The following is a 133,167-nucleotide window of genomic DNA, read 5'->3' on the forward strand; positions in this document are numbered from 1 at the left end:
ATGCACACACCCATGTGTGTGCTCACACACATGCACCAATGAATACTAGAGTTACACACACACACACACACACACACACACACACACACACACCATGCAGCAGCAGCAGCAGCCAGTAGCTGCTCTACAGAAGAGGCAGGAAGTCCCCTGGGCCTCTTCAGAGAAACGGCCCCGCTGAGATAAAAGACAGAGGATGAAGGTCTTGCTGGTACAGCATCCTCCTTGCTGGTACCTCATCCTCCAACCTGTGCCTCCTGCACTTCGCTGCACTTTCTTTCATCCCATTCCACGCGTCCCTCACATCCTCCCATCCCAAACTCTGCTGAGCGCAGCCTTTGATTTCTCATGTTCAGGGGCTCTCCCTTCCTGCCATTAGTAGGGAATCGCCACACACACGGAACAGTGCTGGTTAAGAGGCCAAGGATACAACCCAACAGGGCTGTACCACAAACCTCTCCCCGAGTTCTCTCCTCCCTTGCTGATCTGTGTCTGCAAGCCTGGATCACATGGGGAGGTGCTTTGATGGGCAGTATGGTCTCCAGCCCGTAGAGAAACAAAGTCCCTACAGACATGTCAGCTAGCCTCCATAGTGACAAAAAAGCATGACTTCGGTGTGCGTTCCACTCCTGTCCCCAGCTCCTGACCCTGTCGGGTCATTCACTGCTGTTTAGAGCCTTGACAAATGAAGACACAGGCATCTCCTGTTCTAGGTGACAGAGGAGACCCTCGGTCTGCAGACACTTATCTCCACTCTCCAGAAATGGCAAGTGCTGGATTGGCTGTTGGGGGAGGAATTTCGGTAGCAGAACACCTGACTGGCACGCGTGACGTCCTAGGTCCATCCCCAATAATAGGGGTGAAATCTGCAGTCAAGTGCTGAGCCGAAGCACCGCGTGCCAGCCATGTCTGACCTACTGTGTTCAGCAGGTCCCATTCATCATGGAGCGGTGATATGCAGACCCACAGTTTCAAAACCAAAGGTATCCAAGGACAGAGCTTATCTGAGGTTGGTCCTCAAGAACCTCTTCCTCTCCTCTTCCCTCCTCTCCTCTTCCCTCCTCTCCTCTTCCCTCCTCTTCCCTCCCCTCCCCTCTTCTCCTCTCCACTCCCTTCCTCTCTCCTATTTTCTCCTGCCCCCCTCCCCCGGGAAATGGCCACAGATCAGACCCTTTGGGTCCCGCCTGTCAGAGTTCCAGGACAACTCACAGACACCTTGGAATGCTCTTCCGCACAACTGTCCACTAAACAATTAGCCCTGGTCGAGAAAATCCAGACCCATCCTAATGTTTGGTCAATCACCATTAATATAGCAGCAAGGTCTGTTAAGAAAAACTCCTTCTGGAAAAAAAGAATGGAGTCTCTGGCCTGAGTAGAGACCTTGGTCAGTTGGGCTGACCAAGGGGCTACTCCTAGGAAGGTGGGCTCACCCGAAGCCATGATAAAGAGTTAGGAGCGGGGTTGGGGATTTAGCTCAGAGGTAGAGCGCTTGCCTAGCAAGCGCAAGGCCCTGGGTTCAGTCCCCAGCTCCGGAAAAAAAAAAAAGAGGAACAATTTTTTCTTTAATGAGATTCTGTACCTGCCCTTCCCAGAACTCCTGCCCCACCCTCTTGCTCCTGCTCCCAGCGCAGTCTGTATGAGCTGAGCACCCAGGAGCTGTGGCTGGGTCAGCCTACCTTTCTGAGTCCCAGGTCAGAAACAACTTTTTTTTTCCTATCTCTTCCAGATGCTGGCCAGAACCTGAGTCTGCTTTTTCGGATGCTTTGGGCTTCCTTTTCTCTGAAGCACCCTCTCTGCCACATGGACACCTGTCTGCCATTCCCTATCTCCTCCTATGGGTCACTGCTGAGGGCCAATGCTACCAGCTCAGAGGGGGCCCTCTAAACTCCAGGTTTTCTAAACTCTGGTCCAATTGCTCTGTTTGAGTGTGTGTGTGTGTGTGTGTGTGTGTGTGTGTGTGTGGGCATGTGTGCATGCGTGCGCGAGTGTGTGCGTGTGTGCATGTGTGCGACCATGTGAGTGCGTGTGTGTTGTGTTTGCACATGCCACATCATGCTTGTAGAGGCCAGAGGACAACTCTTGGGAGACAGTTCTCTCCTTCTGCTGCGTGGATCCTTGGATTAAATTCAGGTTGTCAGGCTTGGCAGCAGGTTTTATTTTTTCCCACCCGCTCAGCCCAGAAGAGCATTTTCTCAAGTGTTGCTTTGCAGGTCTGCAGCACCAAGACCAGCACAAGATGGGAAACCAGGAGGAATGAGGGGCAGGAGCTCCTCCACCACGTGCTGGCAGCGGCCTCTCACCATTGTCAGGGGCACGCGGACACAGACTCGGCCTCACCACCCGGGTTTGTTAACTCCGCCCTCGGGCAGATGAAATGCAGAGCTCTAGGCTGCATCTCACCCCACGCTGCCATCGGGATGTCAGGCTTGTGGGAAGTGCGGATACACCCCTGGGGGTGGGAAAACACAGCCTAGGATGAGGGCCCCAGCCTGGAAGAGAAACAAGGCAGGCTGAGGCTGAGAAGGCGGGGCTCCCAAGCTCCCAGCTGTCCACCGGCCTATGAGGATGAGCTGGAGGGTACGGGTGGGAGGGACACTGACTTAACTCAGCTATGAGTGTCCAGGGGCTCGGAGGGACCTTCTGCTGGGAGACTTAGGTGGTGCTGCTCTGTGACAAAAGCTTCACACCGCCCCTCCCCCACTGTGGTTCTGAAAGAGCGTACCCCTAAACGGGGAGCCGCGGCTCTCGCTCCAATCGTGGGGTGGGGTGCCCCCAGGAATCACGAGTAGCCGGTCTTGATGTAACAGCAAGAGGTAGCTTTTATTAACGAGACCCCTATTAGCGGGATCCCGGGTCGATACGTATCTCACACAGGAGACAGAGGAATCGACCCCGAGCTTCCAAACTCGGGGGTTTATATAGGGGAGGTTAGGGGCATTCTCGCGGTTACACATGATTGGTCAATTCAAATGGTGCACAGTTACTTTCGGCGCGAAATTACATCAGCAAGGAGTACGTGCTCTCTAGCAGCTCGGCAGCGCAGGTAGGGTGGTTCATCTCACTCAGGGGGGTGACATCCTTGGGGCTGGTAGCTGGTTCGGCAAGTCCTATCTCTGGCTCTCCCTCAGGCACGTCCGGCCCTGCACATCCGGACTCTGACAATGAGTAACCTTTTTAAAACTCTAGTTCTACAGTTCTTTTTTTTTTTTTTTTTTGGTTCTTTTTTTTCAGAGCTGGGGACCGAACCCAGGGCCTTGCCCTTGCTAGGCAAGCGCTCTACCACTGAGCTAAATCCCCAGCCCCTAGTTCTACAGTTCTTAATGAGAAAGGCAGTCCTTGGTTCCAAACTGTTTACTTCTCGTTCACCAAGTTGAATAGGTACACACCACTTCTTTGAGGTGGACCAGAGATTTACCTTTTGCAGGAAGGGATGTTTGGGAAGGGGAGCTTATTGGCTAAACCCTCAGAGCCCATCTAGATTCCTCATTAGCATGGAGAACTAGCATGTGTCATGTGACCAGTGGTCATGTTCTTTATGAGACAGTTGTGGCCACGTGTTCCAGGCCGGGAATCTGTTGGGGAGTAGGTGAAACACCTACCATCCTCAGGTGGGTGCTGGGGTTTCTGAACCCACTCGACCTTACCAAGTTTCCCGGCATGGTCTACTGCCACACATTCTGGATCAGGAGAAAGAAACCCTGAGTGGCAAACTGGCCCCGCAGGGTGTACTTAATCAATGCGCACGGGAACAGTAACACTAACCACACCTCTGCACTGTAGGACCCGGGATCCTCACAGGTTGCCTTCCTTGCCTCTGAGCCACCAGCTCTTGCCGGATAGCTTGACTCCACGTGTATCCTGTTCCCCGTGGCTGTGGTTGGAAGCTGTGCTCTCAGACCCCATTCATCTAACCCCATCAGAGAACAGACTGGGCATGCTCAAGGCCGGCAGACTTGTAATTCTAGTTGTTATTTAAGTGTTATTTAGTTAGTTGTTTAAGTGCGAGTGTGTGTGCGTGTGTGTGTGTATTTATGTTGGGGAGAGGCATAGCTATTTATGCACGCATGTCGGTGAAAGCCACATGTCATTCTTCTGAACACCGTCTACCTCCTTTGAGATGGTGTCTCTCGTTAGTCTGTAGGTCACCATTTAAGTTAGACTGGTTGGCCACTGAGCCCCAGAGATCTTCCCATGTCCACTTCCCCATCGCTGGGGTTACAAGTGTACTCACGGCCATGGTCAGCTTCCTTCTGTAGGCGCTGGACGTCTAACTCTGGTCCTCATGGGAACACAGCAAGAGCTTCACCAATCGAGCCAGCCCTATGGCCCCAGCCCTCCCCTTTCTGAGACTCTTCCTGTCTCAGGCTCTTGAGTGCTGAGATTACAGATGTGCACCATCATGCCTGGCTTTCCCTCTATTTCTCTGCATATGGCGTCGGATCAAATTTGCCGGGCAATGAAGGGGAGAAGAGCGGGTTGGAAACGATTAATTTCTTTCATGAAGCAAAATATTTTCCAGGTTTCTATGCTTTGCTCAAGACACACAGGCACTTGAGGGCTTTGGGGGTGGGGGGGTTTCTCTATTTCTAAATCAACGTCCCTGCCATGGCTTTCTTTGCCTTTCCTCCTCCATCTTGTCCTGTGGCCACTGCTGAGGGCTAACGGCCGCCTGCTCAGGGAGTGAGGGGGGTCTTCAAACCAATTGCCCTTGAGCTTCTGTTTGAGCGCATATGAACACCCACATGCTGTGTGTGTGTGTGTGTGTGTGTGTGTGTGTGTGTGTGTGTGTGTTCACACATACCACTACGTGCTTATGGAGATCAGAGGACAGCTTTTTGGGAGCCAGTTCTCTCCTTCCACTGCATGGAGCCTGGGATTAAATTCACGTTGTCAGGTTTAGCAACAAGTTTTTGGTACGGTTTTTGTTGTTGTTTGTTTTTGTTTTTCACTCACTCAGCCCTTCAGAAAATGCACTTGGGGACAAAATCCCTCCAGGACTTCAAGTTAGGACAAAAACAAATGCACCAAGTAAAGAAAGAGTCTTGTGGACATCCTAATCCATTATCTTCTCCAGATAGGAATACCTAATGAATATGGGGAGGGGCCTGGAATTTAGGATTCCCTGGAGACTCCGCCCCGATGACATCATGTTACCTAGAAAACCCACTCTAGCCCGGCCTGCCAAGGAGAGGCTGTGTGGCAAGGCTGTGGGTTTTGGTCCCATTCTAAAGCGCAGCACTTTCAACGTGGGACGCCAAGCTCATGGCCCGGCTCAGACGAGACAGAAGAGAAAGTGCCTTCTCGGGTGCATGATAAGAAGCTCAGAGAATGGGGGTGGGAGACAAGGACAAGGACAGTTAAGGACCCTCCTGGCTGCTGGCAACAGGGAGACAAAGCTGGTTAGTGAGAAGTTGTGTAAGCAGGAATCAAAAACCAGGGACCCCATTTGGCTGAGAACCAGGAGACTCTATCCTCCAGAGGACGTTAAGCCATGTCCAAAGACAACTCAGGGACAGGGCTGGCCTTGGGTGGGTGGAGCCTGAGGACTGTCAGGGACCTCCGTGCATGGCGTTAGGCAGCTAGGCAAATATTAGAAAGTTTAGAGGCTGCTGAGGATGGACTCAGTGGCCGTTTCTCAAACTCCGTTCCCCATTTCTCTAGGAAAGAGAAACAACACAATTTTCACCTTAAGATTTAAATTACTGGGGTTGGGGATTTAGCTCAGTGGTAGAGCGCTTGCCTTGCAAGCACAAGGCCCTGGGTTCGGTCCCCAGCTCCGAAAAAAAAGAAAAAAAAAGATTTAAATTACTAAAGAAAAGCGAGGCTGGCCTCGCTTAGACTCCTTTAGGGCAAAGCTACTTCCTGGTCAAAAAAGTGGAACCTACCTACCTCACCCCTGTATGGAAAGACCACCTTATTACCTGTTTACATGACAGGGACATTATACACCAGTGCCCCTCCCTTAACCTTAAGAGTTAGTCCAGCTGGACCTGTCAATCACCTGGCCAACACCTGGTAAAAAGATGGGAAGAGTGATTACCCCTTTAATGAGATAATGTGGGCTGGAGAGATGGCTCAGTGGTTAAGAGCACCCGACTGCTCTTCCAGAGGTCCTGAGTTCAATTCCCGGCAACCACATGGTGGCTCACAACCATCTGTAAAGAGATCTGATGCCCTCTTCTGGTGTATCTGAAAACAGCTACAGTGTACTTATATATAATAAATGAATAAATCTAAAAAAAAAAAAAAAGAGATAATGTATTCAATCTTCCCCAAAGCCCGCCCTCGATACAGCCATTTACAGAGTCCCGGCCTGACAACTTTTTCTTTTCCTTCTGTTTCTTCTTATTTTCTTCTTTTTCTTTTTTTATTTTTTTTAATTTTTTTCTTTCTTTTTTTCGGAGCTGGGGACCGAACCCACGGCCTTGCTCTACCACTGAGCTAAATCCCCAACCCCCTTTTTTTTTAATTTTATTTATCGTATGCATGCTCTGCTGCATATACATCTGCAGGCCAGAAGAGGGCATCAGACTCCCTTATAGACAGATGGCTGTGAGCCACCATGTGGTTGCTGGGAATTGAACTCAGGACCTCTGGAAGAGCAGTCAGTACTCTTAACCACTGAGCCATCCCTCCAGCCATTTCTTGTTCTTTCAGATACTGACCACAAGACTACATGTGCGTTCCCTGACACTCTGGACTTTCTCATCCTCTGAAATCCCACTGTCCTACCTACCCCGTCCACCATATTTGCTCACCTCCCTTGCTGAACCTTAGACCCTAACTCAAAAGGCAGGCTTCTGCTCTTTCTCTCACCCATCTCTGTCCCCCTGGCAGCTTCCAAGAGTCGCTTCTTGTCTGCCCTGCTGTTTTCTCTCACATTCTAATAAAATCGTCTTTTAGTCTATCTTTAAATCCTCGTATTAATGATCCTAAGAACGCAAGAGAAAACCAACTTCTCCAGTAGCATGAGACCTGCCGTGGCCCCTGGCAGCGGTCTCCTGGTCTCCCACCTGCTGTAGGGTCTGGTCTGAGGCAAGATGGAAGCCACTAACACCCAGCTGGAAACAGCCGTCCTTGCTGTTTATAGCCCCCTTCTCTGTAGGAGGACGCTGGGGCGACACCCACAACCCTGGGGTTCGTTTTTTATGACATACTCTCTGGCTGAGGGTACACAAGGGTCCTTCTTTTTGTAATCCTTTTCAAGATTTTTAGTGTTTTTTAAAGCCGTTTATTTCGTGATTTATTTACTTACTTATTAGTGCTCTGTGTTTGAACGTTTAGTCTGCATGTATTCATCATTTGTGTCCCGGATGCCTGTGGAAGTCAGAAAAAAACGCATTAAATCTCCCAGAACTGGAATCACAGGCAATCATGAGCTGCTGTGCGGGTGCTGGGAACAGAACCCGGGTTCTCTGCAAGGGCAGTGAGTGCTCTAACCACTGAGCCACATCTCCTCCAGTCCCCCACCTTGAATATTGTTTTAATTTATGTATTTATTTATTTTTGTGGGAGCGCAGGGGTGTGTGTGCCACAGAACGCGTGCACAGGCTAGAGGACAATTTGGGGGGCTGGTTCTCTTCATCCGCTGTGGACTCCAGGGATCGGATTCAGTCAGGCTTAGTGGCAAGAGCTTCTGGCTGCTTTTATCTCTGGCTCTTTAGGATGTTGCTGTCTGTAGGTCCATGTCTATATGCAGGCGAGGACCGGCACAAGTTAGGTCAAGGCCATGATTGGACAGTAAAAATGTTAGGCGGGGACAAAGCTTTTGCAAGGTGAGAGAGAAGGGAAAGTGAGAAAATCAAGATGGAGATAGAGAAGGATGACCCAGATCTGGGTGATCTTGAATGGCCCTACGTAGTTATGTGTATTTCTTAAGGGATGGATTTCTATAGGTCAATTTATCTCATCTAGGTGGGCAGTTTACATCCTTATCAATTGGTTGTGAGTTTATTGTGTGGATGTATTGTGATTGATAATTTTACATATAAATCTGATTGATAAATTACAGTTCATTGAGTCATGGTTTCCCTGGGTTGTTGGGAGTGTGAGCAGAGTCCGTGCTGGGCTTCTAGAGCCCTGATTTTACCGGGTAGCTGGAACCAGAGAGTTCACGGCTAGTAGAGAGCCGCCGGGAGACTAACCAGAGATAAATTATGGTTAGTTCCATATGGCCGGAACTAACTCTAGAAACCAGTGTGGCAAGGTGCCATGCTGGAACAGTTCGTGGACCGCCTGGGTCAGAGAGTACTGGGGGACAGTGTGGAACCACTAAGATAGAGGTACCCTGCAGTGCCATGCGACCCCACAGGTGCCCGTGCTATCAAGGGATAAAAGGTCAGCTAAGATATTTACCACAGCATCGTCTGTCTCTGTGTCTATGTGTCTCTCCGTGTCTCTCTCTGTCTTCATATGTGTGTGTGTGTGTGCGTATACACACATGTGCATATACATACATATACAAGCCAGGGTGGTCTTAAATGGCCCTAGGTAGTTATGTGTATTTCTTAAGGGATGGATTTCTATAGGTCAATTTATGCAAGCCAGGACCTAGTACATAAGCTATCAGCTAGTCTATAACCCAGCTTCTATTTTCTGTTTTAAGGGCAATGACTCTAAGGCAGTGAGGGCAGACGCTGTTCAGGGCTGGAGAGGTGGCTCAGCTTTTAAGAATGCCTGGGTTTGGCTCCCAGCACCCATATCGGGCAGCTTACACTCTGTAATTCCTGTTCTAGGGTCTAGAGGGTGTTTGACACCATTGGGCCTTCTCTGTGTGCCTGTCACACACACACACACACACACACACACACACACACACACACACAAATAAAAACAAAAATAAATCTTTTAAAAGGTATTATGTTGTTATGTTACAGTCCACTCAAAGTAAGGTCAGGCACTCTCAGGAGTGTCCTGGTAGCCACTGGCAACCCCTGCGAGGGAGCACCCGAGGTGGGCCGGCTCGTCACCCTGCCTGTAGCTAGCTTCACCGTACCATCTTTATCACCAACACCGTAGTAATTACTTATTTGTGACCAAATACCCACATAAAACTACTTCAGTAAAGAGAGACTTATTTTGGCTTGTGGTTTGAGTGGATACAGTCAGCATGGTGGGGAGGCTTGTGGCAGGGCAGCTCTGGGCAGATCAGGGAGAAAGCAGAGGCACATGTGGGTGCTCAGTTGGCTTCTTGCTTTGTCTCGTTTTATTCAATTAGAGACTCATCCCATGAGATGGTGATGCCCACACCCAGTATAGGCTTCCCTACCGAGCTTTCCCCCCAGAAAACATGCTCATAGACACTTAGGGATGTGTCTCCTGGGTGACTCCATCCGGTCAAGTTGGCAATTAACTACCACCATTGTCATTATCATTACCACCATCACCATAACCACCACCATCACCTCCATCACTATCACTGTCACCATCACCATCACCACCATCACCACCATCACCACCACTACCATCATCACCACCACCACCACCACCACCACCATCACCATCATCATCACCACCACCACCACCACCATCACCACCATCACCACCACCATCACCACCACCACCATCATCACCACCACCACCACCACCATCACCATCACCACCACCACCACCACCACCACCATCACCACCATCACCACCACCGTGACTACCATCACCACCACCACCACCATCACCACAACCATCACCACCATCACCATCACCATCTACACCCCCCACTATCATAGTCTCCATTGTCATCGGCACTACAGTCATCTGTGATTGACACCTGCCTTTCGCCTGCATTAATTTATTTAATCTTCACACACTGTGAAATAGGAGCCATGGGCCCCAGTTCACAACTGAGGACACTGTACCACAAGAACGGCAACCGTGATATCTGGGAAGCAATGGTACAAGGATACAACCTGAAGCAGTCTGGCTCTGTCAAGGTAGACTTAGAACCTTACCAGCCCCGGCACACGGGAAGTTTGCAGCACACAGTCAGCAGACACTTTGCTTTTCTCTCCTGCCACTCCAGGGCACAGAGGTGACCCATGTCTCCACTGCTGGGAAGTAAGAGGGTGAGAGTGTTCACACAGTGTCCATCCACAGACGACAGGATCCAGACAGCCAGGCACAACATTTGGTTTGATTTTCCAAAGACAAACCAAGGAAGTTCAATGTCCGGGGGAGCAGAGCCCGTTCTTTTCTGCTTTAGATGCTAGAGAAAACCTCAGCTGGAGTTGGGGGTGGGGTGCAGACAGGCTGGGGGTCTGCCGGAAGCTGGGAGCCCACAGAAAAGAAGGGCTGAGAGAGACCCTTGCCAAATGAACTAGAAATGCATGGCCACGCCCTGCCAGCCTACATGGGGCCTCAGTAGAGGAGCATAAACCTGTCCGTCAACCTGTGTCTAAGAGACACAGGGGTTAGAGATCATTAGCGATGTCTGTTAAAAGCCAGCGGACTCCACCAACACACTAAGGACGTATCGGTGAACAGGAAACCAAAAACACGTTTTCTAGGCAGGACATAGCCTTCCTCTGTCACATTCCCCCACAGCGAATGGGGTAAGGGCCTGACGGGTAAGGGTCGGGGACTCCCGTCCTCCAGCCCCCACCTCCTGATCCAGTGCAGACCCCTGTCGCTCATCTCTACGCACCGGCACACCTGCCAAGAGCTGGCCCCCCAAGCCACAGTATCCATCCATGCCCTGTTCTGTCTTCCCGGGTAGCTTCGAACTTTAACCATGGAATCAGGGCCCTCCAAGCCGTACATGGAGCCCTGAGGAGCAAAGAAAAAGAAAGCAGCCTGCGAGGCTAAAAAAGGCCTCAGAGAACCGCTCCCTCTCCTGAGTGATGCCCTTCAGAAAGGCCCAGGAATGCCTGACGGTCCCACAGAGGGTGAGCCGGACCCCATAAACACAAGCAGACTGCCCAGGCAGGGGTGCCGCTGGGTGGAGTACGGGACCGTTGAGGGCTGAGGCCAGGAAGAAACTTAAACCCTTGGTAGACCCCAGTTCCCAAATCCAAGAGACACTTTACCGAAGGAGAGGATCTGCCTCCCTGAGATGAGGCCCCAGCTCATTGGCTTCCTCTACCGAAGCTCCGAAGACCACGCCCCACATGCCTCTTGTTCTGACTCCTGACCTCTGACCCTTGACTTTTACTCCAGTCCCTATTACCCTGCCCAAGACGGTGGCCAGTAGTAGGTGTCTAGCCTGAAGATGCGGTCACAGCTCCCATCCAAAGCCTGGACGGACGTTCAGTAGCCCCACTGAGAGCACAGGCACAGTCCGCACGGACCACTGGCCCCAGGAAGTTGAGACTGGGAGTGTGAACGCCACAAGTCTCGCTTCCTTGGATCACATCCCAGGGAAGATGGAGGCAGACGACAGCTGACAAGACACTGGAGAGTTCTAGATTTTTCCTGAACCATGGTGCACATCAAACCTGGACATCACAATCTAGAAAATGCTGAAGACAGACACTGTGGGCTGTGAGAGCAGAGGTCTGGATACTCCTGGCACTAAAGGTGGTGGGCAACAAGGGAGCTTGGTGTGCCACAAAGTTAGGAATCACTGCGGTAGAACCCAGGGAGTTGGCGCTGGGAACTGACCTCGGACACAATTCCCAACCCACAAAATCCATGCACGTGAAGGTGCAAAACACACATTTCCAGGAAATCCATTAACCACTGCAGGGTCCAACAGCCACAGGATCTGGGGGACGGGGACGGGGTGAGGGGGGGAGGGGCTGCTCTTCCACATTTAGGACAGTGTAGCCCACTCAGCCTCAGGCCTCTCCATCTTCCAAAGGAGCCTGTGTGCTGTTACATTTTGGTTTTTTTGGTTTTCCTTTGTGTATGATGTCTAGGATGGAACACAGAGTCCATGGCAGGCATACACACTACACTGTGGCTCCGGGGACACTCTGGGGACACTCTGGGGACACTCTGGGGCAAAAAGCTGAGCCCACGCATGCGCGTACTCCCCGGGATCTGTCACAGGAGGAGTCTGAGGCCAGCCAGTGTTGAGCAGCCCTCTGGCCTCCTGCCCTACTTGGAGCAAAAGGGACACGGTCTGTGAGTTGGGGTCACCCTTGTTGTCCTGCTCTCCTGGGGACTCCAAACCCCTCCTCCTCACTCAGCCAAGATGCCTGGAGACAAGACCTGCTGTGCGGAACTCTGGAAGCCCGTGTAGTTTCATTACCAAAGAGAGAGCTTAAGGAAAAGTAAGGAAAAATACAGACTCTATCCAATCAATGACATTCCTTCAAAGGGGGAGGTGGGTTTTGGTTTTTAGTTTTTGTTTTTTTTTTTTTTTTTTTTTTTTGGTTCTGTTTTTCGGAGCTGGGGACCGAACCCAGGGCCTTGCGCTTCCTAGGCAAGCGCTCTACCACTGAGCTAAATCCCCAACCCCGGTTTTTAGTTTTTGAGGTTTGCTGTGTTGTTTTTGTTTGTTTTGTTTTGTTTGAGAGAGGGGATCTCGAGTAGCCCAGGCTACCCTCTAACTTGCTATGTAACTGAGGATGACTTTGAACTTCTGATTTTTGGCCTCCACCTCCCAAGTGCTGGTAGAACTGCAGATGCATACATCTTGCTCTCTGTTGGGGGTGGTGGTTTGGGGTTCTTTGTTGGTTTTTTTGTTTTTGTTTTTAATTACACTTACTGTGCATGTATGATGGGCGTGTGCACAGGTTAGGATGTGTGTGGAATCCAAAGCACAACTTTTTTTTTTTTGGTTCTTTTTTTCGGAGCTGGGGACCGAACCCAGGGCCTTGCGCTTCCTAGGTAAGCGCTCTACCATTGAGCTAAATCCCCAGCCCCCCAAAGCACAACTTTTGAATGTCACTTCTCTCCCTCCGCCTTGTGTGTCCCAGGGATCGAACTCGGGTCATTAGCCTTGGCAGCAAGTGCTCACACAGTGAGCTGTCCCACTGGCTCCTGGCCTGGTTTGAGTAGATATGCACGTTTGAGATTTGTATGTAGGTGGCGGTTTGGATGTGTTTGTTTTGAGACAGGGTCTGACTACCCAGGTTGGTCTAGACTCGGTATCCTCCTGCCTCAGCCTCAGTGCTGGACTCACCGATGTGCATCACCACGACCAACAACTTCTCTGATTTTTTTTAAAAGATTGATTGATTGATTGATTGATTGATTGATTGATTATATATAAGTATACTCTAGTTGTCTTCAGACACACCAGAAGAGGGACCAGATCTCATTGCAGATGGTTGTGAGCCACCATGTGGTTGCTGGGATTTAAACTCGGGACCTCTGGAAGAGCAGTCAGTGCTCTCAACCACTGAGCCATCTCTCTAGCTCATTCTCTGATTTTTTGATAAAGGAATTCCGAAGTTACAAGCTGAACCTCCAGGACCTGACTATGATCTAAATGAAGCTGACATGTGGCAAGTGTCCACACTGCAGACATCTATACACAAACATAGAAGGGTGGCCCATAGACACAAAACACCCTGGGTCCAATCCTAAAGAATGTCCCCTCTGGAAGACACCGGGTGGTGGACAATGGGTTCTCTTGTTCTGATCTTCACAATGTCAAATAAACCTAACGATGAGCTCAGTAAAAATCTTGTTTGAGAATCAACCAATCAATCAATCAATAATAAATAATAAATTAATTAATAAATAATAAACAAACACATAAATGAGGCTGGAGATACAGCTCAGTGGTTAAAATCTCTTGCAGAGGACCTGAGTTCGATTCCCAGCACCCATGTGAGACTCAAAACTACACAGACACAGACACACACACACACTTTTTAAATTAAATTTTTAATTAAGAAAAGAAAGAAGGAAGGAGGACTGCCAGTCAACCAGTGGGTCACAGGTCAAATGAGGATTGTGTTCCGAGGACTTGATGCTCCGCTATCCCAGGGCTCTAGGGGTCTTGTTTCCCTGTGCCACAGCCTAGTATACCCAGACAGGCAGACCTGACAGCTGCCTGCCACATGGACCAAAGAATGAGGAACAGGTGTGGAGGGATTGGGCGCTGGGCTTCTTCCCTGGAGCTCACTTGCACCTAAGCTGAGGCTTGGCTCCCTTGGGACAGTGACAAGAGGCAGACGAGGCCACACAGTTTTGAACATCCACCTGGCTTCCTGCTCCACTCAGAGCAAAGGGGACACAGTCTGTGTGGTATGGATGGAGTCGCTTCTGTTGCTCCATTCTCCTGAGAGCTGCACACTCCTCCCTCAGCCTGTTCTGCTACAAACCCAACTTGGGCTGCTCTGTTCTCCCTCTCACCCCTGTCCCCTCTAAAAACAAGAGCTTTTCCATTCTCAACAGGGAGGGCAAAGGCTCCCTGAATCCTGAGAGAAACCTGACAAGGCCTGCTGGAGACCTCCTCAAGAGAAGCTTGATTACTGAGTGGTGTCCTGGATGGGACCCTGAGGTGGAGGTTATCCCGGGTAACCTCTGAGGGGATACGACGAGGAACCTATGTAGTTTATAAAGATTTTCAGGGTCGGGGTCCAATCACTCCAGCAAGAAACAGGAGAGCAGCATTGAACCTGAGTGGCTAACCCAATTTCTCTGTAAATCAAATGCTGTCAAGGAGGAAGGAGAAGGAAAGGAGGAAGAGGAGGGGAGGATGAAGAGGAGGGGAGGAGGGGAGGAAAAAGAAGGGAGGAGGGGGAGGAAGAGAAGGGGAGGAGGGAAAGGAGGAGGGGAGGAGGGGAGGAAGAAGAAGGGAGGAGGAGGAGAAGGGGAGGAGGGGAGGTAGAAGAAGGGAGGAGGGGGAGAAGGGGAGGAGGGGAGGTAGAAGAAGGGAGGAGGAGGAGAAGGGGAGGAGGGGAGGAGGGGAGGAAGAAGGGAGGAGGAGGAGAAGGGGAGGAGGAGGGGAGGAGGGGAGGAAGAAGAGAGGAGGAGGAGAAGGGGAGGAGGAGGGGAGGAGGGGAAGAAGAGGAGTCCTCCAAGGCTGGAGCTGCCATTCTCTGGTAAATGCCTTTTTTGCACAAGCAAGGCCCTGAGTTCACACCTAGCACAGGGACGGGGGTGGGGGGGCTATTAATTTGTTGGTGCTAGGGATATAATCTAAGGTCTTGCTCATGCCAACTGTGAATTCCTTCCTGGGTAGCAGGACTCCCTCTAATCATGCCAGCACAACAAGTAAAGACGATCCCTTATCATGAGCTGGTTGAGTCCTGGGGAACCAAGGACAGAGCTCCCAACTGGGCCGCCAACTACAGGTGCCTCAAGGATATTTCTGGCATGGTGTCCTGGGATTCAAAGACCTAGGCTCCGCAAGACAGAAGGGTAAGCAAACACACATTTAATCCCAGCAGAGGCAGAGGCAGGCAGTCTCTGAGTTCAAGGCCAACCTGGCTGATAGAGCAAATTCCAGAACAACCAGGACTACACAGAGAAACCCTGTTTTCAAAAACCCAAAATGGGCTGGAGAAATGGCTCAGAGGTTAAGAGCACTGACTGCTCTTCCAGAGGTCCTGAGTTCAAATCCCTGCAACCACATGGTGACTCACAACCATCTGTAATGAGATCTGATGCCCTCTTCCGGTGAGTCTGAAGACAGAGACCGTGTACTCAAATACATAAAATAAATATTTTTTTAAAAAGAAAGAACCCCCCCAAAAAAATAAAAACAAAGAAAGAAGAGGAAGAGGAGGAAGAAGAGGAAGAGGAGGGTCAAGTACGCTCTTGCAGCCATGCTGATTACGCACAGGATTCTCTAAGCTAGTCTCACCCAAGGAGTGTTCAGTTATATCCAACCCCTCTGCCCTCAACCAAGAGGATTGAGAAGGTAGACCGGGGAGATGACTTAGTGGTTAAGCTCTTACCTCTCTTCCAGAGGACCCAAGTTCAGTTCCCTATACCCACTTCAGTTGGCTCACGACTTGAGCTCCAAGAAAACTGATGCTATCTTATGGCCTCCTTAGAAACTTGCATGCATGTGGTGCACATAACTTTATCCAGGCTTGCACGCGCGCGCGCACACACACACACACACACACACACACACACACACACACATGGATTTAAAATATACACAAACAAAAATAAAACCTGTTTAAGAACTGAGGGCTTGTGAGGGGCCCAAGCTTATCGCCGGGCAGGCAGGAAGGATCTCTGCAGTTCTCAGTTGTGTCTGTAGGTGCCTGGCTGTCCCGGAGACCTTTCAGGAAAACCTTCCAGAATGGGTGGCCTCTGTCCCTGAAGGTGCTAATAGAATGCTCCAGAAGTTTCGTGACTACGGAGGAGAAGCAAAGAGAAAATGTTCTATACAACCAAGGGTATACAAACCGTTTCCCTGAGAGGCTTTCAAGTAAACAACGCGGATTTTTGTTATACCCCAAGTTACTATTTTCAAGAGAGTAGACATTTTAAAAACATTCCTTTCCATTTCTAATAGGTCGAATACTTGTCAAATCTACCCACGTGCCAAACATTCACAAATTTTAGGACTGAGAAGGAGTCTTGAGACCAGACTTTGAGAGAGAGAAGGGGGGGGGGGCCCTGGGCCCACACTAGAGGGCTTCCAGAGCCTTCTAAACAGGGAGCGTTAATCCAATGGGTCTGAGGCGCCATCTGGTGGCCATGCTGAATTCAGCCGAGTACAGCGCCTGGGTCATCAGAGATTCCAACACCAGCCCCTCAGTCCGAGACCACAGCAGCTGCACAGCAAGATGTCCACTGGGCACAGCCAGCATCTACATCCGGTCTTCCACTGTGGTTTCCCCACTTCTATGCCGTGGGGGGCTGAGCAGCCTCCTTTCCTCCACCAGCAGATGCTACAGCAGTCCTGCGGTGTAGGATCTTCAGGCTGAACAGAGCTCCTTGGGAACAGAACCACCCATGTAAGAGCCACTGTGGTAGAATTGTGAGCATCTCCATTCTGTGTGCTTATCTCTTGGTCTTGGGGTCTTTCCAGACAGCGTGCCTCTCTGAGACTTGCTGTTCATCTTTGACAGGCCTGGGGCTGGGGGAAGAGGGGCTGACCTGTTTGTTCTCTGCAGTTTTTCTTCACATCTCTTCACACCGTGTGTTAGCTCCTTGTGCTTCTCCGCTCCCCACCCTTGCACCTGCACCGTCTCTGGGCATCTTGCCCACGTGAAGCACCTCCTCCGCGTGGTCCATCCTTCTTGTCTCCTCCAGCCTGTGGTCGGCTTTACTCGTCGTCAACCCCATGACAATGTGGAAATCAAAGATGGTCTTTCATTGCGGGTATGTGCCTGCTCCTGTTTCTTAGATGCTCTTACCTCCCTGGGATTTTTTTTTCCCCCTTTTCTTTCTTTTTTTCGGAGCTGGGGACTGAACCCAGGGCCTTGCGCTTGCTAGGCAAGCGCTCTACCACTGAGGTGACCTGAGATTTTTATACTGCACTGGTCCCGTTTGGATATGCAGTACAACTCCCCACCCCCATCCAAAGGCTTGGCTTTTGAAGACATACTGTCCAGAAGTAGAGCTTTTGAGGGAGCAACTGAACCGTGAGGGCTCTGACCCTTAATGCTTCCAGGGATTCGTAATTTGATGGCATTCTTTTTTTTTTAAAGATTTATTCATTTATTTATATAAGCACACTGTAGCTGTCTTCAGACACACCAGAAGAGGGCATCGGATCTCTTTACAGATGGTTGTGAGCCACCATGTGGTTGCTGGGAATTGAACTCATGACCTCTGGAAGAGAAGTTGGGTGCTCTTAACGGTTGAGCCATCTCTCCAGCCCAATTTGATGGCATTCTTGAAAGGGGGCCTCAGTATAGGAAGTGGGTCACCAAATGTGTGGCTTTAAAGGGTCTATCTGATCCCACGGCACGTATTCCTTCTCTCTGCTTCCTGGCTCTCGTGAGGTGAGCCGCTCACTCCACCATGTGCTTCCCACCGTGGTCCTCTGCCTCAACACAAGCCCGCAGCAAGGATGCAAATGACTAGACAGAAGCTTCCGAAATCATGCACCCAAACAAATATGCTCTCCCTTTAAATCACTGCGTTTTGTCAGTGACAACACACCCACAACGGCTCTAATCCGGAGGCATGGAGGCTGGTGATAAAGACGGGCGGCTTGTCTTAGTTGGGGTTTCTACTGCTATGGTTGAACATTAGAACCAAAAGCAGCTCAGGGAAGAAAGAGTTTATTCTCTTACATTTCCATATCATGGATCACCTTGGAAGGAAGTCAGGGCAGGAACCTGGAGGAAGGAGCTGCTGCAGAGGCCATGGAGGGTGCTGCTTATTCGATTGCTTGTCATGGCTTGCTCAGCCTGATTTCTTATAGAACCCAGGACCACCAGCCCAGAGGATGGCACCACCACAATAGGCGAGGCCCTCCAACATTAATCACTAATTAAGAAAACACCTCACAGCCTACAGCCATGCCTGCAGACCAGTCTCATGGAGGCATTTCCTCATTTGGGGTTCCCTCCTCACCAGTGATTGTAGCTGTTGTCGAATTGACATAAAACTATCCTGCACACAAGTATGTCACCAGTACCTGAGGCTGAGCACCCAGCACAGCCCCGCTGCCTCACTTCACTTCTTATGGACTCAGTCTCATGAGCACAGAGGGTCTCTCCATTACAGTAACTGTCTGAGGTTGGACCCAGCCTGCAGCACTTGCCGACGTCTTCAGAAACAGACTTCTTGGGCTGGAGCGATGGCTCAGAGGTGAGAACACAAACTGCTCTTCCAGAGGTCCTGAGTTCAATTCCCAGCAACCACATGGTGGCTCACGACCCTCTTTAATGAGAACTGGCGCCCTCTTCTGACCTGCAGGCGGATACTATGTACATAATAAATAAATAAATACATAAATAAATAAATAAATCTGAGACAGAAAGAGACAAGGTTTTTTTGTTTGTTTTGTTTGTTTGTTTTGTGAGCCCTGGATGTACAAGCTCTGAGTCCCATGGTGGGAACTCTCAGAGAAGGATCCAGAACTACCAGCTTCTCATTCCCATCTTTATAAAACCAAAGGCACCCGACCCTGACCTCCTGTGGCTCACGAAGGCCTACCCAGGATTCTACAGTACATTCTGTTTTTATATTTGAGCATTAACTACAATTTCTGAACAACAGAAAGATCCCATTCCAAATCATGAGCCCTAGTCCAACAGTGTTATGCACACTAACATCATGTATTTGCTTATTTTGCATATGTGTGTGCAGGACATGTGCACAGATACACATGTGCAGGTGGACACACATGTATGTGGAGGCACCCACTGGGTGTTGTTCCTCAGGAGCCATCGGCTTCAGCTTTGGAGACAGATTCTAGGAACTGAGGGTCGCTGATGAGGCTCGACTGATCGGCTGAGAAGCTCCAGGGATCCACCTGCCTCCGCCTCTTGGCACTAGGATTACAAACGTACACTGCCTTTTCGAACTCGGGTCTTAGTCACGTTCTCTAGAGGAACAGAACTTACTGAATGGATATATTAGAATGGCTTAAAGGCTGAGGTCCAGCTCGACTAACAATGGCTATCAGTGGAGGATCCGAAATATTCCCTCCCAAGGATGCGATTCTGTTTTGGATTCACTGTTTTGTCTGGCAGAGGCAACTCTAAAGGCCTCTGTTCAGCCTTTCCAACCATAATAGCCCTCACTCCACAGGTCAGGTGACCAATGGGAGAATTCTGCCACTTCTAAGTGTATCTATGTCAATTGTATTTTCTGGAACTGGGGAAATAACCACAGGATGAGTTCAAGAACCTAGGAGGCCTCGTATGAGTTAGACACCAGCCAAAGTTCCATTAGTCACCTGACTTCCACAAGCCCCTATTTTAACGTGAGGGCCACAATGTTTCTTCGGGTATCCCAGAATCAGTGTCAATTCAGAACTAGTCTCCAGTAGACCCCAGAAAGTCTAATTGCTTCCCCAGTGCCCCCAGTGTACCGTTACCCTTGTAAAAGACTATAGGTTCCTCTGAGGGAAGGATTGGAGAGATGCTAACAGTAGAACTCTTAGGTATTTTATCAAGGTCCCTCCTCAGGGGAACCTGGCCATCCCTTCATTCAAGGGATTTCTGGGTCTGCAAGCTGGCTCAAGCCTGGAATTGGATCACAGGCCTAGAGTCCCTTTTGCCATGACCCAATGTAGTCTTTCTTCATTTGCTTCAGAATGTTTCCGCTTATACAGATCTAACAAAAATGCAGTCGGCTTCCTATCTGTGTCATGCCTGGGGACACTATGATTGATTAGCCGGTACCAAAGGTCCATACAAGTCATGCCACCGTCAAATTCACGCTGCCCGTGCTGCCCATTACAATAAGTAAATCCCTCCCCGTTGGCAAGTCAGTGGGGCCACCTGGCCCTGCTGCTTCTGGGCCCAGTTAAACCCATTGCACTGATTCTTCCAGACCGAGGTGCAGAGCTCTTCCGGTGGGCGGCACCCTCTCAGCAGTCGTTGTCTCACACTGTTAGTGAAGGGCGAGTCTTCTGGGACAGTGCCCACTCTAGCACGGCGTCTTCCCTGAGCCTTACACTCCCCTCATCAACACTAAGCCAAGGGATATCATGAATCTCCAATTCCTTTTCAGTAGGCCATCTTTTGACAAATGTGTGAGCCGACCATTCAAACAAACGTTTGACACTTCTTCTTTTTTTCTTTTCTTTTTTTTTTTCAGAGCTGGTGACCGAACCCAGGGCCTTGCGTTTACTAGGCAAGCGCTCTGCCACTGAGCTAAATCCCCAACCCTTGACACTTTTAAAAACAAAACTGTACAAGCTTCCTTACTAAACCTAGACTCTTCATTCAGTGGGCCCCACATCAATACACTCAGCATGATCCAGTTCTATGTTCCTTCCACCGTTAACCCACACCCTTAAAATCCACTCCCACACATATTCCCCAGACTTCTGCTTGAATGAATTAGCAAAGTCATTAAGCTCGTCAGTGTAGTGCACCTCCTCATGGACTCTCCGAGCTCCCCCCTAGGAGCCTGCTTAGCCTTAAGTCTGGTTATGGGTCTAGAGGAAACTGTTAGTCAGCCCTGAAGAACATCAATATTGTGTGCCTGACATCTCCTCCAGAGAAAGACACTGCTAGTTTAGCAGACAATGAAGGATTGGTTTCCACAGTCAAAGGTGAAAAGGGCAGTATTTCAGGTTGTTGGAACGCATCTTCTGCTGAGGGTGGGGAAACGACCTCCTCAGGTGAGATAAACCCTTGAGAATCTGGGTTTGGATGTTCTCAGCTTCAATCGGGCTCTCCACACATCCTCAGCCTAAGTTACAGAACTTACTCTTTCCATTGGCAACGCCCTCGCTTTCACCATTGATCCTCTGAGCCTGGAACTTGAATTTTTTTTGTTATAATTCACCCAACCTTATAATAAGGGCTTCAGTTTGATCTTTTCGCAACTTGAATTCTGGGACTGCTGGAAAGAAGATCCTCTTCCAGGGCAACTTAGAAACCTTTAGGTTGTTTCTGTGTGTCTGGAGCTGGTCTGTTTCCCACTGAGTTCACTGTTGCCCTGTGCCACATTCTGAGATGCTAGAAGTTGGTTAATCTTATCCTGCAGCTCATTCTTTTCCTTTGCCAATTTATCCAGAGATGCTAGGGGCAACCAGCCAGCACCATCATTTCCGTATTTTTTCCATAAACTGTCAAAGGTTTTTGAAACAGAGTCACCAAATCCATTGCCTTTAACCATCGATGGATCAGGATAATATAATGCATTAGTCTTTTTAAGTCTACCAAATAGTTTACATCATGGGTTTCCAGTAGTCTCTGGGCTTCTAAAAGAGGTCTCAGTAACTGGAGAAGGTCTCAGTGACTGCAGGTGCTGCAAACTGGGAAGTCTATTCCACAGTCTTAAAGTTCATCCTTATACTTCTGTTGCTCTAGAACCACTTCTGGCACCAAAGTCTGTTTGGTTCTCTAAAAGCAAAGTCAGCATTCTCTAGAGAAACATAATTTACAGAATGAATTTATGTCTAGATAGACATTGATAGATAGATAGATAGATAGATAGATAGATAGATAGATAGATAAAGGGGATTTATTAGAATAGTTCATAGGCCGTGCTCCAGTCAGTACAACAATGGTTGTCTATCAATGGAAGGTTTAAGAATCCAGTAGAATAGTTGTTCATCTACAAGGCTGGATGTCTCAGCTAGTCTTCAATATATGCCACCATGTCAAACAGGTAGACTCCATCCAATGATGCCAGGGAAGGAATGGCCTGGCCAGCAAGAGCAAGAGCAACAGGCAAAGAGAGCAAGCTTCTTCTCCAGTGCCCTTCGTCTAGGCTGCCAGCAGAAGTCAGATTAAAGTGGATCTTGCCACTGCAAAGGGTCTGGATTAAAAGTAGGTGTGGTGGGGTTGGGGATTTAGCTCAGTGGTAGAGCGCTAGCCTAGGAAGCGCAAGGCCCTGGGTTCGGTCCCCAGCTCCGAAAAAAAAGAACCAAAAACAAAACAAAAAACAAAAGTAGGTGTGGTGACTTGAATAAGAATGGTCCCCGTAGGCTCATATGTTTGAATGCTTAGCCATCAGGGAGTGACACTATTTGAGAAGGATTGGAACAATTAGGAGGTGTGGCCTTGTTGGAGGAAGTGTGTCACTGGAGGTGGGTGGGCTTTCAGGTTTCAGAGGCCCATGCCAGGCCAGTCTCTGTCTCTGTCTCTCTCTGTCTCTACTTATGGATCAACTATTGCTCCAGCATCTGCCTGCACACCACCTTGCTTTCCACCATGCTGATAATGGACTAAACTGTAAGTAAGTCCTCAATTAAATGATTTCTGTCGGGGGTTGGGGATTTAGCTCAGTGGTAGAGCACTTGCCTAGGAAGCGCAAGGCCCTGGGTTCAGTCCCCAGCTCCGAAAAAAGGAAAAAAAATATGATTTCTGTCGTAAAAGTTGCCACGGTCAAAGTGTCTCTTGACAGCAATACTGACTAACACGATGCGTCTTCCCACTTTAGATGATTTAATTAAGAAAAAAATCCTGGGCTGGAGAGATGGCTCAGCGGTTAAGAGCACCGATTGCTCTTCCAGAGGTCCTGAGTTCAAATCCCAGCAACCACGTGGTGGCCCACAGCCATCTGTAATGGGATCTGATGTCTTCTTCTGGTGTGTCTGAAGATAGATACAGTGTACTCATATAAATAGAATGAATAAAATTTAAAAAGAAAATAAAAGTATCCTTCAAACGTGCACTCCACTGCTTGGGTTTTAGTTAATTCCAGACATAGTTGAGCTGACCACCAAGAACAGTCATCACAACATAGGGAATCAAACTCAGATCTTCGTGCTTATTCGGGAAGTACGAAGCCATGGAGCCATTTCCCCAACCCCTATTAATATTCTCACATTTAATGATTCCCACCTCTCAGGTACCATGAGAGCTCGTCACTGTGTCTCAGTTTCGCCTTTGCACGTCCTATGTTCCCATTTTTTTTTTTTTTTTTGGTCTTTTTTTCGGAGCTGGGGACCGAACCCAGGGCCTTGTGCTTCCTAGGCAAGCGCTCTACCACTGAGCTAAATCCCCAACCCCCTATGTTCCCATTCTTGGATGAGCAGATAGAAGCTCAGAAAATGCAGCATCTCATCTGCCCGGGACCCCACAGCTGTGGTAGCATGAGTGCCTACCTCTACATGGACATCCAGGACTCAAAAAACAAAACCAATGAACAATTAGTTCAAAGACCTTGCTTCACTTTTAAGTGCCAATTCAGGTAACTCCTAATTCTATAAAATAGTGTGTCGGTGAGCTGGGAAGAGGCAGGCTGCTGCTGTTGTTGTTGTTGTTATTGTTGTTGTTGTTGACAGATTAGGGCTGAGGAAAGCTGAAACAACCAATATCAAACTGGTCACTTCAAAGTTTCTTCGCCTTAACCAAGAGTCACTGAGACCACTGTACGGACCAAGGTCCAGCAGAACTGAATCTCATGATGAAGTTCCTTGATACTTACCTTTCAAGGAAATTGGGAGGGAAGACATTGACCAGCTGCACTCCTGGCCTCACCCTCCTCCTCCTTCTGCACCCTCAGGGATGGATAGACCATAGGCCCTGGGCACGTCTCCCAGCTATCCACTTCCACAGACCTGCCGTGTTTTCCAAGTGTTCGAAAGTCTTGAGCCTACACACATTTTAGAGTAGTGCGAATGACTCTGACATAGCACCATGTCCCTTAAAATCCGGTCAGTTTTGCTAGCCAGCTTTAGATGCCTCCATACCCAACTCCAACATGGTTGCCGAGGGTACCCCATTGTTAGGTTTCAAGATGGAGGACCTTAGCAAAACATGCCCTTCCGGTTTCTAGGTGAACACTAACTCCCAAGGAGAAAGTAAATGGTGATTTCTCTGGAGGCTGTTTGTCCTCTAATTTGTGGTTTGGTCAGTTCCAGTTCTGTGGTCCCACAACACTTTCCCACTGGCCTCCTAATCCCTTTCGGAGAACAGGGACTGAGGAGCCAAACCTGTATTGATGCACAGAGCCCAAAGGCACATTCTCTGAGTGATGGTTGGAGACTTCCCCACCCCAAGTCCAGCCAGTGAGCATGACACCCACCTCCTCTAGGAGCTCTAAGTTGGTGCCACGGGGTGTCACCAACCCAGCACACTGCCTATTTGCTGCTCTGCTCTTCTCGGCAGCTCACGCTCTCCCAAATGTTCTTGTTTTCTCTGGAGATCTCAGGCCCAGTGGTGCAGTGCAAGAGTTTGTAGGGCAGAAAAGTAAGGCTGCTTGAGTTCTAGGATAGAGTGAATACCTGAAGCAAAATGGGCCACAGCAACTCCTAGGGTGTAGTGGAAAGACGCCTCTGACATGGGCCTGGCCCTGTATCCCCTGTCAAGGGGAGCCCTCCTGGATAGACTATACCCATACAGGCAGGACAAGGAGAAGTGGGACAGCTCTGGGCTGCTCAGATATTGGCTGTGGTATGGGTGACTGGACCTTTGGGTGTCTGAGTAGAGCAACTTCTCTTGACTTTACAGAAGGACAATGGTGCCTTAGTTTACCATTCATCTGATGATGACATTAGCTTTTGATTAGAACCACACCATTTACCATCAGTGAGAAGCCATGCACAGGAATGTACACAGGTGAGCTACAAAGAAAAAGACGTCTCTTGCAAGTTCTCAACAAAGATGGTCTCCCAGCTCCCAAAGTCTACTTTGCTGCCTTGAATCTTCATTTGGGGCTGCCCGAGACCAATGCCTGAGCCACAGAGAGGCCCTGAGTATATCATGAGCCAATGAGGCCCTCCCTGACAATTTGTATAAGCCCTAAGTCCTCTCTAGTAATGTTCATGAGTTCTTTCAGGCATTGCTTTCGCTCCACCTGCCTTGCTCCCATTTCAGAAATGGACAATCAAACCCCCATCAGTTGTTGAATCAGGACCTGGTCCTCAGAACATCATAGCAAGGAGGCCTAGGGATCCTTGAGTAGGGCCTGCTCCACCCACACAGGATGTACCAGGACACCAGATCCTGGACATGAGGAAGCCCACTTGCTCTAGGGTCAGCAGGTCTGGGGCTTTCTCAAGCCTGAGGCCCCCATGGTTGAGTGTTGAGTTCAAGGCTGACTGGCTAGGGCACATTTGTCACCAATGCACAAGATGTAAACTAGTCCTCAAAACCTTGTGTTCATCCACCTTTTGGCCTGAACCTATCCTGATCAACCACAGACTGCTGATCTGTGGTTTTAGGAGCCCACACCTGGTGGGCTTTGTAGAGCCTGACAGGGTGGGAAATGGATATTTCTCTGATGACTTAACTGGTTATGGTTAAAGCTGACAGACCAGAAATAACTGACTAGGAAAGGGCAGATTCCCAGCTGGGTAATGCTTTAGGGCCTTCATCTGTCCTGTCTGACAGCCCCTTACAGCTATGATCTTATGTGACAGACATGCCTGTCTCCATGAAGTCCCAGTACTTTACCAGGGCCTATATCAAACTCAGCCTCTCCAGGAAGGGTCAAAGTCACACAGAGGGCCACCTGAACAGACAGACCCCAAAGGCTCAGCAAATAAGACACCTGAATCCACTCAGTCTAAGGGCACTTATATGACAGGATATGGGCAGTGTGGTGGTTTGAATAGGTTTGGCCCTCATAGACTCATGTGTTTGAATGCTTGGCCCACAGGAAGTGGCACTATTTGGAGGTATGGCCTTATAGGAGTGGGTGTGGCCTTGTTGGAGGAAGTGTGTCACTGTGGGGGCGGGGCCTTGAGGTCTCCCAGTGCTCAAGTTCTGCCCAGAGTGGAATGAGAGCCTCTTCCTGTCTGCCTTTGGATCAAGATGTAGAACTCTTGGCTCTTCCAGCACCATTTCTGCCTGGGCATTGCCATGCTTCCCACCATGATGATAATGAATGGAACCTCTGAAACTTTAAGTTAGTCCCAGTTAAATGTTTTGTGTCTAAGAGTTGCTTTGGTCATGGTGTCTCTTCACAGCAATAAAACCCTAACTGAGGCAGGCAGAGTCACCTGAAGCCACTTTTTTGCACACAGATGTCCTGGGTCCTCTCTCCTGGGTTTACTACCCACCTGTCAGCTCTGTGTAGTTTCAGGAGTGACTGGCATGAGCCAACAGGTGGTACAGCAGGTCAGACAGTCTGCAGGCATAGCAGACATTCTCATTGGTGGCAATGAGAAGACCCCCAAAACCCATGTAGATAAGAGATCCTGCCATGGAGATCATGTATACCACAGATGCAGCAAACACAGGATGTACTTGCCCCCAAGACTCCTCTGTTGATAGCAGCACAATAAGGAATGATTACCTGACTACCCCTGGACTAGTCCTGACCACATGGCATGGTCAGTTAACTCCCCTACCCCAGCTGTGTTTCCACCTCACAGCTTTCAAGCAGCAAGGTTGTGTCTACACATGAGATAGGGAAGGAAGACCAGTTCTCATGATATGTACGCCACCATACGTTTATGAGAGAGGTGAGGCATGGGGAGAGGCCATGGACAAGAACAGGTTCTAGGGTTAGTATTTGACTGTTTCTGAGAAGTCATTGGCCAGATCTGGCTTCAGGCACAAGACAGGGTCTCTGTGTAGAAGCATCCAAGAGTTCAAGGCTAAGACAGTGGACAAGCCAGGTGACAAGCACAGAGGCTCCTGAAGACATTCTAGCCACCCAGGGATCTGGAGCCTGGACTCTCCTCCCATGCTAACCAGCAGCTAAACATGTGAGGCATCCCTTGACCCTCATTCCTGGCTCAGGCACAGAATCAGGACTAGAGGGACACGTGAGGGATGACTGTCTGTGGAGATACCCTCCCACTAGAATAGAATAGATGCCCAGAAATCATAGAAGATGATGTGTACAGACTTTGTCCTGAGAGCACTCCTGGTGATAAAGGAAGTGGACCTTAGCATTACAACATGAGAGGGGCCCAAAGCTAGGCTCCAGCTTTCTTGGTTGGGGTGTGGCCATGCCTCACTCCTCTTGCAGCAGCAGGTGAGGCCTATGGCTTCCACTAAGAGCTACCACGCAGGCAAGTGCACAGGTACCACAAACAGTTCAGGTGGGAGGAAGGTGGTTCCGGGCAGAGCACACAGCAGTTTCATCTCTCCTCCCTCAACACGGGATGCCAGCGGACCATTCCCACTCATGAGGCTCCACACATGACCTCACCGTCTGCATACCCTATGCTGCCCAGACCACACCACATCTGTTAGATGCTATCCTTATCTTTAGGGAGAGACCATGCCCATGGACCCCACCCTAGGTGGCAGGAGAGGTGCAAAACACAGAAACATCCCCCCTGGAATCACTGGAACTGTACGGCCTTCAGCTGAACAACGTTGCCTGTTTTGGGAGCGTACCTGAGTTGATGCTCTGCCATTCCCCTTGGTGCTGAGGTTCAGGGCTCAGCGCCCTGACACAATCTGCTGCTATTCACAGAGAGCAAGCATCTGGAGTGGCGGTCGCTGCTCTTCCAGTGATGACGACCCCAGTCCTTGGGCAGGAACCACAGTGTCAGATGGATACATACTGCATCACCACTAGGTGTGGGTTTTGCCTTTGCATCCTCCCAGTACCTACTCCTGCCTCCAAGTTAGGCAGGATCCTCCCTCTGTCTCTGTCTGTCTCTCTGTCTCTGTCTCTCGGATCTTGAAGTGTAGCTTATGCTAGCCTTGAACTTCAGGCCTCAGCCTCCCAAGCGCCAGACTGCACACAAGCACCTCCATGCCCAACTTGCAGAGTTGTTAGCCAAGAGATGCCCTGGGGTTGGGGATTTGGCTCAGTGGTAGAGCGCTTGCCTAGCAAGTGCAAGGCCCTGGGTTTGGACCCCAGCTCCGGAAAAAAAAAAAAAAAAAAAAAAAAAAAAAGCAAAGAGATGCCCATGTCTTCAGCAGGCCTTTCTCTGAAGCATGATCCTCAGCTCACCATAACTATCTGGTACCCAGGACTTCAGTCAACCCAGTTAAGAAGTACGCTTCCTGGGGCTGGGGATTTAGCTCAGTTGTAGAGCGCTTACCTAGGAAGCGCAAGGCCCTGGGTTCGGTCCCCAGCTCCGAAAAAAAGAACCAAAAAAAAAAAAAAAAAAAAAAAAAAAAAAAGAAGTACGCTTCCTAAGACAGGGGCATAGAGTCTGTGTCCCTAAGCTAGGGTCAGCTGTCTCCAGAGGTGAAATTGGACAAGAGCTACCTAGATGGGTCTTCCCTGGTCTTTTCCTCTTGTCTGTACATGTGGTGTGTACTCATGTGTGTATGTGTTTGGGGGAGGTGTGTGTACATATGCCCATCCACGTGTATGGATATATTTGTGTGCAGACCTGAGGATGACATTAGAAATCTTCCTCAATTGCTCTTCAATAGTTCACTGAGGCAGGGTCTCTCAATTGAACCCAGGGTTCACCAGTACAATTAGTCTGGCTAGCCAGCTTGCTCCAGAGATCCTCTGTGTCTCAGCCACTGCTCCACCGCTCTGAAGAGACACCAGAACTGAGACAGTTCTTATAAGAGAAAACATTTAACTTAAGCTTAAGCTAAACATTTAAATTAAGCTTACAGTTTCTGAGGGTTAGTCCACCCTCATCATGGCAGGAAGCAGACAAGCATGTTGATAGCTGAGAGCTTTGACATCTTGATCCACAGATAGCAGGCAGAGAGGGGAGGGAGGGCCTGGAATGGGTTTTTTGAACCTTCAAAGCTCACACACCTCCTCCAATAAGGCCACACCTACTAATCCTTCCCAAATAGTTCATCAGCTGCAGACTAAGCATATATGAGGGCCATTCTTTTTTTTTTTTTTTTTTTTTTTTTTTTTTTGGTTCTTTTTTTCGGAGCTGGGGACCGAACCCAGGGCCTTGCGCTTCCTAGGTAAGTGCTCTACCACTGAGCTAAATCCCCAGCCCTATGAGGGCCATTCTTATGCAAACCTCATTCTCTCTCTCTACCTTAAAAGTACTGGAGTTACTGAACAGCTACTACACCCACCAGCATTTATGTGGGCGCTGGGGATCCACACTCACATCCTCACACTTACAAGTAAGAGTTTTAATCACTGAGCCGTCTCCCCAACATGGCATCGCTCCTTGTAGCTGTCTGGATTATTTTTGAAAAACACTTCCAGGCTTTCTAAGATACTATTTTTAAAATGTCTGTTAGGAGCTGTTGAAGAGAAACAGCATTTTCCCAATCCCAATTGGCTTCTGTGGCCTACAGGAATAAGAATAAACTTAACGTGCTGTTACCATCCTGTCCAACAGCCCCTCCCCCAAGGCTGAAAGGCCCCTCCCCTGGCTCAGGCTCTGTTCTCCCAGAAAAAAGGGTTCTACAGATTCTAACAGCCTTCAGGCTCAACTACCTGTAGGTAAATGGCCAACTAGCATTCTTTCTCCTTGGCTTGGGCACAGCCTGACCTTTGTCCTTTTATTTGTGAGAGAATCAGTCATCTGGAGTTAGGGGTTGTCTTCTGCATGGAGCTTCTGAAATGCCTCCTTGTCCAGTTTATCCACCACTGCTGTCACCACTCCTGGAGACCTAAGGATAAAGCAGTCAGTCCAGCCCAGGCTACCCCAGAGTCATCAGAGTGGGCTCCAGTCATGACTGGGCTAGGACAAGGTCTCTTCTCCTATTAGGAGCTCTCTAGCCAGAGGAGGCCATTTCTAGGCCAGTGGAAGGAACCCTGTGTGTGCTCACCCAACGGCCCAGTTAATGTCCTAATTTCATAAAGGAGCCCAAGGGATGACAGCTCACACTTGTTGATCAGCAGTGAATTATTTCCTGAAAGTCCTCCTTCCATCTGGAAGACCCAAACTGGGGGCAGGATTTGTTTTCCTTAGAGATAGAGAATCTCACTATAGAGCCCTGGCTGGCCTGGAACTCACTGTCTAGACCAGAATGCCCTGGAACTCAAAGAGATCCTCCTGCCTTCCAAGTACTAGGAGTAAAAGTACCTTACAAACCTTTTGTATCCTGTTACCACTGTGTTCTAGCATCAAGACCCCACCACACTGCATCCTGCTTGAGAGGACTGGGATGGACATTTAGGGAGAAGTTTCAAGTCCAGCTTGGGTAGGAGGGTGGGAACTAAGGAGTCATGGGATCCTTGTTTCAGCCCTGACAGGGACTTACAGTTTCAGAACGCAGAGTGTCTTTGGGGTTTTTTTGTTTGTTTGTTTTTATGATGGATTCTTGATGTTTCTGAGACAGGGTCTCACTGTAACTTTAGCTGACCTGGAACTCACTATGCAAACCAGGCTGGCCTAAAATTCAGAGATCCCCTGCCTCCCAAGTGCTTGGATTAAAGGACCTACCACACCTGGCTAACATGTGGGTCCCTGTGATGGGTCCTCCTCAAATGGGAGCACCTGGGCTGGGGGCATGGCCCATTGGCCCTACCTGCGCTGATGCTCCTGCTGGAGCCCAACCGTCCATGCACCCTGAGACGCACCCAGCCTCCATTGTGGAGGGAGGAGGACCCTCTCAGTAGGGATCCAAGACCTGACTACCTCTAGGACCTGTTGTTGCTCCAGGACTCACTCCCTTGTCTTGATCATCCCCTGACTGACTTCTCTGAGCCTAATAAATTACACAAAGCCTGGGTCCAGAACCTTGGGGCTGAGTTGGGAGACACTGAAGCAGGCTGGTCCGACTACCTACTGTCTCAGCAATAGGAGCTCCCCCAGCCCTGGAGCCCACCTGAGGGCTGATCGTCCCACTGGAGTGCAGTTAGTAACACTGCCTCATCCCAGTGAATGCAGGCACCCTGGGGCCTTCTGGAGGTCACCTAGTCCTTCAGCCTCTTGAGGGACCGGTCCCTTCCTCCCTATTGTCACCATGCTCTGGTGGCTCTCCCAGCTTTTCTCCTGCCACAGAGACACTCATGGAAGCCTAGTTCAGGGCTGGGGAGGCATGAGGAGGGAGGGTGAGCTCAGGTCCCAGAAGAGAGGACAGCCCTCCACCCTACCAGGAAGAGCAACATCTGCCCTGAGGTCTGGCACCATTAACCTTAAGCTCCCCCAGCCCCCAAATCCATAAGTAATCTCTCTGCACCCCAGCGTGCCCCAGTTCCAGAGATGCCTCCTGATCTAACCACATGTTGATGCGCATCAGGGACCAGGGAATCATGGTGACCCCATTTCACGGAACAACACCAGGGAAGCCTGCTGTGTGACTGATGGTCCTGAGAGTCCAAGGGACAGGGACCTTGTCTGTTCTTTGATCATACCTGCAGGGTTCCAGGCCATCTCCTGGGTAGGGTGGGCTCTGAACTGTTTCGGTTCCTCTAACTCTGACCTATCCTGTTGTCTAGGTAAGAGCAGAATAGTTACTCAACACACCTCCAGCCCACAGAGGACCCAGAATACTCAGCAAGGCCCTGGCCTGGCCTCCCAGGACAGGCTTGCCTTTACGGAGCCCCAACCTGGTCTGCCCCTCCCCCAGAGACTGCTGTTGCTGCCTGAGGCCCCCAGTCTAGGTTGCAGCCTGCAGCCTTCGTCATATGAAGGTCCCCAGAGCATAGCTCCCTCAAGAGTTTGTGAGTTGTACCTCTGACAGTGACGCTGGGAAGCAAGCTAGAGGGAGGAGATGCTCTGGGAAGTTGAAGGCAGGGCTAGCGCATTACAGAGTCTCTGAGGAAGAGGGAGTTGGCTATGACACAGGGCCTAAAATCCTGTGGCTGAGGAAGTACTCTTCTTCTACAGGAGTCCCAAAGGCCATCCTGCATCAGCTAAGAAACTGGTCTACTCACCCCTAAAGCACTGTTTTGCAGAACCCATGGCTGGATATGGCATGGGAGCCTCAGGTGTGGAAGGTTACTCATCTCCAGCTTTGGGCAGATTAAACGTTAGCTGTTTTGAAGTCAGTGCCTGGGAATGGGGAAGGCGCCAGAAAGTGGGAGTGCTAGGTAGGGGGAAGGGCTGAACCCCTTCCAAGAGAGGCTAGTGTTCTGGAATTTTGCGGTATGTTTCCTAGCCTACCATAAGTGGACAAGAAGGTCGCTTGCACCTGATAGGCTGCAAAGACCACAGTGGGAAAGTGTTCTGCTCCCCCACCCCTTTCCCAGCTGGCTGGTAGCATAGGAGGGCCGTAACCAGCGATGCCTCATTGGGTGAGGCATATTTTGCCCTTTAGGGCTCTGGTCCCAGTAAATATTACAAGATTGTCGAACTGGGCTGCCAGCAGTTCTAGCTGACCCAGGAGAGACGGGACTAGCCCTCACTGCTGCATGTCCCACCCCAGGGGAGACCTGCTGTAAGAGCAGCCAAGGGAGCTCTTGGGGTCAGCCCAACCCTGTGAAGGCGGTACCAAGGCCCCAGGTGGCAAGAGTGGGCGGGGCAGCTGCCTAGGCTCCCCGGACTCGGTCAGCCCAGCCTCACTCCACAGATCCTTCGGCCCTTGTCATCTCTGCTTTTGCTGTCTCCTTCAAAAGTAAGTCCAATGAACAGAACCCTCACACTGTGGAGCGAACAGACTCCAGGGCTCTAGGGCTTGACCAGGTAGGGTCCCTTAGGTTAATTCTAACTCCTGGGACCAGGGCAACTGCCTCTGGGCCTCAGGGGCGGGGCGGCCGACAGATCGAGTCCAGCGGCGCAGGAGCCATCGCTGCGCGACGGGGGCGCGTCTGTCCTGCGCCGTGCGCGCCGCCCGCAGTGCCCGTGTGCGCCGCCGTGCGCCTGGCCGGGGGCGTCTCGGGGTGCACCGGTGGCCGGGCTCCGGCGGCGGCAGCAGCGCAGGTAGGGCCAGTGGTGGGCCATGCCCCCAGCCCAGGTGCTCCCATTTGTGGAGGACCCGCAAGCGATCCTCCGCCCACGTGCCTGTCGGCGTGCGGGGCGCGGGAGAACCTGGCAGGGTGGGGCACCGTAACTTGGGGTCTCTGGGAAAGGTACTCTGCAGGAGGCCCCCCACACCCAGGAATACTAGCCCACCCAACCTCTCACCGGTTCCTTGTGAGCCCTGCCAAGACCTCTTAAGAATGGGCCACTCTAAAGGCTGTACCATCGCTAGGTCCCAGACTCTCCCCAAGGCCGCCTCAGCTGCAGTATCCCGGGATAGAGGCTTTGCCCGGAAGTGTCCGGCACTCGGTGCCAGACCCCTCTCAAGGTCGTGGAAGCTGTGATTGGAGGGAGAACCAGAGACTTGGTCTTTTGGAATGCACCTAGATAGGGAGGGGTAAAGGGAGGCCCGCTGTTCTGCCCAAACTGACAGTTCTTCCTGGTCAGGTCTGTGACTGGTGATTGGTGACTGGGTCTGGAAAACACTGGCCTCAGGAGGCTACCCACCTCCCAAGTCCTGGGCTTGCTGAAAGGCCCGTGTCCTCAGACCTTCTGCACATACCCCACCCTACATGCAAATTGCAGCCAAATCCAGCCCCATGATTAACTTGGCCTCTTTACCCATGCAAAACAGGCATCCAAGAGGGCCAGGCAGCACCTCAGGGCCCTCATCCCGCCCAGGGTCTAGTTAGAAGTAGGTATGGAAGGAGGATGGGGGTTGCTCTGGATACTCAGGAGTCCATTTTTTTTTAGTCTCCCTAGGCAGGAATGAGTCTGTCCTCCAAATCCAGGGCTGGGCCTTCTCAGGCTCATTTGCCCAGTCAAGAACGGAAAGTTTGCAGCTAATCAGCCCCACTGGGTAGAGAAGGCCCAGGGGCCTTGTTAGTGCATCCCTGTGGTACTGTCCAGGCCCTTCGCCGACATCATGACTGCAGACCTCAGGAAGGGCCAATGGGCAGCAGGTTCCTCCAGCATCTCCCTCTGTCCTGGGGCTGAGGGTAGGGAGAGAGGTAGAGGCGGAAGTGGGGGTAGGGGTTGGGTGGGGGCTGCAGGACCAGCACTTTTGCTTCTCCCACCCACCAGCCTCAGGCTGGCTACCTCCGACGCCCCCGACGCCATGGAGGAGTGGGATGTGCCCCAGATGAAGAAGGAGGTGGAGAGCCTCAAGTACCAACTGGCCTTCAAGAGGGAGATGTCGTCCAAGACCATCCCCGAGTGAGTGCCCCGTGATGTGTGTCATTTGCCTGCCCAGCCACTGCCCCTTTGTGGGAACCAGGACCTCACACCCCAGTGGGCAGGTGCCATGGGAATGACCAACACTGAGACTCCCCACTTACAGGCTCCTCAAGTGGATTGAGGACGGGATCCCCAAGGACCCCTTCCTGAACCCGGACCTGATGAAGAACAACCCTTGGGTGGAGAAGGCCAAGTGTACCATCCTCTGAGCCTGACCCGCACTCTCTGTTAAGGTGTGACTTTATAAACAGACTTCTCCAGGAGTCTCTGCCCTGGTACATCCCTGTGGGAGTCAGTCTGATCTGATGTCCTGGGGCAGTGGGGCTACAGCAGGTCCCTGATGTACAGGCTGCGCCGAACAGCATTGGAGACACCCTCGTTGAACCGGAACCACACCTCACTCCTGCCCACTGCCACACCCATGCGCCACTCGTCCGTGTCCTTCTGGGGGGCCTCAACCTCTGCAGGGACCAAAAGGTGGCGCCTCAGCAGACCTCAGCCCACGCCTCCACTCCCTCCCTCCCTTCTGTGACCCATACACACCTTTGCTTGGGACTGCCACTTTCCTGATGACCACACGTCCAAAGAAGTCCCTCTCAGGCTAGCAGAAAAGAGGGTCATCAGGTTGCCTGTGGACAAGCAGGCATACCCAGGCCTTTCCCACGTGAGAGGCTCTGAGGCCTCTGAGCAAGGCCTGTGACTAGGGGTACGTCTGCTAACCACTGCCCACTTTCTGGGAGCAACAGGTGGTTCCTTGGGACTTGGGGCAAGCCCCACCCTCTGTTCATCACTCTGCTCCAGCCCCACCCGGCCCCGGCCCCCACAACATACCTGCTCCTGCACGGCTGCTCTCTTCATGATGTGTTCTAGCCGCTGCTCATGGTTACGGGGGGCAGGCTGCCTCGTCCCCTTTTCCCCACTGTCCGTCCGCAGATTTGCAGGCCCTGAGGGACCCTGGTCCACCTGAACAGAAGCATAATGAGAGCCAGCCGGTCCAGGCCAAACCACTAACATTGTTTGCTGTCTCAACACCAGGGCCAAGCTTACCTGAGGGCCACCTCCAGTCCAGGCCAAAGCCTCTGCCCTCCACATCTTCTCCATTTCAATCTCCCGGGCAATAAGCTGCTTAGCCTGGTAGGTGAGGGGCTTGCGGGCAGGTAGTTCTGGGAAGCGGCAGACCTCCTCCACATTCCTGCCCAGGTGGGTGAGGCAAGATACCGGGATACCGGTCAGCAGAGGCAGGGTCTGCCTGTGCACCAACCCACATACCAAGTTCAAGACCTTGGATGTAGGGTGAGGTCCTGACACTTCCATCCTAACCCCATGGCACTAGGGACCCCCTAACTATAAGTGGAGAAGACGAGGAACATGCTCAGGGCTGCAGGGAGGGAACAAGAACAGGCAGAGACACGGGGACTCTCACTAAACTGCAGGATACCAGAGTTGTTGCTGCTCTGCCTCGAGCCCTCTAGAGCCCCAAGGAACTGTAGACACACAGGCTATCCACCCTGGGATGGACAGAGGTTATATGAAACCTACACTGAAACCTGGAATCAACACTGTGTCTGACCTGGGATGAGGCCCAGTGCCAGCCACATCTGGGCCAGACCTAAAGTGCAACCCACAACCCACTGGACACTTCACCAAGACCACAGTGGCTTCGGCACCCTCATTGCATGTCCCAGGTGTTCCCCCTGCCCCAGACACAGGGGCACTCACGGCTCCAGCCTGTAGAGGTACTGCCCATCAGGTGTGCGCTCCTGGTGGTAGGTGAGGCTATAGGCAAGCATGGTGCCCACAAGGCTCGACAACTGCTGCTTCTCACGGGCACTGTACAGCTGTGTGCTCACCTGGGGTCAAGCGGGCACAGGTGGGACAACTGAGCAAATGCCTGGAGCCACCTTGGTCACAAACTCCATCCTTTCCCCCGTATCTGACACTCACGGGGCGCAGCTTAGGCGAGAGGACATCCAGGAGCAGGCAGAGAGTATCTAGAACAAGAGCCTGCGGGGTGGCCCGGCTGCGAGTGGCTGGTGCCATTCCTGACACCAGAGTCTGTATGTGGTTCCTTGTCTGGCTCAACCGGGTCTGGGCCTAGGGCAGAAAGTGAGCTGGGGCCAGGCGAGCAGAACGCCCCTCCCCCCCCACTCTAAGCACAAATCCAGCAGCTGACACACCTCCTGCTGGCTGCTGGGGAAAGTGATGCGCGGCACGTGGCTGGAGGCGAAGAGCACGTGGAAGGCCGCGGGCAGGAAGGGCAAGTAACGCAGCAGCTGAAAGCTCTGGCCGTGGTGGGCCGCCTGTTCCAGCAGGTCATCGAAGGCCAGCCAGTCAAGGGCACAGCACACGGTGCCCAGGCTGGAGTCCCGAAGCCGCAGGCGTAGAAAGTTGTCAAACAGGCCCTAGGAGGAGTGAGCAGGCCAGGAATCCCTGCAGGAGCAGCTAGGTCCTGACCCTCTGACCCCTCCATGTCCCCACCGTGTGAGCATCGGCCTCAGGACCCTTTCACTAGATCCTGCTCTCCAAAGGCCAAGGTGTAGGGATCAGCTGCCAATACCAGGGAGGGCCCTAATAGTCTAATGACAACCCCGAGACAAGTGGGGTAGCACACGGTTCGGTCTCCCACCCTTCCAGAAGTGGCAGAAAGCTGTATCCTCAAAATTCAGGGTGTAGCTGTCCCAGCCTGCCTGTGTGAATCCAGTTCCTACCAGCCATACCGCATAGCCCCCCCTAAACTGCACATCTCCAGATTGTCAATGGATCCCCAGCTACTAATCCAAAGCCGCTTAGAGCTAGAAGCAGCTTAAGCCAGGCCCTCTGGGGAATAGGGGAGCCTATGTCACTTGCTCGAGTGCATACACCTCTCTACCTGCCCTCCACACCATGGGCACCTCCAGCTAGGATCTAGCCCAGATGTACCTCACAGAGATCTCCAGATGGTTCCCAGTCACCAACCCAAAACTCATCCTAGGATACCTAACCTCCCTGTCTTCTGTCACCTCTTAACATTATTCCTTTAGTTCCCTTTCCGGGCCCGAGGGTCCTTCCTTCCTTGTGGCCCGCCGCTGACACCCTTCACTTTGGAACCCACCCAGGCTATCTCCTGTTCACTATCTGCTCATTTAGTACCAGCATCACGAGAGCTGAGGTGGGCACAAGTACCTGCACAACCTTCTCATGCTCGCCTGCAGAAGTGGTCACACGCAGGATGTGGTAGAAGCGCTGGGAAGCCAAGGTCAGAGAGCCCTTGTCACTGTCATTGAGCAGGAGAGCATGGGTTGGTAGCATCAGGTCCTGGCCCACAAGTCGCCTGCAAGCAGAAGGTGTTGAGGCTGGGGCCACGCCCAGTGAAAGCAAAGATGGCGGCGGCCATCCTCGCCACATTCTGCATGCTCGGAGGGAAGTCCTGGCTGGCCTGTTTTATCTCTGAAGGTACAGGAGTCTCTAAGCAGAGCCACCTAGGAGCAAAAGACTCTCTCTGAACTGACTAAGGTAAGGTCAGGGAGGGTCACGTTCTAGGCCACAGATTAGGAGGCTCTAGCCAACTCCCATTGGGGCAGAAACTGGGCTCCCCAACCCAAGTCAGGTCCCTACCCAGAGGACACAGTGAGGCCAAACAGCTGTCCTGGAGCCCTGGCGGCAGCAGGTGGTGTCTAAGGACCCTAGGCAACAGAGGCATCCGGACCAAGGCAGACCACCTGGACTACCTACCTTTGAGCCCTGGGCAACTGGAAGACCTCTTGCCACACAGAGAATAGCCCCTTGCGCTGGTCTTTCAGGCCGACATGGGTGGTCTGCACATCCTTCACGCTCAGCTCCCGCTGGCCCCTCCCATACAGAAACTGGAAAAGGGTGGAGTCAGCCGTAGCCATTCTCACCCGGCCCTGCCTCACCCCAAGCCGTGTGCCCACCTGTAGTGTGTTGATGCAGGCACGGATGTCATTGTCTGTCTTCTCACAGAGGGCAGCCAGTGCACCCGGGTCAGACCGCATGCCGTGCTGCAGGGAGATCTAGAGGCAGGATAAGCTCTAGAGTGTCCGCCCTTGCTGAGAGGACCCACGCCCAGTCTAGCACATCCTCAGAGCCAACCCTGTGGCCACAACCTGGTTCCCCGGATGCAAACAAACAGCCCTGTGCTGGGGGCAGCCAGAGAGGGCAGTACAGTTCCCGTGATAGTACAACCTGACAGCTCAATACAAGGCAGAACCAGGGTGCTCAGAGGGAAGGAACATGGGAAGCGAGGTTGGGATAGAGGCTGCATCTCCCACTGGAAGCTACCCCCAGCCCTGCCCTGCTGACCTCCTGGAGCCGCTGCACCAGCCTGGAGGGCAGAGTTGGTGGGACGTGGAGCAGAAGAGCCTGCTGCTTCAGCTGCCTCAAAGAAGGTGTGAACCTGCAGGACAGGACCCGCAGTGGCCACATGAGGGACAGGCCAGGGCTAGGCCGGCTGACCCTTCTGCCTAGGGAAGCCCGGTCCCAGCACCACACTCACTGATCATTGCAGATGCAGATGATAGGCCTGGTCAGGAGGCCCCCCTCAGCCCTGCGTCGCCGTCCCCCTGCCGCAGCCACAGCTGTGCCCCCTTGCTCAGCCTCCTGCGGGCCCTTGCGATTCAAGATGCTCAAGAGAACGTTGATCGCCGCCTTCAGGGAGGCACGGAAGAGGTCAGTGAGCCAAAGCCCCAGTGCACCCAGCCTGCCTGCCTACCAGCCCACCTAGGCTGCAGAGGCCCACCGTGGGGGCTCCATCAATCTCATCGATAACCAAGCAGTTGGGCCTCCCACCGGCACCTAGCACCGACTCCATTTGTGTAGCTGCTTCAATGCGTGTACGGAAGGCCTCGGGGCTACGGTCATCACTGGAAGAGCAAAGCCAAGAGTTACTAGGTAGCAGCCGCAGGATGTAGCGACTTCAGTTAAGACATGAAAGACACGTCCCAACCACAGCCTACACATCCAAGACCCCAGCCCCATCCACCAGCCAGGGTTTGAGACCTGCACCACAGGCTCGACCTCACAGAAGCCCCGGACAAGGGTCTCCACCACTTACCTTGCATTCATCTCTACCACGCAATACCCAGCATGCCTTGCGACCACATGAGCCAGCGTGGTCTTGCCTAATCCTGGAGGGCCACACAGCAGTGCCACCTACAGTCAAAGCAGAGGACAGACTGCCAATCCCTTAGCCTCCAGGGAGCTCCTGGTCAGTAGCCAGGGACTAGAAACAAGGTTGATCATTGTTCCCCATACTCCAGCCATCAAATGAGAACACGTGGAATACTTGGAATTTCCTGTCGGTGAGGTGAGAGACTTCAAGGCTGACTTTATCTGATCCCTCAGGAGAGTGGATTTAACTTCAGATTCACAACACTAGCACGTGAAGCCAACCCTGGTTTCATCGAACCCACGGGCTCTAGAAGAGTTAAAGATGCCTCATAGATGTCCCCTCCCCCAAAAAGACTATTGCAATAGCACGGGCTTCCCAGAGGACCAATCCCTATGCTCACAGATACGTTCGTACAGGCCCGCCCGGGTGGGGTTTACCTTCTGCCGAGGCCTCCGGCTCGGGTCCAGCTCAGCTTCTAGCATTTCCTCCAGTACCTGCTCATGACTCTTCCACTTGCCAGGGGCTGGGGCCTCCTTCCCAACCCGGGTGGGCTCTACACCAGGTCTGGGCTTCCGGGCAGGCCTCTCATGACCAAACACCACAAGGTCCCATAGCTTCAGCCATTTGAGAAGGCAGCGGTTGGTAAACTGTTAAGAGCAAAGCCTAAGGGACGGGCCCTGCCAGGCCCACATTTTCAACACAGACAGGGACTGAGGCTCAGAAGGCCCAGGCACTGGTTTTCAACAGTTTCTCTGAGACCTCCAGTCTCTGAGACCCTATGTTCACCCCAGGACAGCCCAGCACCAAGGGTTGAGGAAGAGGACAGGTTAGGACAGTGTTTCTTAACCTGTGGGTCACACACCCTCAGGAGTGAAATGACCCCTAAAGTCACCTAGGGGTCACCTAAGACCATTGGGAAATGTAGATATTTACATTACGATTCATAACAGTAGCAAAATTAGTTACGAAGCAGTAATGGCAATGATTTACGGTTGGGGTCATCACGACACGAGAAACTGTGTCAAAGGGCCACAGCATTAGGAGGGTTGAGAACCACTGGGCTAGGACATCCAGACCCCTAACCAAGCTCACAGCAGTTCACAGTCAACCAGCCGTAAACTAGTTTTGTGCCGACTCGGTTTCCCCCTTTAGCACTCGGAGTCCCCACATCACAAACATCAAGCCAGTCACACTTGAGAGAGAACAGGAGCTCACGTCATCACTGAGCAGTTCTGTGTAGTGCTGGGGTGCAAACTCGTCCACCCAGAGGCAGTGCTGAGCAGTCTCCTGGCCAGGGCCCGGCTCCTCCTCAGGGGGCCCCTCAAGCATGGCCTCTTCCCCTTCAGACCTGAGGCTGAAGAGAATCAAGTGACTGATTCACTACAGAGGGTTCACAGTGACTATGCCCACCTTAGAGGCCCAAACCAACAGGGGTTCCTGAGATGGTAAGTGTGCAAGTCACCTATGTAGAGTGTCTGAAAGCTGTTGGGCCTCCTCAAGCAGTTGCTGCCGTCTCTATAAAAACAGGACAGGCTGGGGTCAGGGCAAGTCCAGCCAGCACCCGATTCAATACACACACATGCACCTCCCCATTCCACTAAACCCACCTTGTTGTCAACTTGCTCCTTCAGGGAGGTGAAGGGGACACCCAGAAGGTCCAGCTGGCCACGGCCTCGCCACTGGACATCAGGAAGATGGTTCTGGCCAAGACAGATTTCTCTTCTCTGTAACCCTCCCAGGTCATGGGGGCACCCACAGTACCCTTCCCCCCAGAAGGAGAGATGGAGGGAGAGAGATGAAACCTTGTCTAACCAGAGAGAAGAGGGATACTGCCCTCAGATGGGCCAGGTCCAGGGGAGGTCAGCTTTAGGGTGGGGGAAGAGGAAAAGAGAAACAGAAAGCTAATATATGGAGTACAAGCTAGCACTCTAAGGCCGCATACCCCCCAAAAGTAGCATTACTGTCTCCAACACTGGACTACCTGGGTGTGCCTGTTTCTAGCAATTCAGACAGGTGAAACTGGCCTCAGAACCTGCTGAGAGCCCATTAGCAACACAAAAGAACCAACGCCAAGACAAACCCCATGCTATGGACACACACCTGCACCCCAGTGCCTGTGAGGTCAGCCCGAAGCACCAAAAAGGCCCGCTCTCCACACGTGGACGTCACATTGATGTAATCCTCTAAGACAGGGGGCCGTCTCAGAACGGGATTGCGGGGACTTGGCAATGCCTGCATGAGGCCATTGTCAGCACCAGCATCTGAGGGCCTAGGAGGGATGAGCATCTTGGGTCATTTTCCAGTCACTCTCAGTGGGGTGCCTGGTCCCACACTCCTCTTGCCCTCCCATAGGCCTCCACTTCCAGAGCCTCATCCAGGGACAGGTAGAATTACACGCCCTTAAAAAACACACCCAGCATCCCACATCTCAGGGAAGACCTCTGGACTCGGTGGGGGGGTGATGTCCCCAGGAGGAGAATCGGGGTACAAGAGCTCCTCTTTATCTGGCTCGAAGTTCAGCCTCTTCACCACGTCCAACCTGGGCCGTTTGACCATGGGGCCTGCAGAGACAGAGGCAGGAACAGGAGGAAGAATAGAAAACTGGTCCTCAGAATTTCCCTACCTTAAGTGCCCAGTCTCCAATAAGACATACTGGAGGGCGCGGGCTGGTCCCTACGAACATTCTTTCTGGTATTGCGGCTGTCATTTCCTGAGGACCCTGCAGGGCAAGGACGTGGGACAATGTCCCCACCAGCGATGGCCTCTTCGAAGGTCAGCGGGGGGCGGCTCGCCGGAGTCTGGAGGGTCTCAGAAGGCGCCAGGTCCCCTGTTCCTGCTGAGACAGAAATTGACAGCAGCCACACACATCAAGAAGCGAATTCCCAGCTGCTGCCTATCGCCATCACATAGCTCCCCATGCTGCAGCAGGATGCAGCCACAGCCTGGCCGTAACCCAGGACCCGCGCCCACCTTCCAGCTCCGCCAGCACTTCGAGTTCGGCCGCGAACTGATTTTGGAAGTCATCCTCCACACCATACAGATCTTCCTCGTAGTCTTCCATGGTCCCCGGTGCAGGCAGACCACAGCTTCTACAGCTAAGCTTCCCTCAGAACTTCCCGCGCCACTGCCATCGCGCGCCACCCCTCCCCTCGAGCCTCCAGTACCGCCAATCAACAGCCGGCGTTCCCAGAGGCTCCTGCCATTGGCCAGAGGGGAAGGGCGGGTCTTCACACTCAGAGGGCGGGAGGAGAGAAATAATGGTTCAGTGGTCGAAGTGGGGGACCAAGTACGCTTTCTATTGGTCTGTACAGTAATCTGTCCGTGCGAGAGGCGGGGAAATAGGTGGGACTAAGAAGGTGCGTGCGCAGACCATTCGGGAAGAGCTTCGCCTTCCTTCAGAGGGCGGAGCTCCATGCCGGGAATGCCATTGGCCAGTACGACCATCCATTAGCCAGGTGGAATGGGCAGGGTGAAGGCAGAGCTGCGCGGCAGCCAGGCCAAGACCTGGTTCCTTGTATAGGAAAGCTGGGTTGGATGCAGGGCTGAGACGTGACATCCTGGTCCTTTGGCCCTGTTGCAGGTAAGTCCTCAAGGGTCTACCTGTGGTTACAGGCTGGAGGGAGGTAAGTTAGGGAGCGCCTGCAGTCCTGGGTGGTCCGGGCCAATCAGGGCACAGCAACCCCTGTCGGCTTCCTTGCCTACTCAGAGAAGATCCATAACCCAGCGCGAAGTGTGTAGGGGTGAGCTGGACAACCAGGCTGTTTATTTCACGTCGAGTCAGGGAGAGCTCCCTCACCCTTGAGTCCATGGCAAGTCAGAATCTCCTGACCTTGGCCAGACTCCCATTCCAGAGCTGATCCCCTTGGCCTGGCCCCTTGTGGAAGGCAAAAAGGGTTCTAGCAGGTGCTGGCCCCAATAAGTGTGCACAGAACTTGAGGTCCAGGTCAGGCACCCTCCCACCCCCAGGCTCACTCCCACCTGCGTGCAGCCCCACCATGGAGCCTGGCAGCATGGAAAATCTGTCCATCGTGTACCAGAGCAACGACTTCCTGGTGGTGAACAAGCACTGGGACCTGCGCATTGATAGCAAGACCTGGCGTGAGACCCTGACCCTACAGAAGCAACTCCGACACCACTTCCCAGAGCTGGCTGACCCTGACACCTGCTATGGGTTCAGGTACACAGCCAACACAGAGAGTCCCACTGCAGCATCCTTCCAAAGGATGCTGGGACACTGGACGCTGCCACAGTAGTGCTAACCAGAACACAACAGGGTCCAGCCACTGCTGTTCCTCTGCCCCTTCCCAGGTTCTGCCACCAACTGGACTTCTCCACCAGCGGGGCGCTGTGCGTGGCCCTGAATAAAGCAGCTGCGGGCAGCGCTTATAAGTGCTTCAAGGAGCGACGAGTTACCAAAGCCTACCTGGCACTGGTAAGCCCTGGCCAGTTCCTGGGATGCCGTGTGGAGACCCAAGGCTCATAGCCTACTCTAGCCGGCCCCTCTAACCCAAGCTCCATGCCAGGCCTATGTGCCTACCTAGAGGGTAGCCACATCCTTCTCGGAGGTGGCAGTGTGACCCTGTGAGCTATGTGTGATGTCCTTGCTCAACAGGTCCGAGGCCATGTCCAGGAAAGCCAAGTGACGATCAACTATGCCATTGGCAGGAACAGCACAGAGGGGCGGACCCACACCATGTGCATTGAGGGCACTCATGGTAATAGTAGTTTGTTGTGGGGGCCATGGGCATGTCTCCAAACCCTGCATGGATGAGAACAGCCAGACAGATGTAGACTGGACTTGGCTCAGGCTCTAGGGATGGCCCAGTTGACCCTTACAGTTGCCTTCCCATCTAGGTTGTGAGAACCCTAAGCCAAGTCTCACAGAGCTGCTGGTCCTGGAACATGGGTTATATTCTGGTGACCCTGTGTCCAAAGTGCTGCTGAAGCCACTTACAGGTATGTCCAGGGCAGGGGTCTGCCATGTAAGAAGGACCTTGGGGTATAGGCATTGAGGCCTGCCTGGGTCTATACCAGGCGTGCGGCCAGAGCCACAGCCAGATCTTTGCTGGTGGTTGCATGGTCCCTGGCAGTCACACTGATCTCTCTAGCTAGACTAAGTGTCTCCCTGGCTGTGCCCTCACAACCCACCCCAGACCAATCCCTTGCCCTGAGTCCCAATATCTGATTTATAGCAAGGGGTATAATGAATCCCATACCAAGGGCCTGTTCTTCCTAGTGGCACATATCTGCAAAGCAGCTGCTCAGGAAATATTCCTTCTTTCCTTTTCTCTCTCTCTCTCTCTCTCTCTCTCTCTCCCTCCCTCCCTCCCTCCTTCCCTCCCTTCTTCCCTCCCTCCCCTTTTTCTTCTTCTTTTCTCTTTTCTCTCTGTGAAGACTTGGCTGCCTTGGAACTTACTCTGTAGACCAGACTGGCCTCAAATTCCACCTTTCTCTGCCTCCCCAGAGGGATTAAAAGTGTGGGCCATGTGTGCCTAGCAAGGGATTCATTCTTTAAAGAAGATCAGGTAAACAGGTGTGGTAGCATAGATACGTATTTCTAGCACTCTAGAGAGAAGAGGCAGGAAGAGCAGAAGTTCACACCCATCTTTGGCTGCATGAGACTGTCTCCAAAAAAAAAGGGGGGGGGGGCGGCCTTCTGCCAAGCCTGACGACCCAGGTTGGAGTCCCAGACAAAAGTGGTGGAAGGAGAGAAGAGACTCTTAGAAGGTGTCTTCTGGGTGGTAAAACGGCGGTGCTTGCCTTTAATCCCAGCACTTTGGAGGCAGAGGCAGGCAGATCTCTGTGAGCTCGAGGCCCATCTGGTCTACAGAGTGAGTTCCAGGACAGCCAAGGCTGCACTCTTATCTCCAAAAAAGAAAAAAAGTTGTCTTCTGCTCAAGAACATGCAGGAACACAACACACACACACACACACACACACACACACACACACACACACACGATTAAAATGTACTTTAAAACGTTTTAAGGGAGAAAGAAGATAATTGGGGTACAGTTGTCTGTAGCATGCTTGCTAGCATGCACAAGGCTCGGGGTTCCTTCCACAGCACTGCAGCACACAACAGAAAGCCCAGGGGCTGCCGGGAGGCTCTAAAGCCAACAGAGAACTTGCTGGATGCTGTCAGAGCGAGGGATGTGACAAAGAATGACTCATCCCAGCCTGACCTCCCATCCCTGACTCCGCAGGCCGGACACACCAGCTTCGAGTACACTGCAGCGCTCTCGGCCACCCTATCGTGGGCGACCTGACTTACGGACAGGCTGACGACCAGGAGGACCAACCGTTCCGTATGATGCTGCACGCCTTCTACCTGCGCATCCCCACACGGGCCGAGTGCGTGGAGGCCTGTACGCCTGACCCCTTCCTGCCTGCCCTTGATGCCTGCTGGAGTCCCAGTACCTGCATTCAACCCCTTGAACAGCTCATCCAGGCCCTACGGACTGACCCTGACCCTGACCCGATGGCCAGAGGGCCAAGGCCCTGCAGCCCCTCCACCCCACAGCCCAGGCCAGGTCGGCCGCCTCCTGAAACTGAGGCACAGAGAGCGTCGTGCCTGCAGTGGTTATCAGAGTGGACGCTAGAGCCGGACAACTAAGGGCCTCTGAGCTTTGGGGGTCAAGAGCTGCTAGACTCAGCAGCTAGGAAGCCATGATTGCTAGAGGACAGGGTACTCAGGCTGTAGGAGAGATGTCCAGTAGGTAAGTCTTGCCCTCAGCATTCCTCCAGGGGGAGCTAAGGCCGTTCCTTCTGGAATAGCTTTCTGCCTCCTTAGCTTTACCCCAGGCTGGCCCAAGCCCCTAGCCAGGAAGGGCAAAGCCAGGAGCAAGGATCCTCCAGGGCTTCACAGCGCCTGGGAAGGGCCATCCTTCCATTAGCCCACCTGGACTTGGGTCCCCTGCAGCCCCCAGCCTGTCTCTTGCTGCCTGCCACTGTCATGTGCCTTTGCCTTCCTGAACTCTGCCAGGGCCTCACCTCCTCTGCCTGCATCTAGCGCTTGGCCCCAATGCATGGGAGTGCATTGGAGCGTCTACAGAGGCGTCCTCCACACGCGCCCGTCCCTCTAAGCCTGCCCTGGATGCTGCTTCTGCTCTATGGGCTCCTAGTTGGAGCATTGACCATGTCACCACCTGCCTGGCTTCCACATAGCCATAGAGTATCAGCGTCAGCCTTTGGGTCCTCTCCTGGGAGCCTTCTGGGCCTCACCTGACCACCACAACACAGCCACAGCACCCTGGCTGCAGCTAGGGTCTAGGATTAAGAATAAATGTTCAGTGATCAATCTCGAGAGTGGCCACGAGCTTATCTGTTGTAGGGTACCCTTGACCCTTCCTTGCTGAACCTGGCAGACCTCCAGCCCATGACTGCTTAGCAGGACCCACTGTAGACATTAAGGTCATGGCTCCTGCCCTTCCTCGCCTCATAGGCAATGAGAAAACTTGCATGGGGCTTGGGGGTTCTTGGTAGGGACCAGAAGATGAATCATATGCCCAGTACCCAGAAGGCCCATCCCAGTTAGCATGATAGCAACTTTCAACCAGAGTCTCTAGGAGAGCTGCTGTTCATGTTGGCCTATAGCCAAGTGCCCAGAGTCCCAGTGCTCATGGAAGGGACGTCACCAACATTCCCTACGAGGTCACCTGGCTACTGCTTAGTCCCTCCCCACTGCAATATGTCTCCTCAACTGCCCCCACACACAGGTTTGGACTACAATTCCCATGGTGAACTGGACCAGAAGCCATTGCCCACTAGATCTTGGTAGAGATTTCAGGAAAGTTAGGACCATGAGGTCCTGCTTCTGCTTCCTGTGCCTCAGTTTCCCAATCTGCAAAAGGAGAGCTTGGAGTTAAATTGGGAGGCCATGCTAAGCCCCACTGAGTCCCCATTGGCCACTCACCAGCTTTTTTTTTTTTTTTTTCTTTCCATGGGGAGATACCGGTCTTTTCCTGTTTGTTCTACCTCAGGATGTCCCTCACTTAGCACAGGCCTAGTCATAGTGGTGATCGGGTGGGATGTCTACAGACCCAGGCACTGGGTGCTCCCTTCCCTCACAGCCAACTGCAAAGCTCTTCCCTCCCTTCAGCAACTGTCATACCTGTTATCACCACACAGGGGCACTGCTGGGTCCTGTTACCAGCATGTCTGCAACTGGACCCTAAGGCGCGTGCCCCACAGCCTGTGATCTGTAGGGAGTTGGGCTGGGCCAACTGCACACCTCTGTGGTTCTCAGGACTCCATCCCTGCCAGACCTCAGGCAGGGATCTATCTATCAAGACTCCCAAAAGGCTTCCCTCAGGAAGTCCAGCACCAACAGGGACAGGCCCAATACTCGGGCAGTACCTGCATAAAGAATCTGGTTTCACACAGGAAAGAGCCACTGTCTCTGGGAAGGCAAGCCAGCAGCTTTTTTCATCCACCAATGGCAGATATCCCATTTCAAAGAGGAAGCAAGCCTGGGGACTTAGCTCAGCTTAGCATTCATGAAGCCCTGGGTTTCAACTGCAGCAGTGCCTTCGAGCACACAAACCAACAAGCAATCCTTCACGTGGTGGTGCACACCTGTAGTCCCAGCACTCAAGGGTGGGAAGCAGGAAGATCCCAAGTTCGAAGTCATCCTCAGCTACACAAGTCGGAAGGCAGCCTGCTGGAAGAGCTCCTGTTTTAAAAAGCAGTTTTTGGAGGGGCTGGAAGGATGACTCAATGGGTGACTTACTTGCTGTGTAAGTGTGAAGACCTGAGTTTTGATTCCCCCAGAACCCACGTAAAGCCAGACATGCTAGCTCACAATCCCAAGTTTCTACCATGACATGGGAGGTAGAGACGGGAGGCTCCTCAGAAGCATGTGGGCCAGCTAGCCTGGTGTACACAACTTTGAACTATATCTCAAACAAGATGGAAATGAGGCAAGAACTAACGCTTGACAGGACTGTCTTCTGATCTATACAGATGCATGCAATCCCATACATACATAAACACGCATACGTGCACTCACATATACACAGAAATGTGCTCACACACAAACACGTGCACTCATACACACACATAAACACATGTGCACTTACCTACAGACACACATAAACATGCAAATATTATTATAAAGAGAAAGAAGCAAATCTCCCCCGTGGTGGGCAGATCCCTGCTGGAGCAGGAGGCAAAGCAGTGACTGGCACCATAGACAGTCAGCACCCTCCGGGGCACAGGAGCGTCAGGTGGGGTCCCTGGACAGGGGCAATGTTTCTCTGAACTTCCACCACCCATCCTACCTCCCAAAGGACACACCAGCTGTGAGAGCAAAAGAGTGTGACCTCGTGTCACAGGCTCTGCCAGACTTCAGTACACCAGCCATAGCTTGCTATCAGGGGAGAACCCCAATGGGCAGTGGTGGGAGAGGTCTCTGAACTATCCCAATGGCTAGGTACAGAGTGGCAAGTAGTGAAATAGATGGAAAGCAGACAGACAGACAGACAGACAGGCCAAGTTAGAGGAAAGGTGGAGCAGAAGGCCTGAGCAAGGCCCTACTCCAGAAAACACTCTAAAACGATGTCTACCTAGAAAATCCCCATCGGGGTTGGGGATTTAACTCGGTGGTAGAGCGCTTGCCTAGCAAGCGAAAGGCCCTGGGTTCAGTCCCCAGCTCTGAAAAAAGGAAAAGAAAAAAAAAATCCCCATCAGTCCTCATGGTCTCCCAGGCCCCTGTACCTACCCACTTGATTGAGCACCTGCTCCCATGCCAGGGGGATGTCCCCAGATGAGGCTCCAGAGTCCCAGTAGGGATCCACCTTCGTACATTCGCCCTCATCCTGTGGCTATAGGGCAGGCAAGGTTGAAAGGATATAGAGCAATTACTTATACAAGGCTCCCTGGAGGAGGGGCCACCTAAGACAATGCTTGCCTGGCCAGCACTTCAGGCAGGATAGCTAAGTGTGGGCAGTGTGCTGAAGGCCTTGCCCAGGGCTCTCTGGCACTTACTTTGTGCCCTAGAGCCACTCCCCCAGCCTCTCTGGGCCCCCATATTCTCATCTGGAAATCCAGGATTCGAACTAGCCCAAGGGCTGTGAGAGGGTTCAGTTAGTTACAACAGGGAGAGGGAGAGGATGTGGCCCTATCGGCTGTGACTCTATTGCTATGATCACTTGTTGATTCTGGGCCTAGGGCTACCTAGAGGTCAAGCCCACAATGGGCAGCCCAGAATCTGACCTCTGCCCAAGCCAGAATGTGGACACTCTCCTCCAGCCTACCTGAGCCCTGGAGGTAGGTGGAGACCCCTCACCACATGACACCTCCTCCCAGAGGGCGTCTCTGTGTCCAGCGTATCCTTGTAAGCCAAAGCAGGGGCTGTAAATTAGTGGTAGAGACTTGACTAGCATGCTCAAGGTCCTAGGTTCAATACCAGGACCTCAGATGAATACAAGCACAAAAACAATTCCTTAGTCAAAACCTGTCCCCGGGTCAGCACTGGAGTCAGAGCTCCATTGGCAGTCTGCCCTTGACCCGGGTTAATACAGGGGCTCAGGGTCAGCCTGTTCTCTATTCTTGGGACCTTTTCCAAAAGGTGTCCCCAGGAGTTTGCCCATCCAGAATGGAGTTCCCTAAAGTGGGTGCCGCTCACTATTGCCAAATGTAGCTTCTGGGAGTTGCTATGTTGGTTACACTGGACCAGATGGAAGCCCAGGAGCCCTGTGAGACCCATACTGAGCAAGATTCTGAAGTAGCCAAGCTGTCTGAACACAAACCTAACGGGGCACCCACCAGGCAGGACTCTGGCACTCCTGGGGGGTGGGGCTATGATCTGCTGTTACTACAGTTGCAGCCTTGCACGGTCCACAGAGCAGGTTTGATGGTTACCTTTGGGTGCAGATAGTGATTATGTGGCTTCAGATCCACACTCCAGGAACCAGCCTGGCACACTCAGGACCCATCTGCTTCAGCCCAGAGGCAGCGTCTCAGGATGTGGTAGGCTGGAAGTCCCCCTTGCATACCTTCTTCCTCACCCTCTCAGATGCCTGGTGGGGCCATCATCTTGGCCTTTGTGCTGATGATTGTGCCCTGAGATTTTGGCAGCAGCTTCCAGGCCCTGAGTAGAGCCATCGGCTGGAATAGCTGTCCAATGTATACCTCTCCGCCTGGTCACTGTGCTTCGCAGCCCACATGTCTGCATGGCACTGTCCTTAGCACCCGTGGGGTGTCCATGCCCAGTCACCATACTTGTCTCTGCATGTCTAATGTCCAGTGTGGGGACAGCTTGCCTGTGTCAGCACTGGGGATGCACAGTCTGTGCAGATACACCTATGTGCTCAGAGACGAGACATACGTGAATTCAGGCTGCCCCTCGTCACACCCTGAATGAAGCCGGGCCTCCAGGGGAGGTGTGTGCTGGGTGCCTGCCAACCCTGAGCTCAGCCCAAGCTCAGCCTGAGTTTCTCCTGGGGCTGAAGAGCAGGTGTGTGCTATGCCTGGGCCCGAGGGGTTGATACAAGCATCACCTGGCACAGTCTAGTCTCCTTCCCACAGGCCTGCCTGGCAGGTGTGGCGGTCACAGTGGATTGACGGGCAGAGCAGTCCCGGCCTGGCTACTGGGACAGTTTTGCAGATGAGCATGAACCGTGACAGCTCTGTCTACACTCTGCTGCAAAGATGGGGAGAATCTGAGCCTGCCTGGATCTCCGGCATCCGGAGCACCTGATCTATTGTATCCTGTGGCCATCTGGTCAGAAGTAGCCTCTTCCCTGCCCTGGACAGCACCTTCACTACCAGACTCTACATTCCGGCTCAGGTAAGACCTGACCCCAAGGGACCCACAGCGCTGCAAACCGCTAAGCATCTGAGCCTGTTTTGCTCCCCGCACAGGTAGTGACCTCCCCGTGTACCTCATGGGCCTCAGGAGGACATAGGAACCCAGAAGTCATCAGATTGTGCACCCCGAGGTAGGGAAAGTCAGTGGCACAAGGCAACAGAGCCAACAGCTCTGGCCGAGCCCCCTCTTGTCTTCCTAGAACCGGGATCTCAGAGACAGCTGACGGCTGGGGTTTGGGCCATGAGGTGTGGGGGGCCCCTCTCCCCCACTGCTTGGGAGATTCACTGTGAGATTTGCTAATTGGATACAAGGCACTCATGGGTCCCCAGGGCCCAACCTGTGATAAGAAAGGCCAGGTTCACTAGCTCCTCTCCCCTGCCACTCCCTGCCGTTGTGACGTTTGTTTGTGGGGCTGTTTTCCTCCCCAGGCAGGGTCAGATACCCTTCGAGCTGTTTGATACTGTCTCTCTTTCTGTTTCTCTCTCTTTCCGTCTCCGGTGAAACTAACCTGAATCGCTCCCTGCCTCACATCCAGTCAGGCCTGGACCTCCCACCCACAGCCTTTGGGCTTCCCTGCCCTGAGACGCTTCAGCCAGGATGAGCAGAACTCTCAGACGGTTGCCTATGGGCTCCAGAATGGGTGAGAAAACACTTCCACACGGAAGGGGATGCCTGGGGCTCTTGGGTGGCTATGGGTCATGTTGCCGCAGAGGTGGGGTATTGATGCTCCGGCCATCCCACGCACGTGAACCCAAACCTGGGGACCTGCTGCAAGGGAAGGAAGAGAGGAGACTGAGGTCCCTGGGACGCAGGCCAGCTAGTGTGGTACAAAAGAGCATTGGAACCACAGTTCCACCAGCACAGTGCTAGGGGTCCTAGTGTGGGCAAGACAGGGCAAGACATAGACCAAGCCCTCTTTGGTAGTCCTGGCATAAACCAGGCCAGGTCCCAAGGAGGCAGGGAGGAGAATGGTCCATAAAGGACATCAGAGCACTGTCCTGTTGTCTTCCACAGGCCCTTTGCTGCTGTGTAAGAGATTTTGCTAAGAGTCTGCTCTGTGTCACTGTGCCTTCCTCCTGGGCTGGGAGACCTGTTATGGCCCACTACAGAAAGGAGAGGCTTGAAAGAATATGGAGTCTCTGAGTTTTGGGGTCTCCGTGTTCAAACTATAAGCACTCAGAGCAACAATCAAGGAGGCACTTACACACATGTACCTGTGTACGGAAAACATACACATACTTGAAAATACTGTGTCCCAGTATGTCCCAGCAGACATACTGCACGCAGGCCCAGGCTATGTGCACAGAAACTGATACGGCTCTGCAAGCCTCCTCTAGGTCCTCATTCTAGGAGGGGCTGTGGCTGAGGCGGTCACAGGGAACTCCTTCTCGTGCTCTCACCAACACTCTGTTGCAGGCACGCTGGCGAGTCCTGGTCTCGCCCTTCTCCTGTCCCTCACCGCCCACTGCTCGGGTCCTCAGACTAAGGACTTGCCCAAGGGGGGACTAAATGCTAGCGAAGCCAACACATGGGTCAGGTGAGCAAAACCCAAACTGAGCATATTGTTTTCTGAGATGGGGCATGGAGAGGAGGAGTGGTCCTGAATCCTCTGTTGGTGTTCCCAGGGGAGGGACTATGTCCAGGGTCTGTAGGTAAGGCACAGACAGGGCCACTGTCTGCTATCACTGACCTAGAGGGCCTAGCCTGACTTCAGTGCTGCTCGCTGGCCTGCTTCCAGTGTCCAGTGTCAATTACATGGCGGCAAGAGAAGCCTTGACCATCAGGGACTTACAACCTCAGTCAGTATCCCCCAGGCGTCCCCCCTGGAGCTCCATCATCACCCATCACTGCTTGTAGGGACCAGGGCCTTCAAAGTCATCGCTATTCCCTAAGTCATTTTAGCTTAGTCATTTTCTTCGGTCTAGGGCTCTCAGGCCTGAGCTTGACTTTCCCATTTCTTGGGAATCCTGTTCATCAATGGGCCAGTTGTCAGGCAGGACCAGGGTCCCAAGTATGACTAGACAAGCCTGGGTTAGCGTCAGAGACACCCTCCCCACAGTAGGTGGATATTATATAACACCCTGAGAAAAGTCCAGAAGATGACCTCACCTATGGTCACCCAGCATGTGACCCTGTACCCTTCAGCAGCCATCAGGACTGGTCCAGGCCTGAGCCCCAGAGTGATGGCAGGACCCATGTTAAGTCCCACCCAGCTGAGAACCTGGCCCTAACAAGGTCCTCTAGGATGGATGATAGAAGGAGGGAAGGAAGGGGAGGAAGGAGAGGGGGAAGGAGGAAAGGAGGGGGGAAGGAAAGAATATTTTATCTGTAACAGGTACTCCCTGCCTCTTACTCCCCAATGGTGGAGACGGCTGAGAGATCTTAGTCCCCCTGCAGTAGCCAAAGCCTCCCTTGCCTTTTTTCGCGGGTCTTTCCCTTCAGACACCCACACGGCCTCCTTCTCCTCCCGCACAGGGACAACACCTCCCTCCTGCAAAACTTCTGGTGCTTGCCAGCCAGCCAGCTGCCCCGGGAACAGCTCTCCAGTTTAATCAGGAGCCTGGCTTCACAGAGGGTCGCACTCAAAGCCTGGCAGGTAAGTGCTTGCAAGGGCCGAAAAAGCACAGGCGTTTCGGGCTAACAGACAGGAACACAGGTGAAGGGGCCATTTTGCAAGGGCTTGGGGGGTTGGCACACAGCTTTCCTGAAGCAGAGGGCTGTCTCCAAGTCATCCTGGCAACCTCCAAACCACCTAGAATGTGACTCTTTGGTGGCCCCACTGTAATAAGTAGTCTGTCCCTTCTGAGGGGAGGCTTCTGCTACAAGATGACCAATGCAAGTACCCACATTGGGTGGTTCCAGCAAGTCCGTCTACACGATGCTTCGGCCTCAACTTGAAATGGCCCAGGTCTTGTCTGCTGCTTCAGGCTCCTCCCTGGGCTCACTTAGGATGTGATGCCTCCTTGGTCTAGCCCCAGGACTTATGAGGAAAGATCTTTTAGCCCATTGGCCTCTCTCCCACCTGGGGCTGCAAGAGCCCCGACCAAGGCCGACCGAGCCCACTTGGCCCTACATCAGACCAACCATCATCTGCCCAACTTAACAGAAGGAAAGAGCTGGACAGTGTGGCATGGGCCTTTAACCTCAGCCTTTAGGGACTGAATAGGGGACTGTCTCAACTGTGCAGAGAGATCCTTTATTTTTTTTTTAAACAACCTTTCACAAGTGTGCACCTAACTTCAAAATGCCCAGATACTCATTGCACAAACTGATAGACTGGAAGGGGAAATGAGTAAATGCACTGTGCTAGCCGGTGCCGTCTGCTGCCTGGCAGGGCAGATCAGGTATGGCAGAGGAATCGTGAATACAGAGGAGCTCATTCAGAAGTTTAATTGCTGGAGCTGGTATGGCGGACAACTTTACCGCACAACGGAAAGAACGCATGCTTGGTAAGAAACGAAGACAAACCCATCACTGGCTCTAAGATCCACCTTCCCAAGCCTTACAAAGAAAGCATCCAGTATCCGCTCTCGGAGCACAATGAACTTGAACAAGAAGTCAATTGCAGAAAGTAGATGGAGAACTCTCAGATACTTGGATATTGAACAACACACTCAGGGTTTTCTCTGTATAGTCCCGGCTGTCCTGGCACTCACTGTGTAAATCAGGCTGGCCTTGAACTCACAGAGATTTACCTCCCTCTGCCTCTAAGAGCTGAAATTAAAGGCATGCACCATCACCGCCTGGCTGAGGAACACACTCTTTAAAATAGATTTATTTTATATGTCTTGCTGCTTGCTGTCATGTACATGTCATGTACATCACATGCATGCCCAGTGCCTGCAGAGATCACAAGAGGGTGGGAGACGCCCCAGAACTGAAGTTATGGGTGGTTGTGAGCCACCATGTTGGAGCTGGAAATTGAACCCAGTTCCTCTGGAAGTGCAGCCAGTACTCTTAACTGCCGAGCCATCTCTCCAGCCCATGAACAAAACTCGCAAGATTTTATTTCTGGGGGTGAGGTCTTGTGTATCCCAGCCTGGCCTTGAACTCAACGTGTAGCCAAGGATGGCCTTAACTCTTTTTCTTTTAAAGATTTTTTAAAGTAATATGTATGAGTGTTTTTCTGCACATATGACTATGTACCATGTATGTATGCAGCGCTGGAGAGGGCCAGAAGAGGGTGTTGGATCCCCTGGAACTGGAGTTACACACAGCTATCAGCTGTCATGTGAGGGCTGTGGACCAAACTCAAGTTCTCTGCAGGAGCCGTTAAGGAGTCCCCTTAACCGCTTGCCTCTCTCTCAAGCCCTCAGTCCCAAACTTAAAAACTCGTGAAAGTTAAAAACCTTCCAGGGGCTTGGATTTCAGGTGTGCACTACCACATCTGGCACCAGGACAGTTGTAAAAAGGGTTTGAGCTAAACGAAAATTTAAAAATGCCTGCCATGTTGAAATGTGCTGGAATCCAGTGGCATGGAGGCTTACACAAGAGGATTAGGAGTTTGAACCCGAGCTACAGAACAGAGCCTTGTCTAGAAGAAAGAAGACTTACCCAAACCAATGGGATTCAGCAGGCACGACAGCGGACTACAGCTTTGCATGCGTGTGTTAGGAAAGAGAAAGATGCAGGGCCTGCACGATGGCTCAGCTGGTAAAGGGTTTTGCCACTAGCCTGACAAACTGATTTTGATCCCAGAACACAGATGATGGAAAGAGAGAATCGTCTCCCACAAGTTGTCCTCTGGCCATGTCGCAGTGTATATACACCACCACCACCACCATCACCAACACCATCATTATCACCACCACCATCACCACCATCACCACCACCGCCACCACCACCACCACTGCCACCACCATCACCACCGTCACCACCATCACCACCACCACTATCACCACCACCATCACCAACCATCATTATCACCACCACCACCACCACCACCACCAAAAAAAAAAAAAAAAAAGCAAAAGCAAAACATCTGAACAGTGTAGTATTCTATCAGGAAATGGGGGAGGGGGGCCGAAAGAAGAGACGAAAAACCCAGAAGCAAAAATGAACAAAGCCGGAAGGAAATCGGCACCAGAAGCTGCTCCTTTGTACCGGCGAAGCGCCCCTAGCCACACTGATAGTGGAAACAAGCAAGGCTTTGCCACATGCCCCTGGACAAAGGGATGGAACAAATGTCTATCCGTGCACAGCTGTGACAGCTTAGAGGCAGTGAACCTGTCCCCTGAAAGGCAGAAGCTGCCATTACCCCCTCCGGGAACATGGCGACAGCTCGCCACGATAGGCATGATGTATTCCTGACATCTCGGTACTCAGGAGAATCGAGTTCAAGGTCAGACAGACGACATAGGGAGACCCCTATAAAGGAAAGAAAAAGAAGGGAGAGAGGGAGGGTGAGGGCAGAGTGGGGAGGGGAGACGGACATTTTCTAGGCAAAGCTGACCCACTTTAACCCTCTGTAGGGCTGCTCGCCTCGGGTGAGTTAGAACTTATACACAGTTGAACAACTGCTGCAGCTCTAATTTGAACATCTGGATTTTTATTTTTATTTTTTGAGTCACAGTCTCTACATAATCCTGTTGTCCTTGAACTCACTCTGTAAACCAGACTGGCTTCCACCTCACAGAGATCCCCCTGCCTCTGCATCTACAGCGCAGGGATCAAAGGCGTGCGCCACCCCACCCTAGTCTGACTTTTTACTGCAGTTTGTCCATCTGCTTCTCTCAGGACTGTCTTGTCTCGGGCCTTGTTTTTCCACCTGCCTTCTCAACTCTGTGCTACTCCAGGTTTTCTCTCACACATGTCTCCAATTCCTTCTTAAAGTGTGTCTTCCGCTGAGCTGGGGTAGGGGCTGGGCAGTGTCCCACCAGGGTCAGGCCACACTGGGCAGACAGTAACCCGCTGCCTGACTTCTACCCCTGCTCAGCTCAGCTGCTTGGCCAACCTTGCTGCACGGCTAGGTCTCCAGGACGACTTCCAGTTCCACCCACCCAACCTTCTACTTTTCTACAAGTGAGTATCCCTGCCATCAGCAGGGAGGTTTGAACCCAGGACATCAGTGATGATCTTCTTATCATGTGCCTCCAATTGTGATGGGGCCGCCACCGCTGGTCTTGGGCCACCCTAGAGATATGGGGAAGGCTGGTGGGAGGCCCAGTCCTGCCTCCCTGACTTCCCTCCGCTTGTCTTCAGCCTGAGCCAGGTGGGGGACACTAACTGCCGGGCCTTCATTCACCGCGCTGCCCAGGGGGACACAGAACTGCTGGCCAACCTACCCAACCAGAGAGTTGCTCTGCAGCGCACAGCCTTGGCCTGTCTGGTAGGTACCTCAGGTGGAGACAAGATTGAGCAGCGAGGCCCAGTTACTTGTTCATCACTGACCTACTGTCCCTGCAGGGGGGACCCCACCTACCGCTCAGTGCCTCAGACCTGTGGCTTCTTGGTGTCCTGGTATGTGACATGGAGGCACCACAAATTGTGACCGCAGACCCCAGTGTCCTGAAGAATCTGCTTCGCTGCCCAGGGCTTACTGTCATGCAGACTGCTGCCCTCAACACCCTGCTGGCCAATGGGAAGACGCAAATCGGGTGGGTGGGGTTTCTAAGAATCAGTCTTGGGGGGGGGGGTGGTCCAGGGAGGCTAGAGGGCTTCCTTCCTTCAGATAAGATGGGAGGGGCTTGAGGTTTGAACCCAGGACAGCAATGATGCCTCCTTGAAGTCTTACTGTTCTTTGAACTCTAACCCCAGCCTCGACCCCACTCTGACATTACAGGTTGAAGCAGTGAGGTGCAAGGCTAAGGGGGCTTCCCACTTAGGGTTCATAGCAAGACAAATCCCTAAAACTCTGTGGGTACTGGCTAGGAATCAAGAGCCTATGAATATTCTTTCGGCCTGCTTAGGAGATGGGATAGCATATTAGACTCCAATAGAGTAAGTACTGTCTCCCATGCACCAGGCCTCCTGGCTCCTGGAACCTGGAAGGGCTACAGGCCCTGGGACCTCTGGCTACCTACATCAGCCCCCATCTGTGGGAGAAGGTGCAGGAGGTAGGAAGGTACCCGGTGTGGGACTGGCTGTGGGTACCACCAATCCATCCAGGACCATGTGTGTCACACAGCTACTCTGAGCCTTGAGTGGTGACCCTGGGGGCTCTTATCACACAGCACAAAGGGCCTGTGGGGCAGAGGGAGGCACTAGGTTAACCCTTCCTATGACTGGGAACAGACACACTTGCCTCTGCCAGGCTGTGGGGTTGGACTTCTTTCGCAGCGTGGTGGCTGCTTGCCGAGCAGGCCAGCTGAGCAGACATGATGCCAGACGCTTCGTCACCAACTTCCTGGAGTCCAAAGCCAATTCAGTGTCCTCAAGGTCCAAGCGGCGCACAGGTCAGTGTGACCACCATATACTAGGGACTCTATGCCTCCCCAAGTCTGGATTCCTAATCTTGATCCAGTCTGGGCAAAGCTCTTGGTTAGAGACCAAAAATGAGGAGCAAGTCAAGGCCTGGTTATGGTCAGAAGTAGAGGCTAGGCATGGTGGCACTTAAGGGGCTGAGATAGGAGGATCTTAAGTTTGAGACCAGCTTGGAATACATAGCAAGATTCAGCCCTGCAAAAGCGAAGAAGAACAAAATGTGGGCCAGCATTAAAGATGGGTCCCAAAGCCAGCAAGCTGTCATCTCAGGCCTTCACCCGCCAGCAGTTCATCAGCACCCCTTGCAGGGAGATCCTGTGTCCGTGGCAACATCACAGCAGCCACCCTGCACGACGACCTCTTCCTGGTGCACTATGACTGCACCCAGCTGGAGTCCTGCCTAGGCACACGTGTGCTCAGGGCCAACCTGGACCCATTGCTCCAACACCCGCTGCCTGCAGAGTGCCAGCATGTTGTCAAAACCAAACTTGCTCAGGTGTGTGGATGGTCTGTGTGGGGTGGAGGCTGGAGGGCTCAGCTACAACTTAAACTGCCCACCTGCCTCAGATCTACCCACATGGCATCCCCGAGGACCAGCTGCACCTCATCCCCTCGCTGGTCTACCTCTACTCCCTCGCTGAAATAGGCCAGTGGAACATCACATCCGGAGACACAGTGATGATCCTGCTGGCCTCAGACGCGGCTCTGGACAACCAGACAGAGGTGAGGGTGCTAAGGCTGGCAATGGGGCGGGAGCTGGCTGGTCTGGTTTACCCAGCCCCACTGAGCCTGGCGCTGTCTCCAGGCAGTTCTCCAGAGGTTCTTGGACCATAACGGCAAGGTCACTGGAGCTCTTCTGGTAGCCATCGGGAGTTCCCGTCTCTGCTGGATGAGCATTGAGCAGATCCAGATCATCCAGCCCTCAGAGTTCCGGTGAGCCTCTCAAGCAGCCACCTTCCTGACACGAGGCACGGGGAAGCTGAAGTGGGGAGAGGGAGAGGAATGGTCCAAGGCACACCACCAGAGGTTTATTGGACTACTGTAAGACAATGTCACAAATGGCAGGGGAGACGGCTCAGCCTGCAAAGTGCTTGCAGCACATGCACAGGGACCTGAGCTCAGATCCCCAGCATCCAACGAAAGCTGGAGGTTATCACCACACCTGTAATCACCACACCAGCCCTGGGGAAACAGGGACAGGAGGATCCCCGGGGCTTGCTGGCCAGCCAGACTAGCTGAAATAGTGAACCCCAGGCCAGTGTCCCAAATAATAATTGCTACTGAAGTGAAATTCTGCACTGTGCATGCATGCACACACACACACACGCACACATGCACACGTGCACACACACATACACACACACAAACACGAACACACATGCACACACACACACGTGCACACACATGTGCACACATACATACACACACAAACACGAATACACACACACATGCATGCACACACACATGCACGTACACACACATACATACACACAAACACGAACACACACATGCATGCGCACAACACAAACACGAACACACACACGTGCAGGCACACACATATTCATGCACACACATGTGCGCACACATGCACAAACACACACATATACACACAAACACGCACACACACATGCACGTGCGCACACACACACAAACACGAACACACACACATGCACGCACACACACACACGCATGCACGTATGCACACACATACACACACACACTTCATAATGGTGCTTGCCAAGTCTCACAGCCTGAGTTCGATCTCTGGGTCCCACAGTGTGAAAGCAAGTACTGACCCCACACATGTACCGTGGTGCATCCTCACACAAAAATAATATTTAAAAAAAAAACTTAAAAAGCATAAAATGAAGAAAGGAAGCCTCACAAACTGAGTGGCTTAAAATGAGAAATATATCCTCTAAGACTTCTAAAGGCCAGAAGTGCAAAGTCAGGATGTCCACAGGGCCAGGCCCCTCTGAACCTCACGGGGAAGTCTGTCTTGCTCTTTCCTATGTGTCTGTATCTAAACCCCCACCTGTCATACGGACACCAGGAAGTGGATTTAGGGCTAACCTAGGAACTTCATCTTCTGCGATTTCATCTGTGAAGAAATTTATTATTCCCAAATAAGGCCACTTTCTGAGGTACCCAGTGGGTTCAAATTTGGGTGGCTATACAGAGGGCAAGAGGAAATCAGTGCTTTAGAGGATGCAGAGTACACTCAGTGGTCCCATCAGGGCCTTTCAAGACTTCTCATCCGCCTCATCCCGCTCGCAGGCTGGCTGGAGCTCCAGACGTCTCTCCCTGCCCTCAGAGTCGGAAGGACGTGCTCTTCGCCAAGGCTCATGAGGCCTTTAGGAACACCAGCAATGTGGGAGAATACTACTACTTAATACGCCCCTACCTCGGTGAGCCCTGTACTGTGCTCCTCTGCCTCTCCTTAATATACCCTTCCTTTACCCTTTGTGTCACCCCCCCCCCCGCAAGTCCTCTGCTTCCTCGGCTCTCGTCACTGCTCCCTCTAGGTGGTGCCCCCTTGGAGGAACTTCAATACCTGGCCCAGGCCAACATCTCCATGGATATTGACACGTTCACCAACCTCAACCCCCTGACGTTGAAGGTGGGCCTGGGGGCTACCTCTGTTTTGTTTTCTTGCAATGGGCTCTTACTCTGTAGCCCCAGTCTGGACCTCACAACCCTCCTGCCTCTGTGTCTTGAGTGCTGGGATTACCGAGATACACCACAATGCCCAGCCGGGAGTCTTGTCTTTGTGGTTGGCAGACAGAGTGGGGTTGGCCAAGCTAGGAATCCCAGGTCTCAGATGCATGTGCTCCAAAGTCAGAGGAGTGCAGCTGGCATTTGACCTCTGCCCCTCAGTCCTGGGAGCAGCACTGACCGTGTTGGGTCCTTCACAGGGAAGGGTACCCTTACAGATCCTCACACCTCCTCCCCAAACCTCTGGCTTCATTTGCAGAGCATGGGTGTGGACAGTGTAAGAAGTCTGCTAGGCCAGAACGTGGGGGATCTGCAGAAGGCCCGAAACCATCCAAACGTCATCCTGTGGATGCACAGTCACAACATGTCGGATCTGTCTGAGATGGGCCTGGACACCAGCCCCACGCTGCCCTATGTGACCAACAGGCCCCCCAACACTGCCTACCCACCATCCAGTTTGATCCAGTCCTCCGATCTGTCAGGGAATGATGGTGTTTCCCACGCCTCAGGTATGGCCACAGCCTTTGCTCCCTTCCTTTGCAGACCCCTGGCTGTCCCTACCTTTCTTTTGCCTCATGGGAACTGTCATGTGTCACAGCTGACACAGGTCATTGCCTAACGAACCATCTACAGTGACACAGTTGCCTCATCCAAAACTTACCAAACCAGGACCAAGCCTAGTGGCCCAGGGTTATAATCCCGGCTATTCAGGAGGCTGAGGCAGGAGGACTGCAAGTTTAAGACCTGCCAGAGCAGCAGAGCACGTTTAAAGCTAACCTGGGAAACTTGGATGTAACCTGCCTCAAAAATTTATACACAGGAGCTGGAGAGATGGCTCAGCAGTTAAGAGCATTGGCTGCTCTTCCAGAGGTCCTGAGTTCAATTCCCAGCAACCACATGGTGGCTCACAACCATCTGTAATGGGGTCTGATGTCCTTTTCTATCATACAGGCATAGATACAAATAAGAGTCCTCATACACATAAATAGCAAAAAAATTTAAATTATATGCATATGCATGTATAACTATATGTATTATATGTGTATATATACATACATATATGTATTAATATGTGTGTGTACATACACACACATATACATATGTACACACACATGTATCAGTGGATGTAGCTCAGTGGAAAGAATTTGCCTAGCCAAGTACAAGGGCCCAGGTTCAATCCTTGGATTAAACAAAAACAGAACAAATGCCCCCACCTCAACTCAAACCACAAGAAGGGACCAGGCTGGGACCAGAAGCGCAGTCGTGGATGGGCTCGTCCACTGGCCCTCCCATCTGTCACCACCACAAAGGGGAGGATACACAGAAGGGACTCTGAGGGCATCTTCCAATCAGGATTAATGGGTCCCTTCTCCACCTGCAGGAAGTCCTCCAGTCCATCTGTCACTTGCTGTGGCTCTGCCCTCCAGCCTTCTGTGGCTGCTACTGTGTCAGTTACCTTCGGGACAAATGGCCACTGCTCACAGGACATTAGGACTCTGGCCATTGCCAATGGCACTGACCCACGACAGTCAGACCCCTGAACATCAGATTCAGGAGAACTGGAGCTGCTAGGTGGAACAGGACACCTGCCTAGGCTGAAGTACATGTTTCTGGCCCCCAGGGGGACCTGCTGCTGTGTCCCCCCTCCTAGGAGGATGACTCTGAGCCCATAAGGCACTAGAACCTGCCCAACCTCAAGGACCAGGTGGTATAGAGTTCAGATCTTCTGACCTATTCCAAGACAAGTGGAACTTGGTGTTACTTGAATGTCTCTTGCCCTCACTGGTGGATCTGAATAAAGCACAAGGCTACTGTACAGCATGTCTCTGTGAGAGCCTTGTTGGGGACAGAATCCTCTTGACAGGGTCTAGACTGTGGTGGCCTCTCACCCCTCAGCTAGAGTCTCAGGGTTTCCACTACCCTTGGAAGACATCAGCAATCATACCAGGAAGGCCTTGAATAGCTACTACTGCCTGCCTGGGGAGGGGGGGTTACCATATTTCATTCCTCTTTCTAAGTTAGTGGATGGGGAGGATGAACATGGAGAACTGTATTTCTGTGATCACAAGAAACTCCAAAGTCATTCTCTCGACTTGGGAACACTGCAGGACATCTCAAGGGGGCACATGCCACTGTTTATTGGGTTCAAGAATCCTCAAACTTTGGCAATGACCCCTGGTATCCCCTCCTGGTCAAGATGGGGCTCGACAATAGAGCTGGGACCAGGAGCCTTAGGAGTGGTGGTCTCAGCTCAGTCTTAAAGCTGAGAGCAGAGCTGGAATCCATGCAAACACAAATCCTGGCCCAAGGAGTGGGGCTCCACTGGAGAAGGCCTCTGCAAAGAGAAGAGGCCACTCAGATTCCCAACTCCACCCCCAGCTCTGCCCACAGGCAGCCCAGCTCACCTCGGACATTGAAGTCTAGGATCAGGTAGCCATTGGGGATGCCACCCTGAAGTCCCAAACCCAGACTGTCCAGGTCTTTCTGCTGCTGTCGGAAGAGCCAGTCCCGGACAGGGCTTTTATCCTCCTCAGTCTTCAGGTCCCCAATGTGTGGCCCTAGAAGTTTCTGTACCTCAGCCACACTCAGCCCCTGTCAGAGCACAGGGCAGCCATCAGAGTCTCTAGGCCCCGAGAAGGTTGGAGGGTCCACTGGGAGTAAACCACAGCCCACAATACCTCAACCCCTATAAACAAGGGGCCCTTCAGGAGGTCATATATCTGCCAGCAGAGCCTGTCCAAATTCCCCCCTCACAAGGTCCAACCTGTCCTCATGAAGTCCTGTCTTTTGTCCCTCCTATACCCCTGCTTCACACACGAGGCCCTCATGAAGCTCTACCTGACAAAAGGTAAGGACCCCACCAACTCCCAAGCCCTTCTCCTCAGGAAGCCTGGTGACTGTATAGTTCCTACCTCTACTTACCACCAGGGCATCCACCTGCAGCTTCTTGAAAGTGGCTATGTCCATACTCACATTGTGCTGGCTGAGGGCCCGCAGGTCCTCCCTGGAGGCCCCACCTGCAGATGTTGAGGGCTCAGTTTGAAAACCCTCAGCACCACACAGTCCCACTCTTAACTAGCACACTCAATTTCTCAGAGATTATCTTCTTCCGAGGCAATATCCAAGACCTTCTGTGCTCAGCAACCATTGGACCACTCGGGCCAGAAGGGGTTGGAGAGCCAAAGTCATCAGAGTCAGATCCCACATATGCCCAGACGTGGGGCAGGGAGAGGATAGAATTTGGCATATGACTGTGGGGTCTGTAGTGGTCCTGTGGTGGCTACCCCTAGTGTGTGCCTTGACTCACCCAGAAATGTCCTGATTTTCTCAAAGTATTCCAGCCCGCTCACGTTCTGGAAGGCTGAGCAGGCCTTCTGATAGAGGATACCCAGATGCCTCTGGCTGCACTTGTCCAGGTCATGGAGCCCAACCAGCCTGGGGGACATCGTAGGACATGTCAAAGATTAGGAAGCTCTGAATATCCGCTCAGCCCTGCAGGCACCTGAACTCACCACATAACACTGGAGGGTATAGCGTGCAGATCCTGGGGGCTGAAGTCACATAGGTAACTTAAGGGGATGTTGTCCAGGGCTTTTACTATGTCCTCATCCAGCTTGCCTCCTCCCCGAAGATAGCAGGCGACCAAGGCAATCACCTGTGGGAAGAAGCCACTGAGGCACCTTGGAGCAGGGAAAGGTGCATCCCCCATCAGGCCACATGCCTCATGGGGTAGATGATACCTGAGCATCCATCTTTTGTCCTTTGCTGACTTTAAGCAGAGTATTCACTGTGTCTGGTGAAGTCACATTCCACTGCCGGATGTCCTCAGGGCTAACGTATCTGAAGAAGTGGCCCAGCTGCTTGATCAGGGACTCGGGATAGCCTTGTGGGTAGGTCTATGGAAGAAGGGGCAGAGTAACTCCTGGAGCCGTAGTCCTGGATCCCGCAGGCACACGGGAGCCCATTAAGAATTACCTTGTCGGGGGCTGGGGATTTAGCTCAGTGGTAGAGCGCTTGCCTAGGAAGCGCAAGGCCCTGGGTTCGGTCCCCAGCTCCGAAAAAAAGAACCAAAAAAAAAAAAGAATTACCTTGTCCAGTTTGTGCTTGAAGATGCTGAGCTGCTCGTAGGTAAAGGGAATTTCATTCACAAGGTCCATCTGGCCGGCCAGCAGGGTACCATCGACACAAGCCTCCAGCTCCCAATTCTGGTAGAAGATGAGGTTTTCATCCACCACGTTAGGCTCCTTCCCTGGAGGGCAGGCTTTCTCTGCAGGGGTAGGCAAGAGTCAGAGGCCCCTCTCAACTCTCTCTCCTCCCACACCTGCTATGACACATTGGCCTCAGTTTACCCACTGACGGCAGTCCTATTCACCCCGTGAAGTTATGACTGACCAAGCCGAGGAGACAAGAAAGGGCCACTGGTAGGAGTAAACGGAACGCTGCAGTGCTAGACCCCTTGTCCCTACTTGTCCCATCTCCGTCTGCTACCCAACAAACATGGCTCTGGGCTCACGTTCTGTGTCCCGCCGGAACCTTGGGTGTGTGACAGTCCACTTAGACCCCAGCCTGGAGGGCTCTCTGGAGATGCCTTGCAGCCATTCAGTGATAACATCCTAAGGATGGGGGGGGTGGTAGGTTGAGTCTCAAGGTCTAGCAGCCTCAAAGCCAGGCTGGGTATCAGGACCTTACCTTAGGGATGCTGTGGACAATGGACTCATCCAACACTACCAGCAAACCCTGCAGGGCATCCAGGGTGGAGACTGACCACGTCGATGGGGGACTGTCAAGAAACAAGGACACGGCTCAGAGACCAAGAACATGGCCCCAGACAGACATCGGGAGACAGGAGCTGGGACATACAATACCTCTGTTGAGAGGTCGGGAGTGCAACCTCCTAGGGAACAAGACCTGACAGAATACAGCAGGGGAGACCTGGCCCTAGAAAGCCCAGTCTGGTAATGAATAACCTCAGGTGTAGTTGCCTATATGCTAAGCCACTCCTACTCACCCATAGGGGGCTCTTCCACTCCTCAGAACCTCCCTGACAGCCTTTGCCTGGCCTTGGTCCAGGGGTCCTCCGCATCTTGCCAGCCAGGGGAGGAGGACTTCCGAAGATTTGGCCACGAATTCCCCAGGCAGGTCACAGGCCAGGCCTCCGAGAGCCCGTGCATCCGTCTCACTCACTTGAAATCCATACACACCCTGCACACACAGCCAGCTTCAGCACCTTAGGGGAACAACCAAGCCCCCCCTTTGTGCTTTGTCTACCTCTAGTAGATGATACCATTCCAGACCTGGCATTTCAGAGCCCCGGTCAGCAGCCTCTGGCGCTCCAGAGATCTCCGTGGGAGTACATTTACATTGGCTTTAGAGATGAGGGAGAAGAAGTGGGCACAAGCCTGTTGCCCCGGAAACATGGCTGGACTATGGAGAGGGGGGTATGCTGATTACTGTGTAAGTGTACAGACACACAGACAGACACACACACACATAGACAAATACAGAGACACAGACACAGACAGACACACACACACATAGACAAATACAGAGACACAGACACAGACAGACACACACACACATAGACAAACCCACAGAGACAGACAGACGGATGGACAGACAGACGGATGGACAGACACACACACACACACACACACACACACACACACACACACACACACACACACACACAGAGCACTCCATTAAATGCCTCCCTGACAAAACCACCCAGTCACTGCACATTGTAGTCCAGGGTTAGACAGTGGGAGGATGAGACCAAGTCCTCAGCTTGAGGCCTACTTGAGGAAGAGCAGCAGGTCCAGTGGGAGAGCATCCAGTTCCTCGTTGGTGAGGTGCTTAGGGAGGCGACGGGCCAGACAGCGCAGCTGCCGGAAGACCAGGACATGCAGCTTAGAATGTTCTAGGCCACAGCTCTCAAGGATGGCCTGGGGCACCCCAGTTCCATTCCACCCTACATGCCACAGGCTGTACCCTGGCTCTGTTCATAGACTATAGCATGAACATCCCTTTGCCTCAAGAGCCAGGGACAGGTCTGTCTTGATCTGGAATCCATGAACGCTCATCACACTGGCCTCCCTCTCCCCATCCTGAGTCATGCCACCATTGACCATATTTTGAGGACAGAGCCTTGAAAGACAATGCAAAATCTCCAGGAGAGGGACAGCAAGATCAGCTCAGGCTTGGGATAGCAGGCCCAGAAGAAAGGCATTCAGACCCCCAGAGAGCTGAGCCCCCAGAAGATACACAAGCTAGTGGTCAGCTTAGGCAGCATGAGGAGCTCTGAGGGGAGCCACTAGCCAGGACCAGACCCTGAGTTGGCATGAAGATGAGCAGTGGTATTCTACAAACTGGTCACCAACTTCCTAGTTGCAGTGTTTCTCCCTCATACCATCCAAGGACCATAGTAGGGGACTGACCTGATGTACTTGGAGCACGATATTCTTCTGTCTCACAGCCATAGCCAGCTCCTTGGCGTGTCCCATGCTTAGGCCAGATACCTCATCACACATGAGGCCAAGAAAGAGGCCTGTGGGAAGACTGGGGACAGGGCTGGGAGTCTGAACCCACTGTCCCTCTAGAAGTACTTCCCTGTCCAAAGCGTCCTCCCTTCAGAAGCCTGGACTTCTTGTGACCCTCTTTGGGACAAGTGATAGCCTGGAGGACAAGGTGCTTGTGCCCTGGAACACAGTCCTTCCCCTAACTCTGAGCCAGCCAGATCGGGAGGGAGTGGGTAGAAAGATCACTCAAGACCTTGAGGAATGACAGTTTGGGAACCTGGATGTCTGGCACCTGCTCACTCAGCCCACAAGGGGCTCCTGAACGCCCCCAAAGCTGCTGAACCCACCTGGCAAAGTCAACGGTGCCGGTCACAGCATGGAGAAGTGCGGCCTCCTAGGGGGACAAGGCCTGGCTGACATTTCCCAAGCAGATAGGTACTTCTTTACCCAAGAGTTTGGTCTCAACTGTTTCAAGGCCCAGGTACTGCCTGAGTCTGGCTACTTCTGGGGCAGGGGACTTAACTCCCAAGGGCCCCACTGCTTCCCAACTCAGTTCCTTTCGGGATTCAGCTACAGCCAGGATCCTGCTACTCTCTGGGCTCAGAGACACTTTTCCCCACAGCCCTCTTTGAAAATCGACACCAAGCAATGGTATGTATTCATGTTAAAGGTACATCACCCTGCAGCCCCAAGACCTCACCTGGCTTGTCCTTGTAGTCTGGGTCTGCAGAAGTGGCAACCACCCTGTGGGCCAGAGGGTACAAAGTTGAAAGAGAGGCTGGGGCAAAACTGCTCTCTGGCCCAGCCCTCTGCATACCCCACTGGGTGTAGAGAGAGCTAAGGCCCCTGCACCCCTTTGTGTCATATGACCTACACTCCGTAGGCCCAGGGATCTTCCCCACTAGGAGTGTCCTCACTTTCTAGGCCTTTCATTGTTCTCAGTCCCTAACCTTCCTGGGACTCAAGACACCTAGCGACGGCCCAAGGAGAAAGCCAAGGGCAGGTAGAGCCTCATCCAAGGTCCCAACTCATGAAGGCCCTGGGTTCCCTTACCTCTCCCTGGAGATCAGCCCACCCCATACTCACCAAGACTAAGGAGAAGCAGTAGAAAGCTGCGGCTGCAGATGGGGCTTCCACAGGACCCCAGCAGGGGTTGGGCTGTTGGCAAGGCCATGGTCTGTGGATAACAATGGTTCTGAGGTCCCCACCTGTCCCACCCCTCAACTCACACCACTGTTTGGACACAGTGAGGGGCCTGTTGGCAGTAGTGTCTACCGGGCAGACTCCCCACACTGACCGCTTGCTTGCCGGGGCCCGCCCCTAGGAGAACCAGCCCTCCTTCAGGGAGGGGCCCTGGGTCTGAGTCAGCTAGGTGGCTCTGCTATGAGGCCCAGTGGGCAGCTGAACTCACCCTCCATCCCCACAGGGCAGAACTTGAAGCATAGGACAAAGAGGCAGGGCTGTCCCCTGCTCAGGTTGTTACTGGTTCCCTGTTTGTACCGGGGGCACTGAGTGGTTCTTGCTGGGGCTTTCGCTGGTCCACCCTTGGCCCTGAGGCATGGGGCTGAAGGTATCTGTGACTTGCACAAACACAAGGCCCGGTCAGGCTGACCACGCTGTGGAGAGAGGTGATGTCTCTTCCGTGTCAGTCCCTTTGGGTGACACGGCTTCTCTGAGAGCTTTTCAAGTTCTGACATGATCAGGAGAACTGGTAAATAAATGGGTACCAGATTGTCCCCTCTGGGGTGGGGTTCAGGGGTTCTGTGGACAGGGTGGGTGCAGAGCTGTTCCTTTGAGAATCGTCCTCCTGAACAGTGTGTGGGACTGTATTCTAGCTGACTTCGCCCCACCCCTGCTCAGAATATGGGCTTCTCATCCCCCCATGTACGGAGCTACCTGGACAACCCAGCAGTAAGGATTGTCTAGGGAACCCAGACCCCACAGGCTAGGAGGCTCCCACACTAAGAAGCCCCAGAGCAGGCAGAGCAGGCTGCGGACCAGGAGATGATGTGAGGGGTAGGTGAGCCCAGTAAAAAACCAGTCTCAGTGTCTCCCCTCAACCTAGGAGACTATGCAACCTGCAGCCAGCCTTATGTGAACCAAGCCCTAGTGGGAGCAGCAGAAGAGCCTGGCCTCTACAGGCAGCCTCAGGCCCTGGAATCTGCATCTTTCACACCCACATCTCAAGAGACTCAGATGGGAGCCACTGTCTTACAGTTACATAGAATTCAAGATTCTGGTGCCCATTCAGCTGGGACTAAAGACGCATCTCAGTGTGAAACAGAAAATCCCACAATGGTTCCATCAGCATTGTGATATGGGGTCCCTGGAGCTGGAGGAACACAGGAGAGTGGTTTAGATGCACCCCACCCCTCATCACCTAGGATCAGCACCAATCAGCATCCAGTGTCACTTATCACTTGCACACCTGCAGAGCGCCAACTGTATGCCAGGCCTCGCTGGTCTTGTCTAGGACTCTAAAATGGGACCCAGCCATGGAGAGAGCTGACTGGCTTTTCCTTATGGCCAGGCCACATTGCCCCTTATTCTCCAGGTGGCTCTGAGCAGACTACAAGCTCCTCAGCATGGAGTTCGAGGTGAGGTGGGCATTCTCCTTCCTGCTCCCTCCAGCTAGGGTGAAGGGTCACAGTAAGAAAATCACAGCCTCGGGCTGGAGAGATGGCTCAGCGGTTAAGAGCACCCGTCTGCTCTTCCAGAGGTCATGAGTTCAATTCCCAGCAACCACATGGTGGCTCACAACCATCTGTAAAGAGATCTGGTGTGTCTGAAGACAGCTACAGTGTACTTATATATAATAAATAAATAAATCTTTAAAAAAAAAAAAGAAAAAGAAAATCACAGCCTCAGGGGTTGGGGATTTGGTTCAGTGGTAGAGCGCTTGCCTAGCAAGCGCAAGGCCCTGGGTTCGGTCCCCAGCTCCAGAAAAAAAAAAGAATAGAAAAAAAAAATCACAGCCTCTCTCTGCTTCTTTGCCTGGCGCTGTGTCTACAGCCGCGTGCACAGCCTCCCCGCCCCCCAGCCTAGTCCAGGGCTAGCCCTGAGTGATGGGAAATGAAGTCAGACCACATTCCTTACAAAGTTCAGGCTTGGGTGAGGGTGGGTGGGATCAAAAACCAGGGATGCGTTGTCAACCCAGGGGCCACCTGGTTCTGCCTTAACCCCAGAGGTATCTTGAGGCCAGCTAGGGTTACACAGCATGTGAGGAGCAGAAGGGGAAGTGAGTCCTTGCCACCACCTTGGTGCGGCTGGGAGGAACACCCATGGTGGGCAGTTCTCAGAACCTGTGCTGTGCTTGTCTTGACCCTTGGCCAGCTGGGCCAGAGGTGCCAAGAGGCACTGATGGAGATGAAGATTCACACTACCCACTGTGCACTTTGGATATGAGTAATTACTGACCTCTAAGTTAGCATAGATTCTCCTGTCACTTTGACCCCCAGAAGGCCATTGTGAACCCTGAGCGTGGATCTAGGAAGTACGGACCCCAGGAAAGTCCCTGGCACCAGTTATGAGAATCCCCAGCTGAACTGGAGTTTCCAATACCACGTAACCAGCACCAGGCCGTCCTAATGGGAAGTGGACCAGGAATCACTCACAGGAGACTTGTTTGTACTACCTGGCAACCCTGTGTCCCCCATGTGACTTATGTGCCCCCCGACCCTCACTCTGGAGTTCCTTTCATGTCTCACCCCAGCACCGTAGGAAAAAACCTGGACGGGGACAGCTTTGGCTGCTGCCACAAAGGTGCAGTCAATTCGGCACCATTGCAGGCTCAAGACTTGGGTGCTGGAGGAAGAGAAAGTGTGGGGAGCCCCTTGTCCAGGTCTCCAAGGGTTGTAGTGGAGCCAGGCAGAGCATGGTGAGGTGTGCCGGGGCAACAGGGTGTGGAGCAGTCTACATTCCTGGCAGATGCCGATGGTCTGTGTACAGCGAGAGGGGAGAGCAGCTGACCAGGTGGGAGATAGCTGACTTTTATCTTTGTCTATAGTTCAGTTTGCCTGAGTGTGGAGTCCCAAAACCCACTGCAGCCCGCTCCCTCTCCCAGGTCCCCAGCAGCTAGCTCTCCCATGGAAAATACTAATAAGCTGGTCTCCTCTGACTCAGTTTCTTCATCTAGGAAGTAGGTGTAGACAGATGGTTCAACCTCTCTGGATGTCCCAAGAACAAATGAGTGCTGTTCCAGGCATCTGGGAGGGAAACTTCTCATGCCCTGAGAATGTGTGGGTGGGGATCCTGTACAGAGCTACAGACGGGCCTTAAGCCAGGCATGAGCCATGTGGGGGAAGAGGGCTGCTCTCGGAACAGGGCTGCTCTTGGCCCTCATCTTGGGGAGTCAGGAGAGAATCAGACTTGGGCTTCCTTCTTACTGTTTATTTTCCGGGGAGGGGGGGGACAACACTGAGATAGCATATGCCAGAGCTACAGGGCAAGACAGAGCATGGTCTCTCAGTAGTAGGTCCACTCATCTCTAGGAGCAGGATGCTGAACACAGCCAGGCCACAGAATCCTTTAAGATGCTTCCAGATTCAAGCCCTGCTGTGGATACTACAGTGGGCAAGCAGTGGGCAGGTGAGAGGGCTTCGAAACACAGACCCAAGGCTGGGTCAGAGCCACTGGCTCACGATGCGGAGATGACTCAACCCACCTAACCCTGGTGGGCATCCAGAGGCAAAGCTACCATAAATGCCACAGTGTCCCTCTCAGACTTTAGTCCCCACTTAGTAGAGTGACCTTAAAACTAAAAGATCTCATTTTCCCTCTAACTCTTCCATTAGTTAGTAATTCCAATTCCCAGCATAGAGTCCGTCCCTGCTTTTAGTATCTACACAAAGAACTAGACAGTGGCCCAGTGGTGGTGCAGCATGCTCACAGGAGGCCCTGGGTTCCCCAGAACACACACACACACACACACACACACACACACACACACACACACACCTACCTACAGAAACCTTCTGTTTGCAGAACTGAGTTTACACAGCTCCCATCTCTGACCTTTTTCCATGAGTAGGTTTCTATTCTGCACAGTTGGACCCAACCCTAATCTTTCCAGAATTCAACAAGGCTGCCAGGTAGAAGGGTCAGTTTACAAAATCAACAGAGACGTAATGACTAAAAGATGCCAGGCAGAACAAACATGGATAATACTGTGGGAAATAACGACCGTACATTTTATCGAGAAACTTAAAATGTGATCATTATCACATTGGTTGTTTTACTTCGTTTTGATCTTCTAAAATTACAGCCACATTTAGGAGTCAGTTCTCTCCTCCAACCATGTGGGGCCCGAGGATCAAACTCAGGTTGTCAGGCATCAGACCTTTACCTGATGAGGCCACCTTGCTGACACAGTCTGATAGAGCCTTGGCTGGCCTGGAACTCACTCTTTAGACCAGACTGGCCTCAAACCCACAGAGATCTGCCTTCCTCTGCCTCCCAAGTGTGGGACTAAAGGTGGACTTAATCATACCTGGCTCCTTGTTTGTATTTTTTGAGGCAGGACCTCAGGTAACCCATACTGGCCTCAAGTTTGATGGATAGCCAGAGATGACCTTGAACTTCTGATTCTCCAGCCTCTGCCTCTTAAGTGTTGGGATTACCAAGTATTCCTTGATGTCAAAATTATTGTCGCCTAGGCCAAGGAGATGACCCCTTGGGTAAAGGCATCTGTCACCAGACCTGGTGACTAGCGTTCAATCCTCAGGATCGCATGGTGGAGAAGGAGACCTGATTCTAGGCATACATATGCTGGCACACATACGCACAGCAATAAACACATGTATTAATGATAAGGACGTTTTGCTTCTTGTCGTTGAAATGTTTTACGCATGTCCCATTTGTTCTTGCTGACCTGTGATTGCGGGCTCCATCACTTGGGCGCACCTCTTCCAGGTTCCTGTTGGTGAATGGGCTTTGAAATGTGAAAATACCCTTTTGCGTTTGCTTTAAAGAACTGGTTTGAAGGGGTTGGGGATTTAGCTCAGTGGTAGAGCGCTTGCCTAGCAAGAGCAAGGCCCTAGCAAGGCCCTGGGTTCGGTCCCCAGCTCCGAAAAAAAAAAAAGAAAAAAAAAAAGAAAAAAAGAACTGGTTTGAGCCTAAATGAGACACCTGCCAGTAGTGTGCATGGGATGGGAGTCACTAATGCAACCGTGACTACACAGGATGGAATGCAATTCCAACATTAGTTGCTGAAATGACGTTACCCGCAGCGTCTGCTTCCACGGTACCTGTTTCCAAGGCGCATGCTCCCACAGTGCAGACTTCCCCGGTACACGTTTCTATGGCATTGTAGACTACCTCTAAGTAATAAAATATCTGCTCTCTTCATCAGATTAGCTGTGCCTGCTTGCAAGCAGCTATCCTAATCAGGCTTATGACATTCCCTCAGAGAAGAAGAGTGTGAGAAATGTCACTGGACTTTCACCTACGCATCCAGCTGCTCCTCCACTTGCACACAATTCTGCCCTGTGTCCTCGGAGTAATGCAGGCTATGGAAGGTTAACGGGGAGGTGGGGGTAAATATCGGTGTAGACCCTCCAATGCTGCTGCTCTAGGGTCACCACACTCCTGCCCTAACCTATCATCCATACCCTTTGAGAAACTGAATAAAGCTGTTCCAGCACTTAGGAGGCAGAGGCAGGTAGATCCCTGAGTTTGAAACCAGCCTGGTCTACAGAGCAAATTACAGGTCAGCCAGGACTATACAGAGAAACCCTGTCTGGGAGCGGGGTTAAAAGAAAGAAGTGAAGAAAGAGAGACAGACAGACAGAAAGGAAGGAAAGGAAGGGAAGGAAGGAAAAGAGAAAGGAGAGAGAGAGGATGATGATGGTGTGTGTGTGTGTGTGTGTGTGTGTGTGTGTGTGTGAGCGCTTGTGTGCCCATGCACGTGCGCCCATGCGCAGGTGCAAGCCTAATAAACTCACGGTTCTGGTTCCTGAAGTGTATGGGTAGAATGATGGCCCTTTGGTTTGTGGTTGGGACCTTCTCAGGAAGGGATGGAGACTTTACATCACCCTGGAGAAGGAGTTCTCACAACATAGTCCCTACTTATCATGGAGGTCCAGCTAGCTTCCCCTTGTAATTTCATGTTAACCTCATTAAAGAACATTGTAAGATGGGTGTGGTGGCTCACACTTGTAATCCTAGCCCCAGGAAGCAGGAGGCAGGAGGATGGCTATGAGTTTAGCACCAGCCTAAAGAAGTAGAAAGAAAAGAAACATTGATGTTGAAGTTATTGATACCCAAGGCCAGTCAGTGTCGGATAACAGAGCTCCTTCCTGTTTGGAGAGTCCCCTGCTCTTGGTGGCAGAACCAAGGCACACCTGGCACACCTGGCCCATTGTGAGGCAGCTGACCCGCTCCCTGGGAGGGCCAGTCAGGCTATTGCTGAGTATCTACTTCTGACAAAAGATCGCACAACTGATGAAGGCACCAGAATGCACAGTTGACTCTAACAATGCACTTGAACAGCCCTCAAAGGGAACTTGTTGCAAAATAACGCATGAAGAAACTAAAGGGCACCTGGCGAACACTTCCCAATTCCCAGCCTGGTAGACTGGTCTCCCTCAGTTTTTTTTTTCTCTCCCTACACAGTTTTTTTTCCCAACATCGCCTGAAACACAGCAGCCCAGACCCCTCTCAAGTTCCACTGAATCAGTTCTCTTAACCCTGGGAATGTTCTTGCCTACAGTGTCACTCTTCAGACTCCCTGTCACCTCCCACCTCAGCTTAGAGACAATGACATCTCCGGTATCCAGTAAACGGGCTTCACATCTCTTGACATCTGTGGATTCCTATGAGCCAAGAAAAATCACTCGAAATCTCTTGCTTCGGCTTACTTTGTCTTTGTTTCTTTGTTTCTTTTTTTGTTTCTGGAAGCCTGTCTCATTGTAGCCCAGACTAGCCTTGAACTTGTGACCCTCAGGTTTCAGCTCCGGAGTCCTCTGTGTTTATATATATGTGTAGCTATGTGGGTACCAGAAGGCAACCTAAGGGGCAGTACCTCAAGTGCCATCCACCTTGATTTTTTGTTTGTTTGTTTGTTTGGTTGGTTGGGGAGGGGGTAGGCAGATGGGTGGTTTTTGTATTTTTTTTTTTCGGAGCTGGGGACCGAACCCAGGGCCTTGCACTTGCTAGGCAAGCGCTCTACCACTGAGATAAATCCCCAACCCGGTTTTTGTATTTTTGTTTTTTGCTTTTTTTTTTTTTTTTTTTTTTGAGGGTGAGGTGTTTTGTTTTGTTGCCAGGGTTTCTCTGTGTAGCCTTGGCTATCTTGGAACTCACTTTGTAGAACAGGCTGGACTTGAACTCACAGAGATCCACCTGCCTGTCCCCGACATTAAAGACTTTCACTATCATGGCTGTCTTTGGTTTTGGTTTTGCCTTGTTTTGAGACAAGAGATCGCTTAGAAGCTCTGTTAGTCTGGAACTGCTATGCAGATCAGACTGCCTGGCTGTTTTTAAAATTAACTTCCTTTGGGGTTGGGGATTTAGCTCAGTGGTAGAGCACTTACCTAGCAAGTGCAAGGCCCTGGGTTCGGTCCCCAGCTCCGAAAAAAAAAAAGAAAAGAAAAAAATTAACTTCCTTTGTGTGCATGCGGGCATGTGTGTGAGTATGGGTGTGTCTGTCTGTGTGCCTCTGTGTGTGTGTGCCTGTGTGTGTGGGTGTATGTGTCTGTGTGTGTGTGTGAGACTGTGTGTATCTGTGTGTGTGCGTGTGCATGTGTCTGTGTGTGTGCCTGTGTGTGTATCTCTGTGTGTGTGCGTGTGCATGTGCGTATGCATGTGTGTGTGTGTCTGTGTGTGCGTGTGCATGTGCATGTGTATCTATGTGTGTGCGTGTATGTGTATGTGTGTGTGTGCGTGTACGTGCGTGCGTGTGTGTGTGTGCATATGCCTGTGTGTGTATCTGTGTGTGTGTGCGTGTGTGTGTGTGTGTGTGTGTGTGCGTGTGTGGTGTACGTGCATTCTTGCAGCACACATGTAGGAGAGGACAACTCGTGAGATCTCTTTCACCTTTGGCTTTGAGATCCCAGGGGTTGAATTCAGGTCGTCAGGCTTGGTGCCCCTCCCCACTTTTGAGACAGGTTTTCTCCCTGATCGGAGCTCACTGGCTTGGCTGGCTGTTGTCTCTGCCTGCCCAGTGCTGGGATTACATGGAGTCCGGAGATGAGCTCAGGTGCAAATGATATACATGAGCCTTCTTCCCCAAGTCAGCTTCCTAGCTCCCTAGAACTAACTACTGAAATTGGTCCCAACATCCTTCTCTCTCAGAACAGCTGTTCTTACATAAATATTCGTAAACAAAACCACTTCTGACTTCACTTCCTCAGATGCTGCAATGTAACTTTTCTTGCCTGATTTAGAAACGAATGTCATCGGGTTGTGGCCTCATTTTCTCCTTTTTTTTTCTTTCTCTTTGAGACGATATTCTGCTATGATAATATGTTCTATTTTTAAACGTTCTAATTTTTCTGACTGGCTTCCGGCTGAGTGGGAACATTTCCTGTGATGCTAGCAGCTGTCTTGGAATTACACCCTAAACGCAGTGCTTCACCTTCTGATTTTTGTTTGTTTCGCATCGCCGTGCACGGACCCTGGGGCCTGCTGCATGTCAGACAAGCATCCACTTCTGACCGACACCGCCAGCTCCAATCCACCAAAAAGCCAGCTTCCCCTTCACACATGCTGAGGCCTGGTGATAAGAGAACATAGATGCCACCGTGGGAACCTGGGCTACTTCTGCAGCTGCTCTCATCTGCAGCGGGCATCAGGAAGCCAGTCCCTTCAGTTCCATCCCAGGGTTGTAGGAGCAGAGTCAGAGAACTTCAATGACAAACTGTGTGCCAATTAACGACATTCAGGGACAGTTTTCATGCATCGCCAAAAGTATCCTCTTAGAGTCGTCGTCGTCGTCGTCGTCGTTGTAGACAGGGTTTCTCTATTAAATAGCCCTGGCTGTCTTTGACTTGCTTTGTAGACCAGACCGTCCTCAAATCCTCTTTGATTTTTTAAAACTTTTTAAAAGTGTAGAAGCGGGGACACACCAGACACACACACACACACACACACACACACACACTGAAGATGGCTGAGTAGCGTGGAGCTCTTGCTGTTCTTGCAGAGGACCTGGGCTCAGAGTTGAGCATCCACATGGTGGCTCACAACTGTTCAGATCCCCGATTCTAGGGATGGAAACACCTTTTTCTGCACCCTGCTTACGCCAGGAGAACACAGTACTCATCAAACACACCCACAGGCAAATGCTTGTGCACATTTGGCGCTGAGGGTGCCGTTCAGTGGTCAAGGGTGTGTTTAGCATGTTCAAGCACATGGGTTGGGTCCTCATCACCAAAAACTAAAAAACAAAATCTACATTCCAATCTAGAAGCTGAAGCAGACACGTCACAAGTCGGAGGCCAGTCCGGGCCACAAGATACTGTCTCAAAAAATTACCAATTTTTTTTTTAATTTTAACCCACACATTAACTGGCAGGAATAACAGGAGTTGGGGTGGTGAGGCTTAACTGTTTGGTTTGGACCCTGGATCAAGGACCTAAGGTGCATATTTTTTTAAAAGATTTATTTATTTAATTTATGTATACAAGTACACTGTAGCTATCTATCTTCAGACACACCAGATCCCATAGATGGTTGTGAGCCACCATGTGGTTGCTGGGAATTGAACTCAGGACCTTTGGAAGAGCAGTTGGTGCTCTTAACCGCTGAGCCATCTCTCCAGCCCAAGGTGCATAGTTTACATATCAAAATAGACCTGGCCTCTAGGTTTTCCCAACATCCCTCAGTCCCTACCTGGAATATCCTACTCCCAACCCTGAACTTTCCAGCCCAGGGTCTGGGTTGCCCCTCCCCCAGAGTCTATTCCCTATATAATCCAGACAATATGTCCTCTCTCTCTCTCTCCCTCTTTCCCTCCCCTACCCACTCCCCTTCCCTGTGGTGACTCCCCTGGCCTCAATCCTTGGGGCCAATGAACTCACCCACCCGAGAGCAGCTTCCTAGTAAACCTGCCTTTAATAGAATCTAATGTGGCTTGAATTGGCTCATTCCGCTGGCGGTGGAGAAATAACCTATCACTGTCAATGAGAGACTGAGTTTAAATATAAAGACAGGGACTTAAAGGTCAGAGATGGCGTAGTCCATTTCTGTAATTTCTGGACTCAGGAAGCAGAGGCAGGACAGGGAGTCTGAGGCCAGTCTGGGCTACACAAGGAGACCCTGTCTCAAAGACATGGAAGACCTTCCTTCCCCAGCGCGTAGAGAAGGGCACGGCTGGCTGAGGCAGAGTGAGTACGTGCTCTGAGTGCACCACACACACTTAGACACACACAGCCCACGTGGGGAACTCTGCATAAGTCTCCGGTCTAAGGCCGGGCGATGGTGGTGCACACATTTAATCTCAGCACTAGGAAGGCAGAGGGAGGTGGATCTCTGAGTTTGATGCCAGCCTGGTCTACAGAGTGAGTTCCAAGAACATTGGAGGCTACACAGAGAAACCTTGTCTCAAAAAACAGAGAGAGAGAGAGAGAGAGAGAGAGAGAGCCCGCCCCAGAGTTTGGCTCTCAGCACCAGCGTCAGAGGGCTCAATAACCACCTGCAGCCCCAACTACAGAAGATCCAGTGTCTCTGGCCTAAGCAAGCACCTGGATTTGTGTGCACACACCCCACACAGACACATAATTAAAAATAATAACCTAAAAAATGTTAAGTTGTTAGGTGTAAGTTGATGCCACATCCTTATCATGATGCCAGCTACTTGGGAGACTAAGACAAGAAAACTACTTGAGCCCTAGAGTTTAAGACCAACCTGGGTCCTAGGGGAGGGGGGGAAGGAGGAAGGAGAAGAGGGGGATTAGATTTCATTTCAAGAAACACAAGTTGTTTGCTTTATCTATGGCAGGTTGACTAGAAAGAGTCTGGGGGAGAGAGGGGGAGGGGAGGGATGACTGGGAAGGGTGTGTAAGCACCCTGAGTCACTATGATTGACAACTGTTAACTACACATTTCAAGACAGCCAGATAAGCCTGAAACTGCTCTCACCACAGGGAACGATTAGTGTCTGAGGTGATGGGCCAGACCATGAGCTAGCCTGGCGTTGCAATGCTAGACTGGCCCCACAAACCCCTACACCCACTACGCATCTGCCCACTCATCTTCGTCTTCTGTGTGATGTCTGTTCTCACGTGTGAACGGTAGCAGGCACGTGGGCGCCGGAAGACAGCCTGAGGGTCTCACTATGGTTTGCAGCTTCATACGCCAGACCAGTGGCCCATAAACTTCCTCCTGTCCCCACCTCCCACCTCGACATAGGAGAACTGGAGTTACAGGTTCACATACTGATCTGACCTTACATGAGCTCAAAGCCTCACATTTGTGCACCAAGTGCTCTCCACCAGCGAGCTATCTCTCCAGCCAGATAGCCATCCATTAAAGTGTGTTCAAAATATGTATGGAGGCTCATATATAATATATATATCATATTACTTATTTTATATATACACATATAAAACCTATTTATTATATTTATATAATAGTATATTGTATTATTATTATTACATTATAAATACTATTCATGGGACTGGAGTGACTACATTATAAATACTATTCAGTGGTTGGAAGCACATTATTCTTTCTTTTTTCTTTTTCTTTTTCTTTTTTCTTTTTTTCGGAGCTGGGGACCGAACCCAGGGCCTTCCGCTTGCTAGGCAAGCGCTCTACCACTGAGCTAAATCCCCAGCCCGGAAGCACATTATTCTTGTAGAGGCCCTGAATTTGGTTCTCAGCAGACATGCCGTGGGGTTCAACATCCCTGACCTCCACAATCACAGCATGAACACACCCAAAGTTTAAAGTAAATCTTTAAAATATTATTCAATCCAGGTCTGGTGGCAAATGCCTTTAATCCCAGCACTCAGGAAGTAGAAACAGGTGAATGTCTGAATTTGAGGCCAGCCCGGTCTACAGAGGGAGTTCCAGGACAGCCAGAGCTACACAAAGGGGCCCTGTATCAAAAAAAAGAAAAAGAAAATAAAAATGTTATTGAATGAGGAATATGTAAATGAACATTAAAAACCATGCTGTGGCCAGGTGTAGTGGTGCACACCTTTAATCCCAGCACTCGGGAGGCAGAGGCAGGAGGATCTCTGTGTGTTCAAGACTGGCCTGGTCTACAGAGTGAGTTCCAGGACAGCCAGGATTAAGTAAAGAGACCCTGTCTTTAAAAACAATAAACAAACCAACCTCGCAATGTGTCCCTTAAACATACACAATTATTTATTTTCCAACTACATTACTAAGACTGGGAGGAATTGGGTCGTTTTGTTTCAGTTGTTTTCAAGATAGGGTCTTCCTATGTAGTTCTGGCCTCACACTTGCTATACAGGCTAGGCTGGCCTTGAATTCACAGAGGTCTAGCTGCCTCTGCCTCCCAATTAAAGATGTTCGTCACCACATCTGGCTTTAAAAAAAAAAAAAAAGAAAAACTTTTTAATTAAAAAAAAAAAAGCAGGTTATGGTGGTGCTTGCCAGTAGGATTTGCTGAAGGAGGCAGAGGCAGGAGGATCACAAGTTCAAGGCCAGCCTGGGCTACACAAAAAAAATTTAAAAAAAAAAAAAAAAGAGCCAAACCCAGTGGGTTAAACCACACACCACCAAGTCTGTCAACCCAAGTTTAACCCCAGACTCTTTAAAGCTGTCCTCTGACCTCCACACATTCTCCATGTTTGCCCCAGATACACACACACACACACACACACACACACACACACACACACACACACACAAATGAGAGCCAGTGAAATAGTCTGGCAGGGAAAGGCTTGCTGCCAAGCCTACTAGCCTGAGTTTAGTCCCCAGGACACACCCTGTGAAAGAAGTCCCATACCAAGTCCTCTGACCTCTGTCTTCTGACCTCTCTCGGTGCACTGTGGTATGCAGGTGCTTACAGACACATATATACACGATAAATAAATGGATGTAAGTCATTTTTAGATTAAATAATATGAACTCTCAGAGACTGCCAGCATGCACAGAGTCCTCACTGGTCTGCACCACATGGGCTCCAAGAATCCACTGAACCAAATGGAACATGTCCTCATCCCTGACCCAGACGCCATTTCCATTTATTTATCGTGTATATATGTGTCTGTAAGCACCTGCATACCACAGTGCACCGAGAGAGGTCAGAAGACAGAGGTCAGAGGACTTGGTATGGGACTTCTTTCACAGGGTGTGTCCTGGGGACTAAACTCAGGCTAGTAGGCTTGGCAGCAAGCCTTTCCCTGCCAGACTATTTCACTGGCTCTAATAAAAAATTAGTTCTCTCCAAAGGAGTCTCATTGGACAAATCCCCCTTAAGGGTAGGACCCATGTCCAGCAGTAGATTTTCAAAACAAAAACTCAACGGTATCATTGGAAGCTCTTTGTCTCACGATGCTAAATCAGGGCATTTTTTCCTTACCTTACAGGCTCTTTGCGTACATGTTATGGCTTCCCATTTTGTGTTTTTATGAGATTTCTGTGTGTGCAAATGTGTGTGTCTATATGCACTCCCTGAGCTTTTTCTTTGCCTTTTTCTTATATGTTGTTTTGTGTGTTCTGATTTGTTTTTATTGAATTGCGTCGTATTGTATCTTATCGTATCATTGTTCCTTAGGTGACTGTTTTCTAGGGAGGTGGATCCGATGGAAGGGAAGGTGGGGAGGAACTTGGAGGAGTAGGGGGAGGGGACACCATGATCAGAATATATTGTATGGGAAAAAAATCTACAAAAATAGAATAAAATAAAAAAAAATACTTGGCAAACAAACAAACCAATAAATAAATAATAGAAACCAGGGTGACGACTCAGTGGTAAGAGCACGCGAAGCCAAGCTTGGCGACCTGGATTTGGTCTTTGGAACCCACAGAGTGGAGAGAAAATCAACTCCAACCAATCTTCTGACCCCCACTTTGCTCATACCCACACTCACACAAGCAAACAGGCCAGGCAGGGATGGCGCGCCTTTAATCCCAGCGCACTGGAGCGAGAGGCAGGAAGATCTTTGGGAGTTTGAGGCCAGCCTGGTCTACAGAGCAAGTTCCAGGACAGCCAGGGATACAGGGAGAAGAATCCCTGTCTTTTTTTTTGGTTCTTTTTTTTTTCCGGAGCTGGGGACCGAACCCAGGGCCTTGCGCTTCCTAGGCAAGCGCTCTACCACTGAGCTAAATCCCCAACCCCAAGAATCCCTGTCTTGAATAACCAAAAGAAAGATTGATTGATAGATGGATAGATAGACAGACAGACAGACAGACAGATAATTTTAAAATAGGAATAAATGTTAAATGTAAAAATAACAACAAAATTGGGCTGGAGAGATGGCCCAGTGGTTAAGATCACTGACTGCGGGGTTGGGGATTTAGCTCAGTGGTAGAGCGTTTGCCTAGGAAGCGCAAGGCCCTGGGTTCGGTCCCCAGCTCCGAAAAAAAAGAACCAAAAAAAAAAAAAAAAATCACTGACTGCTCTTCCAGAGGTCCTGAGTTCAAATCCCAGAAACCACATGGTGGCTCACAGCCATCTGTAATGAGATCTGATGTCCCCTTCTGCTGTGTCTGAAGACAGCTACCGTGTACTTATATATAATAAATAAATCTTTAAAAAAAAAAACTTGGAGCGTGAATTGTGCACTGCCCCAGTCACCATGGTCCTTGAGTAGACACCTCAGCTGGCAGGAAGCTTGAGGCCGGAGCACACACACCCTTTTGGCAGCCCAGCTCAAGCCCCGTTCAGACCTCTACCCTGCTGGAACAACCACCCAGGCCTCTCATTAGCTACTAATTGCGGCTTGCGCAGGCTCCCCTGGGGCTGTTGCTGGGATCCCACCTGTTGACAAGATGTAGTGGCCCCAGAAGGACAGGGCCATCTGTTGATTATGCCACTAATGATGTGCTCACTGCACAGCACTAGTTCCTTTCAACAAATAAAGCCCATCTGTCGGGCCTCCGTCACCCCGATCCTACTCGACACCAGGCTTTAATGGCGTAGGTAGGGTTTCAGCAAGAGAATACCAGACAGTGAGGGTCCAGCTTCAATATCACCACTGCAAAAATCTTCCTACAAAAGGCTACTTTATCTCTATATTGCTATCGATGCCACCTGAGCCCACAATGTAGCACGCATTTGTAATAGTGGGGCCCACCCCTCACAATGAGCCCAGCACCCCAGAGGGCCTTTCCCATGGGGAAGCACTGAAGGGACACAATGAAACACATTAGCCTTACATCCACCCAGACAAGAGTGGTGACCCTGATACCATCAGAAGCCTAGGCTGATTCACCCACAACTTACTGAGTGGCAAAGAGGTCTCTGCTGTCCACTGTAACAATCAGCTTTGTCACTACAGTGACAAAATCCCTAAGTAATCACTAAGAAAAAGGGGACAGAAGAGCTGGCTCAGTGGTTAGAGGAGCTTGTTGCTCTCTCAGAGGACCAGAGTTCAGTTCCCAGCACCCACACCAAGGCTGTTCACAACTGCCTGTACTTCAGCACATCAGAACGTATCTTCTGGCCTCCAAGGATGTGTGCACATGCACACACACACACACACACACACACACACACACACACACACACACACACAAAGATGTAAAGAAAAAACTGCTTGGAATGCAGCCCAGGTGTTAGGTGCTCAGTGGTTCTAGGTTGCTCTTCTGTAGCCGTAATAAAACATCACAATCAGAAGCAAAGAGTTTACTGCACCTTACAGGTTAGAACCCACCACCTGGAGGGCAAGAGCTCAAGGCAGCAGCCTAGAGGCAGAAACAGAAGCAGGCATCACGGGAGGAAGCTCTGGCTCTCTTTCCCAGGATGGCTCAGCCTGCTTTCTTATACAACCGAGGAGTGGAAGTGCTCACAATACAGGCTGGACCTTCCACATCAATCATTAATACAGAAATACCGGCAGGAAGTGGAGGAGCGCGCCTTTATTCCCAGCACTTTGGAGATAGAGACAGGTGGATCTCTGTGAGTTCAAGGCCAACCTGGTCTACAGAGCGAGTCCCAGGACTGTCAGAGCTCAGTTACACAGAGAAACCCTGTCTCAGAGAACCAAAAATAAATTAATTCATTAATAAATAATGAAATATATACATACATACATACATACACACACACACACACACACACACACACACACACACACACACACACTCAGGCCATTCTAATGGAGGCAGTTCTTCAACCGAGAATCCCACTTCCCAGGTGACTCTGGCTTGTGCTGAGTTGAAGAGAACTAACCAGCCCCAGCATCTGTTCCCACAAGGTATGATGTTCTCAAGGCGATCTTTGACGAAGTCTAGTACAGGAGTTTGGCAAGAGAGGTTCAGAGACACATAGAGGTCAGGTGGCCATGTGAAAGGCAATGGCTGGAAATAGGAGTTCATAGGGCCAGACCACCCGGAACCCCAAGAGGGGAGGAAAGGTGGGAAAACCTCTCCCCTGCCATCGGAGGAGGGCACGAATACCACACTACCATGGACAGTAAACTTTTCATCTCCAGAGCTGTGAAAATAAATCCCCGTTGCTCTGAGCACCCAGTTGTGGCCATCTGTCACAGCAGCCTCCATCCGGGTCCTAGCACGTGGCATGTCCTTACACAGGGTGAAGCTGGCATAGTCGATGGAGGAGGCAAGGCTATGGGCAAGTCTCAGTGAGAACCACATGGGCAGTAGAGAGTGGCTGCTTTCCCCACCTAGCTTGCAAATTAGTACCTGTGGGGCAAAGGGAGTCTATGTGTATCCAGGACAGCCAGAGACACCCAGGGAAAGGAATGGCACTGGGGCACAGTGTCCCTGGCTGGCCCCTGTGTCCTCCCTTCCCCTCCCTGATGTCTGTAAACCCTACAGCTCCCAGAGTCTAGCTTAGGGCCATGCACAGGGGAAGCACACAGTAAATACCAGCTAATGATGCTGATGAAATAATTTGCAAAATAGGAGCTTGGGGACCCTGAGGCGTGACATCTGCACTGAGCCAGAGCCCTTGGGAAAATGAGTTAATGAAAGATGTCTGAGGGGTGCCCAGGCACCTCTGTGTGTGCACAACACACGAGAGGGGGGAGGGAAGGGGAGAAGGGAGAGGGAGAGGGAGAGTCAGAAACTGATGTCCTATTTTATGAACCACACTGGTGAAATCACTTTGGTCTCTTTAGGGGACAGACATGACTTGAGACTGGATGGCCGAGACTCAAGGCCATTCCAGAAGCTGGGGTTCATTCTTCCTTCAATCTCCACCCTTTTCACTGACTGCTTCAGGGTCACAGTGTAATCCTAGCTAGCCTAGGGTTCACTACATAACAAAGCTAGCCTCAAACTTGAGGCAACTGGGCTGGCAAAATGGCTCAGCAGGTTGCCACCTTGACAACCAGAGTTCAATTCCTGGAATCTCCATAAAGCAGGAAGAAGGGCTGAAGAGATGGCTCAGTGGTTAAGAGCACGCATGAAATCAACTCTCATCTCAGCCTGATTGCAATCATTTCTAGCAGACATTTCGGTGACATTAATGATGTCACAGAGCCAGGCACGGTGTCACACACCTTTAATCCCAGCACTCCAAGACAGAGGCAAGTGGATCTCTGTGAGTTCACGGCCATTCTAGTCCACCAAGTGAGTTTCAGGACAGTCAGGGGTACACAGGGAAACCCTATTCCATTTTTTTAAAATGACATCCACAATGATTTCTAAAGTCGTTTTTAACCACCCTGGTCAGAAACCTTCTTCTTCATTCCAGAGGCCAGCTTTCCATTTGCAGGGTTGCCTGTTCTGGACGTGACTGGCTTCATGCACATACGCTGTAATGTCTTCCGGGATCACCTACATTACGATGAATGCAAGGACTTCTTTCTACTGCTCCAGGCCGTTCTAGTCTGTGTCTGTTAGTGGGCCCTGGATATGCCTCACATTCTGCCAACCCTCCACTGTGTTTGTTCTAATAGACTTGGGGGCCGGGGATGTCTCTCTCCTGTGTCACCCTTCTTCCAGCATTAGAATCCTCCGGCAAACAGAAACTGTCCTTTGGCCCTGGTCCAGTCCAAAGAACCTGCTTCTGTAAATGCTCTCCCACATTCCTGTCTTAAAATCTCAACAGCACTTGTCGATCTCATTTTTGGTAAGCCCATTCCACAGCATCCCAGCGAATCAAAGTTAATTTTGTGTTCTGCTGCTCACTGTATCTGGAACCTTCCATGAGTACTGTCAGTCAAGGTGATGAGTGAAACCCGTATTCTCACCCCTATGCGGGACAGACTCTGACTCTCGAGTTTCATTCTTTGCGTTCTTTGTCTATGCTACCCCTGTACACCACAACCAAGGGACGCGTGGGAAACTGAACGCTGTGGAACTTGCACCTTTGAGTCCGCTGGTCCAAGCGCTGAAGGCGGCCAGCAGAGGGCGCACACTCTTTTCAAAGCTTGTTCACGGAAAGAAATGAGCATGCGCTGGAATTTGCGTTTTCCGGCAGAGTGGCGGAACTGCGTGCCGTTTGAGTGTCATTTTGCGACAGCCCCGTGCGACGCTCAGCGGCAGTGAGGCTGTCATGGCGTCGCCCTTCAGTGGGGCACTACAGCTGACCGACCTGGATGACTTCATCGGGCCGTCTCAGGTGGGCCGGCCAAGGGCGAGTCGCGCAGGAGGAGGGTCCGGGCCTGGCTGTGCGCCTCGGGAAACCGCTCTCTCCTGTGTCTTTTCCTGAGCAAGAGACCCGACCCGGGCCCCAGGGCCCAGGTCCTCTGTCAGTCTAGTTCCCTTCTTACTAACACAGACAGCTGAGGCCAGGGATGGCCGGACAACCCGGTTACTGGGCCCGGAGCGATCTCCGGGACCATGGGAGTGCTTAGTGGTGACAGGCAGGCTTAGTGTTTAAAAAAAAAAAGATTGGGACTGTTATGTGGCCTTCAACTACTGTTCCTAGAAGTGTCACCGAGCTGGTGATGCAGAGACATGGTTGGGGCTGGACAGCTTCCACACACCTGTGAGACATCCCTTCCCATATCTCTCTCAGAGCCAGTTTCTTCATCTCTGTGGACAGGGAGCAAGTTGATGGGGCAGGTGAGATCTCCACTTGGTCCACAACCACAGCTAATGTTCCTGACCTTGCCTTGAGGAAGACAGCCACCCCTGAAAACAGGCAGGATGAACCGGGGCATCTTACCCGAGACTGACATCTTCTGGAAAGCCACCAAGGTTCTGGAAGCAATAACAGGAGAAGGGGGGAGACATTAAGTCTCATCTGTGGTAGTAGGTTGGAGGTGACCTCTAGATGTTTCCAAAGAAAGCCTTCCTGGGGGTTGGGGATTTAGCTCAGTGGTAGAGTGCTTGCCTAGGAAGCACAAGGCCCTGGGTTCAGTCCCCAGCTCCGAAAAAAAGAACCAAAAAAAGAAAAAAGAAAGCCTTCCTGTCCGGCCAGGCCTGTTGACACACTGGTGGCCTGCTGCTATCTGCACTTAAGAGGGCCAGGCTGGTCAGGGCTTCTGCATTAGCGTGCATATAGGGCTCACACCAGTCTTCATGGACCTGGAGAATAAGTGGCCTTGGTGACATTTTCCTCTCCTTGTATAGAAAAGGGTGGGCAACCAGAGTTCAGCATGGCTTCAGTGGCAGGAAGGAGGTAGAACTGGCCTTGGTGGCGAGCTTCACTCCGTGGCCAGTAGCCAGCCATCCCTGAGGCCCACCATCTTCCGTCCTCCATCCGAGTTGCTGTCTCCTAATAGAGCCGGTTTGGGTCTTTTCCTGGTGCAGAGTTGCATCAAGCCGGTGACGGTGGCTAAGAAGCCTGGAAGTGGGATAGCCAAGATCCACATCGAAGATGATGGCAGTTACTTCCAAGTGAACCCAGTAAGGAACCAGAGCTTTTGCCACGTCCCTGATGGGGGCTGGCAGTGGCTGGAGGAGGGAGGCTGGGGTGGGGATCTGAAACACACATCTTCTGCCTTTCCCAGTCAACCGTGAAACTCCTTTCAGCTCAACAGCGCTCTCTCTCTCTCTCTCTCTCTCTCTCTCTCTCTCTCACTCACTCTCTCTCTCTCTCTCTCACTCCCTCCCCTTCCCCTCCCCCTCCCTGGTCACATTCAATGACCCTGGGGAGCTGAGACGGTGAGCAGGGGTGCCCATGTTGGGCAGCCAGTCCGTCCTGGTCTGCGTGGGGGAGCCCTTTTGTAGAGATGCTGGATCCGTTCCTCCTCCCTTGTCCCCTACGTCTAGTAGCATAAGATTTTCTGGGTTTGATCCCCTCGAGCCCTTCTGTCCTCTAATCTGAAGGTTAGGTCCTGATATCTATTAAAATTAACCCTGACTGGCTGCCCTTTGCACTCTAAGGAATCCCTTCAAAGTCCGATGCACCACTGCCCTAAGAAGTGATGCCCAGCCATGGGGCTCTGAGTAGGGGAGGAAGCTTGGGTAGGATCAGGGGATGGCTGTGCAGATCCCCGTGGACAGTGACAAGCAGGATCAAGGTGTAGCAGCGAAGCCCAGCTGTTTGTCTACAACAGTGAGTGACTTCATGACACTCTGTGGCATCAGCTAGACCCCAGTGTACCAGGAGGCCCTGGTTCCCAACAAGCAGTCTGTCCCATGGATGGATGGACAGAGGAAGGTGCCCACCACCACTGGGCTGTGCTTTAAAGACAAGTGGCCTCGTCTGCATGGTGCTGCTGCTGCCTGGGCCTGTGGGCCTTTGGTTTCTTGTTGCGGTTAGCGTCAGGTTGGGGCATTGGTACCAAGCATGGGTGCAGAGAATAGCTGAAGGGACTTCAAACCCTCTAGGCTTACTTCTCTCATCAGTTTGGATCCCTGCAACTCAGCAGGCCCTGGCTCAGACCATTTCTGCCTCTGTAGCAGTGTTGATGGGTTCAGTCTGGCATCACGTTGGCATGACAAGAACCACTGGGGGTGTCCTGGAGACCCTGATTTGAAGACCAGGGTCCTGGGTCTATTCTGTCAATTCTGATGGTTGTTACCATCTGTACAGCCTTCTCTCCCACCCCCCACCCTCTCTTCCTTCATCCATTCCTGGCTATCCCTCTTTTATTCCCAGCCTGTCCCCACAGACCAGAGAGCAGCAGCCAGCCCCAGCAGGTCTGTTGCTTCTGCACTGACTCCCAAAGCCAGCCTTGCTCATGGGGTCCTGGCACTCCAGTCAAGCCTGTGCCAAAAGCTAGAACTTGATGTCAGTGTGAACACCTAGGTTATCTAAGGCATCTGTGTATTTGTGTGATACACACTTAAGTTTTAAAAGCTGGATGTCAGGGATGAAGCTAGAGCCGGGGAGTGGGGCATTTGCTTGGTGTTTGCAGGGCCCTGAATTCCACCTACTGTCATGAGAAAAGAAAGAAAGAAAGAAAGAAAGAAAGAAAGAAAGAAAGAAAGAAAGAAAGACAGACAGACAGAGACAAAAGTGAAAAGGTGTCGTAGGACCCCAGCCTGCTCTCATGCTGACTCTTGGTGGCGTGAGTGGATGTCAAAAGGGTACCTGCCCATCCCCCATAAGACTCTGTGCTCCAGATTTTGCTCGCCTGCAGGATGGAAGAAGCCAGAAGCTGGAGAAGGCCAAGGTCTCCCTGAACGACTGCCTGGCCTGCAGTGGCTGTGTCACTTCAGCAGAGACGATACTCATCACCCAGCAGAGTCACGAGGAACTGCGGAAGGTTCTAGATGCTAATAAGGTAAGCAGTGGGGCTCAGCCCCAGCCGCCTACAGCATATTCCGTTAGGGGAAACTCAGCTGGTCTACCCGTTTGGCTTCCTGCTTCTTTAGGTTTCATGGCTCTCATATCAGTGGTCTCTGTTAGACCTGGAGCTCTGGGTTGGGTTCAAAACGTCACTGTGGCCGACTGTGGTGGGGCTGACGGGCTCAGTGAATCTGTACAAAGCCAGCAGAGCCAGAGGCTTCTCTCTCTCTCTCTCTCTCTCTCTCTCTCTCTCTCTCTCTCTCTCTCTCTCTCATTTTATAGGTGGCAGCACCGGGTCAGCAGCGGCTCGTGGTCGTGTCCGTCTCACCGCAGTCTAGAGCGTCACTGGCTGCCAGGTTTCAGCTAGACTCCACAGACACCGCCAGGAAATTAACTTCATTCTTCAAAAAAATAGGTAGGTGCAGAACCTTGAGTGAACCAGGGTGGCTGGTTCCGGGACTCCTCCCGCCCCCAGGGCACATGTCACTCAACCTGAAGTGAACAGTAGGGGCGCTCTCCGGAGTGTGACTTCAGCTTGAAGTTTCACGGTGATGGTGAGGTCAGGACCTTAGGAGAGAAGCCAGCTGAGCTCTGACTTTGTACTGTAGTTGACTGGGTGGTATTGGTGTTTTGGTTTTCTGAAACTAGATGTAGGTCGGATTGGTCCTGAGCTGCCTTCGAGGAGCAAGTGCTGGAATTGCTTGCAGATGCCACCCTTGGGTTTGTTTGTTTGTTTGAGGCAGGGTCTCACTTTGTAACCCTGGCTTGTGTTGACTTCACTGTGTAGTCAGAGCCAGCCACAAACATACAATCCTCCTGCCTCAGCCTCCCTAGAACCTGGATTACAGACAGTGTGCTACTGCCCCAGCTTAGGTTACTGTTTGTTTTTAACTTTTTTTTACATGTATTTATCTTTACATGTAATTCTTTTGAGTGTGTGCATGTGTGTGTGTGTGTGCGTGGGTCACGGGACTATTCTCAGGACTTAGTTCTCTTCGTCTACAACATGGGTTGCAGCATCAACTCAGGTTATCTGGTTTGACAGCAAGGACCTTTCCCTGCTGAGCCGTCTTACTGGCTCCGGTAACTGTTTTTCACATCTGTTGGGCTGTGGCTTGGGTAACCTTTGGCTGACTTCTGTGCCAGGAGTTGGGGTGGAGGAAGACATGGGTGTTTTGAAAGCCCCCTGCTAAACCAGAGTGACCAGCAGCCTTTCCTGGGGAAGTGGAGGGACTGGGTATTCATAATGCTACCTCCACAGAATGCTCCTCCTGCCTGTTAGACGACCTGGTACCTTATTGTCTACCATGACCGTAGTGTGTTGCAGGGGGCATGCACTGATAGGCAGGCACCCTGTGCTCCTGTGTGACCCTTGCCATGGTACTAGGAGTCATTGTCAGTCCTCAGAGTCCTAAGGAAAACCAGCATGGGGGTGGTGGTCCTGGTGAGTGTTCAGTCCAATGTCATCCCAGAACAGTTCCCAGCCTTAGGGAGAACCGAAGAACCAGGAGCACAGCCTTCCCCTGGGATCCTGCAGGAGCTTTAGCTTGTGCCAGGCTGACATAAGTCTACGTCTCACCGTGCTGAAAAGCTCACTGAGTCTTGTCTACACAGTCCATGCAGGGTTATAGCAGTGTGGCCATACGGGTAGCCCTAGCCTTTGGGGATGGCGTCATCAGGAGGCAGTTGGGGAGGCAGAGGTCTCTATATGCATCTCAGGTTGGTCTGGAGGAGGCCAAGCCCTACTGGTACAAAAGGCTTAAACACATTCAGAAAGGTGCCAAGAAAAGTATGGTTTTAGGAATTCTCTCTGCGGTTTGATGATGGGGCCACTGGGCAGCTCTCAGGTCATCCACACAGCAGGTGCTGTACCTGTTAAAACAGTGCTTCCTAAGACCCCATATGCCGTGGTGCCCTGGGGCAGAGCCTTGCCGCCCTGGGGCAGAGCCTTGCCCTTGGCCTGTGGTCCTCAGCGCTGCCCCACTCAGGACAGAGGTGTTCAGGTTTCTGCTGCCGTTGGTGCTAAGGCACCTGCTCACCTTCCATCACTTTCTAGGGGTGCACTTCGTCTTCGATACTGCCTTCGCAAGGAACTTCAGCCTTTTGGAGAGCCAGAAAGAGTTTGTGCAGCGATTCCGAGAACAAGCCAACTCCAGAGAGGCCTTGCCCATGCTGGCTTCCGCCTGCCCAGGTGTGTCCACGGCTGCGAGGTTGTTCAGTTGAAGTTAGGATGCAGTTGAAGTTAGGATGCCATGAATACAGCTTGACATGGAAAATGATGGGGGCGGATTGTCTTTAGAGAAGGGTAGGAATGTCAGCGCCTAGGAGGTACCCAAGACATCGCCTGGAATCCCTGGTTCCCATTGGTATCGTCTGGGTACCAGCCTTCCCGTGACAGTGATGACAGGATGGGTGTTTTAATGCCACAGTCATTTTCTGTATGAATCGCTCCACCCCCAGAATGTCATGTCACTGCCAAGAGGCGAGCTGCTCTTTGTGAACCACCCCCAGGCCTGCCCTATGCACACCCCTAACCTGTTCGTTCCTCTTGACTCAGGCTGGATCTGCTATGCTGAGAAGACTCATGGCAACTTCATTCTCCCCTACATCAGTACAGCCCGATCCCCACAGCAGGTTATGGGCTCCCTGATCAAAGACTTCTTTGCACAGCAACAGGTAACAGGACTGGGCATCCCCGGACAACGTATGAGGAGTGAGAGGTGGCCTGCTGGCTGGCCTGTGACCATGGTGCCTTCTGGGGGTGTCTGGGTGACTGAAACCTGATGGTGGCTGCAGTGGAGTGACATTGGCCTTAGATCAGTCTTGCTCAGCTAGCCCGTTACTATCTAGGCTGTCTTTTGTCAAGTATCAGGGGACCTGGGTCTTATAGAAAAGCACTTCTCACACCCAGGGGTGGCTTAAAGTCCATGTTTAGGGAGCAAGAGACCAAGGTCATGAAGCACACCCCGCTGACAGGATGAGGAAGGGAGCTGGCTTCTGTAGTACTGCAGCCACAAGCACTGGCATCAACCCTGTGCGTTCCCTCTACGTGTGCACATCCGCACTTCCCTCATCTGTGTTGTCTCCACTGTGACCTGACCTTTCAAAGGCAGTGAGAACTTGTCTTCTGTGCTGCAGCTGCCTGTTAGGGGCAGAGGTGGCAGAGACGATATTTGACCCTGGTCATTTGATGGCTCAAGACAGCTCTGCCTCACCTCTCACACTTCTGAGCTTGGCTTAGATGGGACTGAGGCCTTCTATACTCTCTCTGTAGCTCCTGACTCCTGACAAGATCTACCACGTAACTGTGATGCCCTGCTATGACAAAAAACTAGAAGCATCCAGACCTGACTTCTTCAACCAGGAGTACCAGACCCGTGACGTGGACTGTGTCCTTACAACAGGTGTAGTTGTCATGCATAACTCTGCCCTCTGATCCACAAGGCTCCCATGGAGCCAAGCACTGGGGCCAGGGAAACTGCAGGGCCTCTGAGCGCCTCCCAGGATCCTGCGGCCAATGGAGCCCAGTATTGTATCCTTGCTGGTTCAAAAGTGAGGGCAGGCAGGATCTAGTCCCTGTGGATCATACTTCCACCCTGCTTCTAAGTGGAGTAGCCTCTCCACTGAGGAGTGGATGCCTGGACTGTCAGAGTGGCCCTGACTCCCTTGACAGAGCTCCAGGAAGGAACGCCTTCCCGTGGGTCTGCAGGGGCTGGCTGGACTCGCCATCCCACCACAAGCTAGAGTAAGCGTCCCTCTGCAGATGCAGACAGTGCAGCCATTTCAGATCATGAGAGCATGTGTTGTGGTTCCTCTGTAGGAGAAGTCTTCAGACTGCTGGAGGAAGAAGGAGTCTCCCTCTCAGAGCTGGAGCCTGTGCCCCTGGATGGCTTGTGAGTAGGTGGTGGGGACTGAGAAACTTTATTTGGGATCAGATGCTGCCTGTGGGGTGGGGCAGTGTCTTGTCCCCTCCTTTCTACCCAGGCTGCCTTCTGGCCGACTCCAGACCTCCCCAGAGCCTGACTGGGGTCCAGGAGTGGTTGAGTTTACAGTGTCAGAGCAAAGCCTGCTCTTGAAGCCACCCGAGCTTCCCAGGGCCACCATAATGTCTGACTACCAGAGACCTCCGCACTGACCTGCCCCTCTCCCAGAACCAGGAGTGTGTCTGCTGAGGAGCCCACCAGCCATCGGGGCGGAGGCTCAGGAGGGTACCTGGAGCACGTGTTCCGGCACGCAGCCCAAGAGCTGTTTGGAATCCATGTGGCTGACGTCACCTACCAACCCATGAGGTCAGCAGGGCAGGCACTGAAGTGAATTTGGGGGAACCCCCTAGAGCTTTGGCACAAGTGTGTCTCCTCTTATAACCATGAAACGAGGACCAACAGGCCAGAGCACTCGCCTCAGTCTCGGCAGACCCTGAGCCGGGGTGGTACATGTGGGGACTGGAGGATGCCTGCGTGGGTGTTGGCACTGGGCCTGGGGTTTCACACCTTGCTGGGTTTTGTGGTTGCCCTTTGGAAAGATAACCCTTTGCTAAGATCAAGGTAGGGATGAGTTTACTGGTGGGGCCGTGGATGTGAGCTACACACCCTTCTCCATCACGCTTCCTTGGTACAAGCAGGAAAAGACAGAGACAGCTGGTACTGCACTGAATCCCAGAAGGCTTCCGCACCTGGGCGGGGACAGTCTCATGGCAATGTGCATTTCACAAGCCTACTCCTGCACCTTCAGGAACAAGGACTTCCAGGAAGTGACACTGGAGAGGGAAGGCCAGGTGCTGTTGCGCTTTGCTGTGGCCTATGGCTTCCGCAACATCCAGAACCTCGTGCAGAAGTTAAAACGAGGCCGCTGTCCCTACCATTACGTGGAAGTAATGGCCTGCCCTTCAGGTAGTTCCTCCTAGCGTGGGCTCTGCCTGCTGGGATAGAGTAGCAGCTTTCCACCAGTGGAAGCTGGAAGGGGTTGGACAGGAGGGGGGCATGTCCCCCTCGCCACATCCAGGGGGTCAGAGGGCTAACCTGACTCCCTGTCCCTGCCCCATGCTCTACCACAGGCTGCTTGAATGGAGGGGGTCAGCTCAAGGCTCCAGATACGGAAGGCAGGGAGCTCCTCCAGCAAGTGGAAAGACTGTACAGCATGGTGAGGACCGAGGCGCCCGAAGATGCCCCTGGGGTCCAGGAGCTGTACCAGCATTGGCTGCAAGGCGAGGACTCAGAGCGGGCCAGCCACCTGCTGCACACGCAGTACCATGCTGTGGAGAAGATCAACTCAGGCCTCAGCATCAGGTGGTAGGAGGCCCTGAGTCTGTGAGAGCCCTGGGGGCAGCACCAAGGCTCCCAGGAAGACTGTGTGGGTATCCGCCACAAGGCCCACGCAGAACATGCCAGAGGTCCTCAGTTCAAGGAGAGCTCCATGGACGGTTGGATTCTTTGCTCCAGTGGGGCACTAGCTGCACATGGGTCCTTGACCATACATGATCTGTGTCTCTGGCTGGTAATGTTGCCTGCAGCCCACACACCTCCAGGGTCCACACTGAGATATGCAAGGTGAAGTGCAGGCAGGATCAGAGATACCCAAGTAGGTTCAATGAGACTCCAGACTCTTCCTCTGGCCTGCCTTCCGGCTGTAGGTGTCTGAGTATAAGGGGTTTCATTTCTGTGGCTCACCCCCAAAACTACAACGTGTAGGGCAGATATCAAGCCTGAACCTAGTGGGGCACACAATCTTCTACAAACTGCCTGTTTGCTAGGGTCTTGGGCTCTGGCAGTCTGTCAGCTCCCAGCCTCTATGGCTTTGAGAACGTCAGAGCTGGGTCTCACCACTAATAAACAGGTCTGCACCTCTGAGTATCTGCTGTGTGTCTGTGGTACCACACTGCGCCTTTCAAAGTTTTATTTACCCTCCTCAGTCCCCAGGATGTATGTCTCTGGACCCACAAGAGCTCCTACAGACCACACTTGTATGGCTCCATAAGCAGTCAGGGTGGCAGGGTTCCAGTCGGCCTGAGGTTCAGAGGAGTGTGGAGACAAGCAGGCTCCCCACACAGTTCACTTTTCCTGGCCTGTGCTCAGAAGCCCCCATTGTAAGGCCAGGAGTGCCCGGACCTGGGGCTGTGGAGGCTCCGAAGCAAGCTGGAAGCGTGCTCGCTCCCTGCAGAGCACCTCCAGGACCTGGGCTGGTGCCACCTGGCCTGTGAACGCACGGACTGGATCCTCTCTGCAGGGAAGAGTATGCTGGGGAATTGTGGGGCTGGCCAGCTGCCCATGGGGGCGGGGCCCAGCAGGGCAGTGGATGGAAGGAGGGCCCTTAACAAATGCCCTTCTCTGGTGCCAGGGACATTCAGCTCAATAAATAGTCCCTAGATACCCTCCTAACTACTCAAATGACTGCCAAAGAGGCCCTAAGGATGCCAGGCTGTCCTGAGACTGCTCCATGGGGAGACTAACTGGCAGTGCAGACAGCCTCTTGAGGTTGCCCTACCCGCTGATACGGCTCAGGGCCACCACAGGAAGGCCTAGGACACAGCCATACTTACGTCACCCTTAGGAAAGGGTTGTACATGAGCTCCTCGCCCAGCGTTGAAGGCACAGTAGGTACATCATCATCATCCCTCTTCTGCAAAGAACAGGCCCCTGATTACAACTGGGCCCCTGACAACCAGCAGCCACGGGGAGGTTAAGGCACAGCAGGGCAAAACCCAGCATTCTGACTCTCCAATGATTCCCTTTCTAACTCACCCCAAACTTCAGGAAGGCTACTCCCACCCCACCCCCTTTTATGGAGCAGGAAATGCATGCACCTGGGCCCAGGACAGCTTAGCTTGCACGTGGCTGTTGCAGGGCTCCACTTTCTGTGCAAACTCAAGATTGCTCAGCGTATGCTCATGACCACAGAACACCTTCTGTAAGAAGAGGATGCTCAGTGAGCACACGCTGCCCCAGGCCAAAGAAGGGCCAGGCACTCCTACCCCTGACCCACCCAGGCCCACACCACCTTTACCAAAGCAGGACAGCTACAAAAGCATAGGTTAAATACCAGGAGGAAGTCCAGTGCCAAGCATTTGGGCCCCACAGGAGGCCAAGGCTCACCGTCTGGGGTGGAAGGGTACCCAGAGTCTTGGCCAAGCTCTGGTACATCTGCTGGGCAGTGTCCTCCAGGTGCCAGCCACAGCCTGCCACTGACAGAGCATCTCCTAGGGAGCAAAGAGGGTCAGAAGGGGGTCGGGAGGACACAGTGGAATTGGGTTGGTAGGTGAGTCCAGGCTGCAAGGTACCAGAGAAGAGGGCTGGTGGGTCCGGGCATTCATCCTCCCACAGGAAGTAGCTCATGTGGCCAGAGGTGTGGCCCGGCGTCAAGAGGCATCGCACGTGGATGGCCCCAAACTGCGATGGTGAGGCATTGGACCCGTGAGGGCCAGTGGGCAGGCCGGGGCCAGGACCCTCCCCACCCCTTCTGGATACATGCTCACCTGAAGTTCCTCTCCGTGTTCCAGCCTGCGGGTTAGCGCGCAGATCCGCTCATCTGCTCCCATGATAGCCAGTCCTGGCTGCAGGCGCGCCAGCTCCGCATTTCCACGTGTATGGTCCCTGTGGAAATGTAGGGGCCTGGTCAAGTCGGGGTACTAATGGAAGAGTCTGTTTTAGGCCTCAACACACACCCTCTTACCAGTGATGATGGGTGGACAGCACCGTGGTCAGAGACACTCCCTCGCGGCCAGCAATCTCCAGCAGCTGGTAAGGATGAAGTGACGGCCAGGTGGGCCACCCACCCCATACTGGCGCACTCGGTTCAGGTGCTTAATTCCACAGGGACCCAGGACAGCAAGAGTTAGGGGAGATAATGGACCGACAATTACAATTACTGGGGGACTACAAACACCAAAGGTAGCCATACTCCATGGGAATCCAAAGATAATACATCAAATTATTTGAAAAATTAGGGGGTAGGGTCTGCTCCGGGAGTCCCCTGATGGCATCCTTTGTCGGCCCTCACCCTCTTGGGCACAGCCACGTCTACAGCCACGGCCTCCCGTGTGTGTTCCTCAATGATCAGGTACATGTAGTTGTCTTCAAGTACCGGGATGACTTTGACCTTCATGGTCGCAGACCTCAGCCAGTCCGCAGTTCCTCAACCTAAGGAATCCCTTCTGAGTTGCACCGGGCGGGTCAGCCACACACACTGGGGGCACAAAGAAAGAGTTGCTCCGCTACCCAGGAGCTTCCGAGAGGAACTGCTTCAGTTCCAAGCTCCAAGACTCAGGGGCTACCTGCCCTGATCACCTCAGACCCCGCCCATTGTCCTAGCTTCAACTTCTCCGAAAAGCTACACAGCATTGCGGATTCTAGCTCCTCTCCTGATCCCTGTAGGCCCCGCCTTCCTCAGCAGACCCCGCCCCTCTCAACTGCACCAGGATCCCAGACCTGGGTCGACCTCGTTCACTCGCACATGAGCCGCCGATCTAGTCCTGGAGAGAGTGTGGCCGCTGCCCACCGCAACATCACCACTCCTCAGTCGAGATCCTGGGTGAGTGATGCAGAGACCTGATGGACGGTGGCAGGAACTGCGCATGCACAGAAGGAACCACTCTCACCGGTTGATCACAGTGGCGCAGTGCGCATGCTCCAATTCAGCCTCAGGCAAGGGCACCTCCTAAAGTTAGCCTTTCTGGTTCCCAGGCTGAGCTAGCTCCCAAGGTCCACAGCCCACTTCCCTCAGACAGAGGCTGCTGATGTTTGTCCAGCTAGTTCACCTGCCAGTGTTGACAGAGGAAAATGTACAAGGGTCTAATACAGTGGTTCTCAACCTGTGGGTCGCGACACTTAAAAATGGAGGGGGTCAGCTAAGACCATTGGAAAGCACAGATACTTACATTACGATTCATAACAGTGTCAAAATTACAACTTGAAATAGCAATGAAATAATCTTATGGTTGGGGAGTCACCACATGAGGAACTGTATTAAAGGGTCTCAGCATTAAGAAGGTTGAGAACCACTGGAAATAACTACAAATCCCTATGGGACGACGTGCATCCCATATAAAGACAAATCGTGTCTGTAACTAACTACAGGTACAGGTTTTGCATTGTCATGCACTCTCTGACCCAGCTGGCCTGCAAGACAGAGAGGGCGTGTCTGTTTTTTGCCATGAGGGATTGGGGCCCAGGAAGGAAAGGATGTCATTTGTGGATACCACTCTTCCTAACCACTAAACTGCCTTGCCCCTCCTTGTAGGCAGGATAGGCAGTCTCTAAGATCAACAGAGGCCTTGGCAACACTGACAACACTCCCAGTAACAGCAAGGAAGCAGGCCACCATCAGACGGATTAGAGGCCAGGGCTTCTTGGAGGATAGTATTGCCTCTATGGAGTATAGGGCAGCCCCAGACCCCAGGCCATGGGCCTCACTTCAAGTTGCAGAGAATGTGAGTCCCCCCCCCCCCAAGATACTGATGTTTTCTTAGAGTCCTTCCTTTTCTCTCTTTTTTTTTTGTTTTTTTTTTTGTTTTTTTGTTTTTTTTTTTTTTTTTTTTTTTTAGAGCTGGGGACTGAACCCAAGGCCTTGCACTTGCTAGGCAGGCAAGCGCTTTACCACTGAACTAAATCCCCAACCCCCTGAGCTAAATCCCCAACCCCCCTTTGTTTTCTTAAATGACCAGAAGGGATTAAGTCCCTGGATCCTGTGTCTGTCCCTGCTCAGGGAAGGGGCTGGCCTGGTTCAGGGGGGGCTGAAATGCCTCCATGAGAATTGGGTCCCCAGTCTAGGCCCAAGACCCACCTAGGTGTGGGTTGATGGTACCTTCTCAGGTTGTCCCAGGAGCTGAGGACTGGCTGCCAAGAGTTTCTGGGAACCCAGCCCGGGCCACTAGCCTGGAGACAGAGCCCCAAACACATCTGGAGCTGAGTGAAGAACAGCGGTTGCAGGTGGGTGTGGGGTTGTGGGGTCATAGTAGGAGCAGAGAGCCTAAGAAGCCACTGGCAGCCTCTCTCACCCTGGTTACCCACAGATTTCTAAGGAGCTAGTTGACCTGCAGATCGCAACCCATCACCTGCGTGAACAGCATGAGGCTGAAGTCTTTGAGCTGAGGAGAGAAGTGAGTAGCCAAGCGAGCTCTGCGTGTCAGCCTGAATTCATTCAGGAACAGAGTACACAGCTGGACAAGCACCATTAAGGGGTTCAGGTCCCTGAGAGTGAACATATACTTTTGTGTCTGTGGACCTCTACCTAGCTCCTGTCCGTGTGCTCCTGCATGTACCCACGTGAATATCTACTTACCCCAGGTCACCCTTAATCTCTGCAGGTTCTTCGACTGGAAAGTCGGGTGCTAGAGCTGGAAATGCACGGAACTGGTGCCTGCCAGGGACAGACAGTCCAGCCAGCAGCCAATCCAGGGCAATACCAGGTGTCACCACAAGAGGTCAGTGGAGAAACCCAGGCCTGAATGTCACCTACGGCAGACTCTAAGGTTACTTAAGCACTTAAGAGAGCTGCGCTGAGCACCTGCACAGGGGCAGTGAAATGGGTGTCTGCTGCTTCCTCCCCTCCCCTCCCCTCTCATCCCCCATGTCCACGAAGATGCAGCCCACGAAACGCAGGCTCTCAGAGCCTCAGACAGCCACCTAGCACAGGATCTGCCCACACGTGGTGAGTTTAGTGTCTGTCTTCTTCACCCTACAGCCATCGGGAGGCCAGCAGAGGCTGCAGGAGGAGCTGAAGTGGGTTCTGGAGCATCACAGAGTCAGGCAGCAGGCACTGGAGACACAAGTGTGAGTTTCACCTCACCGAGAACAAGCAGAGCCCAGTGGTCAGAGAGATCCCCCTTTGGGGGATGAGGGAGTACCTCACCCTGGCCTAGCTGAGCCTGTACTGTGTTCACAGGGGAGCCCTAAGTCGGCAGTTGCAGGGAGCCCGAGAGGAAGCCAGGACAGCTGGTCAGCAACTGGCTGCCCAAGCCATGGTGAGGGTTTAACCACTCTGGGAGCCTCGGGGCTGGCTGGGAGTCCTACAAACAGAGCACTCTTGGGTACTCCCAGGTGCTGTCCTCCTGTAAGGACCAGCTCCGGCAGGCTGAGGCTGAAAATGCTCAGCTGCAGCTTCAGCTGAAGAAGCTGAACGAGGAGTACGCCGTCCGGCTGCAGCGCTATGCCAAAGAGACAGCAGTAAGCACTCTGGTTATGTGCTATAGTGGTCAGGAGTAGACGGTGAGATTTGAAGAGTGCAAGTCTGGCCTGGGGTGGGCTGGGCAGACAGTTACAAGGAATTTGTGGACCCGGGTCCCTGCATAGCCAGCTAGGATAAGGGCTAAGGTTAAGCCCAACCATGTTACCCAACTCCAGCCCAGCTCCTGCAGCATGGCTGCCTAACCTGGTCCAAACCCAGCCCCAACCCCAGCTCTGTCCTACTCAACCCCCTCCAGGAGACTTCCAGTAGCACAAATCAGGCATCTCTCCAAGCTTTCCTGGAGGCTGCTCTGCAGGACATTCGGGCCGCACACAGAAGCCGAGAGCAGCAGCTGGCCCAAGCAGCCCGGGCCTACCGCAAGCGCCTGGCAGATCTGAACCAGAGGCAGGAGTTGCTGCTAACCACCTGCAGGTGGGCTCTACCCTGACCAGGCACCTGGGGTGGAGTGGGCCCATGTGACCTGTACTGTATGCTGCAGGAGCAGTGCCAGGCACAAACAGATCCCAACAGGTCACATGGTACTCCCAGGGCTACTTTTGCCACAGCCATCAACCTGGAGCCATCACCCTTGCACTGGGCCGCTGAACTCAGCCACCCAAGGGAAAATGAGGTAATACTGGGACCCAGGTGCCCCCTCCCTGCTGCCCAAAACTGCCTTGAAGCCCAGAGCCCCAGGAAGGACTCGGCCCTGGCCTGGTCCCAAGCTCAGAGCCTTTGAGCAGCTGGCCTTCTTCAGTCAGCCAAGGGAACCCACCATGTCTGTTTACAGTATGGCCCACACAGGACGACACTGCTACTGTACCCAGAGAAGGGATCTGGTGAAGCTTCCAAGGAGGACAAGTCACAGCCACTGTGAGTGCTTTCTGTTGGTACAGAGGAGGTCTACAAGTCAGGCAGAGAGCGCCAGAAGCTGCACAGCCTTCGTTCATTCTAACAAACTTGCTGCTGGGTAGGGTTCTCTTATCCCTGCTCTGGGCTATCTCAGTTTGTATGGGGAACACTGGTAATCATTGAACATGGATGGCTGCTTCGTTAAGTGTCTAATAGATAAACTTGGGTTTGGTGGCAGCTGACAGCCGGGTGGCCTCAGCAGCAGTAGCTTTGGGCCTCTATACCTGCCATATACTAGGCAGGCTCCTGGGTAGTACCTCCCAAGGATTGGGGAAGAAAACACCCAAACCTGGTATAGACCAGGGGTCACTGAGCTAGTCAGAAGATTAACCATGTACAGATGCTCCAGGCTCCAGTCAGTGCTGTGCTTCACTTTTTTTTTTTTTTTTTTGGTTCTTTTTTTTGGAGCTGGGGACCGAACCCAGGGCCTTGCGCTTCCTAGGCAAGCGCTCTACCACTGAGCTAAATCCCCAACCCCCTAGTGCTGTGTTGTCCTAAAACCACACAGCAGGTATTGCACCTGGCTCAGAGACTGCCCCTCCTCTCCTTCCATCAGGGCCCTAGACACTGCATCCTGGGTCCAAATCCAGCAGAAGCTGCAGGACTTCTCCCAGGACACCCAGGTAGTGGGGAAGGAGTGGTGGGGATCCCCTCCCTACACCCACCCTCCCATGGCTCATGACTCATGCCTCCACCAGGCAGAGCTAGAACGGGAACGGGCACAGCTGATGGTCCGGGCCACCATGGCAGAACAGCAGCTTTCTGAGTTACAGGAGTATGTGGACCAGCACTTGGGCAGGTAGGCTGGATGTGACCCCAGGGTCCTAATCTCGGTGGGAAGAAAAGAACCCATGGCCAGACAAGTGATTTGTCTGATCATCCCAATCAGGTACAAGCAGGAAATCCTGAAACTGAGGAAGTTGGCGAATTCAGGAGATTCCCAAGGAGTAGAATCTATGCCTTCCACTAGGCCCCGGCGTCCAAGGACTCAGAGTCACTAGGTAGTCTCCCAGAAAAAGCTCAAATCAAATCTCTTCACAGCCAGCATGGAACCCTCTGGACGCCCACCCCCAGAAGTGATTCCCAGAATATACAAAAGTCAGAACTGAACCCACAGAGTCTTTATTTTATCCAATCAGCCAGCTTGTCAAGCAGGGGCCCTAGGGATCTAGGTAGAACTGGACTCTGGGATGGCCTTGATGGGCACCCCACTGGAAGACACAGCTGGCCCAGCACCGTGGACATCATAGGCCCAAACTCTGTCGGTGCCCTCGCCCACCACGGCTACAGGCTTCCATGTGGGAAAGGGGAACCGTCCAGACACCACACGGGCCCCTGCAGGAAGCTCCACTTGCAGCTTGTCCTCCAGCAGAGGGAGCTGTAGGAAAGAAAAGGAGGGAGGAGGGCACAGGAACAGGTAAGAAAAAGCTGTGCCATCCAACTGGGCCCAGAACATATTCCAGGCCTGAGAGTATCCAAGAGCCAAGACTGTGGCCCTGATCTCCCAGCAGGACAGCAGACCCACGACCTACCACACTGGGAGCCAGGAACACAGACACGTTGTGACAGTCCCTGAGGCTCACCTGTAGGAAACAAGGATAAAGGCTGGGGGCATGGGGTCCCTAAGGTAGGGCCTCTAGTCACCCAGATATCAGCATGATAGCCACTCAGAGCATGAAACTTGGGAGATAAAGGTGTGACTCAGTCGGCAGAGTGCTTGCCTAGCTACACGAATCCCTGGGTTTGATCTCCAGTTCTGCATAAACTAGGTCTGATGGTTTGTGCCTGTAATCCTGGGCTAGTTTGAGATAAGCCTGGACCAGAGTCCACATCTCAAAGAAAATAACGAAAGGAAAGGAGGGAGGGAGAAAATCAAGTTTGGAGAGAGAGAGAGAGAGAGAGAGAGAGAGAGAGAGAGAGAGAGAGAGAACAGGGAGGATCAAGTTTGGTGGGGTACCTTCCAGAGATCTTTTCGATGGTAGCAGACACTCCCGGAACAACCGGCCCTCCAAGCATGCAGCCGTGCAAGTCCCACAAGCCACGGGTTCAGCTCATACCCCACAGCTGGACGGAGACCACATTGGTGGGCCGCCAGCACCTATGGGAGCCAAGAGTGTGGGACCTGGATGTAGGGAATGGGGCCACCAAGGGAGGGACAACGAATATACAGACACAGGCCTTACGATCCTGCCATCACCAGAGCCTAGATCCACCATTTTTCCAGGGCGACCTCGCAACAGTGACAGCACGTTCTCAACCTGCCGGGCACTCGCGCCAATGTAGGGCACCTGAATAAGGAATTTGGTGGGCTGAGGCTAGAGTCACATAGGCAGACGCACCAGGTTGGGTGCCGTTGCGTGCCTACTAGATTTCCTTCCTTAAATTAATACCTGCCACACCCAGGGCAGCCCAGCCTACTCTTCAATCATAGGCCGATACCCCTTCAGTAATTCAATCCCAGCTTCATTCACTTAGCCTTGGTCATGATTATAAACCCAGGCTCTGCAACTTATTGGTTCCAACTCTCCGTGTATTGGGTTCCCTGTTTAGGTCCCGCGCCATAATTGATCCCGCCCATCTTTACACTATCTACAGTAGTAGCCTTGATTCCACCCATTTATCTTTGTCTTGCACCAGTTTTGGTCCCTCTTCTTTCAAGACTCAACGCTGCACCTGCAGTCTAAGAGGCACCCGACGGAAGCCCGGCTGCAGCAGCAGCGCCCACACAGTATAGACGGCCAATCCCGAGCCTGCTGCCGCTTGCAATAACTCTAGCAAGCCCAGCCGCTTCTCCCGCAGCTCAGTCAACGCTTCGGCTGGGTCGTCTTGATCCATGATTGAGAGACACGCAGTTCAAGGTCGTACTTCCCAAGGCTCCGGGCTGGTAGCTGGAAGCCGTTGCCCTCCCCTCTGCACCCCCGGCCTGAGCTGTGCTCTGTCCGCTCGGAGCCTACACTAGCAGCAGCAGCCGCCGCAATAGCAAAAGCCTAGGTATCCGCCCCATCAGACGCCGGAAGTGGAAGAGGCCTCCGCAGCCAGTCCGACACTCATTCTTCTCCGCCCAATCAACCGGGGGGCCCTCCTTGGGTTCCGAGTGATGGTTTGGGGTCGCGATGACCCAGGCGGTAGATGAGAATTACGGAGTTTGCCTCGAGTGGGTCTACGGTCCGAGACATACAGCGGCCAGCTTCAGGGTCCACTCTACAGACAACCATATGGAATCTCAGTTCTAGATCCCCCTGAGGCTGTACTGCTTCTGGCCCACAGACTTGGTTTATAGCCAGGGCCTATAACTGAAAATCACTCCCATGCAAATTCTGTTGACCAAGACTTCCTTTCCTGAAAGCCTACCCAAAACCCAGAAGCAAACCACAGAGGACGTCCTTCCACTCACCCCCACTCCCCACCCTACAGCGACATAATTAGGCGGGAAACAGTATTCTGGGGTCGAAGGAGAGGGGTGGGCAGATAGAGACAGATGTTGGCTCTCTAGTGAGTATGGAGGGAGGGGGCCGGATGTGAGCGGCTGGGTGCTGGCAGCGGGCCCAGCCTAGGGTGGAAGACAGCCCAGGAGCCCGGAAGGTCTCCTTCCTTCAAAAATAAAGGGTTGAGTGACTCCCAGTAAGGCCCTGCATGGAAAGAGATAGGAGCCTTGAGTCAAGCTGCTGTATCCCGACCACTCGCATCAAGGCTAAATGTCTGGGAATGTCAGGTGCTCCTTGTCTATGCTCACTCTGGGCCTGATCCTCCTCTGCTATCCCTAGCAGACACAATGATGGCTTCCAAATTGAACATGCCCAAGAGTGCCACTCTATCCCTCAGGTGCAGAGTGTTATCCTCCAAAACCCTCTGCAGGACAGGTGTCCAAAGGCAGGCAGCAGGTGTATGTGTATTCTGCACAGAGAGACTCTGCTCCATCCAGCTCAGAATCTGGCCACTGGGAGAATTATACCAGAACCCTCCCACACACTGAATTCTAGACAGGGTTGCTTGGACACAGCTATTCTTGTCTGCTCTTCCTGGCAGTATTCTCAGACCTAGCGCACTTAGAAAGCCCCAGCAACTTTACCTGACATTGGCACCCACACTCTTCTCCTCAGCTACCAGAGCTCTACTTGGAGATGCCTCTGGTCTCCACAGGGCTTCCCAGGTTAGCTCCTGTGATTTGGGTCCATCTTCTCACACACAACCATTCCCCAGTCTCTGCCTTCACTACCTGTTCCCTAGAGCAGACTTGAGGCCGCTGGACCAGCCTTCCCCTGCCAGATGGAAAGATGTGGGTCTAAACCCTTAGCACTCCACGGAGCTTGGGGAGATGAGAGGAATTAGCAAGGGGCCAGTTCAGAGGCTGATATGGAGGGAGAAAATGGTGTTACCTACTCTTCAGGAGTGACCTCTTACCCTCATCACCCCTCCCTCTCCAGAAGCAGTTTACATAAACGGAGCATGCTCTGTGTCCACCCTCAGAATACACACAGGTGTGATTTAAGTCCTCTGACTATAAATATTCCAAAGTGGTCATCCCAGGACCTATGTAGGGCGTGGCACCACCAGGTACCTTCCTTGGCAGTCTGGGGCAAGGAACCTTATGTCTGCTCCCTGGACAGCCTTATCACTCTCCCAGTCTGAATGAAAAGTCTGTTGGGACTGATGATGCACCGATGGAAAGCCTCAAAGGAGGTCACGCATTTCTAGAACTCCACTCCCACTCTGCCCAGCACTCGAGCTGAAGCGGTTTCCCAGGAATCTGATTGATGTCCTAAGAAACCTAGCACACACCTCACTCAAAGGCTTTCGAGCCACAGGCTTTGTCTGTCCTGGATCTCACTAGCCTTTTGCCCAATAGAGGCCCAGGAGGAAGGCAGGGATGGCAACAATGGGACCAGTGGCGGGAAACGGTCCTTAGAGACCCCATTGTCCATTTCTCCCGCCGGAAACGAACAAGCAGATCCTGCAGGGGAGACCCCACACCCTGCAGGCGCTTTGCCATGTCTGGATGCTCAGCACGTCTCAGAGGCCTCCGGACAGAGAGGCCCATTCTTCCCCAAGGGCGGGACCGGGCCAAGCATGACTGTATGGCTCAAGACGACCATGGAAGGGGATGGCACACTGCCAGACTACAGCACCCCTCCCTAAAAGGCCTCGTTCAGAGCTGGAAGTGATGTCTGTCTGCTTGCCCCCCCCAGGCACCTAAAAAACAACCAATTAGCCCCTCTTCCAAAATATGACACAGTTGCTTTGAACCCCAGCAGCACCCTGGAGAGAGAGGAAAACAAGAGCTCACTGGTCAGCAGGCTAAGAAGGGTCAGAAGGGCAGCAGACTGGAGAGTAGGTAAAGTGAGGCAGGAGCAGAGCTGAGTGAGCCTGCCTGTCACAGAAGACCATGTCTACAGTGGCTGGTGTGATCCAGGTTATTTAGTATTCTACCACCTCACTGTGGGTACCAGGATGCCATCTGAGCCACACCCTTCCCACCCACCCTCCTATCACCCCTCCCCAACACCCCATCCCCAGAGGAAGATCCATCCAGGGCTTGCTCCCAGGTCTCTCAGTCCAGTGCCACCTCACATGGGTTGAGGTGGGCCGCGAGAGCAGCTGAATAGACACGGCTGAACTCTTGGAAGCGGGGAGCGCAGCCCAGCCAAGCTTCGCCAAATCGGCTCCAGCCCATGAAGAGGAAGGAGCCTGGGCCAGGACGCACACCACAGCGCAACAAGGTACGAACGGAGGCCTGGCCCCGGCCCTCCGAGCTCCCTTCCTGGAACAGTGGCAGTGTCTGGCGGATGACACGAGTGGCCACCACAGTGATGACTGATTCTTGCAGCTCCATGTCATGGACGACCCCATGGATGGTCCCATGGATCACTACGAAGAGACATGGTGGCCAGTGGTGGGCACGTGGGAATGTGGGGCAGACCCTAAGCTCTCCCAAGACGGAAACACTCACCAAAGTCACTGGTGCATGCAGTCAGAAGGAGCTCGGCATCACTGCAGGGCCTGCAGGCACCTAGCATGCAAGGCAGGTCATCAGGCAGGCCTGTGATCTCTCAGCACAAGCCCACAGCTCCCCACAGTAGGAGAAGGTACAGGAGCTGGCGACTAAACCCTTCTCCCAGCATCACACTGCCTGAAGACTACTCATGGGCCCCTCAGTGCCTCGGACACATTCCTGCACACCCATCTCAGAAACTCAGACCAACACTGGGGAACTTTCTGTAACCTCCCAGAGCTGCCTCCCAGGTCCAGCCAGGGATATTCTAGTGGACTCTGCTTCTGGGGTCTCTGTCTATGGCAGAGCAGTCAGAGAGCCATTCCCTGCAGGGTCAGGAGACAAGTTCCAGAAGAGCAAAGCACTGGGCCTGGTGCCCTGCCGGGAGGCAGGGCAGGCAGTCTCCATGGTGACGAAGAGGCACACTGGACTTTTGTTGGTTGGGCTAGGGGGAGGGGAAGGAGGTCACCACAAGGCCAGGGAGCCCTGGACAGCTTCGGCCATAGGCTTTGATTCTGCCCCAGCCCAACCCTTCCCCCCAACCCTTCAGAAACCAGAGACCCAAGGCTGGCCTCTCTGGCATCTGCCCCCTCCCGCTCTTTTCCTAAACCGAACCTTGAAGAGGAGGAGAGAAAGGAGGGAGAACTCTCAACTCACCTCCCTATGACCTGGAAGCCACTGTGTTCTCCACCAGAGTAGCCTCCGTCAAGCTACAGGGCTTTCGGTGCAGTGGGGAGGCAAGGCCCATTCGGATCAGGCCAGTGTAGAGGGCCAGTTTCTGACACCCAGCTCCGCCCCAGCCAGTCTAGTCACTCACCATCCACACCAAAACCTTGGGCCTGGGGAGACATTTCTGCACGTTGGTCCTCGTGCAGTTCAAATTGGAAGGCAGCAACTCTGCGGCTGATGTCCCGGTGTGGCGTGGCCTGCAGGAAAAGGGCTCGGCGCTCGCGAGGACCCCAGCGCATGCAGCGGCCCCCAGCCAGGCCTTGGCCCTCGGCCAGTAGCAACTCTAGGTTGCCGGCCATCCGTTCAGCGAAGACCTGGGCACCAGCGAAGGGCCGTGTTGGGCGCAGACAGACGATGCTGGGCCGCGTGCCCGGATCAGAGCCGCCTAGAGTCAGGCGCAGCGCCCCAGCTGGATACAGCCACTCGATAGCACCCTCAGTACAATCCAGGGTCAGCTGCCCCACGCTGCCAGGTTCCTGGGTCAAACCGCTGGGGACAGGACGGTGGTTCTCAGGTGGGTGGCCCTCATTTCCCTAGCCCGCTCAACCCTTTTCCCGCGGCCACCAACACCTGCGTCCACCCTCTGGAACAGGACATTGAGGTCTGCGCTTCCTCAGTTCCAAGTGGGAGGGAGCCCTCCAACCCAAGATTTCAATTTAAAACACAAATAACAAAAATCCTCCCCAAAATCTCTCCTGGGTACCTGCCCCTCCAGCTGCAGCGGTCCTCGGAGTAGCCAGCTCGAGCGGACGCAGCCAAGAGGCCGCAGCACAGCGCGCAGAGAAGCGCCGCTACCAGCATGGTTAGGGGACGCGCCGGGGCCTCGGGCTGCTGCCCCGGGAGGGTCGGGGCCGCAGCGCGAGCAGCCCGCAGAGCGGCTGCCCGGCCCGGCGCGTCCCCACAACCGGGGACCCCTCAGCGCAGCCCCTCTGAGCTCCGGAGCTAGGGGGCGGGGCCTTTGCTCTCGGACCAATCGCCACAAGCTGCAGAACTTTCCTCCAATTGCAGCACCCTCATGGGCGTGGGTCGGGCTCAAGGCGGGAGCCCGGTCCAACGCCGGGTTGGAGTAGAAAGTGCTCCTATTCCCCATTAGGAGATCCCCAGTGACCTGGAACGTTTGGTGGGTTGGTGGGGTTCGCTGTAGACTGGAATCTGGAGGGCTATCCACCTTTCTTGATCTTCAGTGGACCTCAGTGGGCAATGGGACTGTCCCTTTCTGAGAAAGGGAGTGGAGTCTGCAGCCAACATCTGAACACTGGTACCCTGCTGCTAGTACTCTAGGGAAGAGAGGTTAAAACCCTTGTCTGTGTTCCTGCATCTCATAAGGGAGGGTACAGAGGGCCTGAGGCATGAGGCTAAGCAGAACTTTGGGTTTGAGGAAAAGAAAGAACACTGGCTAGCTCTGGAAGGAGCAGCATGGGAGTGTGGGCCTCCTTCAGTCACCATACTTTCTCGGACCTACCTACACACTTCTTCAAATGTTAAGTGAATACTATGAAAAAAATGAGGCATTCTGGAGGACCCCACCCGGGGACCCTCCTGACTGGAAAGAAAGCCTGAAAGTATTTGCCGGCGCCATAGTGTAGGCCGTCCCTACAGAGTCGGGATGAACTGAAAGACATCCCAGGAGGCCTGAGGATGTGGCTAGGTTATAGAGCACCTACCCCTGGCTTCGATCTTCAAAATAATGTTAAATTGAGAATGTAGTGGGTCTTGCCTGTAATCCCGGCAGACAGGAAGTAAAGGAAGGAGCCCAGGTGCTTAAGGTCATCCTGTGTGGTCTACATGAGAACCTCTTCAAATAACACTAGAGCCACTCTGAAATCCCCCAAAAGGGAAGAGCTTGTCCTTTGGATCTGACTGAAGGGAGATTGGAGGAGACTGAAAATAGAAGAGGCTCGGCGAGTTCCTGAGGATCTCTCTTCCAGCCTCAGGGCTCTATCTCTGGATCCTCCAGGTTCTGTTTGAAATCCTTCCGGGTGGCCTGGACCTGGACTCAGGGACGGATGAGACCCAGTGGTCTCAGTGGGAGGGAGCAGTTGGTCCTGCTGGCAGCCTAAGGAAGAACTTTAAAACACTGATTACCTTCTCCTTGACTCTGGGGCCCTCCCTCTCAGACCAAAGAGAAGGCTCAGCTGCTTCCTTGCCCCCGACCAGGGAGTCAAACCAAGATGACTAGTCAAAAGGTAAAAGTGCCCAGAGCTTTCTCGATGGGTCGGTAAACATTCTGGTGTGACTGTACTTGTAAGAAACATTAAATAGGGGCTGGAGAGATGGCTCAGTGGTTAAGAGCACTGACTGCTCTTCCAGTGGTCCTGAGTTCAAATCCCAGCAACCACGTGGTGGCTCACATCCATCTATAGTCATCTATAGCAGTTATATCCTCTTTTTTTCTTTTCTTTTTTTTTTTTCCAGAGCTGAGGACCGAACCCAGGGCCTTGTGCTTGCTAGGCAAGCACTCTATCACTGAGCTAAATCCCCAACTCCCAAGGCAGTTATATCCTAACTTTGGCAATTTAGCAAAACCCTGTCTCAAAAAACAAACAGGGGGCTGGAGAGATGGCTCAGAGGTTAAGAGCACCCGACTACTCTTCCAGAGGTCCTGAGTTCAATTCCCAGCAACCACATGGTGGCTCACAACCATCTGTAAAGAAATCTGATGCCCTCCTCTGGTGTGTCTGAAGACAGCTACAGTGTACTTATATATAATAAATTAATAAATCTTAAAAAATTAAAACAAAAGGATCTTTTTATCAAATAGTATAGAAGTGTGGAATTGTATAAAAACAAGGAATTCAAATCGTTTTTATCTTCCCAGCTTGTTAGACTTGTATGCAAATGTTTTAATCCACCCCATACCAAACACAAAGGCCCTACTATATTCTTGGATTAAAATGGTTTTAACTTTTACCCCTTCATTTTCTTTTTCTTTTCTTTCTTTTTTTTTGATGATTTATGCAAGTTTCTTTCTTTCTCTCTTTCTTTCTTTCTCTCTCTCTCTCTTTCTTTCTTTTTTCGGAATGGGGACTTAACCCCAGGGCCTTGCGCTTGCTAGGCAAGCACTCTACCACTGAGCTAAATCCCCAACCCCTTGAAGATTTATTTATTTATGTGCGTACACTGTAGCTGTCCTCAGACACACCAGAAGAGGGCATCAGATCCCATTACAGATGGTTGTGAGCCACCATGTGGTTGCTGGAAACGGAAAACAAAGCAGCAGGAGAAATGGCTCAGCACTTAAGAGAACATGGGCCTCTGGTAACAGACTTGAGTTCAGTTCCCACCGCCTTCATCAGGTGGTTCACAACCACCTGTCATTTCAGACCAGAAGATCTATCCTTCGTCAGGCCTCCAGGGGGCACCCACACATGTATGGCACACACACACACACACACACACTCAAATAAAATTAAGAGATCAACTGAGATGGTGCAGCGCTTGAGAGGCAGAGGCAGGTGGATTTCTGTGAGTTTAGGTCAGATTGGTATCTTTGCAGAGAGTCCCAGTCCTTCTAGTTACATGGTGAGACCTTGTATCAGAATAAGTAAAATTTTTTTTTTTGGTTCTTTTTTTCGGAGCTGGGGACGGAACCCAGGGCCTTGCGCTTCCTAGGCAAGCGCTCTACCACTGAGCTAAATCCCCAACCCCAGAATAAGTAAATTTTAAGCATAATGGCACATGGCTTCAATCCCAGGGTTTGGGAGGCAGAGAGAAGCAGATTTCTGTGAATTCAAAGCCAGCCTGGACTACATAGTGAGTTCCAGGACAGCCAGGACTATTTAGAGAACCTGTCTCAAACAAACAAAATAATAGTGGTGCACACTTTTAATCCCAGCACTCAGGCAGAGGCAGGCAGATCTCTGTAAATTTGAGGCCAACCTGGTCTACAGAGTGAGTTCCAAGACAGCCAGGGCTACATATAGAAACTCCATCTCAAAAGATCAAAAAAAATTTTTTTAATGGAAAGGCATGAAAAAAATAAAAATAGTAAACTCGAGCAGTTCTTACCCCACCCCCTTTTAAATAAGTGTTATCAGTGCTGGGGGGGGGGGTTGCTCTGGTTATAATTTTAAAACTATAAAATAAAACTGGAAAAGGAGAAAAGAAAAGGCATGAAATGCCCAGTGCAAGCGTAGCAGATGCCGCCAAGGCCTGTAGGGAGCACGCAGGACACCTAGAGCAACCAGGAGCACTACTATCCAGGCCTGAGAGGTGCAGACTTTGCTAATTCTCTGGCAGTTTCCCCACAGCAAGCCACTGAGGCAGACAGTAGTCTCCAGGCGCCCTCTAATGGTGATATGAGGCATGCGTCTTAGCAGTAAGAGGTAACTGCTAGCGGTTACTAAGAGGTTACAAAGGGATAGCCTGGTCTGAAAGAAGGGCTCACCTGACCCAAGTCTCTCTATCAGACTTGCCCTTCCCGTCTTCATCTTCCAGCAACATAACAGTGGTTCTGTTCTGTCACCATGGGAGAAGATCTAGACAGATGCCACTTCTTACAGTGGTCAGGGAAAGGGACCCTTGACCATCATTAGTTACCAGAAGTCGGATGCCCGTGAGTATAGATCCCAGAAAGCCATGGCTAGCCTCAGGGTCCAACAGAGCTGGCCTAGGTGCTTACAGCTACCCAGAGGGAAACAATGAGAGCATCCCCAAATCTCAGAGAACCCTTAGCTGTTTATGCTCAGCTTGGGGGCTTCCTCAAATGTCTCAAGATTTGGGGCCCTTACCTTAAGGAATGGGTCTCAGTCAGATGGTGGTGGTGCATCCTTTAATCCCAGCACTCAGGAGGCAGAGGCAGGTGGATATCTGAGAGTTCAAAGCTAGTCTGGTTTACAGAACTGAGTTCCAAAGTGGGGGGGGGACAAAAACAAGAAAGAAAGAAAGAAAGAAAGAAAGAAAGAAAGAAAGAAAGGAAGGAAGGAAGAAAGAAAGAAAGAAGTAAAATATCTTTTATTATTATAATGATAGTAGACAGACAGACAGACAGACAGACAGACAGACATGTGCTCAGGGTCAGGGAAATGCCTCAAAGACAATCTGATGGAAAGAATTCCTCAATTGAATTTTCTCTTCCCACATGTGTTAGGTTGACAACCCAGACTCCCCATCCTAGGGGTTGTCCAGGCTGGAAACCGCACTGAGATCCGTTTCCTGTACTGTCTTCCCCAGGGCCTTGTACCGCACCTCACGGGATGCAGTGAGGACAGCAGAGGCCTCAGTTGTCACTACTCAGGTTCCCCATCTCCAGCCATGCTGTCCCCTGTAACACAGGTCTTTGCAGGTTGAGGACATCGATGATGGCAGATGATGATGTCTGCAGTGTGCTGGGCCCTGAGCAGAGTGGAGGATAAGCAGCCCAAATGTTCAGCCCAAGAGCTGATGGGAGGCATGCGGCTGGCTCCCCCGATGCGCAGGCCATCCAATGGGCGACTTGGGGAAGAGCTACAAGTGAGGAGAGTTGACAGGGATTAGGACCATGGAGATGTGAACAAACAACCACACATATAGATGGGAAGGACGGCAGCGTCAGCTCCCTACTGACCTACGATTGGCAGGGGGTGAGTTTGTGTTTCTCTTTGATCTTGTGAGAAGGAGGGGCAAGTTTCCCACTTGCCCAAGACTCCCCTCCACAGATCTCAAATTCCATTTGAAACCAGATAGGGGCTAGATATAGGTGACTGGAGAATCTTTCTGCGTCCCTTAGCGAGCCTGTGGCACCAGGACCCTTCCAGGGAGGACTGAGTGTGTATGCTGCTGGACGGAGCTGCAAGGTGGGAATAAGAGAGACGGTTTCTATAACGATGGGGGCGGGTACCAGGGGACCAATCAAGTACATCAGTGAGCACTGCCTTCTGTTGCTGTACCCAGCTGGACCTGGGCAGTTTCAGAGTGATTCAGCCATCAGCCCCTTGAACACAGAGACCTCATCCAGGATCTAATCATGGCTGCCAGCTCCCAAGAAGCCTCAGGTTTCCGCCCATCCCCGTGGGATCTAGATGCATCCACCGTCAGCCTGGCACTTCAGGGGGTCAGGCGTTGAGGTTTCTATCTCTGTGTTTTTTCATTTGCCGAGAAGCCCACCCACCCCACCCCCCAACACCTTGCATCTCTTGAGGAGCCCAAAATGCAGCTGCTGATTGATTTGAAGCTGAGCTATAAATAGCCACCGGCTCCAGCCAGGGCCAGGGGAAAATATCCCATTGCTAGGAGACGACCGTTGCCGGGAGACCGCCATCACTAGGCGACTCGTGCTGCTGAGGTGACAGCTGGGCCCTGAGTCATCCTCAGCCTTGACAGGGGGCGGGGCCAGGCCAGAGCAGAGGCCAACAGAGAACCTCAAGGCTCTCACCCCGTCATCCAGGCCGGTCAGACCCACCTGCTTCTCTCCGGTGCTCTTGAGCCTCTGACTCTCAGCAGGAATGGGGTGGGGGGAAAAGGAAAGTGTGGAGGAGTAGGAAGAGGAATGGAAAAGGGCACAGGGTAAGTAAGGAGGGAGAGATAAGAAAAGAAGGTAGAGAGGATCAGGGGCACGAAGTACCTATCTGGCCTCAGGATGACTCGCTTGAAGGGGTTGCTCCCCACTATTACCGTGCTAAAACACTCAAGATATTCCTCCTCACAACCCATCCACATTTCCCAGGAGAGGTTCAGTGAGGGGAACGACCTGGGGAAGACTTGACCCAGCCATGAGTCTCCTGAGCACACCTCTCCACATTAGAGCCTCACAAGGACGTGCCCGAGGACCTCCCCTGGTAAGACTTAGAGAGGATATAGAGCTATCACTCGGCCGGCCTAGCGGTGACCCACGGTGCTCTCTCAGCCCTCTCTTTCTGAGGCAAATGTGCTAGCGGCCCTAGTCTTCATCTTCCCCATTGCCGTAGAGTTGGACCCTAGAGGCCTGCATGGCAGACAGTCCTCTCTGCTCTGACAAGGTAAGGGTGAGGAAGCTAAGAATAGGTTTAGATGAGGGGTGTCTCAAGAGAGGGGTGCTCCAGGTAAAGGTGTTGCAGGTAATGAGCACTCCCATTGAGGGTGCTCCGGGTGAAGGGTTCTCCGGTTAAGTTGTGTTTCAGTCCGGTAAAGGACATTTCGAACGAGGGGTCCTCCAGGTGAAGATGCTTCTTCACCCGAGAGTGTTCCAGACGTGGACACCCCAGGTGAGGGCTGCTCCAGTTCATTGTTTTGGTTCAAAGGTGACCCAAGTGAAGAAGTTTCAAGCGAGGGGGCCTCCAGATGAGGGTGCTCCAAGCGAGAGTGCTTCACTTGAGGGGTGCTCCACTGAGAGACGCTCCACGTGCCCGTAGGAACAAAGTTCATAGATGCTCCCATATCAATCTCTGGAGACTAACCCAGGAAGAGAGCATCCTGGTTGAACTGGCCCTACATGCTACCCCATATTCGGTGGAGGAGACGAAAGTCCCCTGTGCCGCCAGTTGGACATTGTCTGACACAGTTCTCTCAGCATGGAAGATGCTCTCAAAGCCAGCTTCCCTATCCCCATGACCACGTGTGTGTGTGTGTGAACCTCCCCTGTGCTCCACTAAGTGCCCAGGAAACCCCACCCAGCCCTCTAAGTGTGTGTCAGCCAAGAGCTCTTAGTGACTGTGCCATCCGAGAGCCAGTAGGCCCAGGCTGAGAAGAGGGGTTCTTGGTGTTTGGAGAAGACATGGAAATAAAAGTTTCTGGGGAGGATTTAGAGTCTGAGAGTCAAATAGATTCATTCAGGGGCAGGCGACAAGAGGCCGTGCCGGGTGAAGTGCCAGGTGAGAGAGTTGCTCACTGCACATGAGGGGTGTGGTACCTTTCCTGGCATAGAGCCCGAGGAACAAGGGTCTTACAGACCACAGCTGAGGAGATGGCTGCCTGAGAGAGATGGGCCATTAATGCATGCCACTGACTCCTGGGGTCCCTGAGGAGAAGAGGTGCAGGGGGACCAGGAGAGATCAGTAAGTAGGAAGTTTCTGGTGATATGAAACAGGTGTCTGCTCTGAGGAGGATGACAGAGGCGGAGGGACGAGACAGGAAGGACCCCCCCAGATGAGTGCTCAATAACATGCTAAGAGTCCTCAGGGGTACGTTCTCAAAAAAACAGGGCTGGGGTTGGGGATTTAGCTCAGTGGTAGAGCGCTTGCCTAGAAAGCGCAAGGCCCTGGGTTCGGTCCCCAGCTCCGAAAAAAAGAACCAAAAAAAACCAAAAAAAAACAAAAAACAAAAAACAAAAAACAAAAACAAAAAACAAAAAACAAAAAAAACAAAAAACAAAAAACAAAAAACAAAAAAAAAAAACAGGGCCACCGTGTGCCTAGGCCTTCCTTACACTCACCTTCATACTTGAGTGTGTTCATCCTATATACCCCAGACAAGGCACATATGCCCATGTAGTGATTCCCCTGTAGGATTTACAGCAGGCAGGAGAAACCAATCAGAATGAGTAAGAATGAAACGGCTCAGACTGATCTGACTGTAATTGGCGCTGGATCGAAGCTTCTGCTTTAGGCATTTTACTTTAGGCATATTTAAGCACAGCACACTTTTTTGGGGGGGGAGGGGAGTATTCAGATAGCAATTAGTTCAGTCCCACGTGCACAACAATCTAAGACATGCTCACGCAGAGATTCTTTACAATGTACATCTCGCTTCTTTCACAAGAATGGGTACTGTTGGGACTGCAGAGATGGCTCAGTGGTTAAGAGAACTGACTGCTCTTCCAGGGGTCCTGAGTTCAATTCCCAGCAACTACACCGTGGCTCACAACCATCCGTAAAGGCATCCGATGCCCTCTTCTGGTGTGTCTGACGACAGTGTACTCATATACATTAAACAAACAAACAAACAAACAAACAAACAAACAAACAAATAAATAAATAAATAAATAAATAAATAAATAAATAAATAAGAAAAAAAGAATGGGTACTGTTGACTCAGGCTTAGTGCCCAAGACCTAGGGTCTAGGGAGCCTGACTGAGATAAACATAACCCAGTGGGTGTCAGGATTGATCTGGTCCTAAGATAACACAGAAGCCATTTAGGTTATTGTAAAACACAAGTGACATCACTCATAATAATGTGTTCTGTGGCCTAAAAGTGTGGTTGTAAGGGGAAAGGGTCTGAGATGAGTCAATTCTGGGAGATGCAGACAGAGCCTGTCTGATGAGGACTACCAGGCTGTCAAATGGTTAGGAAGAGCAGCTGTGTACCTCATTCCACTGAGTGGTGAGCTGGGTGTTTAATTTTTCCTGGTTTCTCCAGAGGTTACTTGTGTGTGCGGAGGCTTTTTGTCCTCCACAATTGCCACCCAGCACCCTCTCTCCAAGGACCCATGCTACCCCACACAGCACCCTCTACCCAAGAACCCATGCTACCCCACACAGCACCCTCTACCCAAGGACCCATGCTACCCCACACAGCACCTTCTACCCAAGGACCCATGCTACCCCACACAGCACCCTCTCTCCAAGGACCCATGTTAACCCACACAGCACCTCTATCCAAGGACCCATGCTACCACATCCCCACTCCATTGGACACCTGTCCAAGGACAATAGAGAAGTCGGAAGGACACAGTCTGGTTGCTCATGTCTGCCCCATGCCGCTCCACCATCCATATCCAGGCAAGACGGTGACACTCTAGTTCCAGCCACACACGTGCTTGTCCCAATCCTGACTATGGCTAGCTGGACTCAAGGCCCCTACTGTAAGAACGACTCACCCTGTTAAAGACAGCCAGGGCCTTGGAGAGAGATCCATTGGCAAAGTGTTTTTCTTGCAAGCACAGGGTCCTGAGTTCTGTCCCCAAAGTCCATTTAAAAATTAAAAAAAAAATTAAAACTGAACTCTGTGGCATGTGGCTGTAACATCAGTATTGGGAGGGTCAGCACAGGTATATCCTTGGGGCTCAGTAACCAGCCAGCTCAGCCTACACGGTCAGTTCCAAACCAATGAGAGAACACACACAATAGGGGGAAAAAAGAAAAGAAAAAAGAAAGAGAAAAAGAAAATGGGGGTGGGGTGGGGGCATGGGGTGAGAGGCTAGGGGATAGTTCTGTGGGTAAAGTGCCTGCCTGAGGACTGAGGGGCAGGACATTGGGATCCTGAGGACCAGTTGGCCAGTCTAATATAAATGTCCCAAAAAAGAAAAAAAGAGAAGAAAAATCGGGGTAAAGAATGGTAGAAGAGGGCTGGAGAGATGGCTCAGTGTTTAAGAGCATTGACTGCTCTTCCAGAGGTTCTGAGTTCAAATCCCAGCAACCACATAGTGGCTCACAGCCATCTGTAATGAGATCTGCTGCCCTCTTCTGGTGTGTCTGAAGACAGCTACACTGTACTCACAAAAAAATAAATAAATAATGTTTTCTTAAAGTGGTAGAAGAGGATTCTAATATCAGCCTCTCACCCTCATGTGTGCATGCACACCCGCGCGCGTATACACACACACACACACACACACACACACACACACACACACACACACCAGATAGGATCCAGCTTACTTCCCTTTCTTATTGCCCCCCTAGGACTCACATCATTCCCAGAAGACCCTGCTTCTCAACACCAGTTGGTCTCATCTGAAGACACTCCACCCTGTAGCTCCTCCCTTCCCAGACGATGCTCTGCTGTCCCAACATCTGTTGTTTCTACTCCCAAGAGAGATCCAAGATTGGGGTCCCATTAGCCTGCTGGGAGGCCTGGCTCTCCAGCAGCCTTTAATGGGTCCTTTACACAAACCACCCGCCCTGGGCCATACAGGCTGCCACTACCTGACCTGTACTTCATCCCAGAGGGAACCTGTAGAACTCCTGGGATCTTTGCTCGCCCCTTCTTAAACCATTCCTACTCAGTGCTATGGGGAGGGAGGGGGCGTCTCAGATTGCTTGTGACATTGTCAGAAGTAACCCCTCCCCACTATCTCCACTGTCTTGTGTTTTCATTGACGCTCGTTTTAGTCACTTGCTTGCAAGTGTGTGATTATGTCACCCCGAACGGGGGATTCTTCAGCCTGACTCACAACAGGAATGGAAGGGATATGAGATCCTAGAGGCTTCTCCTGCACCATGCGGAAGGGGTGTGTGTGGAGGTGCGACGATGTCGATGTCTCCACTCGGCCTCCCTTTCCTCGCCCTCACAGGTGGCAATCCAAGCAAGGGCACATAAGGCCAGTTGCATCTGCGCGGGATCCGGAACCCCACTGCCAACTGCTCACACCAAGGACCCCAATTCTCCTCAGCTGGCAGGATTCTGAGTCGCCACTACTTCGTGCAGACGGGCCACTCGAATTGCTCTTCGGCCGCGCGCCCTGTCCTCCCGGACGCGCGGCCTACGGGGTTTGTTATTGTGCGAACACCGGCCGCTGAGCGGGTGCTGGCGCCTGGCGCGTGCCCGTCGGTACCGCACCGGGAGCGCGCGGCGCGGAGCGGGGCGGGGCTGGAGATTCTCGACACCTCAGCCTGGCTCTAGAACCGGGATTGGTCCGGACGCCGGGAGCGCGCGAGGGCGCGGCTCTTAGGGCCGGGCGGGGGGCACGCGCGGCGCCGGCGGCGGCCGCGGAGGAGCGCGGGGAGGAGCGCGGAGGAGGAGCGCAGGGAGGAGGGGAAGGGGAGGGAGGAGGCGCCCGCCGGGTTCCCTGCAAAGCGGCCTTATTTATCTGGGCACAGCCTCAGCCTCCCCGGTGGGAGGCTCAGGGCGGCAGATCCTCTCCCACCGGGGAGCTCCGCTCCGGACTCTGCCGAGAGGGCTCTGGCGCGGGGCGCCGGGCGCGGGGCGCAGTCCGGCCCTGCTAGCCAGTCCAGCACCTCAGCCGCCTCCGCGCTCGGCGGCTCGGGTGCTGGGCTCCCCATGACGCGAGGTCGCCCAGCGGACAGCGTGGCATGAGCCAGAAACCCTGGCCGAGGTAAGGTGTGTGTGCGCGCGCGGCCAGGCTGCGGGGAGGGGAGGGTCCAGGTCGAGCCACTGCCTCCGCGAAGGCTACAATGAGGAGGGGGCGGGGTGGGGACTTGGGACTGCGCCGCGGCCGCCACCGCCTGAGCAGGGCTTACGTAATCGCAGCCCCTTCCCCACCTCACCGTCCGGCCGCTGGGCCAGCGGTTCCGCAGCCCCTAACCCCAGCGGCCGGCCTGATTGAGCCCGGCTCGCTACCGGCAGCGCGGCCAGGCTGTATCTCGGTACACGGAATTGCTGAGAGGAAGCACGGTGGCTGCGAGGACGCGGAATTGCAGGCCGTCAGCCCCCACTCCTTCTGGCTTGACTCTGGGCTCTCCCGACTCCAGTCCTATGAGCCTCCGGCGGACTGGAGGACGTGACAGGTGTTGATACAATTAAAAGGGAGGAGCCATGTGGATATGTGGCCTAGGGGTCCTGGACACCTTCTGGACATGAGCTGGTATACAGCTGCCGCCCACAGTTCTATACCAGGGAGTGGGCTGGCATATCTTCGGCTCTAGAAAGAGGAAATGGGCCTTGGCCAAGATTGGAAGGCTTCAAAATGGGGAATGGGCATTCTGAGATTGCCGAGCAGGGCTTCCATATCCTTCTGGGATGTTAGGTCAGTGGGGGATCCTCCCCACCCTTCATCCCAAGAGAGAAGGATGCACTGTTGAGGCCTGGTTCTGGCCTAGCAGCCCTCCTGCTAGCCCCTCCCAGCCTGAGCCAGCAGCTGACCTCCCAGGAGCAGATGGCAGATGCCACTTCACCTGCTCCCTCCTGGATGCCGGCCTTCCACTGCCATCTTGTCCCATGGCTCACTGACCAGAGTCTCCTCAGACCCCCTTGCTGCCCCTTTGGACACAGGACCCTCTATTCCAGCCCAACGCTTTGATGAAGTGCTGGACAGCAGCCTCAGCACGGGGGTGGGGGTGGGGAGCTGCGCGGGGCGGTGTTGGGACTGGGGGCCTGGATGACTAGGGGCTGCCTAGATCAAGTCAGAGGCATGGTGGAGCCTCAAAGTTCTGCCTAGACATGGCTTGAGGGCCGGGCTGGGAGCCATTGAGAGGAAAGAGGGAAAGGCAAGGTTGAAAACAACATGGGTGGTGCTGAGATACCCCAAGATTCAGCCACTCTCACTATTTACCTACCTAGTGCCCCTTACTGTAAATCTGGGATACATATGCACTCACCTGTTCTCCCAAATACACCTGAACAGGTCCTGTCTCCCACTGATGACGTTAAAACCAGTGCTTCTAGGTAGAAGGGATGTAGATCCAGGAAGCCCTGGGAGGTTGAGAGAGGTGTATCCCAGAGACAGAGGAAGGGGCTTCTGGCAGGCATCACTCAACTTTCCTGACCATAACTCTCCACCTCTGGGTGATGAACCTTCCAAGACTGGCACAGGGAAGGGTGACAGCAAAGCAAGGTCTGGGAGGCCAGTGAGCAGCCCTGGACTGTCCCCATTAGTGGTCAGATGGCCAAACTGGCTGCAGAGAGTGCAGGTGGGCCTCAGTTGGCAGATGTCTAAAGGAGCCTCACAGGCCTAGGTCTTGAAGGTCTCATATTCCTCAGAGCAGGGGGGACATTATAACCTGAAGCCTAGCATCTATTTCCCCAGTGCCTTGTGACCATTTGCCCTTAGCTTGGTCACAGAGTCTGAATCTCCTGGAGCATTGGGTTCAACTTGGGCCTATCCACCTCCTGGGCCAAGGGTCTCCCTAACCCCAAATCCCTGGTACACCCCCAGAGGCAGCTCCAGCAGGGGGTGGAAGAAGAGTGCTGTGGCTGACACGTGCAAAGTGGCAGGGATGTGAACGTGCCTGAGTCACAGTACTGTCACGGAGCATGTTGCCTGCACTGTGCCCCCAATCTCAGACACCCTGGTTGTCACCCCAGCCCTTGGGGCTGCCACTGCAGACTTAACTTGATATGGGTATCGTATCGATCAGGGTGGGTTCTACGAAGGCCAGGAAACAGCCTCCAAGGTGGCCTTCATCCTGACCTCTGCTCACTGAAATGACTGTCAGAGACAGGGGTAGAGCCCCTAGGCTGAGAGTGATGAGGAGTGAGACATTGGTGTCTGTGTAGTTGGTGATCTTTAAGACTTCAGGGTAATAGGTGTGACCCTTCTGAGTGAGAGCTGTGTGCAGAGACCACCAGTCAGATCATAGGATAACACAGGACTCAGTGAGGAGGGAGAAAAAGACACAAGGTACAACTGATGTGTTCCTGGTCTGAGTGTTTGGGGTCTTGGGACAAGTGGCAGCTTTGTGCAGCATCAGGAAGATCCCTCTCTGAGCCTTGTTTTGACTAGTGGTGCTCCAGAAAGTAAAGAGGCAGGGATTCTGGAGGAGGATAGGGACTTCCTCTTCCCGTCTCCTTGGTGATTCCTGTCTCTTTCTTCTAGGATCAGGCCAGATTTTAGGGGTCAGCCAGCCAGATTCCTTAGCCATGAAACTCCAGAAGAGGGATTTAGCCAAAATATCTCTTCTCCCCCAGTATCTGTACCTCAAGATCACAGGGTCTGGGGTTGGGGATTTAGCTCAGTGGTAGAGCGCTTGCCTAGGAAGCACAAGGCCCTGGGTTCAGTCCCCAGCTCCGAAAAAAAGAACCAAAAAAAAAAAAAAAAGATCACAGGGTCTGGGGAGCCACCAATCTAGTTTCTTCTGTACAAATACTGCCCACGAGCATACCTGGGGTTAAGGTCTTGAGCTTCTCCTGCTCCTCTGACCAGCCAATAGCTGCACTGCTGACTGTTTGGGTGGTCACTTCTTGTTCATTCCTTCAGCAGTACCCAGAAGCCACACAGTCATGGTGCTATTTGTCTTCAAGGAGTTACCAGGCCAGGGAGAGAGACAAACAGTGGTGACATCTCCAGGTGACATCTGGAGGTGTTTTTTCAGAGTACTGGGGGGGGGTCCTATCTGTGGAGGCAGGCAGCCATTATCTGCACTGAGAAAGCCCATGGAACAAGCAGGGGAGCACCATTTGGCCCGGTGAGGGAGAGGAGGAATGACGGGCAGGAGTCTGGCTGGGGAAGGATTCAGGGCTGGAAATAAGGCCATGAGATTATTTTGATGACTGGATACGCAGAAGAGGCAAGTCCTCATGAACTCAGCATCAGACTCTGTGGAATGTCAATCTGGAAACCACCTAGTACCAGAACTTTCCCAGGAGACCCATTGTACCCTCCATGTTCCTCATGTCCACATCGAGTCCTCTAGAGAGAGCAAAGACTACAACCAGCTCTCCCAGGGAGCACCTAGTCAGCTCTCCCCGGGAGCACGTTGATGAGGCTTGGGCTGATGAAGACACAGCAGCTGAGGAAGTTGTCATTGTCCCCTCCTAGCCCAGGATAGACCCAGGGATCTCAAGCTCCTCTCTAGTCTAGAGATGACCCAGAACTCCACTCCAAACCAAGCATGAGACACACTGGGCCTGGGAGACTGAGTGCTGCACCAGTTAATCTATCATTCTGGAAGGCGTCTCCTCCAGTATTAGCTCCTGAGGTGCTTGCCCATGAAGGGAGAGGCAGCCTGGACCACCTGGCCACTGATCCATGCCCCCTCCTAGGAAGCAGGCTGCAGGAGCCACCCTGGGTAGAGAGAGGAGTTGTAGCATCATGAAGGAGCTCTAGTAGCAGGATGGTTGTAAATACAAGACCAGCCTCAGCTACATAACGATACCTGGGAGCAAGCCCTGGGTCACCATCTGGTGAGATAACAGGGTCAGTTAGAGTGATCCTTGCTGGAACCCCTCAATAACCTCTGCTCACCTGGCAGGAAGGTTCCAGTCTTCCAGTGTGTGACCAGCTTTCTCTGAGAGCCTCAGCCCTTGAGCTCAGGTGTAACTGTTTCCATTTTTGGACCACAGTATAGGGGGTTCTCAGGCTTGGTTAATGCCACAAGAGAGAGAATAAGTGAGAACCTCTCTGAGCACAAAGCAAGGTTGCCTCTGTGGAGACGCAGCTTCTATTGAAGGCAGGGGCCTGGATGGGGCAATTGGATACTGAATCGGGCCTGGTTTTTCCTACTTGACCTAAGTCTGGAAGGTGGGAAGGGGATCGTGTGCTTCTCAAAACGTGAGTTTCCAGAGCTGCAGCGAGGGGCAGAAAGGAGCCCCGCAGATGCCCGGGGCATCCACGTGCATCTCCCCGCAGCTCCCAGCAACTCAGGCGCTCCACGTGCACACCCGCGGCTGGGAGCATTTTCAGCCTAAATCGGCACAGCTCTTGGATTATTTCTCCCCTGGCACCGCCTCCGCAGCCTCCTCCAGATCTTAGCCAAGCGGGCGGCTTCTCCCCCTACCTCTTCCTGTGGAGCTGGGTTTGCCGGAGCCACCGATCATTCCTCCTCCGCCCCACTGTCTCTGGTGCAGAAAGCGGGGCTGACCCCAATGAGCGCGGGAGCTGTCCGTGGTGCTGCTCGCAGGACTCCGAGAGCGCTGAGTCTGCGCCTAGTGGCTGAGGCTCGATGGGCAGTCTAGGCATAGATCGCGAATTAGGAATATGGCGGGTATTCTGGCTGGGGCTGTCTCTCCACCCTCAGCACAGTTCCCAGAAATGTGGGTGGTGCTGGATAAGAACTGGAGCACATGAGGAAGAATCTCATCCTTTCCCATCATGGATGCTGCTGTCCTGCCGGCTTCCCTATATTGTTCCCAGGGCACTGGGGTAACCACACTTTAGACCTCCCTTACCATAGCATGCAAACTATAACTCTTCAGAGCCTCAGGTTTCTTGTATAAAGACTGGAATAACAATATGGCTACCACTACACAGGGATATTTGCTGTATGTATGCATTTGGCAAGTGTTAGCATAGGCTGTACTGGCTTTTTTGTGGCTACTATTGCCTTTTCTTTTCTTTCTCTTTTTTTTTTTTCCTTTTCTTTTTTTTCGGAGCTGGGGACCGAACCCAGGGCCTTGCGCTTGCTAGGCAAGCGCTCTACCACTGAGCTAAATCCCCAACCCCTACTATTGCCTTTTCTTGAGCACTAAAGAGCAGCCAAGGTCTGGAAACCTTTAGGGGAAAACTGGCCTGCTATCCAGGTCTTCAGAGTCATACTGAGAAGGGAACTAATAGGGAGACAGTACTGAGGGCCTAGGGTGGACTGTCAAAGGCCATTCTTGGACACAGCTGGGTTGTTGGTCATGAGGACCATGTTCTGGGAGAGCCTAACCTGGGGTTTTTTCCTCCCCAGAGATGGGAAACTGGCACAGGTTGCCTGTGCAGTATAGGGAACCATCAAGACAGAATTGCAAAACAAAGGTAGAAGGTAGTTCTTGTCCATTTCTTTTGTGTCAAGCCAGAGTGTAAGAAAGAGCAGCCAACTTCCTTGGCCCTGTAGCTCCAGAAAGGGGTCTCAGCCTAAAAGGTAACATGAGTCTTTCTCTTCTGAGGGTTTGTGTATTCCAGTGCCCACCCCTTTGGGAAGCTGTTTCATGTAACCCTTCGTATTGTGCCAGGCTCTCTGGCAAGGCTATGAGCCACCAAAGCCAGGTATGAGAGTATGAAAGAGGGTCTGGGAGAAGCTTTCACTGACTCCCTGGAGATTGTATGGCAGGAAGCTGACAGCTCACATGTACATCCAGTTCGTCCCGGGATCATCTATACACACAGAAAGGGAGACCCTGCCTTGCCCTTAGGTCATCTCTGGGACTCAGGACTTACTCTACCACAGACTGTAAATCCCGTCCCACAGGAAGGACCGTCTGGAATGGAGTGTTGCCTTCAAGTGTTTTGGGGTTTGCATTGACTATTCCACCTGTAGGGGGGACCCGTGGGAAAACCACCCCCTTCTGGATGTTGGGTAGTGGTCGATGTGATATGGAATGCAGAGCAAACTATCATGGCATACGGGAGTCTCAGTGCTCTTTCCCCCCCGTGCTGTCCATTCACAATGCCCTCTGCCACCCAGTCAAGAGCCTGAGAGTCTGAGGGGGAATGCCAGCCTGGCCATCCACGCCGCCTTCCTCCTCCAGCTCTGCTCCAAACTTTAGCTCTACCGCTTGACCCTCAGCCTTGACCTTAGACGGACCGTTCACTTGGTCTTGGCCTCCACCTCCGTGGTTGTACAGAGATACCTCAGCACTGTCCTCATTGGGTTGGGTGATTAGAGCGTGTATCCGGTGGGCTGGGGAGGCGGCTCAGTGGTTAAGAGTACTTGCTGCTTTTACAGAGGACCTGGGGGCCTGTAATTCTAGTTCTAGGTGTGTGTGTGTGTGTGTGTGTGTGTGTGTGTGACACACATACAAACGTGCAAGAAAACACTTATACACAGAAATTTTAATTTTCTTTAAATATGAAAAGGCCTATGTCCAGGTACCACTCTGCTGGTACCACAATCAAACTATGGTAGCCCCCTCAGACTCCCAGGGAGGATGCTAAGCTCCAGAGACTTTCATAGGTGCACAGATTTTTTTCCTTCAAGACAGGGCTTCTCTGTGTAGCCCTGGCTGTCCTGGATGGAACTCTCTCTGTAGACCAGACTGGTCTTGAACTCAGAGTGTGTGCCTCGGCCTCCTGAGTGCTAGGATGTGCCGCCACTATCTGACTAGGTGCACAGATTATGGAGAGCTGGTCTGTGACTCTGAGGGCAAGTGAAGCATTTTTCCTCAGGTTTCCCCAATCCTGGTCTGCAACTCCAGGAAGGGGTCGGGGTTGTCAAAGGATAGGAGGTGAAAGGAAGAGTTAAAGATTCCATTTCTCCTAAACCTTGAATGGGAATCAGGGCATCAGAAAGCACCTTTGAGCAATGCAGGCTGAGCCAGTGAATAGGACAGCGGATGTGGACACTTGGGCTAGCTGTGAATATAGCCATCTTGCCTCTGTGCAGTCAGAGAAAGGCATGTGCTAGGGTCTGTTCTGTTAAGTGTTCCCGGACATACTTTGGGTGAGGAGCCTCAAGGATGAGAAAGGGGTTAGCTCTCCTGCTCCTCCAGAGACAGGCAAACTTATTTGTTCCTCCTGTCTCATCCACAGAACGTGCAAGGAAAATGTCGAGCCCTGGTATCGATGGTGACCCCAAGCCTTCATGCTTGCCTCGAAACGGTCTGGTGAAGCTGCCTGGCCAGCCCAACGGCCTAGGCGCAGCCAGCATCACCAAGGGCACACCTGCTGCCAAGAACCGTCCTTGCCAGCCACCACCCCCACCCACCCTTCCACCTCCAAGCCTGGCTACACCACTGTCCCGGGTTGCTCTGGCCGGGGGGCCATGCCCCCCAGCCAGTGGACCAGCCTCAGGCCCAGTGCCTGGACCCCCCGTGGAGCGGCCACCACTGGCCACAGATGAGAAGATCCTTAATGGACTCTTCTGGTATTTCTCAGCGTGTGAGAAGTGCATACTAGCCCAGGTGTGCAAGGCTTGGCGGCGTGTGCTCTACCAGCCCAAGTTCTGGGCAGGCCTCACGCCTGTGCTGCACGCCAAGGAGCTGTACAACGTGCTGCCTGGAGGCGAGAAGGAGTTTGTGAACCTGCAGGGCTTCGCTGCTAGAGGCTTTGAGGGCTTCTGCCTAGTTGGTGTCTCTGACTTAGATATCTGCGAATTCATCGACAACTACTCGCTCTCTAAGAAGGGAGTCAAGGCCATGAGTCTCAAGCGCTCCACCATCACTGACGCTGGTCTAGAGGTGTGTCCCAAAATTGCCTAGGGCCAGACGGGGATAGGGGGGCAGGGACACAAAGCAGCGACCCTATGGATGTGGGAGGTTGAGGAGCCCAGAGGATTCTCAGGGACAAAAGGCAGCAAGGGTGGCATTTCAGGGCCTAATACAAAGTGAAAAATGTGGGCTTGTTAAAAAGTGATTAAGATTTCAAGATTGGTACAGGAGAATAGTCACTTACATGTGGGTCCCTGCTTGGTTAGGAAGCTGCCTTGATGAATGGGATGCTGGGGTGGTGTGGGGGGTGGAGATAGCTGAGAGTCTCCTAGAAGCAAGGGTTAAAGGAGCATCTGGAAACCCTGCCCTGCCTCCCTGGACCTCCCAGACCTGGATTGTAATTTTAATATTCAAATCATCTGCTCTAAATACCCACAGTGGCCACACCCTGACTTATGTGTCCCCTATGCCCTGCCTCCCCTTTGGAATATTGGGAAAGTATAACAAGCACTCTTTGGGGTTCAGTCTGATGCATGCTTGCACAAGTCCACACCTGAGAGACCACTGCTTCCAGATTCCCAGAAAGCTTCTTCCACTCTGCACAGGCAGCTCTCGTTATCCCCCGAAGGAGGGGCACACAGGCATGAACCGGGGAGCTGACTTGGTGTGGTCTGATTTGTACCTGCCTGTAGGTGATGTTGGAGCAGATGCAGGGAGTGGTGCGCCTGGAGCTGTCAGGCTGTAACGATTTCACCGAGGCTGGCCTGTGGTCCAGCCTCAGCGCACGTATCACCTCACTAAGCGTCAGTGACTGCATCAATGTGGCGGACGATGCCATCGCTGCCATCTCACAACTTCTACCCAACCTGGCAGAGCTAAGCCTTCAGGCCTACCACGTGACTGACACGGCACTGGCCTACTTCACAGCACGTCAGGGCCACAGCACCCACACGTTGCGCCTGCTCTCCTGCTGGGAGATAACCAACCACGGGGTGGTCAATGTGGTGCACAGTCTGCCCAACCTCACCTCACTCAGCCTCTCGGGCTGCTCTAAGGTCACTGATGATGGGGTGGAGCTTGTAGCCGAGAATCTGCGCAAATTGCGCAGTCTTGACCTTTCCTGGTGCCCTCGGATCACAGATATGGCACTGGAGTATGTGGCCTGCGACTTGCACCGACTGGAGGAGCTCGTGCTGGACAGGTGCACACATCCCTACACTCCAGGCTGGTACTGGCGGGATTTCCAGGAACTGGAAGCCTAGAGTGGGTGGTACCAGTCCATGGGCTTCTGGGATGGGGAAGGCCACATAGAACTGAGTGCCTAAAGTTGGAGTAATTCCAGCATCACCTGGAGAAAAGGCCATATTCCAAAAGGGGAGGTCACAGGGTGGGACCAGGGAGAGCATTGGTGTGTGGGGCAGAGACTTGCTCTAGGGACAACTCTGAAAAGGAGGGAGGGACCTAGGTGGGGATGGGGTAAAGTGATTTAAAGGTGGGCAGTCCCCCTTCTGGTGCAACCACAGGTGTGTACGCATCACGGACACTGGTCTCAGCTACTTGTCCACCATGTCGTCCCTCCGCAGCCTCTACCTGCGATGGTGCTGCCAGGTACCTCCATGCCCCCAGGGACCTGGAAATTGGAGCGCAGTGGGTGGCAGGCCGGGGTGGTGGGGTGGTGGTGGAGGTGTGGAGCACAGTACAGAATACCCTGGAACTGCACTGGGCCTCATTTAGATCCCTCTGCGACCAGACCAGCAGTCAAACTAAGCTGAATCATTGGGTTCCGGATTCCCCAAGGCCTTCATGGGTGCTTCCAGTCTATGGGCGGTGGGGAAGCTGAGAAATCTCCATTTTGAACCCCTACCTCCAGCGGCTCCAGGTCCCAAGCAAGTGGAAATAGTTAACACGACCTCCTCTCACTCCCGCCCAGGTGCAGGACTTCGGGTTGAAGCACCTCTTAGCCATGAGAAGTTTGCGACTCTTGTCTCTAGCAGGTGAGGACCCCAGCCCCCCACCCCTACCCCCGGCATGCCTCGTCGCCAATGATGCCCACTCTAACGCCCGCCCCCATCGGGTCCCTTGTGCAGTTAGATTCATTTCAGGTTTTGGCAAATCGCGTCCCAGGTAGTGGGTTAGAGGAAGTCTATATTCAAGCTCGCCCTGATGGTGACGCCCTGCTCAGGTCCACCCTCCATCAGGCCACGCCCAAACCTATCCTTTCCTGGTGCAGGTCCCACTCATCCTGTCAAATTTCCAACCCTCCACGCCCGGCACGGGTCCCGCCTCATTCAGCAAGCCCAGTAAAACCCACCCCCAGCTAGTCACTGTCCTCCTCAGCCTTCTCCTCCTGCCCAGCCCAGTCCAGCCCTCCCGCTGGGCGGAGCTGAACTGCTGAGCTGCTGCCCCGTTGCTTCGTGCTTGCAGGCTGCCCGCTCCTAACCACCACCGGGCTATCCGGCCTAGTGCAACTGCAAGAGCTGGAGGAGCTGGAGCTGACCAACTGCCCTGGAGCCACTCCCGAGCTCTTCAAGTACTTCTCGCAGCACCTGCCGCGCTGCCTCGTCATTGAATAGCGCAGGCTTCCCCACCCGGCCGCGGGAACCGGCCTCGCCCAGGGCAGTAGCCCCTCTTCCACCCCTGCCGGAGCATCATTTCTCCGCCCTGCGCTGGAGGCGGGGCAAGCTGAGGGAAACCCCGCCCCGTGCCTCCCTAGCTCCTCTGCTCTACTGCTCCATCCCCGTCCGGGGCAAGAGGCAGAGGGGCCAGCCCCACGCACGCACGCACACTCGGGGACTTTGTGCATGCCCCTCGTGCCCGCACTGCACGCCCGCCCTCCACCATGCCACAGCCGCCGCCATCACTCGCCCGCCTTCTGGGGGTCTAGGTCCTTTTGGGGGATGCTTTGAGTGCATATGCCCTCAGTAGCTTCTCCACTTCATTCTGCTCTCCGCCTCCCCTCGCTGTCCCCCCCATCCCGGGCAGGGCCCAAGGGGATGGAGGGATTGGTCCCCCAGGACTTAGGGGCTTGGAAGAGCCCCAAGGGCCTCCCACATCTTCCACTGCACCGCGCCTGGAGCCCTCCAAGGGGTATGAGGCGCCACAGGCCACTGCCAAAGCCATGGCCCCCTGAGGAGCCCAACTTCCCCATGCCCACCTGACCTAGTGGCTTCCCTTCTTCCTTGTTGCCATATGGGTCAGTTCTTGTTCTCTGTGTCCCACCCCCACTCCCGCAACCCCCCATATCTCCTTTCCCCCTGGCCTACAGATCCTTGGGCCCTGGCCAGGCTGGGACAGCTTTAGGAGGATGCAGACCTTGGAACAATCAACATTAGCCTAACCGGTGCCCATTCACCCAAGTGCAAGGGTGGAATAGGCACCTGACAGACCCTAATCTGGAGCCACCCACGGGGCTATTAGGCCTTGGGATCAGCCCACCCATTTCAGTCCCTACCCAAGCTGAGCTCAGGCCTCTCAGCACTGTGCTTCACCCTGGATAGGTCTCCTCAGGTGGAATCTGCAGAGGGCCTGGCCATGGGTCAGGGTCAGCACTGACCAGCGATTCTGATCTTCCAGTGGCCAGCACACCCTTCACACCCCAAGGAAGGAGGGCTCCTTTCTAGTCCTTTCCCAGCTTCCAAAACTTTCGCCTGCCCAAAAGGGGTTGTGACCATGTTCTGTCAGATCTCAAGACATTTGGAAGTCCTAGGGGATCCTGACATATACATGACAGTACTGAAGAGGGACTGGGAACCCTTCTCTCCCAACCTTGAACCCCAGGAGACACAGCACCCACAACTAATCTTGGGACACCCCTTATCTGGTTGGAAGAGAGTAAACTATTTCCCAGAGAGCCAGAGGGAGAGAGAGAGAGAGAGAGAGAGAGAGAGAGAGAGAGAGAGAGAGAGAAAGAGAAAGAGAGAGAGAGAGCTGCTGTTGACAAAAAGTAAGAGTTCAACAGCCCAAAGAGTTCCCTGCCCCTGAAGTGTTGGCCAGGGAGGCTCCAGGCTGAAGTGGTCAGGAGCCAGATTTGTCAGCCCCTCTTCCCACAGTCCCCCAACAGGGAAGGGAAGCTGCCCATTTGCCCAAAGTATTAATGCAACTGAAGCTGTGATATTTCCAATGACTGTAGGAGGAAAATTTAAGGGGAGAGAGGAACACAAACAAAACCAACCAACCCCTAAAATCATTTT

The 133,167-nt window shown here is 52.5% G+C and overlaps 11 protein-coding genes and 1 long non-coding RNA gene across 35 annotated transcripts in view; 7 read left to right on the plus strand and 5 right to left on the minus strand.

Annotated features, from left to right (window-relative positions):
- LOC120095315 (uncharacterized) overlaps positions 1-2,143 on the plus strand; it is a 3,748-nt gene extending 1,605 nt beyond the window's left edge. The window contains exons 2-3 of one of the 2 annotated variants that reach the window (XR_005490806.2): positions 711-1,006; positions 1,724-2,143. This is a non-coding gene — a long non-coding RNA (uncharacterized LOC120095315). Of the gene's footprint in view, positions 1-123; positions 1,007-1,723 lie in introns of those variants that run through there. The other variant, XR_010055271.1, reaches the window with a different exon arrangement.
- A 30,602-nt stretch (positions 2,144-32,745) lies between these two features.
- Positions 32,746-34,650, plus strand: Gng13 (G protein subunit gamma 13). 2 transcript variants are annotated; one of them, NM_001135918.1, is made up of 3 exons: positions 32,746-32,786; positions 34,214-34,345; positions 34,470-34,650. In NM_001135918.1, the coding sequence occupies exons 2-3, from the start codon at positions 34,248-34,250 to the stop codon at positions 34,573-34,575; spliced, it is 204 nt and encodes a 67-aa protein (NP_001129390.1). In that variant the 5' UTR covers positions 32,746-32,786; positions 34,214-34,247; the 3' UTR covers positions 34,576-34,650. The 2 variants fall into 2 exon arrangements, with proteins under 2 accessions (NP_001129390.1, XP_006246096.1); XM_006246034.5 differs by lacking the exon at positions 32,746-32,786 and adding an exon at positions 32,936-33,091 and having other exon boundaries at positions 34,470-34,644.
- Chtf18 (chromosome transmission fidelity factor 18) lies at positions 34,573-42,621 on the minus strand. 3 transcript variants are annotated; one of them, NM_001105773.1, is made up of 22 exons: positions 42,444-42,609; positions 42,127-42,306; positions 41,887-42,034; positions 41,574-41,742; positions 41,081-41,173; positions 40,936-40,988; positions 40,689-40,827; positions 39,911-40,120; positions 39,417-39,514; positions 39,102-39,225; positions 38,859-39,010; positions 38,666-38,759; positions 38,278-38,376; positions 38,078-38,208; positions 37,529-37,676; positions 36,544-36,768; positions 36,311-36,460; positions 36,086-36,216; positions 35,414-35,558; positions 35,198-35,329; positions 34,910-34,967; positions 34,573-34,827 (listed from the first exon to the last, which is right to left on the minus strand). In NM_001105773.1, the coding sequence occupies exons 1-22, from the start codon at positions 42,532-42,534 to the stop codon at positions 34,691-34,693; spliced, it is 2,907 nt and encodes a 968-aa protein (NP_001099243.1). In that variant the 5' UTR covers positions 42,535-42,609; the 3' UTR covers positions 34,573-34,690. The 3 variants fall into 3 exon arrangements, with proteins under 3 accessions (NP_001099243.1, XP_006245998.1, XP_017452555.1); XM_006245936.5 differs by having other exon boundaries at positions 34,589-34,827; positions 42,127-42,309; positions 42,444-42,621; XM_017597066.3 differs by lacking the exon at positions 34,573-34,827 and having other exon boundaries at positions 34,910-34,995; positions 42,127-42,309; positions 42,444-42,621.
- Positions 42,622-42,853: 232 nt separating this feature from the next.
- On the plus strand, positions 42,854-46,778 carry Rpusd1 (RNA pseudouridine synthase domain containing 1). Of its 4 annotated transcripts, none has more exons than XM_006245937.5 (6): positions 42,854-43,053; positions 43,440-43,650; positions 43,782-43,905; positions 44,086-44,188; positions 44,328-44,429; positions 45,680-46,777. In XM_006245937.5, the coding sequence occupies exons 2-6, from the start codon at positions 43,469-43,471 to the stop codon at positions 46,087-46,089; spliced, it is 921 nt and encodes a 306-aa protein (XP_006245999.1). In that variant the 5' UTR covers positions 42,854-43,053; positions 43,440-43,468; the 3' UTR covers positions 46,090-46,777. The 4 variants fall into 4 exon arrangements, with proteins under 4 accessions (XP_006245999.1, XP_063124639.1, XP_038941291.1 ...); XM_063268569.1 differs by having other exon boundaries at positions 42,880-43,053; positions 43,462-43,650; positions 45,541-46,777; XM_039085363.2 differs by having other exon boundaries at positions 42,882-43,053; positions 45,541-46,777.
- Positions 46,779-47,131: 353 nt separating this feature from the next.
- Positions 47,132-63,238, plus strand: Mslnl (mesothelin-like). Of its 3 annotated transcripts, XM_008767615.4 has the most exons (17): positions 47,132-51,264; positions 51,339-51,415; positions 51,821-51,925; positions 52,702-52,822; positions 53,761-53,881; positions 57,221-57,306; positions 57,487-57,613; positions 57,691-57,881; positions 58,250-58,340; positions 58,538-58,679; positions 59,016-59,203; positions 59,275-59,430; positions 59,513-59,640; positions 60,985-61,115; positions 61,233-61,327; positions 61,682-61,931; positions 62,804-63,238. In XM_008767615.4, the coding sequence occupies exons 3-17, from the start codon at positions 51,883-51,885 to the stop codon at positions 62,992-62,994; spliced, it is 2,061 nt and encodes a 686-aa protein (XP_008765837.1). In that variant the 5' UTR covers positions 47,132-51,264; positions 51,339-51,415; positions 51,821-51,882; the 3' UTR covers positions 62,995-63,238. The 3 variants fall into 3 exon arrangements, with proteins under 3 accessions (XP_008765837.1, XP_063126090.1, XP_038943037.1); XM_063270020.1 differs by having other exon boundaries at positions 60,985-61,327; XM_039087109.2 differs by lacking the exons at positions 60,985-61,115; positions 61,233-61,327; positions 61,682-61,931; positions 62,804-63,238 and having other exon boundaries at positions 59,354-59,430.
- A 298-nt stretch (positions 63,239-63,536) lies between these two features.
- On the minus strand, positions 63,537-72,969 carry Msln (mesothelin). 2 transcript variants are annotated; one of them, XM_006246022.4, is made up of 17 exons: positions 72,898-72,969; positions 69,024-69,114; positions 68,638-68,681; positions 68,285-68,331; positions 67,857-67,977; positions 67,219-67,304; positions 66,717-66,846; positions 66,431-66,624; positions 66,112-66,202; positions 65,936-66,035; positions 65,511-65,689; positions 65,163-65,318; positions 64,935-65,077; positions 64,730-64,857; positions 64,345-64,439; positions 63,828-64,014; positions 63,537-63,757 (listed from the first exon to the last, which is right to left on the minus strand). In XM_006246022.4, the coding sequence occupies exons 2-17, from the start codon at positions 69,109-69,111 to the stop codon at positions 63,669-63,671; spliced, it is 1,878 nt and encodes a 625-aa protein (XP_006246084.1). In that variant the 5' UTR covers positions 69,112-69,114; positions 72,898-72,969; the 3' UTR covers positions 63,537-63,668.
- Positions 72,970-87,450: 14,481 nt separating this feature from the next.
- Ciao3 (cytosolic iron-sulfur assembly component 3) lies at positions 87,451-96,515 on the plus strand. 5 transcript variants are annotated; one of them, XM_039086276.2, is made up of 12 exons: positions 87,536-87,606; positions 88,006-88,052; positions 88,743-88,838; positions 90,521-90,664; positions 90,952-91,084; positions 92,726-92,860; positions 93,227-93,345; positions 93,944-94,073; positions 94,490-94,562; positions 94,821-94,958; positions 95,401-95,558; positions 95,723-96,515. In XM_039086276.2, exons 2-12 carry the CDS (start codon positions 88,044-88,046, stop codon positions 95,959-95,961), a joined length of 1,374 nt encoding a protein of 457 aa, XP_038942204.1. In that variant the 5' UTR covers positions 87,536-87,606; positions 88,006-88,043; the 3' UTR covers positions 95,962-96,515. The 5 variants fall into 5 exon arrangements, with proteins under 5 accessions (XP_038942205.1, XP_038942204.1, NP_001013201.1 ...); NM_001013183.1 differs by lacking the exon at positions 88,006-88,052 and having other exon boundaries at positions 87,541-87,606; XM_039086275.2 differs by lacking the exon at positions 87,536-87,606 and having other exon boundaries at positions 88,033-88,187.
- A 1-nt stretch (position 96,516) lies between these two features.
- Positions 96,517-100,958, minus strand: Haghl (hydroxyacylglutathione hydrolase-like). 4 transcript variants are annotated; one of them, XM_006246064.5, is made up of 9 exons: positions 100,942-100,958; positions 99,090-99,229; positions 98,662-98,847; positions 98,335-98,399; positions 98,138-98,255; positions 97,758-98,051; positions 97,469-97,570; positions 97,205-97,284; positions 96,517-96,885 (listed from the first exon to the last, which is right to left on the minus strand). In XM_006246064.5, exons 3-9 carry the CDS (start codon positions 98,764-98,766, stop codon positions 96,717-96,719), a joined length of 933 nt encoding a protein of 310 aa, XP_006246126.1. In that variant the 5' UTR covers positions 98,767-98,847; positions 99,090-99,229; positions 100,942-100,958; the 3' UTR covers positions 96,517-96,716. The 4 variants fall into 4 exon arrangements, with proteins under 4 accessions (XP_006246126.1, XP_063126164.1, XP_038943040.1 ...); XM_063270094.1 differs by lacking the exon at positions 100,942-100,958 and having other exon boundaries at positions 97,758-97,861; positions 97,943-98,051; positions 99,090-99,288; XM_039087112.2 differs by lacking the exon at positions 100,942-100,958 and having other exon boundaries at positions 99,090-99,296.
- On the plus strand, positions 99,451-103,848 carry Ccdc78 (coiled-coil domain containing 78). 2 transcript variants are annotated; one of them, XM_039087110.2, is made up of 13 exons: positions 99,451-100,090; positions 100,473-100,589; positions 100,673-100,759; positions 100,967-101,083; positions 101,344-101,432; positions 101,545-101,623; positions 101,718-101,825; positions 102,083-102,258; positions 102,376-102,457; positions 102,617-102,699; positions 103,295-103,361; positions 103,437-103,537; positions 103,628-103,848. In XM_039087110.2, exons 1-13 carry the CDS (start codon positions 100,031-100,033, stop codon positions 103,737-103,739), a joined length of 1,278 nt encoding a protein of 425 aa, XP_038943038.1. In that variant the 5' UTR covers positions 99,451-100,030; the 3' UTR covers positions 103,740-103,848. The 2 variants fall into 2 exon arrangements, with proteins under 2 accessions (XP_038943038.1, XP_063126163.1); XM_063270093.1 differs by having other exon boundaries at positions 99,470-100,090; positions 101,700-101,825.
- On the minus strand, positions 103,845-107,998 carry Antkmt (adenine nucleotide translocase lysine methyltransferase). 3 transcript variants are annotated; one of them, NM_001127447.1, is made up of 5 exons: positions 105,412-105,704; positions 104,922-105,026; positions 104,696-104,836; positions 104,271-104,321; positions 103,846-104,116 (listed from the first exon to the last, which is right to left on the minus strand). In NM_001127447.1, the coding sequence occupies exons 1-5, from the start codon at positions 105,571-105,573 to the stop codon at positions 103,907-103,909; spliced, it is 669 nt and encodes a 222-aa protein (NP_001120919.1). In that variant the 5' UTR covers positions 105,574-105,704; the 3' UTR covers positions 103,846-103,906. The 3 variants fall into 3 exon arrangements, with proteins under 3 accessions (XP_038941293.1, XP_038941292.1, NP_001120919.1); XM_039085365.2 differs by lacking the exon at positions 104,696-104,836 and having other exon boundaries at positions 103,845-104,116; positions 105,412-107,998; XM_039085364.2 differs by lacking the exon at positions 104,271-104,321 and having other exon boundaries at positions 103,845-104,116; positions 105,412-107,998.
- Positions 107,999-108,247: 249 nt separating this feature from the next.
- Metrn (meteorin, glial cell differentiation regulator) lies at positions 108,248-110,266 on the minus strand. The gene is given in 4 exon segments (NM_001009962.1): positions 108,248-108,603; positions 108,686-108,745; positions 109,545-109,945; positions 110,160-110,266. Coding segments are annotated over 4 exon segments (876 nt in total). The 5' UTR covers positions 110,258-110,266; the 3' UTR covers positions 108,248-108,286.
- Positions 110,267-121,043: 10,777 nt separating this feature from the next.
- Positions 121,044-133,167, plus strand: part of Fbxl16 (F-box and leucine-rich repeat protein 16) — a 12,258-nt gene continuing 134 nt past the window's right edge. The window contains exons 1-6 of one of the 4 annotated variants that reach the window (XM_039086539.2): positions 121,044-121,346; positions 128,361-129,007; positions 129,670-130,205; positions 130,501-130,585; positions 130,908-130,971; positions 131,402-133,167. The exon at positions 131,402-133,167 is cut by the window's right edge and continues 134 nt beyond it. In XM_039086539.2, coding sequence (XP_038942467.1) covers positions 128,375-129,007; positions 129,670-130,205; positions 130,501-130,585; positions 130,908-130,971; positions 131,402-131,550 — 1,467 coding nt within the window. In that variant the 5' untranslated portion in view covers positions 121,044-121,346; positions 128,361-128,374 and the 3' untranslated portion in view covers positions 131,551-133,167. 4 annotated transcript variants of the gene reach the window in all.

The sequence above is a fragment of the Rattus norvegicus genome, chromosome 10 (assembly GCF_036323735.1).
Source record: "Rattus norvegicus strain BN/NHsdMcwi chromosome 10, GRCr8, whole genome shotgun sequence".
In the NCBI taxonomy this organism is placed as follows: domain Eukaryota; kingdom Metazoa; phylum Chordata; class Mammalia; order Rodentia; family Muridae; genus Rattus; species Rattus norvegicus.

Excerpts from the sequence above, each read along its gene's own strand:
- Chtf18 (XM_006245936.5), bottom strand. The coding sequence starts at position 42,534 with ATGGAAGACTACGAGGAAGATCTGTATGGTGTGGAGGATGACTTCCAA. Across the intron at positions 39,011-39,101 it reads AGATTGATGGAGCCCCCACG|GCGGCGATCAACGTTCTCTT; the intron begins GTGGGCCTCTGC and ends GCCTCCCTGAAG. Across the intron at positions 36,769-37,528 it reads AGCATGAGAAGGTTGTGCAG|GGCCTGTTTGACAACTTTCT; the intron begins GTACTTGTGCCC and ends CACTCCTCCTAG.
- Ciao3 (NM_001013183.1), top strand. The coding sequence starts at position 87,541 with ATGGCGTCGCCCTTCAGTGGGGCACTACAGCTGACCGACCTGGATGAC. Across the intron at positions 91,085-92,725 it reads TTCATTCTTCAAAAAAATAG|GGGTGCACTTCGTCTTCGAT; the intron begins GTAGGTGCAGAA and ends ATCACTTTCTAG. Across the intron at positions 92,861-93,226 it reads GCTGGCTTCCGCCTGCCCAG|GCTGGATCTGCTATGCTGAG; the intron begins GTGTGTCCACGG and ends CTCTTGACTCAG.
- Ccdc78 (XM_063270093.1), top strand. The coding sequence starts at position 100,031 with ATGGAGTATAGGGCAGCCCCAGACCCCAGGCCATGGGCCTCACTTCAA. Across the intron at positions 100,590-100,672 it reads GTGAAGAACAGCGGTTGCAG|ATTTCTAAGGAGCTAGTTGA; the intron begins GTGGGTGTGGGG and ends GGTTACCCACAG. Across the intron at positions 102,259-102,375 it reads TTGCTGCTAACCACCTGCAG|GGCTACTTTTGCCACAGCCA; the intron begins GTGGGCTCTACC and ends TGGTACTCCCAG.
- Antkmt (NM_001127447.1), bottom strand. The coding sequence starts at position 105,573 with ATGGATCAAGACGACCCAGCCGAAGCGTTGACTGAGCTGCGGGAGAAG. Across the intron at positions 104,837-104,921 it reads GCTCTGGTGATGGCAGGATC|GTGCTGGCGGCCCACCAATG; the intron begins GTAAGGCCTGTG and ends TGGCTCCCATAG. Across the intron at positions 104,322-104,695 it reads ATCGAAAAGATCTCTGGAAG|GTGAGCCTCAGGGACTGTCA; the intron begins GTACCCCACCAA and ends TGTTTCCTACAG.
- Rpusd1 (XM_006245937.5), top strand. The coding sequence starts at position 43,469 with ATGGAGCCTGGCAGCATGGAAAATCTGTCCATCGTGTACCAGAGCAAC. Across the intron at positions 44,189-44,327 it reads GTGCATTGAGGGCACTCATG|GTTGTGAGAACCCTAAGCCA; the intron begins GTAATAGTAGTT and ends CTTCCCATCTAG. Across the intron at positions 44,430-45,679 it reads GCTGCTGAAGCCACTTACAG|GCCGGACACACCAGCTTCGA; the intron begins GTATGTCCAGGG and ends CTGACTCCGCAG.
- Gng13 (NM_001135918.1), top strand. The coding sequence starts at position 34,248 with ATGGAGGAGTGGGATGTGCCCCAGATGAAGAAGGAGGTGGAGAGCCTC. Across the intron at positions 34,346-34,469 it reads TCGTCCAAGACCATCCCCGA|GCTCCTCAAGTGGATTGAGG; the intron begins GTGAGTGCCCCG and ends CCCCACTTACAG.
- Msln (XM_006246022.4), bottom strand. The coding sequence starts at position 69,111 with ATGGCCTTGCCAACAGCCCAACCCCTGCTGGGGTCCTGTGGAAGCCCC. Across the intron at positions 66,625-66,716 it reads CCGGGGCTCTGAAATGCCAG|GGTGTGTATGGATTTCAAGT; the intron begins GTCTGGAATGGT and ends CTGTGTGTGCAG. Across the intron at positions 65,319-65,510 it reads TCAAGCACAAACTGGACAAG|ACCTACCCACAAGGCTATCC; the intron begins GTAATTCTTTTT and ends CTTCTTCCATAG.
- Mslnl (XM_063270020.1), top strand. The coding sequence starts at position 51,883 with ATGAGCAGAACTCTCAGACGGTTGCCTATGGGCTCCAGAATGG. Across the intron at positions 57,614-57,690 it reads GCACAGCCTTGGCCTGTCTG|GGGGGACCCCACCTACCGCT; the intron begins GTAGGTACCTCA and ends CTGTCCCTGCAG. Across the intron at positions 58,341-58,537 it reads TGTGGGAGAAGGTGCAGGAG|GCTGTGGGGTTGGACTTCTT; the intron begins GTAGGAAGGTAC and ends TGCCTCTGCCAG.
- Haghl (XM_006246064.5), bottom strand. The coding sequence starts at position 98,766 with ATGAAGGTCAAAGTCATCCCGGTACTTGAAGACAACTACATGTACCTG. Across the intron at positions 98,256-98,334 it reads CTGTCCACCCATCATCACTG|GGACCATACACGTGGAAATG; the intron begins GTAAGAGGGTGT and ends ACATTTCCACAG. Across the intron at positions 98,052-98,137 it reads AACACGGAGAGGAACTTCAG|TTTGGGGCCATCCACGTGCG; the intron begins GTGAGCATGTAT and ends TCACCATCGCAG.